Raw genomic sequence first — 144179 nt, forward strand, 5'->3', positions numbered from 1 at the left:
GTGGCCTACACCATCTTGACACCAGGGCCCTTTGACGTAGTCCCTCCTGGACGAACTCCGTTATCAACGTATTATGTTTTCATGTGCTGATGATTGTTATGTTCCTCTTCTTTTCCACATGCATATGTATTCATTAATGTTCTTTTAAAATGAAATTTAACACATCACAAAAGTAAAAGGTCTTGGAAGGGTCCTTCGTCACACCCGGACCTGGATCAAGTGGTATCAGAGTGGTCTTTGCGTTGATGTGAATTGCAGTGTGAACAATGGAACGTGCAGCGATAGAGAATGAAAGAGCGATGTACAAGACCATGGTCAAAATTTCCAAAAGAGTGGAAATCGTGTATGAAAATCTACAGAAAGAGACAGAGGAAAAGGAGCAGCTGCAGCTTCAATTGCAAGCCACAGAAGAGGCCATGGAAGAACTGAAGCAAAATAAACATAATCTTCAAACAAAGAACGATGAATTGAAGATGCATCTACATGAAGAGAAAGAAGAAAAACAAATATTTGCTACGACAGCTGCAAGCAAAGGACGAGGCCTTGGAAAAGCTGCAGTGTGACCCATGCGAGGTAAAAAGTAGTTCTCCATCTTCATGTATGTTTCCTAATAATGATTTCGTTGTTTTCGAAAATCATACCACCGGAATTGGCTCCAAACTGTTAAAGAGAATGGGGTATGAATGAAAAGGCTTGGGCATTAATGACCAAGGCATTGTCAATCCCATCAAAGTAGAGGAATTACCCCATTAGGCAGGACTTGGGTATGTCAGGAAATAAGTTGGGGAATGCGCCACGACCTTTAGCGAACCACCAACAACAGATGATTAGAAACCCTCATCAGATCTTTCCAAATAGAAAGAGGAGGTAAAAGATGTTGATTTCCTTTCAGTTTCATCTTCTCATAGTATGATGTCTGTTGGAGATTTGGAGATCCCAATTACAGGGACAAACATGAGGCTCCTTACAAGGATGAGGCATGAGGAGAAAGAAGAACTTGGTGTTAATAACCAAGGCATAACTCAACCTTTGGAGGTTGTGCATGAACATCGATTTGCAGGCTCGAGATACACTAAAGGAGAGTGCTCGAAGGTGTTAGATTCGTCTGAGACATCGTCGAGGAAAGAGTATGATGGGAAAACATCCCCATCATCCCATGGCAGTTTCCATTGCAGGGAGAGAGCTGAGGTAAGCTCTCATCGCCATACTAACATCAGAGACAGTAAGGGAAGGTATAACCATTTTTGATCTTCGAATGTTCATTTTGATTATGATCATGTTGTTAATAATGAACGAAGATCAAGGCATTGAAAAACATGTACCTTTTGTGGTTTACCTAACCATACCTTTTCTAAGTGTTGGAAAAGAATGGCAGCACTCATGAGGCGTGAAAGACCCTCTCAACAACATGAAAAGAAACAGGTTAAGTAGATATGGAGGAAGAAAACCTACTGCAGTCATTGCGACAGAAATGGCCATCAAAGAGCCACTTGTTGGAGGCTCCATCTAGAGCAGCTCCTTAAAGGCAAAACGTCAGTGCGTGAACCAAGAAGAGCAGTTGTTCGACAAGCAAAACCACCTCAAGGAGGTGACCCATTCACATTGATCAATGAAAAATGGTTTCTAGACATGTTGTCATTTCATGGTCATTCTTTTGTAAATCATTTGTTGCATTTTAAAGTGTAAAAGTGATGATGTGGTTTCCATCACTTGGTCAGCAATAATGATGTTTGGTCATGTTTTACACTTAGAAAGTGATGTTATGTTTCCATCACTTGTCGAAACAATAGTGTCTGGCCTTATGTATGTAAATTATGTTTTGCAGTGATAATGTGTTTTCCATCACTTTTTGAAGCAACCATGATAGGTTGGCCTTATTGTCATAGCTGGGGTATTACGTCCATATTGTTATAAACTTGACCACCAAGTACGTGTTACAAACTCGTGGCAAGTATAGGACGTTGGGGTCATTAGTTGGTCATGTCATTCAAGCATGTAATTTGCAAAACAATGTACTACAGGTTGCAAAAGTAGCAAGTGTCGGCTTGTCGCTTAAGGCTCTGAAGAACAAAGGTGAAGGAGATGGAAGCAAGACCTTTTCAAGACGCTTGTGATGCAGACAAGGTACAGAGAAAGTTGCAGATTATTTTCCATGCTTTTGGAGGACCAAAAGCTCCTCAGTGGGGAGGATTGATCTAGGTGGCTCTAGAGAGACACACAGGACAAAGAGGGCTTATGAACGCTCAAAAATCAAAGTGTTTGGATTATGCTCGAAACAAGTTCATGTTAAGTATCTCGTCGTCGTGATCGCGGTGGTGTGAACAATTTGTTAAATCGAGCTCGTATGCGAAAGATAGAGCTCTTCAAAGTTTGACATGACAGGGGAAAAGAGGGGCCCACAGTGTGCCACTTGGCATTCCAGTAAACAGGTGGGACCCACATGGCAGCCCATCAAGCATTGACACTTAGCATTCTTTCATTGGTATCCTAAACCTGCATAAGAGACAAAAATCATTTTCAAAAATATGGAAAATGGTAACAAAATTCATTTTAATATATAGTTATTAATATAACTATATAAAAACAATAAAATATATGGTTTCGGGATCAGTGGCCATAACCCCCACCGAACCCTTTAAACAATCCAATCGCAAACCATAAACAACATATATATATATATATATATATATTGGAGTCGACAGCCATAACCTCCATCGAACCCTCTGAAGGCCTGTCGTATGTATATATATATATATATATATTGTATATTGGGGCAGGCGGGCCACTGATGGTGGACCCGACCCACACCCCATCGCCCCAACCCTTCATACATATGCGACCATATATATTGGGGAAACCCCTATTAAAGCGTCGGATTTAATGCACGATAATATATCTCCGACATACATACATATATATATATATATATATATATATATATATATATATATATATATATATATATATATATCGGCGAAATCCCGCAAATCGCACCGATAAAATGTGCCAACGACCATATTAAGCGTCGATCATGAAGGTTGATTGTTGATATTTGATACGCCAATAATATTGTTTAGTGCAGGGTTTAAGGGGCGGCCGCCCAATGCAGACCCAATCCCCATTAATATATCATTATGATTTGTTAAAAGTTATATATGGAGGGGCGGGATTTGATCCCCTTACCTCTTCTCAACCAACGCCTTCATTTAACCATTGAGCCAAACTAACTCATTGGTAAATCCGTCCATGAAATTTTTATTTAAATTCAGAGTTTTACCTCTACACGCAGTTTGAGATAGAGGAGAGAGAATGCAGGCATAGATTTCGAGGCAAAAGGTAGGCACACTTTTCGAGGCAGTTAATTAATATTTTAATGTAGGAACCATGAATTTTGCAGGAGGGCAAAATTTTCACCTTGTTAGAATTTGACAAATTTTATATGGTTTTTACACCTCTCATCGCCACGAGCGCAACGGTGTTGTCCGTTTCTTCATCAGAGTTATGCATTTTTCGGTCATTTCCAGAATGCACATGGAACCGTGATTTCAATAAAGATAGGTAGCAAAACCATGAGCCTTGAAATTTTCCCAGGGAGGTAAAATTTTGCCATGTCAGATTATAGTCAAGTTTATACTTGTTTTTCATGGTTTTCCGCAAGGATTGCAATGGCGAGATCAGATTCACCATTTGAGTTGCAAATTTCCAGTCCATCCATGGAGCAGAATCTTTGAGGAATCTCGGGGGAATCTAAAAGATTCCTTAAGCCTAGAATTCTCAACTTCTCAGAATTCAGATTTTGGACAGTCGATTCAGCACTACTCGAGGGCACAAATCTGATGGTGTTTTCAGATTTCTTATTCTCTCATTTCTTCTTCTAGTCACTTTTCTAAGTGTCAATGCAGATGTCCACATTCATGTGTGAGCATCGATCTTCATACGATCAATGCCTTGAGATTGATGGTCCGAGCAACTTCAGCGGTGTGACATCCACTTCTTCAGATGGCCCTTGGTTGTGAGGTATATGATGTGTTCATGTACTTCTTATTTCTGCATTATGTTGCACAAATCGTTGATTGATGTTGATGCAAGATCTTGTTTCTTACATGTTGTCATGATTCCTTGCTTGATTTGATGTAGAATCTTCTATGTGATGTACTTGTTGTCATAACTCATCATGTTATGCTTTGATATCCCTTGTTGTATGTTGTTGGATACTCTTGTTGTTATCATGCATGTGTTTTGCATTGAGATCCCTTTTGTGCCATGTTGGCGGGATGCTCACAATGCATGTTTTTGTGTCATACTGATAGGAGTCTTTTGATTGAGAGTTTCAGTTGTGGAACATCTCTTAGAGCAATGCGTGAGGGCATTTTTCCTTGTATGATCAAGACATCATCTCTGTGTACATCATCTTTATTGACAACACTTAATGCAACGACCTACACCATCTTGACACCAGGGCCCAGAGACATAGTCCCTCCTAGACGAACTCCATTATCAACGTCTTATGTTTTCATGTGCTGATGATTGTTATGTTCCTCTTCTTTTCCGCATGTAGATGTATTCATTAATGTTCATTTAAAATGCAATTTAACACATCGCGAAAATAAAAGGTCTTGGAAGGGTCCTTCGTCACACCCGGACCTAGATCATGGGTAGAATTGCATGTGTTAACTTTGTTATGAGATGATTATATATGAATACAGGTGACAACTATTGCATCTAAATTTAATCCAAGTTAAATTTAATGAGGGAACATAAAATGTGGAATTTAATATTGGGTATAGGAGGTATCTGCTAGTAGCATGGGATTTTTAATATGGTGTCAAAGAGGTATGTTACACCAGGTTGGGCTTTATCGTCGCCTCCCCATCTACTCCTCATCCTCTTCCTCAGCGACATCGTCGAATCTCAAAGGGAAGAAATAATAGCACTACAGGGGCTTCCTCTACCTGCAAAAGAGCACATAGAACGACTCAACCCACCCTCAACAATACAAGGAAACCAACAAACTATCTCATCGTAGTAGCACTAGACATAAGACTTAACCTTTTATGAAGACCCACTAGAGAGGGCGGAGGACGAGACTTCCTCAACTAGGGACTCTTCACTCTTGACCATTGAACAACAAAGGCGCCACCCCAAGACCAAGAGAATTCGATAACCAAGAGAACTCAAACAATTACCTAATTCCCACCCCCAACACTTGCTTAGCCACATAAATATATCCACACAGGCCCACCCTCACATAGACTTCCAGTTACAACCAAAGAGAAGAAGCCTACACAAGCCCTGACACCGAACTACTCCAACAATCTTGATATTTTCTCAGACCACAAGAGACGAATATCACACAAAGACTGAGACTTTATACCCTTAAGAACCAAAATACTAGAGCGACTAAGTAAGAAACCCAAGTAAAATAGAAGCAAGACCAAGATGAGCACATGAAGCTCACATAATGAGATCTTTGAATTGATGACATCCACCAGCCAACGAGACCAAACTACGTAGACATTCCACATAGAAAGCATCCAAATGGAATGAACTCTTTGAATTTCTTGCCACCCAACACAGATCTCTGCTACCCATAGCACCAAAACCTCTCCACAAACCACATTCATGAACAATTTACTCTCGGAGGCCAAGGACCTCACCTAAGCTCTCACCCTCTCTCCAACAAATGAGTTCGCCAACCATCAAAACAAATACATCCTTTGCCGACTATGTAACTGCATGCTCATACATATGAGACTCCAACCGTGTCCTTCCATCATAAATATGTAATTACAAACTCGAGGGTGGTGGACTCTTTGCCCGAGCGTTGTTCCATCCATCAAAACAACCCATCACAAAAATGTTATATTCAAGTTATTGCGCCGAGAGGCGCTCTATAACCCAATATAGGTTAGATGCGTAGATGCAATGTAAGTATGTAAACAATTTTAAATGTTGGCCCAATTAAAAATTAAAAATTAAAAGTTAAAAGTGATATCAGGATGAGTGTAAACATTTAAATATTGACTCAAATAATAATAAAAAGTTAAAAGTAATAAACAATAAATTAAAAGTAATAAATATAAAGTTAAAAGTAATATAAACCTAGTATTGAGGTTGAGTGTAAACATTTAAATGTTGGTTCAATTAATAGTTAAAAAAAAAAGGTAAAAAAAAAAAGAGAGTTTGTTATACTTTGGTTTTGATATTAACTTTTGAATATGCTTTGTTACAATACCATGATTCAATACTATGGCTTATCAATACCACATGCCTAAAAACCATAACCTATTTCACAACCAAAATATTTTATAACAATACAAGATTCTTAACCATATATATCCATCCCCACTTTACCATGGATATTATTAACTCGTAAAAAATAGGCTTTGTTACAATACCATTGCTTATCAATACCACATGCTCAAAACAAATAAATTACTTCTCAATCAAAATATTTTACATTAGTATGAAAATATTCTTAACCATGGATATTCACTTCCACTTTACCATGGATATTATAAACTTGCAAATATGCTTTGTTACAATACCACGACTTATCAATACCACATGCCCAAAGAACATTACTTATTTCACAATCAAAATATTTTATAACGGTATGAAAGCATTATTAACCATAGATATTCACCCCCATTTTACCATGAATATTATTAACTTGTAAATAGACTTTGCTACAATACCATGCTTTATCAATATCACATTCCCAAAAGACAACTTAATTCACAATCAAAATATTTACGATGTAAGGCGTTTCCCTTTGAAATGAACTCCCCTAAATGCCTTTTTGTCTTAGTGTTAACCGTCAGATCTATTGTTAGACGATTCAACAATTATCTGCCATCCAATTTAATTAGAAAACATTAAAAAACAGTTAAAGTAATTAGTTAAACCCAGCCTAGCCCATATGTCTACCTAGTTGGTCTGTCGTGCACACACAGATAGCCAGTTTGCTGCAGAGGAGGGCCAGGGCAAATGCCTTTGTTGCACGATATTTTTTTGCAGGAGGAGGAGGGCTAGGAGGATGAGGAGGGCTGCGCAGGGCGGATTTGGAGGAGTGCCACGAGGACGTGGAGGGCCAGGAGGAGGATTGTTAGTAGTTTTGCCCTGCATCGATTCTTAAGGTCTCTCTGTAGAAGAAGCCAATTGGACGGTCGAGGAAGACGAAACCACTTACGGCAAGGTTATTTGTAGAACCTGAGACTTCATTTTCCTTTGTTACCAGGTTTCTTGCTTTTGCTTTTGTTCTGTTTTTAGGGTTGTCTTTTTTTTACTGGTTTTCTTGTTTATGCAGGGATGCAAACCAACAGAGCACATAGAGGTAGGAGCGCATAGAGGGAGGATGGGTGGTATTTGGATGATGGTGTTCCCTTGAGCAGGGTCTTCCTTGCCTACTTTCAATTTGGTGACCCCGGCCACATAGCTCAGCGCAGCTTGGCAATGGAGGGCGGCAGGCTGTGGACGCTGGGGCAGAGTGGAGTCTCATCTCCTTGCAATAACCGGGCAGGTGAGGAGGAGAGGTTATTATCGCCATTTCAAGAAGGTATGGATGTTTCAAACGAGTTTGCTTTCGGCAGCAGTAGGAATCACAAAAAATATAGAGATATTCTTGACAGTTTTCTGAGTAATTGTTCATAAAATCTCTACTTTAGATAAGGTATGCAGCCGGAATGAAGGATATGCTAGACATATACTTCAAGGGAGAAGATTCCCCTTCACAGAATTGCTAACTCTTGGGACTTTCTGCAATGCAGGTTACAGTGGAGATGTTTGGTTTGCTCAACCTGCTCCAAAAGATCATCCATGGCGGTCCATGCCAAACCATGCTATACAAAAACGTGAGAAGTCTTATATGCTTTGCCTCCAGCTAATCAGAATAATCATTTTGCATATGGTTAGAGATTATATCTGGTCACATACTTAGCAGAAAGTTCCAAATGCAAATTTGACCATGTGTCCAGAATCAATTTTGAACGTTTTGCCTCATTGAAGCAGATCGATAGTTATTATAAATCGTGAACCCCCTCTGTGTGTTCGATGTTTAACAAAGGGAGTGAAAAAAACTATTGGTGATGTGGCAGCAACAGGTTCATAGTAGCACCCCCTTGACAGTTTTCAATACCATGGAACCCATCCCTCCTCTCCCCCTCCACCGAGAAATTGCTTTTGGAAACCACTCATCAAAATTTCATGGGCATTTTCCAACAATGAACTTTAGGTGCAATTTCCAGGAAATTGAAGGAGAATTTCAAAATTCCAAACAATGGGGTTTTTGAAAAATGGCCTCAATTAGATGAGACACAAGATTTTTTTTTAAATTGTCATCAGTTTGGGAGATTTTGTTGGTTTTCTAAAGGGTATATAATCAGTTTTTGGCATGGCCGAGTTTTGCAAAACAATTGATCCTTTATTTGAAGGTTGGTTGTTGGGTGCATGTTTCCTTCGTGGCATGGAATTAGAAGCTTTGATATCATGAAAATGCTTTTTCATATCTGGGTGCATCTTCTACCAGAGTTTTAGAAGTCACTGGTTTTGATATTCAAGAGAAGATTATTCATAACTCTTTTGTATTCATTCAGTTCTATTCATCGCATGCATAGCTTAATAATTTTGGCTCTGAGCACATTCTAATAGCAAATATCTTGAGTTTGCTAACCAATTGCATTTGTTATAAAGGGAATTTCCAAGATCTTGGTCCAGTTTCCAACTAATATTTGAGAATGTTGAAGTTCTGTCTATATCAAATCTTGGGGTATCGTGTAGATCTAGTATAAGATGATTTTCAAACTTAAAGCGATGACATACTTTCGATTGAAGATCCACAAGCACCAGAGAACAACATTGGCAATAATTCATATAATATTTTGAAGCAAGTGAAAAAACACTTCAGTGTAGTATAAATATGCAACAAAGTTTTGAGGCTCTCCATCAACAGGTAGTTATTGTAGTATTGGTAACAATCGTGAGTCCAAAAGATACAATTTCAGGGGGGAAGTTGGGCCAAAGATATTTATTTCCTACATAATGCAGAAGGTTTGGTCTAGCTTCATTTCACTCTTGGCTATGCTTATTAAGAATAAATACAATGACATTGTGCATCAAGAAACAACAGAAGAATGTAAGGAAATTTGCAGAATTTTTGTTATATCATTCTCTAAGAGAGAAAGTATATTATGTTGGCCTTCCTAGTCACCTAGGCCTTTAGTTGACATATTCACAGACAAAGAAAGGACAACTCTTGTGAAAGCTAGATGAGAGGATAAAATGAAGTATGTCGCTCAAAAGAATAAAGGAATATGCAATAGCCAAAAGTAGTGCAAGAAAGGAACGCCTTTAATTGATAAATGAACCAAGATACTGAATGAAAAACAACAACCCACTAAAAACTTTTACTGGAAGAAAACAACAAAGCCTGTTATGAAATTATGGACTGAGGCTATTGATGGTTTTTCCATAGAAGCTAAAGAGAACGCTTTGGTTTGGTATCATCTTGATGTTGATCTGGATTTTTGATCTTGCCAATCCAAGGAGCTGTTTAGATAATTTGGAGAGTGTGTTTGCAAACAAGCAAGTGAATGTCAAAATTGTACAACATATTATTGAGGTTTTTGTTTATAGGTCTACTATGGGGTCAAGGTCTATGGAGAAATATTCAATATTTAATATTGTATAATGTGTATGTTAGCTACAAGTTTATGTATGTAAGCTAATGATGGCTTCCATCAATCTCAATCTATGCAGTTTCTTAGGCACGAGAAGATGCTACCTCTGCAATTTGGTCATGGATTCAAAACAAAGCAGCAAAATGTTGATAATAGAGATGGCTTCAGTGGTGTCTATGACCAAGTTGTTCACATGAAGGAGCTTATTTTCCTTGAAGCACATGCAGAGCCATATATGAGGGAATTGACTGCCAGTGATGTTGTCATAGGTACATTCATAACTCTTGTTGGAAAAGAGAGGGTAGGAAAATAATGTACAAATATTGAGAAACACCAAACACAATGGATTTCCAATTATTGATGTACTCCTATGTCATTGTTTTATGGCATTAGGATATCAAAGAGATGAAAACCATGGTTTTTGATAACTAGACACTTTTTCTTTTTTCTTTTAGTTTTTCCAGATGTTTAGGAAAAGAGTAATTAATTTATCCTACGAATTTTACCACTAATTATATTTTTACATGAGGAATTAACCCATGGATAAAGTAGAGTATATTTTTCAAATAAGTTATATGAAACAAACTGTTTTGTAAACCATACTTCAACCGATGACAAAAATTTCTCTTTCAAAATTGGATAAAAGGACCATTGGATAACAGGTGGCATAGTTGACCCTGTTTAAAGGGAGGTCGATAGATTTTCAGGAATATTTACAACAAATTCAAATTTGCAGGCAGGATATCAATAGTCAAAGAATCAATTTCCAATTTGATGGCAGAGGATTTTCTATCATTTTCATATTCCTTGTAGCAACTTAAAATTTATTTAATTTTTAGTTTACTGTTAGGATTTTATTCCTAAAATCTTGTAACAACTTGAGGATTATGTTTTTCCTATATATTTTTCATTAGAATATATATTTGTAATGTAAGGGAGGTTGGATTTTGGTGTAAAAAACCCAGGTTTGTATACTGTAGAAGCTTGATAAAGTACTCCTTGTTATGCCTAGAAAATTGGCTATTGCTAACGGCATAAGCTAACGGCTACCTTGGCATTTTGACCCCGCAGTGGAGGATGCCCATTACATACCTAACAAGAAGGGTCCTTTGAGAGTAAGTATAGCTATTAGTTGAATTCTTATATCTGGGCTCCAGAATATTGTTGAAATCTTCTATTTTGACTGTTTTGTGATAATATTTGATGGAATTATTATTCATATACCCGTGAATATTGATCAATATGAATGATTTTCCTTTCACAGTTCTTGTGTTTTGATTCTTTATGAATAGGAATTGATTCATTCAACTAAAATTGGTATTGTTGATTTTGATGGTACTTCTGTTCTCTAGCTTGATGATTGGGTGTTGTGCCGAATTTACAAGAAAAATGGTCATTCTCAGAGAGCACAAGGGGTAGAACGAGATGAATCACCAAATGCAGATGAAGTGGTGGCTTCTTTGCCTGATATTGATCAGCAAAACAGACTGCAACTGCCCAAAATTGCCTCTTTCAATGGGTTGTTGGAGAGTGACGATCCTTTCATAGATGGTTTTTTAAACGATGAAGCCATGGATGGCAATGGAAACAACAACAAACTACCTCAAGTCCAGTCCTCCAACCTCTCTCACAACAATTTCAGTAAGAACAATGACAACAATAGCGATTGCTGATATGAAGTTGTCCCAAAACAAGAAAAATTAGCAGTGGAGAATGACAACAAATTCAATTCTCTCAAGAGGACCCTCTCCTTAGCATATGGGGATGATGAAACCAACCATGCAAAGGGATTCAACAACATGCAAAACAACTACAGCTACAACGTCAACAATAATGTTTCAGCCTTGCTTAATTCAATGCAGCCCAATCAAACTTTCCAACAGCAGAACTTCCTAAGCGCATTGAATGACAATCAACAGAATTTCAGACTTCCCTACATTCAGAACATGCATTGGGCCACCTAAGCAACTGCTCATCACAGAGATTTTGAATTCTTTTCAACAGGACTAAGATTGGTATACGTCAAAATTTTCTGGATGCTAACTCAAAATAGATTGTTCTTTCTACAACTGATCTCTATAATAGTTTCTATGGTATACATGAAAATTGTCATAATTTGTGCATGGAATGAACAGTAGCAACTTGCTATATTCTATGTATAGCAATAGGTATATACAATCAGTGTATCAGGTGCAAAGAAACTGTCTATGGCTTCAGGCCTTTATTCATCAGACCATTGTAGCATTTCACTATGGTATATTATTGTTTATAGAGGAGTAGACAAGTTGTTCATACAAAAGCCTTCCTAAAGATGAGAAGGCTTATACTTCTAATTTCTGCATAAGAGCAGAAACTTGTATGATAATATTCCTATATTCAATTAGAAGGTTTGCAGTTAAAATCTCCATAGTATTCATGGGATGCATAGCTATAACAATCATCAGATCAGAATGTTTGGAAGAGATCAGGAGACCCATATCTACAATTAAGTTTCTGTATCAAACCATACTAAAGCAACAATATCAAATAAGGAGGAGACATTACATAAGAGAGACTCCAAGACTTGCTAATATTGCTTGTCATAGTATGAAAAATCTAGTTTACCTCTGTATCAGATCTGTAAAAATCTTAGAATGAGATCCAGACATATTAATGTGAAAATTTCTGTGCATATTAGATATAAAAGATTTGAGTTTTGAGTTATCAAAGCTATAGATTGAGAACTACATGGATTGCTTGATAGGATGGCTGGTTCGATTTGTATATCAGGATTGCTAACTTCTTTGTGGTGGTAGTGTGAGATCAATTGGGAATTGCTACTCGTTTCATACTTCAAGAGAGAAATGGATTTCCCAATGATGGTGGTGATGAAGGAACCCAGCAAAAGCACAGAGAATAGCATAGCTGATTGAATAAAAAAATCAATTGTGTAAATACAAATAACACACCCTACAAAGTGATGTCTTCTTGAATATTGATCAATATGAATGATTTTCCTTTCATAGTTCTCGTGTTTTGATTCTTTATGAATAGGAATTGATTCATTCAACTAAAATTGGTATTGTTGATTTTGATGGTACTTCTGTTCTCCAGCTTGATGATTGGGTGTTGTGCCGAATTTACAAGAAAAATGGTCATTCTCAGAGAGTACAAGGGGTAGAACGAGATGAATCACCAAGTGCAGATGAAGTGATGGCTTCTTTGCCTGATATTGATAAGCAAAACAAACTGCAACTGCCCAAAATTTCCTCTTTCAATGGGTTGTTGGAGAGTGACGATCCTTTCATATATGGTTTTTTAAATGATGAAGCCATGGATGGCAATGGAAACAGCGACAGACTACCTCAAGTCCAGTCCTCCAACCTCTCTCACAATAATTTCAACAATAACAATGACAACAATAGCGATTGCCGATATGAAGTTGTCCCAAAACAAGAAGAATTAGCAGTGGAGAATGACAACAAATTCAATTCTCTCAAGAGGACCCTCTCCTTAGCATATGGGGGCAATGAAACCAATCCTGCAAAGAGACTCAACAACATGTAGAACAACTACAGCTACAACGTCAACAATAATGTTTCAGCCTTGCTTAATTCAATGCAGCCCAATCAAACTTTCCAACAACAGAACTTCCTAAGCGCATTGAATGACAGTCAACAGAATTTCAGACTTCCCTACATTCAGAACATGCATTGGACCACCTAAGCAACTGCTCATCATAGAGATTTTGAATTCTTTTCAATAGGACTAAGATTGATATACGTAAAAAAATTTCTGGATACTAACTCAAAATAGATTTTTCTTTCTACAACTGATCTCTATAATAGTTTCTATGGTATACATGAAAATTGTCATAATTTGTGCATGGAATGAACAGTAGCAGCTTGCTATATTCTGTGTATAGCAATAGGTATATACAATCAATGTATCAGGTGCAAAGAAACTGTCTATGGCTTCAGGCCTTTATTCATCAAACCATTGTAGCATTTCACTATGGTATATTATTGTTTATAGAGGAGTAGATAAGTTGTTCATACAAAAGCCTTCCTAAAGATGAGAAGGCTTATACTTCCAATTTCTGCATAAGAGCAGAAACTTGTATGATAATATTCCTATATTCAATCAGAAGGTTTGCAGTTAAAATCTCCATAGTATTCATGGGATGCATAGCTATAACAATCATCAGATCAGAATGTTTGGAAGAGATCAGGAGACCCATATCTACAATTAAGTTTTTGTATCAAACCATACTAAAGCAACAATATCAAATAAGGAGGAGACATTACATAAGAGAGACTCCAAGACTTGCTAATATTGCTTGTCATAGTATGAAAAATCTGGTTTACCTCTGTATTAGATTTGTAAAGATCTTAGAATGAGATCCAGACATATTAACATGAAAATTTCTGTGCATATTAGATATAAAAGATTTGAGTTTTGGGTTATCAAAGCTATAGATTGAGAACTACATGGATTGCTTGATAGGATCGCTGGTTCGATTTGTATACCAGGATTGCTAACTTCTTTGTGGTAGTAGTGTGAGATCAATTGGGAATTGCTACTCGTTTCATACTTCAAGAGGGAAATGAATTTCCCAATGATGGTGGTGATGAAGGAACCCAACAAAAGCACAGAGAATAGCATAGTTGATTGAATAAAAAAATCAATTGTGTAAATACAAATAACACACCCTATAAAGTGATGTCTTCTTTTTCTGTAAGGTTATCATTTTATCAGTGTTTTATAGAACATAAATAGTTAGCAAAGCTAGAAATGTGAAATGTTAATTGGTCTCTGTTAGTCAATTCTAGTTTGTGCCCATATGGAACACTGTCCAGCGTGTTTCTTTGCAAAATAAACACATTGCTAAATAGTTATTTTTCAATAGTGAGTTACTGCTGCAACGCCGCGTTGTAAATGCTAGAGCCTATGGAAGGAGACCTCCTTATCAGTATATGTTGTGTTACAGAATTCTTGGATTATATAGTTTATTAGATATTCATTAGGGCATACGACACGTTGGCCGGGGTTAGATACACCGAATTAGATTCCACCCACAAAGGTAGCATAGTATTTGGTTCTCATTGGTTGGCCACATGAATCCACAATATGGTACAACAAGTTCTATTGGACGTATACTAATATAAACAATGTACCTTTTTATGTTTTTGGCGACGATAATCCTTGACTGTTCATGGTTCCAGTTGGATTTATGGTTTAGCCAAGGTTACACCATTTTGGGTTTCGTAATATACTCGCTAATTCTGGATTGTTCATGGTTCCACTTGGATTATGGTTTAGCCAAGGTTTCACCACAATCCAAGAGATTTTGGCTTTTGTAATATAGTCAACATCAAAGAAAATACAAACGACCCAGAACATCAGAGAAAATAGAAACGATCCAGATCCATCAAAACCTTGAAAGTTTGTTCATGAACTCTTCGAATTTGGTATAAAATGTGTACTGTATTTGAAACTTCAATTTGCCATTAAATTAATGGGACATGAATTCCCACAAAGGAGTTCAGAAAGGTGCAATTAAGTTGAGCTTTCAACTTGTCATTTAATTGATGGACACTGAATATTAAATATAAGATAAATATATAGGAGTAGCATGTGAGTGTCAGTTTTATAAAGAAGATTTTTTATTATTATTAATAAAAATATAGATAGTTAGTTTCATTTTAAAGGGTTATAAATATGAGTTATAAATACAAGACTTAAAGGGTTGTAAATATTTAAAGGGTTGTAAATATGAGTTATTAATTGTTTTTACGCAAAACTTGATAAATAGCAATTTAGCCATTTCTTTTTAATTGAGTGACTCAAATTCATATTTCTTTAGGTTGAAGGTAAAGCCACTAAAGTGGAAAAAATTGTGATGCCAATAATCAGAGGGATTGTGATAAGAAATTTAATATTTCAAGAAGAGGAGGTAGTAGTAGATTCTAAATAAATTAGCAATGCAACAACATAAATATTTGCAACAAATTTAGAGAGATCCACCTTGTTGAATAATGCACACACTACATGGATAATGGATTTCCGCACTTCATGCCTTACGACGTTTCCTTTGCAACATCTGGTGCAAATGCTAGTCCATAATATGACAATATTTTTAATCCCCCACTTTTATCATTGATACTTGTGAATAGACTTTGCTACAATACCATGAGCCAATACCATGGGTTATCAATACCGCATGCCCAAAACTCATAACTTATTTCACAATCAAAATATTTTATAACATTATGACAAGATTCTTAACCATTGATATTATTAATTTGTAAATGGATTTTGTTACAATACCATGGGCCAATACCATAACTTATCAATACCACATGGGATATGATTGATCCAAAATATAGGTTCATTATTTTACAACCAAATAACTTTTTTTAATTTAGATATTTTCCTAAACACAATACAATGAGATCAAATTTAAGAGAGATGGGAGGTGGGGGGTGAGAGAGAGAGAGAAAAAAAATACATAGAGAGATAGAGGTGGGCGCTGAGAGAGAGGGAGGAAAGAACAAATACATAGAGAGATAGAGGTGGAGAGAGAGGGGGAGTGACAAGGGAGAGATGGAGAGAGAGTGAGGGAGAAAGGAGAGGGGGGAAGACAAAGAAGAGGAGAGGAGAGATAGGGAGAGAAGAGGAAGAGAGAGAGGGAGGCATAAAGATGGAGGGGAGAGAGAGGGCAATAGTGACAAAGTTGGAGGGAGAGAGAGAGAGGAGAGAGAGGGAGAGATGGGGGGATAAAGAGAGAGAAAAAGGAAGAGAGAGAGGACTCAAGAGAGAGAAGGTGAGAGAGTTGGAGTTGGAGGGGGTGAGAGAGTGGGGGAAGAATAAATACATAATGGGAGAAAGGTGGAGAGAGAGAGAGTGACAAGGGAGCAAGGGAGAGAGAGTGAGAAAAGAGAGCAAGCGTGAAGAGAGAGAGAGAGAGGGGGAGAGATAGATAGATATAGCGAGAGAATGTGTATGTTTGGGGGGTCAGATAGAAAGAGGGAATAAGAAAGAGACACATAAATATTATATAGTATTATATAACCAGTCTAGATCTATCTTAACCCCAAATCTATCAAGCATCGAGAGGGATCAAATCTATTGAGGTACAATATGTTTGCACTTCGAGAGATTGGATCCCTCTCAACCCTTGATATATCCGAGATTAAAATAAATCTAGACTAGTATATTAAATTAATATATATATATTTTTTGTGTTCATATAATCATAATTGGATTTTAGACGTTAGTTTCTTACACACGTTTTCTTAACTAATTTTAAAATTCTTTCAAAAAGTTTTAACTAAATTTAATTAGTAAATGTTTATCTTTCCACGCTTTTATTTTTTCTTTTCCTTTTCGGCTTTTACGGCACTAGTAGACTTTTCAATCTTTGCCTTTAAATCCTATACCTTCGTTGCACAAACCCAAACGTAACCATATGCAAAACAATGTCTCCCCTCGCAGTCGATTTTTGCTGACAATTGACAGAAATCCTAGGATGCTTTAAAGTTGCACCACATCAATAATTGAGCCAAATAGCGGTGAGTGAACCACCGCCTATAGATCTGGATTTCTCAACTACACTTGAAATTCGCCAAGAGCAAACCTGTTCAAGAACAGACGAGAAATCCCGTAAATTCGGTTAAACTTTGCAAATCACCTATTTAAGAAGAAGACCGAATGAAAGAAAATAAATAATTAAGCGGTTTACCACCATCACACGGTTGTCCTTTGCAGGTTCCAGACCAACCGAGGGTTTGGAGGCGCCGATTATTTTCAGGGTGTGAACGTCGGGGCCGAGCTTTGTTGCCTACTATAGCTCTCCAATCCCTGCAGCGGGCGTCAGGATCCAAAGCTGCTCAAGATTTAAAGAATTGAACGGCTTTACGGCTCAAATCTGAAACAATTCTTTGAATTTTTATTTTATTGAAGAATTCTTTTTGGCTTTCAATTCTTAACGAAGAATGATTCTTTACATAAGCAAATGAGCTAAAGATCAGGGATTTGTTTGGCGTAATGGTGAAAATTTGTGTGGAGGCTTAAAGATCTAAGCTGTTGCAGGTTTTGAACTGGAGAAATAGGTTTATTCGGCTGTAAATAGCCATGGGAAGAGGCGGAGAAGATTACGGCACGCAGAGCCCTGTGATCAAGCCCTCCGATCAGAAAATCTTCCCCGCTTGGGCCAGAGATGTAGAGGATTGCGCGAAAGAATTCGAAGTAGATGTCGAACAGGGGCTGAGCAGCGAAGATGTCGAGAGACGACGGAAAATATGGGGTTGGAATGAGCTGGAAAAGCATTCGGGGCCGTCGGTTTGGAAGCTCATCCTTGATCAATTTAATGACACTCTGGTAAGAATTTTACTCGTGGCCGCTGTTGTTTCGTTTGTTCTTGCATGGATTGATGGCGATGAAGGCGGTGAAATGGATATCACTGCCTTCGTCGAGCCGCTGGTTATTTTCTTGATTTTGATTGCCAATGCTACCGTCGGCGTCTGGCAAGAGAGCAATGCGGAGAAAGCCCTAGAGGCGTTGAAGGAAATGCAGTCGGAACACGCCAAGGTGAGAAGGGACAGGCATTTCATTACGAATTTGCCTGCAAGAGAATTAGTTCCTGGTGATATCGTCGAGCTTAAAGTAGGTGATAAGGCTCCTGCCGACCTGAGGGTTTTGCATTTGATAACCTCAACCGTTAGGGTAGAGCAAAGCTCGCTAACGGGCGAAAGTATGGCTGTGAATAAGGGTCATCACAAAGTAGATTGTGAGGACGTGGAGTTGCAAGGTAAAAAATGCATGGTTTTTGCTGGAACAACGGTTGTCAATGGTACATGCATCTGTCTTGTAACGGCCACGGGGATGAATACGGAGATAGGCAAGGTTCATTCTCAGATCCACGAAGCTTCGCAGCATGATGAAGATACACCGTTGAAGAAAAAATTGAATGAGTTTGGCGAGGTTCTGACTTCTATTATCGGAGTCATCTGCGCGTTGGTCTGGCTTATCAATGTAAAATATTTCCTTACATGGGAGTATGTAAATGGATGGCCACGAAATTTCAAATTTTCATTTGAAAAATGCACTTATTACTTCGAGATTGCTGTAGCGTTAGCTGTGGCTGCAATTCCTGAAGGTTTACCTGCAGTTATTACAACATGCTTGGCTCTTGGAACTAGAAAGATGGCTCAGAAAAACGCTATTGTGAGAAAATTACCAAGTGTAGAGACTTTAGGCTGTACCACTGTGATTTGTTCTGATAAGACTGGAACATTGACAACTAACCAGATGTCCGCAGCAAAAGTCATAGCAATAGGATCATACCCATGTTCACTCCGTGATTATACCGTTGAGGGTAGTACTTATGATCCTTGTGACGGGGTAATTCAGGATTGGCCCGAAGGGCAAATGGATGCCAATCTTCAGTCAATTGCAAAAATTGCTGCTTTGTGCAATGATGCAGGCATTGCATATACTGGTCATCAATACTGCTCTATTGGCGTTCCCACTGAAGCAGCTTTGAAGGTACAAGAGCTTTTTAAGTTTGCATCCCTTCTTTCTTGTCATATCTTGCTCAAATTTTGTCAATCAGCACTCACTGTCTTTTGGATCCATAAGCAATATGAAAGGCATATATAAAGAACGAAACACTACGTATGCAAATTGAGAATTGTTTTTTAGAAATCCACCTCTTGCAGCCTTTTCTGAATCCTGATTATCACGATAGCAATATCAGATTATACAGAGTACCGAAGGACATGTCCTGCAGCCATCTATAGTGTCTATTCAATGCGATTTAGGCAAAAATGCCCCATTAACTAATACACGAGATATTTGGCTGCCATGTTGGCTGTGTTTAGCCATCTCTAATATTGGAGTCTTCATTTTTAGGTGCTGGTTGAAAAGATGAAATTACCAGATTTGGGGGAGCATGTAAAGGCTCGAAAGGATGATGATCGTTCAATATCTGCAGAAATCAGTTTAGGTATGGTCATTAAAATGAAATTCTACAGTTAAGTAAATAATATTTGTTACACGAGGCAGATATATATATAACAGAGACGACATTATTTTGTAGCTATTTTACAGTTTGGTATTGTTGTGTATTTTTTATGCTTCTATTACCTTTTTGTATATTGTGAATTACAAATACCTGTTTTCTGTTACGTAGGTTGCTGTGAATGGTGGAGTGAAAGAGAACACAGAGTTGCTACTTTAGAGTTTGATCGAATGCGCAAGTCGATGGGGGTTATTGTTAAGTCAAATGCAGGAAAGAACACATTGCTGGTGAAGGTAATTAATGTCAGCTTTTACATCAGAGAGAATACATTTAATTATTGCAAATGATATAGAATCTACAATTGTTTATTCACATGATTGTTTAAATGATAGCTGTAAATTTGTAAGAATGCGCAATTGTATGTTCGGATGATAGGTAAAGTGGGGTTGTTGTTAATATTCTGTCTACCGATGTAGAAGCCCTCCAGTTGAGGCATCTTATCTGAAGGTAGCTTCTGTGAGTCATGAGATGTATCACCTGCATTACATTGAGTGGTGCTATAGGTAAAGTGGGGTTGTTGTTAATATTCTGCCTACCGAGGTAGATGCCCTCCAGTTGAGGTATCTTATCCGAAGGTAGCTTCTGTGAGTCATGAGATGTATGACCTTCATTACATTGAGAGGTGCATTCTACAGGACACTATGGGGGTAGTTTTAACCTATAAAAAATATTCCAAAAATTAATATGCTTTTAATATTATTATTGTGAAAGTAGGACATTTTAACTAGTTAATAAAATATATATATAAATCAGCTTAGATCCATCTCAACCTTGCATCTATCAAGCCTCTGGGAGGGATCAAATGTAAATATCTGGAGATGGATCTAGGCTGATCTACGCTGGGGTAGGTTTAACCTATAAAAAATATTCCAAAAATTAATATGCTTTTAATATTATTATTGTGAAAGTAGGACATTTTAACTAGTGAATAAAATATATATAAATCAGCTTAGATCCATCTCAACCTTGCATCTATCAAGCCTCTGGGAGGGATCAAATGTAAATATCTGGAGATGGATCTAAGCTGATCTACGCTGGGGGTAGTTTTAACCTATAAAAAATATTCCAAAAATTAATATGCTTTTAATATTATTATTGTGAAAGTAGGACATTTTAACTAGTTAATAAAATATATATAAATCAGCTTAGATCCATCTCAACCTTGCATCTATCAAGCCTCGGAGGGATCGAATGTAAATATCTGGAGATGGATCTGGGCTGATCTAGGCTGGTTATAATATCTAAAGTTGGATGGTGCTGCTTGCATGTGTTGACTATAAGTGCCAATAAATAAAAAGAAGATTGCTGCAAATTTTCTAGTTATAATCAAAACTCTGTCCTCTATAAAGTAACTTAATTTGTTATATAAATATTATTATTGGCAATACAATATGATTAATATTGTTTTTCAGAATATAGCTGCGAACTTGGATAAACATATTCTCAAAATGGGTCCATCAGAACTCCAATTGACTCGCAGTTCCTCCAGTTGAAACTTGTGGCACTTTAGCTGAAAGATATCTTCTGTGAGTTGTGAGATGCATATGCATCTGCTTTATCATGCTTAGAGGCACATTTTACCAATGTTACCAGACACGGAATCGGCAATAAATCGGCGAGGCAAAAGAGCGAAAGTTTTAATCGGATCGGGAAAAAATCGGCAAATTCATTAAATAAAAATATACACATATATTGAATTAAAAAAACCATTTTTCATTAATATTGGGTAAAGGTATGTCCAAACAATGCATAATATCAATAGATGTCCAAAATATCATGAATAAATAAGTATCTCATATATGTTATGAGTCCACACATGATCCAAAGCACTGAGTCTTGAGTCCTTAGAAGCATATGCTTCCAAAAGTTTACAAAAAAGTTAAAAACTGCATACTAATCAGAAAAAAATCAGCAACTAAGAGTCTAAGACTCTTAAGAGTGAGAAGAACTAGAAGCGATTCCTCCCACTCCTTCGCTTGCTTGACTCTCAAAGTTCTCCAAGTCATGAAGGCTGAAAAGAGGAGGCTCATCTAATTGAACCCATTCTGCCGCATTTGTAGCTTGCAAATCTAACTCTTCAAGGTCGATTGGTGAATGATCAATACCTGTCATTATCATGAGACATTGAAATGTGAATTAAAATTTCACTTTGAAGTTTGAACTTTAAACTTTTAAAGTACGAACTAGATTATGAAACCTTCAAATTCAAGCTCTCGAATCTCACCTTGTATTTGTTTGTTGCGAAGTCGTAGATTGTAATGGACAAATACAAGGTCATTCAAGCGCTTTTGTGTCAATCGGTTGCGCTTCTTAGAATGTATTTTCTCAAACATGCTCCAGTTGCGTTCACAACCTGAAGCACTGCATGCTTGGTTTAAGATTCGAATGGCAAATCTCTTCAAATCTGGCGTATCACTACCAAAGTTTTGCCACCAAAGACCTAGCAAGTGGTAAGGGTTTGTGAGTAGAAGACTAGAAGTACCAAATTAGTAAATAGTAAAAACTTAAAAAGAAAAGAAAATTTAATAAAACATTTAACATACAAAATAAAGTTTAAACAAATTTAATGAATTGATGAAGCCTTCAAGCTGGGTACCTGGCAACATCTTTGACCTTTGTCTTATAGCACTGGTATAGGCAAACAATTTAGATGGTGCCCTATAATCTTGTAGTTGGGAAAAGACACGACTTTGTTGTTCTGGATCAGGGAAACACCTTTCCAAGCATGTCATAAGTCCTCTGCCAACCTCCCCATCCTCATTAAATTTGCTCTTATCATAAAAATATTGTGGGTTTAAGAAGTACCCAGCAGCATGTAAGGGGGAATGCAATTGCCTATCCCAACGTGCATCTATAATGTCCCAAAGAGGCATATACTTTGTCTCATCATCCCCATATCTTCTTTTGATGGCCTCCTTTGCGAGATCCATCGCCTCATAAATGTAACCCATAGCGGGTTTGTCACCATCAACCATCCTGAAAGTTCAAGCATTTAACTTTAAAGAAATATGAAACATTGTAAATAAAAAGAAGCTTGAAATGAAATTTAAAAAATGAAAAAGTTAAAAGACTAAAAGTACTTGAGAACTCTAACAAGGGACTCCGTCACAGCAATAATCTCTTCAGCATCTTTCCAGAAGCCATCATTAAACACAAGTGCAGCAATTTCGATGCCTTCAGGGGTCTTGGAATGTTTAGATCCCATCCACTCAGGTCCCAAGAACATCCTCTTCAGATTTATCTTTTGCTCAACCACAGATTGCAAAGATATGAAATTTGTTGCAAATCTAGTCACTGCAGGTCGAACAATTTCTTTACCTTCAGTGTATATTCTCATAGTGTTTAGGACAATAGTGTGGTTGTATAGGTATTTGGTTATGGATTTTGCCTTCTCCACAACCTCATGTATCCAATGAAGCTTACCAATGTCCTCAAGCATTAAATCTATGCAATGGGCAGCACAAGAGGTCCAAAAAATAGTGGGGTGCCTCATCTCAAAAAGTCTACCAGCAGCCATATAATTCGCTGCATTATTGGTGACAATTTGTACAACATTTTCTTCTCCCACTTCTTGAACGACTTCCTCCATCATTTCACAGATAAGTTGGGCAGTCTTAACCTTATCTGAAGCATCCACTGACTTGAGAAACATTGTGCTTGCGGGACAAGATACAAGGAAATTTATTAAAGTTCTATTCCTCTGATCTGTCCATCCATCACTCATGATGGTGCACCTTGTTTCTACCCATGATGAACGAAACTCAGCTAGCACAAGCATGACATCTTCAACACTCTCTAACAACATATCTGTCCTAAGGCTCTCTGATGTAGGGGCTTTGAACCCTGGACCTGCAACAGCAATTGCATCAATCATAGCTTGCCAATAAGGACTTCTGGCACAGTGGAAAGGTATGTCAGAATATTTCCAAAAGTTAGCAATGGCCTTCCTTGCCTGACTATGGATATTTATTTTCCAACCAGTGCCATCCAAGGTAGGTTGGGAACCGGGTTTTGTGCGGGGAGCAAAAAAGGCGTTTATGTTTCCACCTCCAGTGTTCAAGGAAGGAGTTGAAGGACTGGCATGGCTTTGAGTTTGACTTGGCCTTGGAGGCATGTGTGGAAAACTTGGGAACGGCATTGAGGATTCAGCAGATTGAGGTGACATGGGGCTAGTGGCAGAAAAAGTATCAACTCCAACATTTCCTATTTCAGCAGTTTGCTTTGCTCTCTTGGCATTATGCTGCTCTAACATTTCAAGGGCCAAGGCTGCTTGGTGTTTGACATTGTCGTCAACCTTGTCGCAAATACCTATATCATGGCCAGTTATTTGTGCAAGGTGGAACTTGAATCTATAAATGCCTCCACTACATTTTGTTTTGCAAAATTTACAAAGGAGCCTGGGGTCTCCGGGAATCCTGTCACAATAAGCCCAAGCAAAGTCCTCTCTCGGCATTGTTGTTGCTTGAACTTGTGTTTAATTTGTGGCTTCTGTTAAGATTTGGAGTTCGGCTTCTATTTAATTTGTGGCTCCTGTGAAAGACAAGAAAAAATCAAATTTAAAAATCATCCAAAAATTTAAAATATGCTAGAAATTTAAAAAAGTAAATGAAGACAGATGGACAAAACACTCATATCTGTAACTCTGACTGGGTAGTATGGGTAGAGCATTGGTCATCTGTATATGGATCAAATTCTCATACATTTCACTCCTCTGGTGTGAACCAAGATAGTCATGAAAGAAGCCTTGTAGGCTTGTACAGTATTCAGGTTTTGCTGATAGAAATATGGTCTCTGTTGAAACTTGAATCAGCAGTGTATGGAATCATGGATCTGGTGTTAGGGAGTGTATTTCAATGACAGAGCATTCCTCTCAGTGAAAGCATCCTATTGCAGATTCCAGAGTGGACAGTCATCAAACTTTGGACTCTGGAGATACGAGATAGCTCATAGCTCGGAATTACCTGTGATCATTGTTGCAGACTTAATTAAATTACATTCACCTGTAGCTGCTTCAAGCTCAGACTTGGTGCTACTTGGAACAGTCACCTAGGAACATAATTGTGGCTCAGATTTGTTGGAGGGCTCAGTCCTTGAGGCACAGTTTTAAGCTTGGAGTCCATACCAAAGCCAACTGTCACAGTCATATAAAATTTTGTATAATATGTTCTAAATTAATCTTTTCCAAATTACAGGTTGCTGCAATTTCAACCTCTTCTTGGCATGCCAAAATGAGTGTATATATTTATTTTTTGTACTTGCAAAGTCTTTCCCAATATCTTCTTGATCCAATTCAAACTATTGGCTTTTTTGCCTCGCCATTTTTTTGTCAATTTCAAGCCTAGTAACTTCAAAAGCTCATTTCAATTAGTCATTGTCATATCAACCGTGACGGCTGTGGGACTCTTTACAGTTTTGCATGGATTGAGAAGGACATTAGAGTCTAGACCATGGCCTTTACAAGGTTGACATTTATGGAGACTCAAATTTAATTTTAATCTTTTTGGCAAGATATTAGCTCCTTGCCAACCAAGACTGATTGACATATTGGACAGAGATATTAGCTCCTTGCCAACCAAGACTGATTGGCTTATTGGACCGGGATATTAACTCCTTGCCAACCAAGACTGATTGACTTATTGAACAGGAGATGGCAGATTGCGAAACATGAATACATTTGAGGATGTCTACAGACAGCATGTTGACAAGATTTGGAATGATGTAACGAACAGGCACACAAAAGAAGCAAAGGAATTGCACAATGAAGTTTGAAGTGCAATGTTTAAAATTGGGAACAGTAAGGAGCTACCGGCAATCCCAGACTATCTTTCAGAGGAAGGCAAGAATTTTGTGAAACTTTGTCTGCAGAGAAATCCTGTAAACCGTAACTTAACAGTGCCTTTTATTAACTTCTCTCTCGTCTTCGACCCTCACAGGCGTTAAAGATATAACGTATATCAAATCAAAATGCGATGCAAGCTACGGTAGCTACCGGTACCCAAGCCTCGGACAGTCGAATAGATCAATGCTTCTTATTATTAATGCATACCTCACACTTAATCGCCAAACTGTGACCTGAGTTTCACTGACAGGGACTGTGCTTCGAATGCGGCTTCGTCGTTCGAATGCGCTTCGACAGGCTTCGTCGTTCGGCAGGGAATGTGCTTCGAAGGCTTCGTCGTTCGAATGCGGGAATGCTATAAACGCAAAAGCGGCAATGTTATCACCGTTAAACAGTTAAACAATTCACGGGAATGTTATAAACGCAAACGCGGCAAACCGGAACCGGCGAAAACCCTATTGAATTTGGCGGGACTTGTTAAAATCGGCAGAAATCGCATAAATCGCGAGTCAAACTCGCGTTGACCACGAGTTAAACTCGGTCAACGCGAGTTGACTCGCCCAGATTCGAAACGGAACTTTTTGCCGCCGATCCGACTTGCACTCGCGATTAATCGCCGGAATCGGCGATTCCTGTTTCATTGCATTTTACACTCCACTATGGGGAATGTTTTAACATATAATTATTCCAAATATTAATATACTTTACTAATAATATTATTGAAGTCTGCCATTTTAATGAGGTAATGAAATATATATAAATCTGCTTAGACGCATCTTAACCTAGAATCTATCAAACAATGTCATCAGAACCAAACTGGACTGGAAGACTGAACCAGCTGGTCCAACCTTTTTTGAGGCAAAATCATTGTGAACTGGTGTCATGGACTGGAAAAGAAGGCTGGTTCGATACCAAACCGGCTGTTTCTTGTACCAAACTGGCTAGTTTTGTACAATGCTAATGGGGACCCTTTGAACGCATTTTTTTAAAATCAATAATTTATGAGTGGGGGAGTCTAATATTTGACCATATTGCCCTACTAATGCTATGCAATTAATGGTAATGCATTACCATTAATTGACTTAGGGTGTTTGAGAGTGGTTCTGACCTCATTGGATTTCATATGGAGAAAATTGAATTTTATATCCCACTCAAAATCCAGCTGACTTAACCGTTTTCAGGATTCAGCTGACATAACAGTTTGCAGGATTCAAGATTGGGGGGAATTGCAACATTTCCATTCGATTTTGTCATATACTAGGATATAGATCTAGCATTTAATTGAGAGCACTAAGCCTTCTATGCACTTTGATGTTAGTGGCATTGATTATTGAACTCCTCAATCATGACCCTCTTAGAGATGCACCCATCACCCAAACAAATCTTGACTTGACATGCTAAGCTTTTTCTATTTTATTTTAATGCGTAGAGGGTGATGTTAATGACAAAGATCCTGTAATGTTCCGAGTAAATTAATTGCTTGAAAAGACAAAGTAGTCTATAGGCTATAGTCCATGATAAAGGGGAAAACAAAAAAATTCCCATTATGGGTCAAGTTTTGGAACAGTTTGGTGAAAAAAACCCAAAGTTGGGGCTTGGAGTAAAGTTTACCCAATTGATTAGGAAGGTGAGACACCTCTAGGAAATCTATAAATATGGAAGGATTGAATTCAATTAGGATCATCATGGGATTGGATCAATCATCTCTATTTTTATTGAGCCTAAGGCTCTGAGGGTTTTAAGACCCCCTTTTACCCTGTCAATTTCGGTGGTGAAAGATTCCACCATAGTTGAGATCCTTTATCTCTTCTCTCTGTTTTTTCTCTCGGTTTCTTGGCACAAGGGTTTTTGGTTGGGTTTGGTCTTGAAGAAGAACAATCTTGTGGCAGTGAGGATCCTCTGTAGCGGAAATTTTAAAAAGGTAGTGAAATTTCTCTGTTTAACCATCCCTGTGAAAACAGCGAAGATCTCCCCTTCTCTTTCGAATCGAGTGCAGGGACCAATTGTGAGGACACGAAAATCTTCCTCTCTGTTTGGGCACTTGGCTAGTTTGCTCAGGGAGCAGAATCCTCCTACTATTCTATGGGAACATATGAGTTCTTCTGGTCAGCCAATAAGGGTTTGGTTATCTTAATGCTGTCCTGAAGCAGGATTGCGAAGGGAAAAAGATAGGGAGCCAGAGAAATAAGGAAATCGAATTGGTTGGGGAATCTGAGATAGCGAGTTCATCTGGGCATAAATTTCTGAGACAGCGAGCGAGCTTTCTGACACAGCGAGTCTCCTGGGCATGATCTCTGAGTCAGTGATTCCTTCTGGCATCATTTCTGACACAGTGAACCTTGTATTCCACATGTGTTTGCCCTAGGAACCCTCGAATTAGAGCAGCGAAGTGTAGAATCTGTAATTGATTGGAGTGAATAAGGTGATTAGCGTGTAAGCCATAATGTTCTGAGTTCAAGTGTCATTCTGCACAGCCGGTTTTCTCTTCAGTGGGAAGAATATCTCATTTGGCAAGGACAAAGGCACCTCTGAGGCTAGAGACATTTTCTGAATCCCGGGTCTATTCTTGAAGCATCGCGTGGGTCCTGTGGACGTCAAATTAACCATTGTATGACCCCGTGAACGAGTTTCTCTTGTAGCAGAACCTCACATATAGCAAACGGAGAGATATAAATATCTGTAGCATATAGCATCTTCAGTTCACAGCACGTAATCTATTATATATCCAAGTGCTGACAGAATTTACGCAGGTGGTGAAATCTGGTTAGGACAACAGAAGATTTCGTTGTTATATCTGTTCTGGTTGAATTACGAACTATATGGGATTGTTTATATGGAACTGTAGTAGTGTGAGTCAATGAATTGAATTTACTATATATTATATATATTGCTTAGTTTAATCTGTCACACCATGAAAAAGGCTGATCATTTTGTTGCATCCTTAAGAGGTTGTCTTAAGATTTTGTTGATTATATTGAATTATTATGAATTGAATATATATATATATATATATATATATATATATATTATGAGTTGAATATATATATATATATATATATATATTAGAAAACCCTAGTACCCTTTTTGCAAAAAATTGCCCTAGGATACTACAGATACCAATATAGGCAATAATTTTGATGATATGTAGGTCTATGTTGTAGCATAAATTTTTTTGGATCTGTTTGTTGATTTATTTTCGGTCCAAAGATGAATTTCACTCTGGTGCTGTTTTGGTTATGTGCACCCTTAAATGATATATAAATTAGAATTTTTGCTTATTTGTGTATGGTTTGGATTCATATGTATGCACAAGAATATATACGTTTTTCTTTAAATTTGTACATTTTGTGTGTTTATGGTTGATATGTTTTTTATTATTAATTCTGGTCTGGTTTTGACTGGTCCCGGTTCGGGGGTCTACTGGTTCGGTCATCGGTTTGGTTGTGATAACATTGTTATCAAGCCTTGAGAGGACTCAAATATTTGAAGGTGCAAGATCCAGATGAAAGGTTTTTACCTCAGGGATTTGATCCCTCTTGCTGCTTGACAATCCTTGACAGGAATCAAATAATTGGAGATGCAAAATTTAGAGAAAATGTTTTCACCTCAGGGATTTGATTGCCCTTGCTACTTGACAAGCCTTGAGAGGAATCAAATATTTGGAGGTGCAAAATCTAGCCGAAACGTTTTCACCTCAGGGATTTGATCCCTTTTGCTGCTTGATGGATACGTGGATAAGATGGATTAAGCTGATTGTAATATCCAATCTTGGAAAGTGCCTCTTGCATGTGTTGACTGTAAGTGGCTGTCAAAAAGAAGAAAGCTGCAAGTTTCAAGTAGCAGATTGATGCCAAGAATGGTCATATTATTATAGGCAATAAAATATGATTGATATTGTTTTTAAAAGATAGCTGTGAACTTGGATTAAACATATTCTAAAAATGGGCCCACCTCAACTCTTAGACTCTACTTGTCTCTCTTTTAGTTCTAAATTACCTCAACTGGCATAATTTAAACAATTATCGTCTGATCCAAAATTTTTCATTAGAGAGTTGCAAATGGTCAATATAGCTATAATCCAATGATTTTCATATTCTTTTTATTTTTTAATTGGCTTTCACTTGATATTAGACTTAGACTCCGCTGGATAGATGTGAATGGAATGATATATTAAACAAAATATTTTGGCCATGCAAGGAAGCAATCATGAAAATATCTTGCTTAAATCTAATCTACTTCAAGATGGTCTTATACCTTTGATTATTGGTAGCCATTCTTTTTTATTAAGAAGTTAACCCCTGAAATGTTCACTGTTCTCAACCAAACTTCTTGAACATACTTCTAAACTCTGAAGATTTGTAAATTGACCTCAAGGATTTTGCAATCCATGAATCGAAATAGTGAAATGCTAAAACAATGCATTTTTTGTTTTTTGCATTATTGTAATCTGATTAGTGGCCTTTTTCTTCTTTGCTGTTATAATGCGATGTAATACTTGTTATTTAACAAAAATCACTCTTGAAGTTTTTTAGGTTGTTCCCAAACTAATATGAAATAGTTCTCCTATGTATGGTTCATCTTCTGTGTTTTCATCACTTCTACAAGGTTCTGAATTGAATGGAATGATCTGTTCTGAATTGGGTAGTATGTACTATGAACCTAGGCTATTTTTATATCGTCTACTTGAAGTGATTTGGCCAACTCCTTAGGGCGAGGTGTTTGGGACGGGTCTGTCACGCTGCCACCCCCTTCCAAACATTTGAGTCATGGGTGCATTTGCTGCTGATGCCCCAGAGCTTGTTGGTTATTTGGGTTGCTCTTAGAGGTGATAACATACTTGTTGTTATGAGAGTTCTTGTAAACTAATTGAACTGATCCTCCAATTGCGTCATTTTTGGCCTGATTAATTCAATGAGCTTGACCTCAAGGGGCTTGGTTGGTTGGGGTCTGGGGTGGTTCTATCTTGATCATAAGCATAGAATTGTGGTTTTTGTGATCTGAGCTTTGACATCTAAAATAATTGTTACGCAGTTTGCTGTAACTGATCAGTTGGTTAATTATCCTATTTCTCACCTGGGTGATTCCAAATTTGAAATTTCTTCAACTCTTTAGATTAGGTGAACCTTAAGGCAAACCCTCTTCTAAGGCCAAGGGTTGAAGAAATTTGCTCTAGGAAATGCCAAAATTACACAAGAGAAGAAATTCTACCCCCACTGGGCAACAGATTTGGGTGAGTTGCTCATCGAAGAAGTCCTCACAGTAGGTGGAGAGTATGAAAGGGTATTATGATAAATCCAATGGGCTGTGAGAAACAATGGCAACAATGTGGCCTTCACTAGAAAATGAAACATAAAGAAGCATTTAGTTAGTTTATGGGGTGTTGTCACAGCAAGTGTTGCAGGAACCACACACTGTGCAGTGTCTCTGGAACTGTGCACTGTGCTGTGTCCCCGCAACTGTGCTTCCAAAAACTGGAACTGTACTTCGGCTTCAATTTGTGCAGTTACTGGAACTGACATGTGCTGAACCATGCTCCCATCATGCTTCTTTTACTTAAATTTTTAACATTACCATTCATTGTTTCAGGGTGTTTGAGAGTTGTTCCAACTTCATTGGAGAAAATAGAATTTCATATCCCATTCAAAATTCACCCGACTTAACAGTTTTCAGGATCAATGGGATTGCAGCATTTCATTGGATTTTATCGCATATGAGGGTATGTGATTGGCATTTAATCAAGAGCACCAAACCTATATGTACCCCAATGTTGGTGGTGTTGATTGTTGAATTCCTCTGTCATGGCCTTAGCAAAAATGTTGCCTTCACCCAAACCAAAATCATTGAGCAGGTATGCTAAGCTTTTTCAACCATATTTTAAGGCTTGGATTAGGCAGTTTGATCAAAATTGGGTGATGTTGACTGATGTCTCTAGAGAATTGAGGTAGGGACAAAGTCTAGACAAGAGGAGAAGAATGAAGGATGATACTAGTGATGAGGATCTTTATATAAGTGTGGTGGAAGATGCATGGCTGTGCTACTCTACAGCGACAACATTTGGCAACATGGGTGCTTTCACAATTGGTAAATGCTTCTTCTATAGAGAGGTTTTTGGCAACTAGCCCATTTTATTGTTTTGGACCTTTTGGTCTTCATATTTTGGTGTGTAGATAGCCTATTTTGTAAACATAACTATTTGGTCATGTTATTGTTGACAGTTGATAGATGACCTATTTCGTTCATTAAGTTAATGGTCTACTTTCTGTTATATGACTTCAAAATTTGTATGTTTGTTTGTAATTGATAGAATCTAGATTCTAGATGGTTGATTCTCGAACATGTAATCATTAAGGTTCTATGATGGTTGATGGCCACTTCTATCTTTGATTTATGTACGAATATGCACTTTTTCATATATTCTGCCACTAATTTGGCATTCTGGATGCATATCAATGGATATGTGCTCAAAAGGATTGTCACTACCTTACGGTAGATTTTTAACAAACTTTTGGGGGTTGCTTTGGTGTGATGAAGGTGATCTGTCTTCTTTACGGCAGCAAAGTTGCTCTGTAAAGTTATCTTAAAGATGAGTTCAGATGAATTGATCTTACCTTGGGCTGAGGCTGAAGCTGAAGCTGAGCCATAAATGGTTGTCAAAGACCTTATGATGGGTGTGGGCCATTAGGGTCCACGCATGACAACTAAGATGGTGCGATAGGAATTAATGGTCACAAGGATAGTGCTAGACCAGAAATCCATGCCCCACAAACTCAAGCATAAAACATAGCAGAGATACTATTTGGATATGAGATTGTTCGTTACATTCAAAGTATAATTGGACAAATATAGGTTTCTGATCCTATAATGTCAGAAGAAAATTCCAGATTTCAAATCTTAATGGTCTTTTCTAAGTCTGTAGCAGAATACACGACTCAGTCTGGTTAGGCTGTCTTGAGAGAGTCGTGGTATCACCTTTCTGAAGGGAGTATCGGGAATATTAGTCATGTCATGCTCAGTGTAACTGCAGTTTATGGGATAAGTTTGTTTCTGAAGCTTAGCTTCAGAATACCTGACTATTGTCTGCCAGATATTGTGTTGGTAGCATTCTTCAGCCCCACCTAAACCTGCGAAATAGTAACCCAATTGCACACAAGATATAACAGTTGGTTAAAGTGGAAACAATTGAAGGTCAATATCTCAGTTGTTGCCCCCAACCGATGTAGACAGCAGGCCTTATCATTCAAGACCAACTGTGTATAGCAAAAGGTTAGACTAGGGCCTCGACTCTTATACATGCATAAATGTGAAAAGGGCAGACTAGTCAGCAAGTGATGTGGTGGTAGCAGCCATCTTGGACTTGAGTTGTAATGCCACATGTTATTATCAACAAGTTGTAGAAAAAATTGGATAAAGAGTATAATGGTGTAGAGGGGTCACTGCTGCTCCAACTGTACACATTTTGCAATGCTCGTGGTGGATTTGCCCTTTGCGGTGGAGGCTGAGCTTTTAGCAGATACCGGAGATTGGGCTGCTTTGTTTTGTTTTTTATGAAGCGGCTGGGTCTCCTTTGGACTGTGCTGCCTAAAACTTGGAGAAGACTGCATTAGAAGAGCTGGAGGAATTCTCTGTAAAAGTTGTGACTTTGTTGCTGTTATTTAGATCTGGGGAAGATCTGTAACAGCTAGAGTTCATAAGTAAATATGTCCTTACCTGTACCATAACCGTGTTCCTCTTCCTCACGCCCCTCTTCTTTTCTGCCTTCTCCACAAAAGCCTGAAGAGTTGTTGCTTTCCCCATTTGAAAATTCCCCTTAGTCTTCTGCCAATCCATTTCTAGTCCACGATGTTCTGAATCTTCTCTTCTTGTTTAAATATATGCTGAAAGTTTAGGTTTTTTAGTTCTCATTAATTCTGCAATATTTTCTCAGGATTGTAGCGGAAGATTGGTTCAGCTGTCAAAATCTCCAGCTTTGACAGTTCATTTGAATAAATTTGTATATGGGCATGATTCATGATAGTATGCTTGCCCAGGCTGATTGGCTGAAGATAGTGTGCTTTCCTAGACTTTGTGATCTGGATGAAACCATCCATGAATTTCCTGCAGAATTGTTGTAATAGAAGCTTGTCTAACACATATTTGTGGAGGAGGAAATGGGTAGATGATGAGTTGTCAAAGCACAAGACAATCTTACAATCTTTGTGGAAGAAAAAAGCAACTTTCCCTCTCAATAACTGCTTTGTTTTTTCTGTGGTTCTATGTGAGTACTCTTTCAACAAGCAATGCATTTTGTTGACTAACCTATTTATTTTGTCCTTGATATCAGTGGCTATCAAAGGTGGACTGTTATGATGTTTGGATCAATTGTACTTTCCCTTGGCATTTTGGGGTATAGGTAACAGTGTATAGACTATATAAGAAACTAAATGAAATCTGTTGAATGTTGTTCCTGTTTAGTAGGTTAATGAATCGGCACCATAGTCGACTAGTTTGCCCCCCATGTCAAACTGATATAGGTTTCCAGAATAAAACCTTTAGCTACCTTCCATTGCATCTGTCTACTGTAGCCTTTGGTTGTTCCTCTCAGATTATTTGTTGTTGATTTCCTTTCAAGGTATATACCCTAAAATTCTTCTGTTTTAAATAGAAACTAAAGCATTTGTCCTATTGTATCTCTATCTTCTTATTCTATTTTTTTCTCTGCATTGTCGAAATCTTGTATTTCTTTGCAACAATATTAATTTCTCCTCGATAACTGGACTGTTGATTTTTGGCACTACCAGAAGAGGCTGTAAAAGTCTACACTGTTGCAGGTAATACAGAAACATCTATATCTAAAAGAATCACGAGGAATGGAAAAAGGCACTTTTGCATTATATTCCTGTTGAAAGGTTACATTATTTATTACCTTCATCCAGAGGACCAGAATGACAATAAGGATTTGAAAGTATCAAAATTTTTATTTTGAAGCAAATTGGAGCACAAACACCCATATAAGTCAATTAGAAAGAAATTTCTTTGAATCTTTTTTTTTTGTCCGAAAGGCTTCTATTTCTTTTAAAATTTTTCCTGTGTAATGCATAGATATGTGTGCTTTATTGCTTTTATGTGTACTACCAGTTGTACTATTTTATTGGCATACTGAATTGTCGATGGTCAGATATTAATTACTCCTATTCCATACCTGGGATACTGACCCTTCCTCTTGGAACCAAGCCTTGATCCACATACGAGAGGGTTTGGTCTTTTCTTCATCCATAAATTTGACAAGGGAACCTGTCCTGTTTCTAACTTCCTGGGTGGTCATTTACTTTTCTCCTTGTTATAAGAGGAGCTGTGTTGCTTGATGAATGACTTTAACCTCTCAATCTATCATCTGCAATTGGTGCAGGGCTGGCTCTGACTTTGGTCTTGTTGGCTACTTACTACTAGTATGCCAACTTTGTTTTATTAGATTACATCACATTTGATAAGGGAACCTGTTTTGTTTCTAACTTCCTGGGTGGTTATTTTCTTTTCTCCTCATTAGAAGACAAGCTGTGCAATTTAAGAATGACATTAACTTCACATTCTATTATAAGCCACTGGCATAGGGCTGACTTTGGTCTTTGTGGCTTCTTACTACTAGTACATCAACTTTGTTTAATAGATTATATGTGTTGTAATTGAAGGCTTGTATTCTTTTGCAGGGTGCAGTTGAGAGTCTGCTAGAGAGAAGCTCCAAGATTCAGCTATCAGATGGAACAGTTGTTCAATTAGATGTGGACTTTCGACAGAGCATACTGCAAAAACTCAAAGCGATGACTTCAGGAGCTCTACGATGTTTAGGTTTTGCATATAAAGAAGAACTTAATGAATTCTCTACATATGATGGAGAGGAACATCCTGCCCACAAGCTTTTGCTTGATCCTGATAATTACTCATCAATTGAAAGTGATTTGATCTTTGCTGGTTTTGTAGGAATAAGGGTAAGAGTTTAGCTTGTTCATTTTTTTGTGAAATTAAGAGCCTTCTGATTAGATTCAGTATGTTAGATCTGGTAGTAAAAGTCATAATGAAGTTCACAAATAGTTGATTTGCTCTTTGGCCTGTTTTTGATTTTTCTTTGGGTATCTTTTCAGGACCCTCCACGTGCAGAGGTCCATAGAGCAATTAGTGATTGCAGAGAAGCTGGAATTCGTGTGTTGGTTATTACAGGCGATGACAAGAATACAGCAGAAGCCATATGTCATGAGATTGGGGTTTTTGAGCCAGAAGTTAATCTTCAGGACAGAAGCTTCATAGGAAGAGAGTTTATGGCTCTTCCTGATGCCAAACGTCGAGAAATTTTAAGAGGACGTAGTTGCGTGTTTTCCAGAGCTGAACCTAAGCATAAGCAAGAAATAGTTCGAATGTTGAAGGATGATGGGGAAGTAGTTGCAATGACAGGTGACGGTGTAAATGATGCTCCAGCTTTGAAGTTAGCTGACATAGGTATTGCTATGGGAATTACTGGAACAGAGGTAAACTCTATGCATCTCCTTCTACCTTTTACGGTTTTACCTGATAAACAAAGGCCTATATCTTGTAGCTGTAGAATGTATGTTGTGTTGGATCAATTAAATAGGTTTGTCATAATGCAACCTTCAGCAGCCAGATTGAAATGACATCGATAACTTTATTTTGGCCTTTTTATTGTTTTGAACCTTCCTTTCATAAATGAATGCAAATAAGGAAGGTATATTTTTGAGCTTTTCTCTCGTTTCTCAAGTAATCATTCCCCACTTTTGCATTGTAGTTGCCTTTCACCGAGTAACTGTGCATATACAATTAAGTCTAACTGTGTAATCGGCTGTATTATAGTTCATGAATGTCAAGACGTTGCTTCTGAAAGGTTAAGCAGTATTTTTAGGTGTTTCTCCTGCATGATGCTGTTCTTTTTATAACGTATGGAATTGGAATGATTGATATAATTTCTTTTATATAGAAGCAGTGTTTTGATTGCTGACACTTTTACCTGTGTTCTGTGCTTGTTTTGTCGCTATCTTGTTTCTCAGGATATAGGAGTTGGTGTTATTGGGTGTCTAACTTGCTCATTACAATTTCTTTCCTCCATGATGTTGTGCTTTCTATGGCATATGGAAATGGAATGCTTGACATAATTTCTTTTATATAGAGTCAATGTTTTGAGTCCTGACAGTTTAATGTGTTATGTGATTGTTTTGTAGCTATCTTGTTTCTCAGGATAGGACTTGTTGTTAGTGGGTGTCTAACTCACTAAATTGCTCATTACACCTTTTGTTGTTGGTGGGGGGGGGGGGGGGGGGGTATAGTGGGCATTTATTCCCAATTTATCAATTTTTTTTCTCTTTCTAAAGATGGTAAGGTATATTATCAGGTCGCAAAGGAGGCAGCTGATATGGTCTTAGCAGATGACAATTTCAGTTCAATAGTTGCAGCTGTTGCAGAGGGCCGTTCCATATACAACAACATGAAGGCTTTTATTCGGTTTGTTGCTTTTGTCCTATTGCCTTGTATCTTTGCTTCTAGTACAGGCTAATGTAATATATTACTGGACACAGAAGTATGCATGCTGAGGTGTTTTATTGTGTTCTAACCTCTAAACTTAGAAAAGTAGTATATCTCGTAATCGAGGGAAAAGCTGCATTTTAATGCATTGTGTAGTGCTGAGACAATTCAGCACTAATCAAAGGACAGCGTTGCATATTGGTATATTTAACCATGCTATTCTTGAAATGTTGTTGCCCTTTCTGAAATCTCTTTAAATCTTTTATGGCACTTCATTCTCTAAAATTCTTCATACTGGTTATCATTGATACCGGACACTCTTAGTGACACTACCTTTTTGTTCCTTGGAATAATTTTATAAAAATTGATGTGTACATACACCTAGATTGTGGTGTGTGCAGGCTTTATATATATTTCTGTTGGTATGGCTTCAAGGATCATTCTGTTGTCCCCACTTTTAGACGTTTCATGGGTGAAGTCTGAATATTACCTAATACAGCTTTTTTCACATGAGAGTTTTGTGAGTACTTTTTTGCAAGGTTGCCTGGGAGCAGGAGTGGGGAGTGACATTTTCAAAATCTCTGCGGTCGGGAGTGATTTATTATATAATATATATTTTTATATATTTTGATGCATATATGTAAACAAAAGCATGTAGAATGATGAATTAGATATAAAAAGCATAAAACATGGATTGAACCATACAACATCAATCATCTTGAAGTTATAATCTTCATCAACCACGTCCACAAGTTAGTAACATGTAACATATTCAATCTTGAAGTTTCAAGATTTCAAAATTCAATATATAACATTTATCATCATTAGTCACTAATGTTGTAACTGTACTTGTAACCATTACCTTTACCCATTATCAAGTAACCAAACTATAACAAATAATAATCTAACATGAAGTGAAATGTTTCAACTTTCAACTTTCACGAAGCATCATATTCATAATTCATTACCAATGAGTTATAATTGCCAACTTCAAACTTAAATTGTCATATATTTTTTATAAAAAATATCATAATAAATATGAAAGAGAAGAGTCAACAATTACATAAACTACTAGAAACTAGAAAAGACAAGTAAATCTATTATCTATTGCTTGGGCCTCTTGCCACGAGAAATGTCTAATTTCAGAGAAGGTCGTGGTGGTTTGCTATGAGTCTCCTCCCACATTGTTGGACGACCATGTCCAAAACCAGAACCAGAAGGCACATGACCTCCACGTGAGGATGTAGATGGAGGTGGCTGTAGCAAAGGCAAAGATTGTGGAACTCGAGCACTGCTACTCGATGATGGGGGTGGTATGGCTGCTGCTGTTGCTTCATCATCCTCATCTTTCAAAAGTTCTGTTTCCAATTTTTATAGATGTAGAGCGTTGTCCAAATTATCTTCTTCTGGGTTGTTGTCCCAATATACATTTGATGTATCATCATGAACCCACTCACAATAATGTGTCAACAACCTCAAGTTGTAATGTACATAAACCATGCTTTCTATCTGATTTTCATTGAGTTTGTTTCTTTTCACATTATGGATGAAGCTATTGGTGCTCGAACACCTCTATGCAGAAGTATTTACAACCCGTGAAAGCACTTTTTTTTTGCCAATTTTAGCAAAAGTCCCTGGCTGCCATATGTGTCTCACCATGTGACAACATCAAATCTGTCTCTATCTTCTATTATGCAAAGAACCAAACACTCCAGTGCTAGTGAAGTATCTGCCTAATTCAAGACGCAATATAGCACACTTCTCCTTGTCAGGGACCAACTTGTCTAATGCAATATAGCACACTTATCCCTGTTAGGGACCAACTTGTCTAATGCTGTCATATACCCATTTTGTACCTCTGGATTTGTATGGGGTTTGGTCCTAACCCCACCCACAGGTGCAGGTTTGCCCAAACAAGATGGAGAGTAGTATTTTGGTGTAAGGGCATATGCCAAGGCATGTAGTGGAACATTAAGTTTATCCCATCGTGCCCACATGATTGTGAATAATATCATACAGATTGGGATCTTTTGTATGTACATGTCAAATTTTGTATTTGAATTTTGAAGTTTATCATTTTCATGCATGGAAGAATATATAGATCACTTCCCCAATGGAGCTCTGTTCAGGACTAGCAGAAGTTTTTCTGGAGCAAATGATGTTATTGATATGTATCGTAACAGATTCCTTCTTGGTGGTTTTCATGTCTAGATTTCCTTTAGAATATTTTGTGGAAAGTTCATCTTTGTAGTCCTGTATTCTTTCAATTTTACTACTGCATGTGTAAAATAGTCATTTGTTTCCGCTTTTAGTTTGAAACCAAATTGAGTGAGCTATAAAATGAATGGCTAAGTATTTTCTATCTTTAGAGAGAGAAGTCCAAGAAAGGAACCCATCCATCTAGGTACATTTCCTCTTATTTCTTGCATGTATTCTTGTTTATATTGAATCTATAAAATTTTGTAATCTATTTTTCAAACTATTTATTGAAGACATTGTCTTGAGTCAATTCAAAAAATCTCTTATGCCCTTATGTTTATCCTCAAGGAAAATCGACATGAATGGAAATTGGGTAGCTTGAATGGTAATTTGTTGAGTTCTGTTTGAAGAATATCAGTTCATAGCAAGGAATCATTGAGTTTTGCTGAAAGATCTATAGATTTGCTGCCAATGAAATTCGAAATAATGACCCGTGTCCTTGTTATTTGATGCTCTAAAGTGCACTGCTAGTGAGCTCTACAATGTGGGATCAGTTAGAATTGCACGGCCAATATGGTTGTCCTTGCCACAGTTTGCTCTCTAAAGACAAGTATCCATGAATAATTAATGGTTACCTGTTACCATTAGCATAGGCTGATTTTTTAACTGCCTTATCCATCTTATCTATTTCTTTTGTTGTCAAATTTGGAGATACTTCTTTGGCGTGAAATGATTTGATCCTGGGAGAGAAAGTTAGCATACTGGTCAATTCATGGTGAATCTTTGCTGGTTTGTCTGTACTAATTTATTTTGATAATTGCATGCCATAAATGACCTTGATGTTTACATCCAATGCTTTTTCTCCATGTTAAAAAATGCTTGTTTGGACTCTAGTATGGAACTTTGTGCTTAGTTTCAGATATCATATCTATATGTCAGTTTGCTTCATCAATTTTGCTTTCATTAAAGTGCTTGTTATGGGATCTATTTTAAAATTGGTTTCTTCTAATAATTACTATGACAGAGGAATACATGTCTGAGAATAGCTCATTTTTGGATCTTGTTTAATATAAGTGCATACCACAGGGAAAAAGCAAGACAAACAAATTTGAACATATTCTTAATAGGAAATGTGTCATTTTCAATGTTTTAGACCTCTCCGCTAAATTTTCTCAGCTCTGTGATTCCTTTTCTTTTTCTTTGGCTCAAGAAATGGAAAAGTGATTAGTTTACAATAACCATTTCTTGGGTATCAATGATTACAAATATTTTCTGAAATATTGCCTGGAAGTCTGGTTATATCCTAATTTAATCAAGAAGGCTTTGATGGGTCTTGCTAGTCGGGTCAAGGTGTTGGAAATACTGAGAGGGGGGGTGAAACAGTATTTTTTTTTACCACTATTGTTTTACCAGTTAAAACATATATATTCAGGACACAAAATGAACAGCAAGAATAAATGCTTTTATTAATATAACTGTGCAGTAAAATAAATACAGTATATAGATGGTCACAATCAGTTGCCAAGCTAAACTTGGACTTTGGTGAGGCTCCAACCTCCAGAGCACCAACTCTATTTTGCCAAGACACCAATCTTGGACTTAGGAGCACCAACTCCCAAGGACTTCAATCCTTCCATACTTCTGAGGCACCAGCCCCAATCCTTATTGCTTCTGAGGCACCAACCCCAAGGACTCATATCCTTCTCACTTTTGAGGCACCACCCCAAGGACTCCTATCCTTCTGTTCTCAGAACTCTTATTTGCCGAGTTCTGTCTATCTACAGTTTCACTGTAATCTCCAAACTACAGTATCAATGACAACCACGTCTTCTTATGGATGAGTCTTCACAACTCTGCACACTGCCCACACATGGTCTCCAATAGCCTTCATGCTCTCTGATAATGTCTTCACACAACTCTAGTCAGTCTATTGTTAGCTGCACTAAGCTCTGCATAAAGAACAACTTCTTGCTCAAGTTTATGTTTTCTGCTAGCTGCTTCTCCCCTTTGACTGTCTGCTGTCTTATTAGCCCTGCGGCCCTCTTTTTGTTCTGCTGGATCCTCTCGCTGCCTCTGTCTCCTCCAGCTTATTTCCACAGCGTTCAACAGCCTTCAACAACATTCACTGCTGCTGCTTCTGCTATCTCACATTCTCATTTTGTTTGCAACAACAACAACAACCACAGTCTTCTGTTCTTGCTGTTTTTATGCATTCCCGTGCCTCTCTCCATTCGTTTCCTCTTACACAGCCTCTTAGACTTCCTCAACGCTCGCTGTCATTTCCTCTTCGCTTGCTTGCTTCTTCGGCTTCCCGAATTTGCGTTTCCTTTGTCTATTCATGGTCACGGGATACGTTGAATCAATGGCCAGGTCCAAAACGATCCACCGGAGAACATATCTTCTCGGCTAAAACTGTAACAGCGCTGCTTTGCCAATGATTGTGGGCATACACAGGGATGGCATTATTTAACGGACAACCACGTCCTTTCGACAATAATAGCAGGCATACATAGGGTTTTGTTTCATTTAACAGATAGCCACATCTTATCCCAATCATAATTGCCATGATTTGGTCTCCCGCACTATCGGGACTGTTCCTTACAGTATTTTTGCCTCCACACTTTAGAATCGGAGCCACCTTTTTTATCGGCGCTTTTAATACTATCGGAAGCCACCGCCCAACTGCGTCCACACATACATCCAACACAGGCATTACAATATATGCCTTAAGGCTTAAACCCGTAGCCACATATAATATATGGGAAACATTATAAAAACCCCCTTTGAACCTTCGGTCACATATACATTAATACACGGGAACCCATGTAATCCCGCTCAAATGAACATTCACGGATTTCAAATCTTATCCGCCTGCCTTTGTAATTATCGCCGGGTCCAAATTTCGGCGATCATAATAAATCCCTTAATATATTCAGGACACAAAATGAACAACAAGAATAAATGCTTTTATTAATATAATTGTGCAGTAAAATAAATACAGTATACGGATGGTCACAATCAGTTGCCAAGCTCCAACTTGGACTTTGGTGAGGCTCCAACCTCCAGAGCACCAACTCTAGTTTGCCAAGACACCAATCTTGGACTTAGGAGCACCAACTCCCAAGGACTTTAATCCTTCCATACTTCGGAGGCACCAGCCTCAATCCTTCTTGCTTCTCAGGCACCAACCCCAAGGACTCCTATCCTTCTCACTTTTGAGGAACCACCCCAAGGACTCTTATCCTTCTGTTCTCAGAACTCTTCTCTGCTGAGTTCTGTCTATTTACAGCTTCACTGTAATCTCCAAACTACAGTATCAATGACAACCATGTCTTCTTATGGATGAGTCTTCACAGCTTTGCACACTGCCCACGCATGGTCTCCAATAGCCTTCATGCTCTCTGATAATGTCTTCACACAACTCTAGTCAGTCTATTGTTAGCTGCACTAAGCTCTGCATAAAGAACAACTTCTTGCTCAAGTTTATGTTTTCTGCTAGCTGCTTCTCCCCTTTGACTGTCTGCTGTCTTATTAGCCCTGCGGCCCTCTTTTTGTTCTGCTGGATCCTCTCGCTACCTCTGTCTCCTCCAGCATATTTCCACAGCGTTCAACAGCCTTCAACAACATTCACCGCTTTTGCTTTTGCTATCTCACATTCTCATTTTGTTTGCAACAACAACAACAACCACAATCTTCTGTTCTTGCTGTTTTTATGCATTCCCGTGCCTCTGTCCATTTGTTTCCTCTTACACGGCCTCTTAGACTTCCTCAACGCTCGCTGTCATTTCCTCTTCGCTTGCTTGCTTCTTCGGCTTCCCGAATTTCCGTTTCCTTTGTCTATTCATGCTCACGGGACACGTTGAATCAATGGCCAGGTCCAAAACAATCCACCGGAGAACATATCTTCTCGGCTAAAACTGTAACAACGCTGCTTTGCCAATGATTGTGGGCATACACAGGGATGGCATTATTTAACGGACAACCACGTCCTTTCGACAATAATAGCAGGCATACACAGGGTTTTGTTTCATTTAACAGATAGCGACATCTTATCCCAATCATAATCGCCATGATTTGGTCTCTCGCACTATCGGGACTGTTCCTTACAGTATTTTTGCCTCCACACTTTAGAATCGGAGCCACCTTTTTTATCGGCGCTTTTAATACTATCGGAAGCCATTGCCCAACCGCGTCCACACATACAGCCAACACAGGCATTACAATATATGCCTTAAGGCTTAAACCCGTAGCCACATATAATATATGGGAAACATTATAAAAACCCCCTTTGAACCTTCGGTCACATATACATTAATACACGGGAACCCATGTAATCCTGCTCAAATGAACATTCACGGATTTCAAATCTTATCTGCCTGCCTTTGTAATTATCGGCGGGTCCGGATTTCGGCGATCACAATAAATCCCTTAACTCCAACCTCCGACGCCCTCGCGGACTCGACATTACTTTATGCTCCCCTTTATAATGATTACGGGTACGCCTATTGGCGGTTCTTCGTCGGCGGTTCTGTAATGTCATGGGTCTGCGGACCCGACGACCCATTAAGCTGTTCTCGATATTGTTTCGGCTTCGGTCAGTCGCTCTCCCACTTCGCAAGGTTGAAGGTTCATTTCGGACCCGAAACCGTTATATGCGGCAATTTATAATATTTCGGCTCCGATGTATCGGAGCTTAAACATTCCGCAGTTACAAAGACCCTCTTCGATGCGATATTGGTTTCGGACCCGATATGGGTCTGGACCAATCTTAATAATATTTTGCGTCCGCTGCACTGTTGCTCCGTTCTTCGACTGCCGATTGCCCGATCGCCGATTAGATCGGGATCGTCGATCCGGATTAGTGATCGGACGGCTCACAGCTCATTGCACTATTCCCATGGCAATTGCTCCTTGGTTAGTTCCGATAATATCCAAGGTTCTCGCCGGTACAACAAAGATTCTCCGCTCCTCTGCGACTTCATCTGGACCGTTGATCTGGAAGATCAAACGGCTCTTGTGTATGCTCTCGTTGTTCTGATGGAAAGTCTGGGCTTTAAACACAGTTCTGCCATATTGCATATATATTAGTAGTTCATTTGATCGCCATCACATATGGGTTTTACAAGCCCGATGACATATCTATATGAGTTTTGCTCCTGATGGCTCCCGATAGGCCCCCGATAGCTGTGTATGCTCCCGATATCTGTTATCTGTGGCATATATGGCTCTGTTTGCTGCATTTGCTCCTCCGGTGGCTCCTCTTGCTCCGATATGCTCCGATAGCTCCTCTTCTTTGGCATATATATATGCTCTGTTCCATTTGCTCTGTTTGCTCCTGTAGCTGCGCTAACTCTGTCTGCTCCATTGCTCCTGTAGCTCCGCTAACTCTCTCTGCTCCTTTGCTCCTCTTCTTTGGCATATATGTATGGTCTATAAGTATGGCTCCGATAGCTCTGCTTTGGCATATATTACAAGCAATGTTCCTCTTGCTCTGATATGGCTCTCCGATGACTTCGATGGCCCTATTTGCTTTGTTTTCGTATATTTATGATATATATATATATATATATATGGCTCCTTTGGTGGTGCTTCATGCTTTGTTAGCTCCTCTGATGGCTCTGTGCGCTCCTCTCATCTCCATCTGCTCCTCTTTGGCATATACCGATGGCTCTATATATATTGCTCCTCTTGGCTCCTCTTGCTCCATCTGCTCTTCTCGGTCCGTCTCCTCTTGGCTCCATGTCATCCTCTAGTATCTAGAATATTGCCATATTGACATCAATGACAACCTAGGTCAACATAAGGAAATCCTTCTATAATTAACAAGAAGATTTTCAAGGGATCCTACTAGTCAGATCAGTATTACCTTTCCTTTCCAGCTTTTGCATAAAGATTAAAGTTTAAACATTGATGTTGACAAGAGTGGACAGAAATCTCCAACCTATGGATGGTCATGGGATATATGGCTGGAGAGATTCTCATTCAACTCTGTTAGTTGCATTCCTCTAGTCATCCTGCTTCATGTATATAACTGCTTTTAATATTTTGGGAAGCCTGTGTATAACTGTATCTGGACATCCTCTATTTCAGCTTGACTAGTTTTTTGAATTTTGCTGGTGACTTTTTTCATTTGTTTGCCTTTTGGCTGCCCATAGTTTAGTTTCACAAACCTCATTTTTGTGCTTGTAGGGCTAAAATATGGGCATTTTTCTGCCTGGTCATTCACTTTGCATCTGAATTCAATCTCAGACTTCCTGCTGTGTTGCAGGATCTTTGGTCCACCTTTGGCGCCAAGCTCTTGTTGGAGCTGTCAAAATCTTTTTGCCCAAGCCAAGTCTTTTTTGCTTTAAGGCTTGAATGACTGGACTGGTTCCTTTGCCTGTTCCCTTGGAGTTGCCTGTTTTGCACCATTTTTAGTTCCCTCCTCTTTTGGGACCAGAGTTCCTAGTGAATCCTTGACTCCTCAAATACGTTGGAATTTCACACCTAGGAGATCTTTTACTCTACCTCCTTTGAAGAACATCATAGCATGTTTTTCTTGATAATGATCATTGGCTGGAATGTAAGCAAATATATTGTGTTGATTGCTTATTCCTAGTTTGGCTAAATTATGTGGAGTTGGATTAGGGATTTTGGTGTTCTCATTGGAACATGTGGGTGTACTTGCTTCTCAGGGCATTTCTTTGAAGCTTCCTTCGTTCAAGGTCTCAGTTAGAGGAATCATTTGTAGTGAGATAGCCTGTTGAACAAAATCCTTTTTCTTAAGATCATAACCTCAGCCCTTCTTTCTTTCGAAGAAGACAACTGAGTGCCTTTATTGCACCTCTGCAAGTAAATCACGTTTGCAACAAATGAAGTGATCAGAATCGCCCAGTTTGTGGTTTCAGCTTGGTGATTACTAATAAGGTTTTTTGTGATTTGGAAGGTAAAATAATGAGCCTTGTCCAAAGGAATGAATATTTTAGGTCACCTTTTCTAGCTTGGTATCCTGAAGTGAAATCTGCCTTATTCGTCGTGTATCTGTGAGGGATTAGGCACTTCAACTCTTGGTTGGAAATAGTTGGATGTAGCTCAAGGGGTAGTTCCACCCTGGCCTGGTTTCTACCTTCCAGTTTTCATTATATGTCTGCCCTTGTAGATGTTTCAAAATGAGATAGATACCTATATGCTGAAATCCTAGGTAGGGTTGAGATGGAGACACACATTAACATGATATTTTATTTAAGAAATACATGACTCCATTACAACGAGATTTGCCTCTCTTTGATAGAGTTCGATTGGTTTTATTTGTCTAAAGCCTTAAAACACTAATAATAATTGGAAAAACCTATCTTCTATCGTAAGTCACTAAGGTGACTTTATTATACATGTAAGCCTTATATTCTAACACCCTCTCTTAAGGCTTACAATAATGAAACAGAACACCCCACATTTGATGTAACTTTATATGACACAAACCCCCATTGGAAAGTAAAATAACCCGCATGGCACAAATGGCCCCCATTGGTAAAGGGAGAGAACATTAAGGTGACTTTATTATACATGCAAGCCTTATATTCTAACACCCTCTCTTGAGTCTTAAGGCTTACAATAATGAAACAGAACACCCCACATTTGATGTAACTTTATATGACACAAACCCCCATTGGAAAGTAAAATAACCCGCATGGCACAAATAGCCCCCATTGGTAAAGGGAGAGAACATGCATATTTTTCTCACCATCTTCTTATTGTCAAAGTAATCATCTATTTATTTTTAGAAGCTAACTTTTAGAGACTGTTTTCTAATATTTATATGCACTATTTACTTTCTTATGTGCTTGCATTTGTTTCAGGTACATGATATCCTCAAATATTGGTGAAGTTGCTTCAATATTTCTAACTGCAGCTCTAGGCATGCCTGAGGGATTGATCCCTGTACAGCTTTTATGGGTCAATTTAGTGACTGATGGGCCACCTGCAACAGCTCTAGGTTTCAATCCACCTGATGTAGATATCATGAAAAAGCCCCCTCGAAGAAGTAATGATTCTCTGATTGATGCCTGGGTGCTGTTCCGCTACTTGGTAAGTATTTGCCATAATGCTTAATTACTTTTCAATGTAATTTATTTCAAGCATGCCATTCAATTATAGAAACACAACTTATTTTGAACGAGAACTTTTGATATGCTGTCTTTATCTTGCAGGTTATTGGCCTGTATGTTGGCTTGGCTACAGTTGGTATATTTGCGATATGGTATACTCATGAATCATTTTTGAGCATAAGTTCAGCAGGAGATGGTCATACACTTGTGAGCTTTTACCAACTCAGGACATGGGACCAATGTTCCTCTTGGGAGGGGTTTAAGGTGTCTCCTTTCAAGGCAGGATCACATGTTTACTCCTTCGATGGTAATCCATGTGATTACTTCTCAACTGGCAAGGTTAAAGCTATGACCCTTTCCTTGTCTGTGCTGGTTGCAATTGAGATGTTCAATTCACTAAATGCATTATCAGAGGATGGAAGTCTTCTTGTAATGCCACCATGGGTTAACCCTTGGCTCTTATTAGCTATGTCTGTTTCATTCGGTCTCCACTTTTTAATTCTTTATGTGCCCTTCCTAGCACAAGTCTTTGGCATTGTACCCTTAAGCCTGAATGAGTGGCTTTTGGTACTGGCTGTGTCATTACCAGTGATTCTCATTGATGAGACAGTGAAGTTCTTTGGGAGATATATGTCCAACAGAGGGAGAAATCTGAGGAAACAAAAAGAAACATAAGATGCCACCTTCTTTAGTTTTTGACCTCAGCTATAATCTGATTTGAGGAATAGTAAACATTCATGATTTGGAGCTGCAGTCAGGCAACTTCCAGTACTTTTGAGAATGTTGCTATCTGAAAGAGTTGTACTTTTCTCCACTATCTCAAATTTTTTTCTCTTGTTTTAAAAATTCAAAATTACGGATGTATCCATTAGAAGAGTTACATATATATCGAAACATCTAGTGTTGCTCCATAAATGCTGTTAAAGGCAAAGGCTCTATTGAAAACTAGCGTTACTCCTCGAGGCAACAGTTCTATTGAAAATTGTGCCATATATAATTATTTAGGTGATGTGGAAGGATGGAACTGTCGTCAGAATCTCTTTGCTGCATCATGTTCACAAAGCATATGCATGACCCCAGCAATAGCTTTTATGATTTGTTAAGTCAACCTGATTGATTTGTAATATTTAATAACCATGCATGGAATTTTGTTTCTTTATTCTCTGTAAATTAACTTTGATATTTTGTGGTACTTGAGCATTAATTGCGTGCAACCTTTATGCACTAAAGGTTTTCCTAGTAGTATGCCTGGAAGGACGTGGCTGAGTCCTGAACTTCATTATTAAACTTTATAAGTGAATTTACCATATTGTTTACCAAGTTAGCAGAATTTTGTTTAATTTAAGGTGGATGAATTATATTGAAACTACTGTCCATCTGATGTTTCAGCTGGAAACTTAAAAATGTTGTCCATTATTATCGACGTTGTAAGGAGGCCATTTGATTTTTTGGCTGCAAAAAATGGCTACTGATGGTATTATGGACATATCAAGTTACATCACATATTGGAATGAATGCTAGCTTATGTGGTCACATCACATATTGGAATGAATGCTAGCTTATGTGGTCTTTGGACATGAAAATGATTTGTAATGACTGATTTAAGTGACAACGAAACACACAATGTTCTCATTATTTTGAGTTTTAGAGACTAGGATCACTGAGTGAAGTTGTAAGCAGGCTAATCACGAGGACTGAAATTTGTAAGCAGTCATAGTGAGAACAGGGGGGTGCTTAACAAGATTGGAATTGCATTTGAGTTCCAAGCTTCCCTAGCCCAAATCTGAAGGAAAATAAATCTTTATTTAGCATCAGCACAGACAAGAGTGTTTCCATAAGCAAGAAGAGCATGTGATCACATTGGCAGACAACTTATGAGCCATTGTTTTTTTACTGTGTTTTGAACTAGCCTCCTATCCTTTGATGCTAGTGTGCCCAGATTGGGCAACGTTCTATTTGGTTACCTTTGGATTAGTTCTCTGCCAAAGCAACTCAGGCTAGTGTGCCCAGATTGGGCAACGGTCTATTTGGTTACCTTTGGATTAGTTCTCTGCCAAAGCAACTCAGGGCTTGGAGCTAGCCCCAGCCACTGTTGGGTATGCAACGACAAACATGAATATGACTGTCATTTAGGACTTTTGAACCTTGGTGGGAATTCTGTTTACTAGCTACTTGTGACTTTGAACCCTGGTGTGGGGGGAGGTGGTGGGGGTTGTGTTAGTTCCTGCTTCCACTTATCTGGCAAGTTACGGTTGGCATATATTGTTATTTTTATGTGTCAACTAAACCAGAAAATTGCGAAATGATGCCCACTTAATTGCATCCTTGACCACATGGATGTCTTCATCTTCAAAGATAAAGTCATGCAAACTAATCTGTATTGACCGGAGAGGAAGTGGGATACATATACTCACTCAGAATATAACAGTCAGCTGCCAGATTTGTTAGAAAACAAGTGAATTGGTTTGGCTGAGAGGTGTGTTCTCCAGCCCACTAGGCAAGAAATGTTATAATGTTTTGTTCTTTAAACATTTTGACCCGGTCAAAATAAATAAAATAAAAATAATAAAATAAAAATAATGTTATGTTAAATATTTTTTTGATTATTATTTATTATGTTAAAATATTTTTTTTGTTATTATTTCTTATTTCTTTTGATCAATTTTTCGTAGATAGTTAAAGTAAACTTTGAAATACAAATAAAAATAACCTTATGTTAAAATACAAATTTTATGTTATTATTATTTTTAATTAATTTTTGTTGGGTAGTTATGGTAAATTTGATTTTGTCAAGTTACAGGTGGGTTTTGACTCTAGGTCCATGGTATTCATGTGGAATATAATTTATTTAAAGAGTGGAACTAAACCAGCTTAGATTCATCTAAAATCTGGATCCACCAAATGCAGAGAGGATCAAATATCTTGAGATGCAAATATCTTAATATGCAAAAGAGATTCGATTATATCTTGAGATACAAATATCTTAATATGCAAAGAGATTTGATTATTCTTGGCACTTGATAGATCTAAAACTCTATACTTGTTTTTGAAAATGTGGGACAAAAAAATGTTTGAAAGAATAGTCGAAAGTAGGACTTTGTTGACTTTTGCTCAAATTATAACACTTTTGTGTACTTGTTTTTGAAAATGTGTGACAAAAATATTTGAAAGAATAGTTGAAAGTACGACTTTGTTGACTTTGCCCAAATTATAACAATTTTACTTGCACAGTGAGATGTTACATACTTAGGGGACACAAAATGAAGAATTTCTGATGAGAAACATTTTAATTACATGTTGACCTAATAGAGGATGAGGCCATAAGGCCATATCTTAACATCTTATTGCACTATACAGTTAGAGAGTGCTAGAAAATGCATGTTGACCCAATAGAGGATGAGGCCATAAGGCGATATCTTAACATCTTATTGCACTATACAATTCGAAGTGCTAGAAAATGCATGTTGACCCAATAGAGGAGGAGGCCATATCTTAACATTTTATTGCATTATACAGTTAGAGAGCGCTAGAAAATGCAAAGTAGCAACTAATTAATTTTTATTTTCCTTGATCTTAATATTTCCTTGTTAACTTTATTAATCTTCTTAATGTTCTTAAGTTATATCTTTTCATCAAACAAATATCAAGAATGAAATAGCAACAACAGAGGACACAAAAATTAGGCTCTAAACTAGGAAAAACTCCAAAGGGGAAAACTTGAAAAATTCCTCCTTATAGACTCTGCTTCAATGGAAGACCCAATCCCTAGACCAAGTTCTCCAAGTACCAAGTCAATCCTCCATCAAGTCTTCGATTTTGCACCAACCAGCTTTGTTCTACAACTTCAAGCCGCCAACGTCAATATTGCACCAAGCAGCTTTGTTCTACAACTTCAAGCTGCCAGCTTCAACATTGCACTCGCAATTTTGGCCTTGTAACTTCTCCATAAACCTTAATATTGCTTCCCACTGAGACCTTCCTAGAGAAAGACAACTCCTAAGGTCAACGAGGTCAAGGTAGGGTATTCTCTCTTCTAGCGACAAGATTTTGCATTTCGTCCTATTGCAACTCGGAAACTTTGCACGTGTGGAAGAGATAAAGCCCCAAAATAGAGATTTTTCATCATCCTTTCTTCCCTTAGACCTTTGCTCTTGCTTTTCCTGCTTCCTAGTAACAGATTGATTTTTTTTCTTGAGAGATCGAACTACTTGAGTGAGTTAGTCCAAATGAAGTCAAACTGCTTCTTTTATATAATCCTTCTAGGGGGTTGAATTCCCTCTTTAGGGCCAACTTGTACTTTTAGAGTTTCTAGGATTTTCTAGACTTACAATGACATATTGTCCACAAGGATTAATAAATAACATGAAATCTATGTTTTAATAACTTTCCCTTTTCTTCTCTTGTTTGTTACATAGTATACATATTGTATACATATTGAAATGAGTACAACAACATTTATGAAGACCGAAATTAGTTACATTTTCAATAGACAGACAAAATACATTGATGATATTTTTGTTTTTTAATATCTGGTATATTTATAGTTGTTTGTTTATTTATTTTTAATTTTTAATCTCTGTTGAAGTTGTTATCCCTTTAATATTTAATGGATCAATTGAACATCTTGATGATATTTTTGTTTTTTGTTTTGTTTATTTATTTATTTTTAATTTTTAATTTTTAATTTCTGCTATAGTTGTTATCCCTTTAATATTTAATGGATCAATTGAACATCTTGATTGATATTTTTGTTTTGTTTTGTTTTTTAATATCTGGTATATTTATAGTTGTTCATTTATTTGTTTTTAGTTTTTAATTTTTGTTATAGTTGTTATCCCTTTAATATTTAATCATCCTCTCGGTCAGTGGACATAAAGTGATCCCTTCCGGTGGATTTATCTGGTACAAATATTTTGTGGATGTAGAGGTCACTAATCTCTGGGATAAGTGATCCCTTCTTGTAGATTTGCATGGTACAAATATTTTGTGGATGTAGTGGTCACTAATCTCTGGGATTTGTGAATCACATAGACAAAAAAATTGTCATCTTTAAAGATAATTACGAGCTAGTTATTGTATTGGCTAGAAAAATAAGCGGGGTGGATATGGCCATTTGGAGTAATACAACCCGTTAAGTGATCCCTTCCGGTGGATTTGCATGGTACAAATATTTTGTGGATGTAGTGTGATCCCTTCCGGTTGATTTGCATGGTACAAATATTTTGTGGATGTAGTGGTCACTAATCTCTGGGATCTGTGAATCACATAGACAAAAAAATTGTCATCTTTAAATATGATTACGAGCTAGTTATTGTATTGGCTAGAAAAGTAAGCAGGGTGGATATGGCCATTTGGAGTAATACAACCCGTTGCTATAATCATTATTAAACAAGTGAATTGATTGTGAACAATTGTCTTATCCCTAAAATGAGTGAAATTAAGAAGAGATTTTTAAGTGTATCAATGTAATAGGAGTGAAATTAAGAAGAGATTTTTAAGTGTATTATGTAATAGAAGTGGGGGGCATGTTTTAATTATTTTATGGTATTGTTAATAAGAGACTCAATATGCTTGCATAAAAATAAAATACATAATAAAATACATAATAAAATACATATTTAGCAGTAGGTTTATATCCATTTTTTAATCCATCTTGGTGGTGTTTAATAAATTCATGGTTAAAAAGAATTTATGTTAGTTTCAACATATTTAATGTGGGTGGAAGATACTCCCGATCAGGATGAGGAATAAGGTAGGTGAGGGTGGCAGGAGTGATCATTATAAGGGAAGGACAGCTGGATGTGAACACAGGAATGAGGCCGCCCTTCCAGCCAAAACAATGAGTAATCGGCCAGCACAAGTTTCAAGAAACCGGAGTGGGGAAGGTGGAATGCAGATGATTAACAATAGTGGCGGCGGTAATGGCAGAGCGAGAAGGGTGGTGAAGAGGCATTATATGAAGGTGGCAGAGGGTAAAGGAAAGGGTATTTCAGGCGGGACGAAGGAGGAGCTGAACGCGGCGCAGCCAGGAGGAACCATCAGGGAGGTCTGCGTTCTCGGGTATGTGCAACCTGCGACCTCTGTTTCCTTATTATCTATCACAATAGGTAGAATGGATATGTTTAATTATTGTGAAGTCCCTGATGATGAAAAGGGCCTGAGTGAGCTCGGCCGCCCCTCTGCCATACATTGTGAGGGTAAACTGGGACCGTCTCGGGTGGGAAATCCTGATGAAAAGGGTAACTGTAGCTGGGAGCACAGTCTGGAGAATAATTTGGAAAACCATGTCAAGAATTTCATTATAAGAGCAGAGGGGAGGCCTGATAGTGGGGACTCGAAGATTATGCCCTTAGTCCACCATCTGATCCGCATGACAGAGGGCCTTATACATCTATTGTACCCGGAGAATGGAGATCAGTGTCAGATTCAAAAAAACGAAGGTGATTGCAGTAGAAGCAGAGGAACAACCAAAGGGAAACTGGTAAGGCGACGATAAGAAACTCAAAAAACTGACACCTGTGATTGATGAATGTCTACAGGAGAGGGTAGAAGAAAGGATGGCGCGCCCGGGTCGTGGAAGAGGACGAGGAGGCAGAGGCCGTCCAAGGCAAGGGAACCCGGGAGGCAGGCCAACAGAAGCCCCAGGTAATCAACGCAGAGGAAGAAGGTCCACCCTGACAGCGGTTCAGGAAGCGGCAAGAGCTTACCAGGCAGGCACGGATGAGGATATCCGCCGTATCATCCAAAATATGGAATCCAATGTGTTGGAGGAACAGTCGGGATCAGAGACAGAAGAATGGGCAGAAATGGTTAGAGATCCAGGAAATACTAGGGGAAGGCTGACCCTGTACAGGTAGTCTCTGCATATTTACTGGGTCCTAAAATGCCTCCTGGCAAAGGCACTGGAACAGGTAGCGAAGGAAATGGTGGAAATCGCCAACGGTATGCCAAATTTGCAGAAGGAAATGAAAAACTTCCAAAAAACTTCCAAGTCATTATGATAAGATAGAATAACAAACTGGAAGAGATGTCTCAGTTGCTGTCTCGGATGGCTGGCACTCACCCTAGTCAGGAGGAACAAATGGATATCCCCATGGATATGGACCAGAATACAGGAACCAGAAAGGAATGATTTTCTTGAGGCTCTGATGTGGTTTTTGAACTTCTCCTTTTTACAGTTTTATGCAAATTAGTAGCTTAATAGGTAGTTTCAGTTGTATAGTGCATATAGCCAGTATGGAAAGACTTGTCAAATTTTGTTTTTGGAATGCTTATAGCAAACTAAGGTGGCCAACAGACCTGGTTTCCCTTCGGGGTAGGTTGAGGCCACCAAAACGTTGTATCTGGTCTCTTTGTTTAACATAAATAGAAAAGAATGGTACTACCTCCACTTACAAAAAAAATTGTGGGTGGAAGATAAGTAATGTCAACCATAAGGATTTAGGTTACTTTTAACATATTTAATGTGGGTGGAAGAGAAGTAATGTCAATCACAATAATTTATGTTATTTTCAACATGTTTATGGTGGGTGGAAGAAGATAAGTAATGTTTATGTTACTTTCAACATATTTAATGTGGGTGGGAAAGAAGTAATGTCAACCACAAGAATTTATGTTATTTTCAACATGAAGTAATGTCTTTGCGTGAGTTGAGTTGATATGTAGCAATTATTTAATTCATTTTTATCTTGGAATTGTAAAGTAACAAGAGTGTTTTGTTATACATCTCCCTGCTTTAAAGATGACTTTAAATTAGTTTCATATTTTCATGTTTTTGACCTTTTATAGTAGCAACTTTTCATGGTAGCAAAGAGCAATGTTGGTCTAGATGTGAATGGTTACATTATCCATGCTTTAAAGATGAATCTCAATTAATTTCATATTTTCATGTTTTTGACCTTTCATGGTAGCAAAAGGTAATGTGGATCTAGTTGTAAATTGTTACATCTTTTAAGTAGCAAGAATTTGATAGATCTATGTTAGTTTTAACATTTCCTTCAATTTTTTAATATCTCAATATACTAATAATAATAATACATTTTTAAAGTCACAACTTAAGTGAGAGATTAAATTCGCGCTTGAAAACCTTTTACTTGTTGGATAAGGGACTTTGACCGCTGAAATTAAAAGATATATATAGGAAGCACTTGTAGTAAGGAAATGATAAATGAAGTCTAAATGTGAACATGATATATTTGACACATTTGTAATAAAAGATAGATACATATTTAGAATCTATAGAAGTTTATGGATTGAACTAAATTAATCTCCCATTGAAGTTATTTTAGGAAATTGAATTATAGCAATTATTGCGAACTTTGATTTTGTGGTTTATGAACACTTTAAATTTGATATATTTGAAGTACTTATATTTCCCATTGAAGTTATTTTAGGAATTTGAATCCTATATCAATCACTGAGAACCTTGATTTTGTGGTTTGTGAACAATGAATTTAAGATATTTTGCAAGTAAAACTTAGTAATCTTATTTTAGAGAGTTATTATAATTATTATTTTATATATATATATATATTTTTTGAATAATTAACATCTTCATAGTAGTGTATTATTATAATTATTATTTTATATTCAAATTTATTTTTTTTATGAATTATTAGGGGTGCTATGTATGTTGAAATAATTTATATCATTGTATTTTGTATCATTATTAATATTTTAAATTCAAATTTTTATATTGTATTATTATTATTATTTTAAATTCAAACCTTTTTAACCTAACTTGAAATTTTAAAAGGAACATTTTTTTTAATTGCTAGATGAGAACACTTAATTATAATTATGTTGTTTTAAAAATATAGAATGATTTTAAATATTTTTTTTTCTCGGTAAATGCTATTCTATTAAAAAAGTAAAAAGATATGTACAAAGATCAGAGCCGCACAGGAGGCCGAGGCTAGTCCTCTAGCAAAAACTCAGGGATTTTACAGTAGGTGCTGTTCACAGGATGAACAATGCAGATCTTGAGATATTGATTGCTATCCCTGACATCCTGACAAAAAATATCCGGACTATGATACGCCCATCCTTCAGTAGTTTCAAAAATACATTGATATCTATCAAGACTGACTGTATAACAGAAAAAGAAGTCTGAATTTTCTAGTATTGCTATAACCATCTGAAGCCTAAGACAAAACAAACCCGAGACTTAAACTGTAAAACCATAGACAGAGAGTCAAAAAACATAACAAGCACCCGGAGTCGAATCAGTCGGCTTGACTTGGAGAGGCCTGCCTTTCTTCCTTCACCGGACTTGGAGAGGCTACCCATGTGACATAGCCTTCTTCGTCCAACAGCGGTGCTCCAGCCGAATCCGTTACCAGGTGTAAATTTCCAGAAGGGAAATGAGCTGGTTCTCTGACTTTGTCTTCTTCCATGGCCTGAGCGGGTTGCTGAGGAACATTCGAAGCAGGGGCTCCCTCGTTGATGAAGTCCGGGTGATAAACCAACCCCGTCATATCTCCGAGCAGAACGCCTTCATTCTGAGAACTGGGGGAAGCTGGAGGGGACGAGCTGGGATGGTGGGTTTCCTCCTCAGAGATAAACACAGAAAAATTCACAGTAACCGTCGGTCTATTAATCCGACTCTGGAAGACAAAACTGGAAGACTGGTATGAGCTGTTTGGGTTGGCTCTCTCCTGGTCAGACTGCGGAGAAGAGGGCTGAGCCAATGCAATTGGAGTTAGCTGCCGGGGCTCTGAAGGCGAGGGGCTTACTCTGATACCAGAGCGACCACCCCTTCGCGGAATACCTCGACTGCGAGGCATTGGGGAAGCACCAGGGAAACTGAGAAAACAGCTGAGACGGAGAAGAACCGGCGGAGCAGGGATGCTATGGAAGCCCGAATTGTTGTAGAGCCAAACGACTGAGGCCACAGGAGGGACGAGATGGAACATCTGAGACCACATGGTGATATAAAGGCCGAAGGCAAAACCCGCAGCGGGAAAATGAAGGCGCGTCATGTTGAAGAGCGCGAACCAGGACGAAAGGGCCATGCGCGCATTGAATTGCAGTGCCGTCCGAGATTGAGCGAACATTAATTCACTTACCATGAGCCTTAATATGGCGTGTTTCATGCGGGCCGGATGATCACCCTCCTGCCGGCTGGCAATCCAGATGGCTGGGCAGAAGGCCATGTCCTTAAATGCTAAGGTTAACACCCGCATCTGGGTAGAATGATTTTAAATATTATATAAAGAGATCAGAGATATTATCCACATAAATAATTAAATAATAAAGTTACATTGTGTAATATTAAACTTGTGAGTTAGATGATTAAATATTTTTCCACTTGTAGTTTTTGAAGATTTGATTTTTTAATGAATCATTTGAAGTGTTTTATATATATGATTTGGCTAGTGAGACATGTTTGGGAGAATTGAACTTTTGATCACTTAGATACACAAGGGCTTGCCAACATGTTTTTTGCCAATTGTGCTACCACTCGCGAACTATGTATGCTAGAATAATTAATATGATCACATTACTATTATTATTGTTGTTGTCGTCAGTTTCCATTAATTCATAATTTAGTCATATAAACAAAAGTTTTAATGTTGTGGCTTGCTGCAAGGGAATCTAGACCAACTACAGTAAATATATTTTCTTGTATCTAGCAAAATTATCCATGCTAAACCTATTTCAAAGCTATATCTAGGCCATGACATATGTCTGGAAATGTCATCATAGTGATTACAAAATGATATTGGGTATAAATAACAAGCCACAACTGTAAAACATAGGCAACTTCAAAAGTAAAATTAGAAAACATAAACAGAAAAACCTGGGCTAGTGTCCTTCCCAAAAGACGTTGTAGTGGCGAGATCTTGTTTGCTCGGACCTGGTGTGGGTTGCCTTTCACACATATATGTGGGCCAATCAAGCATCCATGATGACTAAACAAGAATGCAAATGCTTTTGGACCGGTTGGATGTCATTGAGGTGTACAATGAGTTCATTGCGTTCTTGCTTTTCTTGAATGACACGACCCAACATTGTTTTCATCTGCTAATACAAAGTTATGGAGTGCAAGTATTGTTTCTTATGACCCTTAGAATCCAACTTGAAACAATAGCTTGAATTTCTAAGTCGGAGTGGGCATCCTTATCACGAATTGCTCGAAAGACATTGCAGGGGTGCGATCTTGTTTGCTTGGACTGTCTTTAATATAATAAGTGCACCTCTGTATGGAAATCGAGCGTTTAGGATGACTAAACAAGGACTCAAGAGCTTTTGGACTTGTTGGTTGTCATTGAGGCGTACATTGATTTTGTTGTAGTCTTCCGACTTCTCTTGAATGACACAACCCAACATTGTTTTCATTTGCCAGTACAAAATTTTGGAGTGCAAGTATTGATTCCCACAACCCCTGGTATGTCTAGATTTTGGAATCCAACCTAAAGCAATAGCCTAAAATTTTGAGTCAAAGTGGGCATTTTGTCGCAAACAACCTGGGCCTTAACAATACATATTTCATCTTGAATTTTTGATTGGGTGGATGAGTGGTAGAGATACGCTGCAGTGTAAGCCTAAGATCGTGCTCTAGGCCTACTGGTGGGGCCAAGACCACTAGAGCTTTGCCTCAAAAGCATATGTTGCTATGGCATGGTGACAAGGAGAATATCTGTAGCAAGAGTGGGCATAGGACACAAGAGACCAACAAGAAACAGAAGGGTGGGGGAAGACTAAGACATGGTGAAAAAGTGAATGGACTTCATAAATAGGGGTGGAGAATAGAGCTAGAATAGATTGAAACACACAGGGGAAATGGAACCAAATTCATTAAATAAACATCCACCTTATTAGGGAGAGAAATTGGAAACCCTCCACCCAAGATACAACAGACCGTAGTGATTAGGACAAGGACCAAAACTAGCCACCTGCACTGGATAAAAGGATGCATGAGATTAAAACTAAAATATGATTTGGGAAGGAAAAAAGTCTAGAGTTTATTATCACACTTGAAAGAGATTAATTCCAAATGAACCCAAAAGCATGCCAACCTGACTTCGACGGAAAAAACCATCCACTTTCTCCAATAGGGACAATTGAGTGTTACAAAGTGTAAAATCATCAAGACAAAATGGAGGATGGAAGATTACGCCAAGAAGACCTAATCCTTCCTTAATCAATTCACAACAATTCTAGACACATGAGAGGAAAAATCCCACAAGCGGCATGAGGGAAAATTAGAAACTCCAAATAACTGTTTCGTTGCCACCAGTGAGGCAAAGAAGACAAAGTGGGAGTGAATGCTCCATGTTTAAAGTGCTAGGGTGTCATAACTCTTAGACTTGTGTGAATGTATGGTGTTGTTTGGCCATTACATCCCCCTATTTAATGCATGGAATGGTTGTAGGGTGCCAACTTCCCCCCTCCTCAACATCCCCATCAAAGATAACATATTATTATTGTTATTTTAAATTCTAACTTCTTCTTCTTCTTCTTTTTTTCTAATTTATAACTTGAATTTTTATAGAGACATTTCTAAGAAAATTTGGTTTGCTAAGAAAAAAATATGCATAATTATGTTTCTAAAATAGGTGATAATTGCAAAAATTATATAAAGAGGTCAGATGTATTGTCCACAAAAATAATTAGATCATAAAGTTTTTTTGTAAATGTAAATATGCTTTATATCGTTTCTAAAAGTGGATATTATATGAGCAACAAAGGCATAATCATAGCAATATAGAGTCATGATCAACTCAAAAACCAAACAACAAAAAGAAAACACTATCTTTTATAAAAGCATTCAAGCTTTGGATCAAAACCATGATTCCAAGTCAGTTATCAATGTCACAAGCTTGTGCACCAAAGAAATTGAACACCATCATAAGTTTGGAAAATACAAAACAACCCGCACCCATGCAAAGCCACTGGAATGAAATTATATGAAATTGAGTACCAAAGCTCCAAAGGCCAAGATACAACGCTATAAGGTGGCAACATGCAAATAACACACCAGAGAAAGTCACATCAGCTGGAAATGAGCCAAAACCATTGTCTCATAGTTCAACTGAAATTCCACAGAACATGAGCCAAAAAACCAAGTTATATCCCCACGCTTAACCATGCCTGAGAGAAAAGGCACCAAAACAAACACCCAAGAGGGCCACGTAGAAACAATAGAGCCATGTAACACTATCAAAAGGGAATGACAAATACCTAAAATCACCATACTAGTCATGGTCCGAAGAAGCCACGTAGAAACAATACAGCCAGGTAACACTATCAAAAGGGAATGACAAATGCCTAAAACTACCATACTAGTCATGGTCCAAAGAAATCAGAGCAAGAGTCTGTACATTATCCGCTGGAGGGTTAGTAAGATATCATAAGAAAAATCATTGACAAAGCTCTCCACCCACATCAGACAAGAGTCAACATTATCTAGAAAAAATCTCATGTTACGAAGCATATGTTTAATATCTCCTAATGAAGAAAACACTATAATTTTCAACTTGTTTATCTTTGAAAATGAGATGCAAAATAGTTGTCATTTATTGATTAAGGGCCAAAGAACTCATGAACTTCAACCTCCTTGTCTTGAATCTACCAGGAGCTGGAAGCCATTTAGCATCCTCCCCCACCAATTCTGAGTCAGAGAAGTAAGGATGATCCCTTGCTTCCTTGTTTTCCAGGACTAATATCTCCTTACTCACTTCCATAGGAACAACATCAAATGCAGTAGCCATAGAATCATAGGAAAAAAGGTGAACTGTTTTGTGCCCAATCTTGCTTCCGCATCCCCTCCGACTGCTCATCCTATTTCTTGGAGGCATGAGCACCGCTGCAAATGGACACAAAGGACAACGATTAGATAAACCTCGACTATTAAAATTGGACAAAGAACGATAAGGGGGCTCTTGAAATCCATACCTTAAAACAAAATGGTCATCACCCAAAGAACATACTAGAGGCTCAAAACCCAAGAGATTATCCATCTCTGACTATAATTCAGTCTCATAACCCAACATGAAGATCTTACTACCTTCTTATGACCCAAACTGGATTGAAGGTAGTTAGAACAATATTTAGATACCTGAAATGACCAAATAGCCCTAGAAAACCACACACTTTGAACTACTAGCAATAGAATCATATCCACGAGCAATTGACTTAAAAAATCAACAATAAAATCTCCAAACACTAACAGTGCCACGCTCAAAGACGAAGAACTAAGTGTCCAAGTTAACCGAATTATCCTGAACTAGTGAGCATATATATCCAGAAATTGACTTGAAACAATACACATATAATTTCCCCAAAGACCTAGAAATTAATAAGAAACTCATAACCAATGACCCAAATATACAGACTAAGAACAATAATTTCCAGCATGAGCTCATACTAAGCAAATGCCAACTCACTAGACAACAATGGCGCTCAATAAATACTAGAGGATACCAACGAATTGAACGCCAACAAACAAAGACACTACCAAATGCAGAACTCCCACGTGAATTGATTGAAAACCAGAATAGCTACAACATATAACAAAAGGAATATCAATGAGAGAATCCAAATGACACAAAAATCCCAAGACCAATGTTTAGGTGCCAGAATACACAGTGTACCAGAGAAATCGCCTTTAAACTTCAATTGATAACAATATTCAACCTCTAGTGGAGGCCGAGGAATTATCCTCGCCTCCTTGCTCAATCAACTTGAAACCACGTCCTTCCATCATCATAAACCTGCAATTTAATTTACCTTGCGACACACATGTTAAGGTACCGACATTGACTGCCTCCTACCACACCCACCTGAGAATGAACCAAGTGTTCATTTGACACCATCTCCAATGCATCCGATGAAGCCATGGTAACACCCCATCGGGGAATTAAATCATAAAGTTACATGGTACACTATTCAAATTAAAATTATGAATTAGATGAAAGATATTTTTAAAATGAGAAATATTTTCTTTTTCAAAAAAAGATTGCTTTTGCTTCATCTTTATAAGTGCTTTATTTGGTCAAAGGAGCAGACTTAATGAGCATTTATTTCATCTTTGTAAGTGTTTTATTGGGTCAAAGCGGAAGAATTAGTGAGCTACTTCATTCTTTAATGTCTTATAAAAGTGAAAGTTTTAAAATTATATTTGAGATTTCTTTTTATTTTTTTCTTAATTTGGTTAACAAATTAATAGTAGTTTTGAATTTTATATTAAAGCGATATTGATTTTTTTACTCTAGTATTGACCACTACCATTTTCTAATAAAATTGATTAATCTTTTTTTATATAAAAGAACTTCTAATATTGTATTTGAAAAGTTGGTTTATGGTAGGTGCTTTTCTCTTTTGGATGTAGTGTACTATGTGGTTTTTGAAAATCATGTGTGAGATGTAAACAATTACCATTTCCAAGAAACATAATTTTATGGGTAGTGTATATTAACAAAAAAGATGCATTTAACTTGAAATTGATTTAGCAGGTAAAGGGTTAATGAATTCAAATGTGAATCCTGTTATATATGACACATTTTCAATTTACAAAAAAAAAAAATTAAATAGGTTTTACTTTTCATTATATTTATGTTGTGTGATGTAAACAACTACCATTTCCGAGAAACATGATTTTATGGGTAGTGTATATTAACAAAGAAGATGCATTTAACTTGAAACTGATTTAGTAGGTAAAGGGTTAATGGATTCAAATGTGAATCCTGTTATATATGACACATTTTCAATTTGCAAAAAAAAAAGATTAAATAGGTTTTACTTTTCATTATTTATGTTGCGATGTATGAAAGTTATGGATTGAGCTTGGTTTCACCATATGTTAATTTAGGAGAAACTTGTTATATATTATAGTAGTTGAAATAAACCACATTACTAATTGAAAAATATTTTGGCAAAAGTTTTGAGCCACATTATTAATAAAATTAAAATTTCAATGTTATTTTTTAACTTTTTTGAAATAGGAAAATAACATTATTTAAGGTGTTATATATGTCAGTATATTGATAGTATTGTATATGTATATTATTAGAGGAAATTTCAGTTTAAAAATAACTTTTTGTAAGAATAAATAATAAAATAATAGTTAAAATAATAAAATAAAAGTTATGAATATTGGTGAGAAAAGAATAAATTAATTTTTAATTGTATTTTTGGCTTATCTCCATATAAGTTTATTCAAATTTCAAGTGTATAATGGAATTAAATTCTACATCCAACGAGTGCCCATAATTTATTTTGCATCTAACGGGTGTCTACACTTGAAATTTGAGTAAACCTATAAAGAGATAAGCCAAAAATACAATAAAAAAACAGTTTTTCTTTTTTTCCTTCCAAAATATTTACATGTAGCTATTTTTAAATTTTAAAGATTAATTTTAAGAATTTTTATTGGTTTACATATTATGATATGAAAATTACGTAAAAATTTCATAAATACTTTTATATTGAATTTTTTTCTAAAATTCATATTTAAATTTAATTCGAGAAAATATGTTTTTTAAACTCTTTATTTTGAAAATTTTAAATTTAAAATATTTTGATTGTTTTACATATTATAATATGAAAATTATATAGACACTTTTATATTAAAATTTCTTTCTAAAATTCATATTTAAATTTATTTGAGAAAATATGTTTTTTTTTTACGCTCTTTATTTTAAGATTCGAGAAAGCAGTTGTTTTTTAAACCCCTTATTTTAAAATTGGAAAAATAGATGTTTTTAAATAAATTTGGTTAGATAAGAAACATTTTATATATCAAAATATATTATTCGTACTTATATCAAATTTGAGATAAAGGAGGTTTAACGTTATTCTGCGTAGAAACAAATAATGTATACTCACACCTATTTTTGTTGTTAATTTACTTTATACAAAAGAACTTTCAACATTCTATTTGGAAGTTCTTTCACAATTTTGGTTGTAATAATGGCAAATTGTTGTAATAATGGTTTGCCATAAAGAGTTTTAATGTTATTAGGTAAATGCACATGGGTATGCTTTAAGATTTTTTAATGAGGAAAAAAGTAATAAATTAAATAAAAAGTTGGTTACTTTCAAGTATTATAAAAACATTTTATATTATTAGTGTTATCAATATTTTCATTTTATAGATTTTGTTAAATGATTGTTTAATTATGATGTTTGGCTTTTGTGATAATTTTAAGAGTAAATAAAATTTAATTTATAATCAATATTGACGCATAAAAATTTGAGTTCGGGAGAGAGGGGGTTAATAGTGGTATAAAAATTAATGAAGTAGTCAAAGGTCAATGGGTTAAACATTTAATATGTAAATAAAAATAATAATGGGCTAATAGTGGTATAAAAATTAATGATGGAGTCAAAAGTCGATAGGTTAAACATTTAATATGTAAATAAAAATAATAAAATTATTTTAAAATAACATAAACTGTTTAAAACAAGTTCACAAATTGAGTGGGTGTAAAACTATCGATAAGTGATTTTCACAATATTTTGAGAAATTTAACATTCAAAATATTATGTCCAATATATATTGTTTAATGTTTTAGCATATGTACACTTCAAATAAAATTTTGAGAAATTAATCACTGTTTTAAGTTAAGGGATTAAGTTACTGAAATTAGTTATCGAGTAGAAGGGAGGGAAGCCAATTGTGGAGTAAAGACTAATAGTTGAGATAGAACACAATAAGTCAACATTCAATATGCCAATAAAATATAATAAAAACTTGTAATAACTCACTTAAATTGTGTGGGTCTAAAATTATCTAGAAAGCAACTTTTATTACACCGAATTAATAGGTTTGTAATACAAAACATCATGTCCAATACATGTCATATAATGTTGTAATATATGGGCTTTTCAAAACTTTCAACATTTGACACTGCCCTATATTAGGGGAATTTTGAGGTTAAAAATGAGTTTCAAAATGAAAAATATACTATCAAAATCAACTTTAAAAGGACCAATAGGATTCAAAATGATGATGTCAACTAGAGAGTGAATACTTTTGGACAAAAGAAAGAACATTATTTTGTTTAATTGAAAATTTGACTTATCTCCTTATTGGTTTACTCATTAAATGGAGTAAATACTTTTGGACAAAAAAAAGAACATTATTTTGTTTAATTGAAATTTTGACGTATCTCCTTATTGGTTTACTCATTAAATGTAGACACTTGTTTGATGTAGATTTTTAAATCAAGAAATATGTTTTTTTTTTTTTTAATGTATTTCCAATTTATCTTACTATGTATGTATCAAAAGTATGTAGAGCGGGTATTTGTTGGATGGAAAGTGGTTATATTTCCTATCCAACATAATTCGATTTTAACTACATATTTCTTATCATTTTTTCAGGTTACAAAGCTCGGAGAAAATCTCCAATTACTCTCCCTCATTTCAAGGATGGTACCCATGGTAAACCTTAGAATCCTCACTGCACAAGGTTGGTCAACAATAAGGCTTGAAGCTATTACAACAATATACTCAATATGAGATCCAATTCACTTTTGGGAATTGAACCTGGGTTGGGAGGATAACAATATTCCTGCCAATCACTTGAGATAAACCTAATTAACACATATTTCTTGTCATATCTAATTGATTGATTGATATTTGGAGAATGTTGGTAGTGAATGGTATTTAAATATGCATAACATCAATTCCATATAAAGCCCATTCCTAATTTTCACTTGCACATTCAATCAAATATTTATGGTCAACTTAACCTTCTAGTGTGTTAAACAACCCAACATTAAATGTGTTTTTGGGAATTGGATCGGCGCTGGGAGGATAACCATATTCCTCCCAATCACCTGAGATAAACCCAATTAACACATTTTTCTTGTCGTATCTAATTGATTGGTTGATAGTTGGAGAATGTTATTTAAATATACGTAATATCAATTCCATATAAAGCCCATTCCTAATTTTCACTTGCACATTCAATGAAATATTTATGGTCAACTTAACCTTCTCGTGTGTTTAACAACCCAACATTAAATGTGTAATCTATAATGCAATCAAGGGCCATGTATTGTTCAATTCATCAAATCAATTCCATAAGACCATTATATTTTTTAGAAGGATAAGGATCAAAGAGGGGAGTTTCCAACAAATAGATCATACTCAATCAACCTTAGACACAAATTTCATTATTTGACAAATATACAATCTAGGACAATCAATACCAATAGTCTATTCAAACAACTAAAAGGTTTACAAAATGTGCAGTGCTTCATGCAATAACAATGAAATATTCTCTTAAATGATGGATCCCAATACCATAAGAATCTCATGAGAGGATAAAAATCTATTAGGATTTGATCTACCACCAAAGATATATTAGGATTTAATGCTAGAGTAATAAAACAATATATAATGCTCATCATTGCCATGAAATCTTGGTTTGACATCTCTTGGCTTGAATGAGAACAACATTTATTGTGGAGCTCTGATAGTGGTAAACAATCATAAAGTTGAAAGAATAGATATAGTGGAAGAGTTGTTATATTTAAATTCATGGCTTGTAGACAAGGCATACGAAAAAAAATTGGCTATGGATCAAGCTAGAAAAACATTTGTCTGTATCACATTGATAAGTTGAACATAATAATGATAGATCTGTAGGTGCTCATCAATATTTGATGAGATATGTATCAAGGAAAATAATGTTTACATAATAAAATGATCAATTTTAGGATTTATTGTAAAGTAGCATAAGAAGTGCGCTGCTAAACTTAAGGTTTAAATGTTCTAATGTTTCCTTGCAAGGATGTAAATGATCACGCTTCTTCAATTTCTATATGGTATGGTGAGTCTGAGGCATGAGTGTTCAAGCTCATTATTATGATTATGGTGGATCATAATGGTGATTATTTTTCAATGCCCCTAGGAATATAGAATTTCAAGTCTCCTTTTCAATGGTTGTGAATGTGAGTGACATCTAGGACCACAAGAGTGTTTCTGAGATGGCTAATGAAACATTCGTTGGTCTCTACCAACCAAGATCATTGTGATGAAAATGAGATACGTATGTTGGATAACACATTACCTTTTGTTGATGTGTAATTGATTGATGGGTGAAGATATCTAAAATTACATATGAATCATTTTATTCATTTTGACGGACCCTCCTATCCATCAAGTATATTTTTTTATGATGGTTTATTTCTAACACTTTCTTTCACATAATATATTATATTTTCATCCCTGGGGTCTTGGATAGACAATGATTGGGTACTATATTAAGGCACTCTTTGATGCGAATTCACTGGTTCAATTCCTCGCCTCAATCAGGTTGATATATTGAACATGTAATCCCACCAAGATTAACAAAAAAAAAGATTTTATCTTTTCATTTTATATTGTAGTATATGTGTTTTTGTTATTTTTTATTATGAATACAATTATCATGAATAATGGAGTGACATGATTTCTCTGCCACTTGAGCTGAAATAATAACACTTTGAGGTTTTTGACGAGATGCCATTATGGTGATTCCATCACATTGTAGTGAAGTTAATGTGAAACCTATCATCCTACCTGATAACATGATAGATCCAACGAAGTTTCGATATTTTCTCAAGTCTTACATTAGTTAGTCTATATGTTTCTAAGTTTTGAGTATACATATATTGATACAAGTCAATTTTCAACTAGCTTGTCAAAATGACAAGTTTAAGAATTAAGTAGATGTAAATAATGATGTACAAATTTCAAAATTGCTAGTACATGAGGGATAAATAAGGAAAATAAAATTTAATCACTAGCCATTGTTGGGGGTGGTTAAAGTATTTTTGGTGTGGCTACTCTGTGCATTTGGGAAAGAATATGGATGTGACATTCATTGAATGAACATGTGAAAACACCCTATTTAGTTGCAAGTAGAGGACAAGCTAATGTTCACGTGCAACCCCCACAAATTTCAATCCCTGGTAAGGGGGAGGTGTAAGAATAGGGATATTGTCTTTGGCATAGTCTATTTATTTTATGTTTTGAATTTTATACTATCACTTTTCTAAATTCTTAGGTGGTCTAACACCCATTGCTAATTTCACCTAGGTTCCTTAGTTTCCCCATCTCCATTTCTTCTCTATCCTCCATTTTGGCACCCATTGCCAATTTCACCTAGGTTCCTTAGTTTCCCCATCTCCATTTCTTCTCTATCCTCCATTTTGGCTACAACAATGGGTATGTCAAAGTGCATTACTACATGCCCCCACCCTTTAAATTTTCATCCCTATCAAATTCTGAACCTAGCATCCCAATAATTAGTTTCTAGCATATTCTTATAGATCTAGTGAATAAAAGCACAACTAGGTTCTTAACACATTTATTGATTGAGAGCAAAATTTTAAAACCAATCTCAATCATATGTGACACATAATTTTTTCCCATTTAACAAATATTCATTAAATTAATATTATGAACCTACTTGGGTTCCCATCCGAGGATAATGACCCAATTGAGGAAAATACATTTACAACATACTTTGGATCCGATCCAGCTGATCAGGTCCTAGACATTTTCTTGATCAACTTAGCTGATTTGGATCTCTAATGTTGTACCTCTGCACCTTCCTTAGAGTTGGCACACTTGAGTATCTCACTCCTCACTTGAGAAAATCTATTTCTTAATGGCTTGTGCCACTGCTTGGTGAGTCCTTCTTCTCTCTTTAGACTTGCTTTTATAACTTTTCGTTGAAGTAAATCCATAACCATAATCTCTAAATTGATGGATGGCTAAGGTTATATCTCACATCACTTGAGATCAACGGTTGAGAATAAAACATAACCACTAAAGTTTCTTTAGCTCAATAGCCAACATAGTTAATTATGTGCTTTTTCTAAGTTAGAATTAGGCTAATTTATGATAAAAACTTACTTAATACAGGAGACTTTCAGAAATTTTTGCATGCCTAGACACTTAGGCTTGTGAAAAAACACTTTCTTGAGCTACAAACATTAACACTCCTTTTTTAACACTTTCTCTTATCAAGGGGGTGCTTTTTCCACTTGGAACAAGCTCTGATCCTGGAACTACATCCGCCACCATGGATGTTCCCTTTGAATTGGAATCCTTCCTTACTACCTAGTTCAAAATCATCCTCGAATACCAACTCCCTTTGGACTTGTCCCTATAATTCTCTGTCACCTGAACATCCTGTAAGGTGATCTCATACCAAGAGACCTTGAAAGACTTGGAAGGATTTGTTGAATACTCGTCCCTGCCTGAACTTGGAGATTAAATCCCTTTGAACTACTCAAGCTTCAAAGCTTCCCACTTCTTGTTCTCTAGCATTGTTTTGCTTCTTTCCGTGGTTCAAATATGCTAGTCCTTTATCCTACTGCAATGATGTCCATCATCTAAGCTAGATCCGATGGATTTGATCGGTGTCTTTCCATCCTAAAATACTACAACAAAACCATTATTCTTTATCATAGAGAATGTGAGCGAACTTTTCTTGAGTACTGACACCCATAACACGTCCTTTACTTCCAACAAGCCTCTCGAATCAAGTTAAAATATCACTATTATAACTCTGTTTACTACATGTTTGGTATCAACACTAAACTCCACATGCAACTCTAAGTCCCACTATGTCAAGATACCAAACAACTCCCATGATCCTATCATATGTTGTGTGTCTCCACTATTCAGTAACCATGCACTAGCTGGTATGGTGCTTGAGTAAAGGTAGGAAACAAATGAGAATTTAGTTTCAAACTTCTTGGCAAACTCTTCCACTTGAGCTTCTACCATCGCAGTGTTGAGGCCTCAACCACCCCTCTTAATTTCTTTGAAATTATGGGGCTCTCCATGTAAATTTTGCTAAGATTTCTTTAGGAATGCTTTAATTTTGCTAAATTTAGGTGATTTTATCTTTTCTTTGATTTTCGTTTTGAAGGCTTCATTGTTTTTGTTTTGCTACAAGCTTTCCAACGGTTCAAATTTCACTTGATTCTATTGGATAGTTTGAAAGTTATGATTGGTCAAAGTTTGGTCATTTTATGACCTAGGTATTAAAATATGTAAATATGTATTTTATAATATTTTATAAATTGCATAAATTAAATTAATTTTAATATGTAAATAAAATTTTAACTAATTAATTTAGTTCATTAAGTTAATTTATTGTAAGCTAATTTAATTTAATTAAGTTAATTAATTTGTTTAATTTAGTTAATTAGGTTAATTTTTAATTTAGTTAATAATATAAATATAATTTTAGGTTAATTAATTTAATTATTTTTATTAAATTATTTGTATTTTTTTAAAAAAAGAAATTCTAAAAATATATTTTAGATTTTAGATTTAATTAAATTAAAATTAAACTATAACAAAATTGAATAAAATATATTATAAATATAATGATATAAATAATAATAAAATAATTTAATAAAGAATATATTAAGAATCACTGTAGATGGGCATATATGGCGTCACCCGGACGATAAAATCTTGGGGATTTCATATGGTACTCCATCGAAAACTCCCGAGGTTTTATCGCAGGGATGACGTGGAGCATCTCACATATATCATATAAGGGGGCACAAAACATGTCATATAAGAGGGCCTCAAGTCATATATTAAAGGGGACTGCATGTTTCGTTTTGATCAAGTCATGGTGGATAGGGGTCCCACTCTCCACCCAAGTGGGCCCCTTTCACCACTTCCCTCCATCCACTTCACGTGCCTCTATCCTCCATACCATAACATTGAACCCCTCCCCCCCACCCCTTATATATATATATCGAGGAAAAAGACGCGTAATTTCATTCATATATGGATGAAGAAAATTACATTTAATATATACACTGCATGAGTGTACTTTGAGAAAGTAACTAGTAGAAATAACAAAAAATATGAACATGGTTTGGGAAAATAAAACAAATCCCCCAAAACCATGCTAATAAGTTACATATTACAATAAAAGTATCATATCAAGGATCCCAAAAGATGCAAAAAGGAAAAAAAAAAAAAAAAAAAAAAACGGGCCTTGGGCCCATATAGAGACACAGTGCATAAATAGGCTACATGTCCAAAAAACGTAATCCTGTACACCATGTACAACCATGAACGACTAAAATATTGAGATCTCTTTTATATATATATATATATATATATATATATACACACTTTGTTAAAACAAAAAATTAAATTATATGTGCCCATTTTTTTTTTCAAACAAACTTCAAGCTGTTTTCGAACTCCAACTTCAGAGAGTGATATCTCAAGATCTATTACACCAAATGAGGCACATAAGGGCTCATAAAAAAACACATTTCAGAGGAAAAAAAATCTCATAGTGGTTATTTGACTAAATCTATCCATTTACTACCCCTAAGAATTAGCAGAAATCAAGGTTGCGAATTTGCAACCAATAAAGATTTTCTAAGTTTCTTTTGGGAGAAATTTCGTTTGCAAAGAAGATCTGTTGTCGGTAATTCATTCATAGATTGTTCATTTGCCAATGCTCTGCCAACATAAAGTTATGGAAAGCATGATTTTTTTTTTATAATCAATTTATTTGTTTGATGTCGACAATTTTGAATTATTGGGTTTTGTGTGCATATTTGATATGTTCGTTAATTATGATTCTGTGATTGTTTTGCAGAGGTTGTGGGAGAAAATCATGCCCTGTAGCTTATGAGGAATGACATTGGAACATCAGATAGGAAAAGAAGATTTCTTCAACCTTCAAACACACTAAAAATATTCACTCAGCTCTCATGTAAACATAATTCCATTTTTGGGATTTGATTTGTAAATTCTCTGTAAAAAGAGCCTTTTTGCACTACTGTAAGGCACTGATTTTGTAGAAAATTGGCTATCTATTGGGTCAGTGAATGCAATAATCTTTATTGTAATCAATTCTTATGCACTATTGCTAGTTTTTGGAGATTTAATAACGAGATTATTTTGTCATTGTTCATAATTTTTCTATTTTTATGGGTATGATTTCCTTTTCAAACACTATTGTTTGAATTTAGATATTTCATGTTTATTTAAAGCATTGTCAAGCTAACTTGTAGGGTTGCGCAAAGACGGATTTAGGGAAAATTGTAGCATTTGGGCAGGCTTTTATGCATTAAGCTGCTAGCTATCTATCGACTTAATGTCATATTCGTTTTGGTATTATTCTTGTCATTTTATTTACGCTATTCCTGTATTTTGACATGATCTATTGACTTGAATGCATTTCAATTTGAATTTAGATACATGTACAATAGAGATTTGATAACTATTTATCAGATAATTATTTTTGCATATTTGAATTAGTGACATGCCTTGGAACTATTCCCTTGGCCTGTTAACTTCATTTTATTTTGAATTCAAATTGCTCCATATTTTATTATCTTCCTTTTGATTGGGATGAAATCTATATATTTTCGTGATTGAGATAGATTTAGATTTACTCATGTTATTTTAATTTTAGATTAGATTTCATTGACATTCAAATTTAGGAAACATTTGTAGAAGTCTTCTTTCGTAGGAGCAATCTCATTGGTGGCTTGACTGAGCCCTTATGTCAGCTTAAGGACTACTTTCATGCAAGCATTCTATAGGAGGGTAAGTCTGATGTCTCTTCTTGTTTATAGTAATTAGAAATATTACAAATCAGTAGGGAGAGTAAGGGGCATCTAGAACCCATTCAACTAGTCGAAATCACCATGCCAAACAGGTAAGGGCCTAATTGGGGCCTTGATTGGGTGATCTCACCAATGTTAATTATGGTCAATTTTGACCATCAACATTTTTTGCGCTAGGAGGGCCACATATAGATAATCTGTGTAAAGTCTTGTTTTATTTTTCTTTAACTAATTGAGGTGGCAAGAGGGGGAATCTCTTGAATCTCTAAGAAAACCAAGTTCTAAAGTATTCCCGGGGTCTCAGAAAAAGTATGAATAATATAGTTGAAATGTATAGGCTCCAATTCCTTCTTTGGTTGGCCAAAGATAAGGTGGTCCCCTTGATTTTTATTTTAGGAGACTCTCCTATCCCTATCACTATTTGACATTTACAAAATGATACTCTTCCTAAGAATAACCATTTAAGTCTTCTTCTCTCGAGAATTCTTAGCATCTTGGATTCCTTCCATAGAAATGAATTCTTCCATATCTTGTGAAATCAAAACAAAGAAGTTGATGAACATGAAAATCACTCTTGTCAGTTGGAGGAAGGGTAGAATTTCACCAATGGAAAGACCAGATGGAAAATTATCCTATGATAAAGATTATGTAGATCCCTATTTAATGTTTCATCTTTGGATTTCATGAAATTAGGAGCAGATTAATTCATTTGGTGGGGGTCCTTAAGGTTCACACATATAAGATCATTAACTACTTTAGAAATTTAGATAATTGATTTATTGATATGTGATAGGGGTCCATTGACATAACTAAGGTGGCAGGATGCAGGAATGGATGTAATGCGCTTCCACATCCCTTTCATTTAGTAAATTCTGTTGCATGACATTTCTTCATTTATATCTATTCCCTCGTACCTGGCTCATAAAAGTATGTAATGGAGCGATTGTTATTGGAAATCAAGGTTGATAATATTTTTGTGGCGTGCGAGTTCTCTATTTTGATATTATATTCATGAAGGGTGTTAATGAGGTGAGCACCAAGGAAACATGCTTTTGGTGATTGGTTTCTCTTTGTGGATGCCAGGGTCTCCTTCATGTCCCTTTTCTCTCTAGAGGTCCTGTGAAATTCGATAGTAATGTGAGATTCTCCCATTGTGTCATGTCTGTTGCCCAACTCAACATTGCCACGTTTACCATTTTGGTGCCTCTACAACATAATTATGTTAGAATTGATTTATTTTTTTGGGTGTTGAGTGTGGTATTTCTCTCTTCAGGCTTGATGGGGGTTCCTTAGCCATTTTTGTGTTCAATTATATTCTGTTGAAATGTGGCAACAAGAATATTCCAATTTAATTTGTCCTTGAATTATATTGTGAATTAAAATCGTATTTAGTCTTAACAACTACTTGGAAATAATTAATTAAGTTATTTTGACTTAATTAGTTGGATAAATTCAAGTTAGAAGTCTTTCTGAAGTCATACAAGAGTTATCCCTTAAATTAAGGAGATAAGATTGAGTTATATTTGAGTTGCAATTAGTTAACTCAGCTTACTGAGTTAAGTCCAGTTAAATTAGTTCCAAACTATTTGAGGAACTAATGGTGAGATAACAGTCAGTTGATGCATGCATGCACTCAACCAGTGTACTCCAGTTAACTGAAGATTCCCTCATCATAAACTCATGCATGTCTATTCTGAGAAAGACCCAGTTAAGTTAAATGTCAAGGAGAGCGTACTATCAGTTGCATGTGTTTTCTTATAAAGAAAAATCATGCATGCAGAAGGAATAAATACTTGAGGATTGCGTAGTTTTGATAGTGTGTGAGATCAGGAGATCATCCACTTGGTAAATGGAGTTTTTCCACTTGGTTGAAGGAGATCATCCTAGAGGTACTGCGCAAGGAAATAAGAGCTTGGAGGGCAGAGGAGAAGGCTTGAGAGAAGCCAGGATTACCTGTGAGCATCTGTGAGGATTGTATTGAGAGATGGCTAGCTGTGAGAGCTAAGGATTTGTATAATTCCTATGTATTTCCACCTTGTATGATAATACAAATAGTGGGGTTTTTAGCTGAGGCTTTCCCTGAAGTATTTTCATGTGTATTGTGCATTGGTTCTTCTTCTTCTGGTTATATTGTTCAACTTGATCTTTAAGCTTCCGCAAAGCAAAATTTGATAGTAGAAGTAGCTTATAGTATTTTTCTTTGATCTATATTGCATTATCGGGTTAACCTACAACAAATTTTCTACATGGTATCAGAGGGAGATTTGTAGAGAATTTGTAGAATTTCTACATGGTATCGAAGCCAAGTTTATTAGATCTGTGAATAGTATACAGAGAAGAGAATTTGAAGTTTGAAGTTCGGGGTTGCAGGTGCAAATCGAATTCTTATCATACTTCAAGGTTGGCCACTGGCGTTCTATCGCTTGAGACTCGAGTATGCCTTGGAAGGTAGATCGAATTACATAGCATGGAAAGATAGAATGGAGGCTGTATTAAAAGACAATGGCTTGAAGGAATTCATTGATCAAGAAATCCCAAAGCCAGCTTCAACTAATGCACAAGAGTTGGCTGAATGGAAGAAGTGTGTGGCGAAGGCAAGATGGATCATCCTTGAGGGAGTTCGAGACCATATTGTCTCGACTCTCCATGGGAAGGATACTCCATTTTCGATGTGGAAGACATTGAAGGACCTCTACCAGAACAACAACGACTAGAGGAAATTGGCGCTCAAGAATAAGCTTCAAAGAATCAAGATGGAGAACTGCGATACTATTTCCACATATCTAAACAAGCTCACCACCTGCAGAGATGAGCTTAGCAGTGTGGGAATAACTACTGCTGATGATGATATGGTGAGCCTCGCTCTCCTTGGCCTTCCAAAGAGTTGGAATATCTACCAGGACTCTGTGAATGGAAGGGAGAAACTTCCGGATTGGGAACGATTGTGGTCAGATCTCATGTAGGAGGAGATCAAGAGGAGCACATGAGATGGTTCTTCATCCAAGGATGATGATGAAGAAAATATGGCCTTAGCAAGTAAGGCAAGGAAAGGGAAGGGGAAGGCTTCCCATTCCAAATCGAATTATTCTCATGGAGCGACGAAGGGTGACAAGTCTAAAGTGAGATGATTTAATTGTCACGAGATGGGACATTATGTGACTAATTTCCCATCGAAGAAGTCCAAGAAGGGATCCTTGGAAGGATCGGAAGGTGAGGCATTAGCCTCTCAATTCGAAATGGACTTTACCCTCATCGCATGCATGGTGTCATCAATGATGGGTTGCGTTTGGTATCTTGACAGTGGAGCCTCATTCCACATGACCGGTGATAAAAGTTTATTCAGTGCGTTGGAGGAGAAAGACCTCAAGATGTGCATAGAGATGGGTGACGATGGAAGGTATAGTGTTTCAGGAGTGGGCACGATTGATTTTCAAAGGGAGCATGGACCTCCTCTCACCTTGACAAATGTGATGTATGTGCCTGGACTGAAGAAGAACTTGGTATCGATCGCGATGTTGGAGGACAAAGGCTATGATGTTGTCTTCAGTAAAGGAAAGGTGTTCCTAAGAGACATAGCCACGGGTCAGACCAAGAGGATAGGGATTCGGGTGAAGAATCTCTATAAACTAGAGGTAGATTATTGTGCAACATTGAGTATGAAAGCGAAATTGGTGCAAAGCCAAGACATTGGTGAGTTTTGGCACAGGCAGTTGGGCCATTTGCATCATGAGGCTTTGAAGATAATGCAACAAATATCTATAGGGCTTCCCAAGCGTAAACTTGAGCAAGTTGACACATGCAACGGTTGTACCTTGGGAAAGTACACCAAGTCTTCCTTTCATGATCGAGACAGTCGAGCAAAGGCTATCTTAGAGCGAGTTCATACTGATGTGTGTGGACCATTCTCGACGGCATCCGCAGTGAAGCAAAGGTATTATGTGATTTTCATTGATGATTTTTCTCGAAAATGCTGGATTTATTTCATGTAGAAGAAGGATCAAAACGTCACAAAGTTTTGTGAGTTCAAAGATTTGGTAGAGAAAGAGTCAGGGAAGAAGATCAAGGCCTTGAGAAGCGACAACGATGGAGAATATGTCTCTCAAGAGTTTAAGGACTTCTGTGCAGTGGAAGGAATTAAACGAGAGTTGACAACACCTCATAACCCACAATAGAATGGGGTGGTCGAGAGGAAGAACATAACTATTGTAGGGGCAGCACGGGCGATGTTGCATGACCAAGGTCGACCACTTCACTTGTGTGCTGAGGCATGCAACACAACGGTCTATTTGCAGAATAGAAGCCCACATCACATACTTGGGATGAAGACACCAGAGGAAGCTTTCTCTGGTAAGAGACTAGATGTGGGTCACTTCAGGATCTTTGGCTCATCGGTATATTGCCGTGGGACAAAGGATGCACGGAAGAAGCTTGAGCCGACAACAGAGTTGGGGATACTTGTGGGGTACACTGATACACCTCACAACTATCAGGTGTACTTGCCCACCAGTCGGAGGACAGTGGTTCATAAAGATGTCAAGTTTGATGAGCAGAAGACCATGCGAGTTTCCCTTGAGAGGGAGCTCCAACTACAGGCTGTGGAGGAACTGTTGGTTCCTAAGGAGGAAGAGCCTTAGAATGATGCAGAGTAGCCACATGCAAAGGTCCCAGGAGTGGAGACATCCACTCAAGCAGAGTCTTCCAGAGATGGACGAAAGCGCACAAGAGAAGCTGACAAATTGTTGGAGGATGCGAGAGAGAATGTGGGAGCACCATATTCTCAGCACAGACAGAGGAGGTCACTTGAGAGGTACACTGGATGCAAGGCCCTTGTTAGGGAATGTGTTGAGACTGAGCCATCTTCCTTTGAGGAAGCAGTGCAACAACTGATTTGGGTTGATGCTATGGTGGAGTATGACTCCATAGTTCGTAACAATGTTTGGGATGTGGTTCTGAGACCGGAGAACAAGTCAGTTGTGAGTTCCCATTGGCTTTACAAGGTAAAGCAAGCTGCTGATGATGGAAGGATCATGTTGCTGCAATATATTTCGACAGAGGAGCAAGATGCTGACATTTTGACAGATAATCCGGTTCTTGTTGAGAGGGAGTGTTGAAATGTGGCAACAAGAATATTCCAATTTGATTTGTCCTTGAATTAAATTGTGAATTAAAATCGAATTTAGTCTTAACAGCTACTTGGAAATAATTAATTAAGTTATTTTGACTTAATTAGTTGGAGAAATTCAAGTTAGAAGTATTTTTGAAGTCATGCAAGAGTTATCCCTTAAATTAAGGAGATAAGATTGAGTTATATTTGAGTTGCAATTAGTTAACTCATTTTATTGAGTTAAGTCCAATTAAATTAGTTCCAAACTGTTTGAGGAACTAATGGTGAGAGAACAGTCAGTTGATGCATGCATGCACTCAACCAATGTACTCCGGTTAACTGAAGATTCCCTCATCAGAAAATCATGCATGTCTATTATGAGAAAGACCCTGTTAAGTTAAATGTCATGGACAATGTACTATCAGTTGCATGTGTTTTCTTATAAAGAAAACTCATGCATGCAGAAGGAACAATTACTTGAGGATTGCGTAGTTCTGATAGTGTGTGAGATCAGGAGATCATCCACTTGGTAAATGGACTTTTTCCACTTGGTTGAAGGAGATCATCCTAGAGGTACTGCGCAAGGAAATAGGAGCTTGGACGGTAGAGGAGAAGGCTTGTACTGAGAGATGGATAGATGTGAGAGCTAAGGCTTTGTATAATTCCTATGTATTTCCACCTTGTATGATAATACAAATAGTGGGGTTTTTTAGCTGAGGCTTTCCCCGAAGTATTTTCATGTGTATTGTGCATTGATTCTTCTTCTTCTGGTTATATTGTTCAACTCGATCTTTAAGCTTCCGCAAAGCAAAATTTGATAATAGAAGTAGGTTAGAGTATTATGCTTTGATATATATTGCATTATCGGGTTAACTTACAACAAATTTCTACATGGTATCAGAGGGAGATTTGTAGAGAATTTTCAGAATTTCTACATATTCTCCTTCTAGTCCTCACCATCATCTTATTTAATTCATTTGAAACCTCTCTAGCTCTCTGCGTGCTCCCAATCCTCCTTTCTTTGGATAGTGGCGACGAGGTCAGACGAAAGCTACTGTGTGCGAAGCTACACGATATTTTGGGCTTGTTGAGGTCACGTAAGCACCATATTATTAGTTTTCATGCTCATTATCATTTTGATATCTATCTTTTCCTATTTTTATCTCTTATATGAGAATGCTCCTCTCCCTGTTTAAGGATTTTATTGTATTTCATCAAGCCTATCCCTCTCTTATCTCAGTGTGTCCCTTCTTTTGGCCCTTTAGAGTCTATTTCCTAGCCCCATTGTTGTTTGGAAACCAACCGAAATCCTTTGATTACTATGGAGAGAAGTAGGCTTAATTCGAAGAAATAAAATGGTAATAACACTTGTAGCTTCTTCCTGCATCACCCTGTCAATTGCCATACTAAAAGTAGTGACCTACAAAGGCAGATTCTCCAACAATCCAATTTGGTTATGCTATAGATCGAGGAAATGCAACGATTTAAAACTCAAGTGAACCGTTAGGGAGATGAGATTGATTCCCTCCACATACAATTGGATGAGCTCCAAGTTCAGAGGAACCAAGGTGATTGTCACATCACCACAACTAGTTCCCTTGGTAGTTAGAGTGATAACATGTTGATAGATTCCCCCCTGGTTCATGGTGTCATTATGCAATTTTGTGTTTTTATCTGGATAGTTTTTTCTTGTTTACGATTGTTGTCTTGTTGGAAAAATGTATGACAGTGATAACATGTTGAATATTTAGGTTCTTTTCTTTTGTCTTCCCTTAAATAACCTACTTCTTGGAGCATAATGTAATTTTTTTTGGGTATTTTTTGTGACTGGGTGCTAATTTAATAGAAAATATACTCATTACTATGAAAAAATAACTAATCATGGTTCCTGTGTACATTCATACTTTGGGTCATTATTTAAGCTCATCTAGGCCTACTAGAAACATACCCAAAAGGCAGCATGAATCCTTGTCTAAATTGAAATTCGATGGTGAGAGTAAAATTTCTGCTTTAGATCATCTTTGTCAATTTTTGGATAAATGTGAATCTTTTGATATTACTAATCATAATGAAATTTGTAGGTTGTTTAATCTCACATTATAAGGAAAAACTCAAATGGTTCAAAACAATACCAACTAAGTCTATACATTCATGGAACCATTTTATGAAGGATTTTCTATTGTCCTATCAGAAGTACAATTATGAAGATTTGTGTTTAGAGATTGAAAATCTTTCTATGCATGTAGATGAATCTCTTGAGGAATTTTATGCTAGATTCATGTCACTTTGCTTTAGATTCCATCTCAAAGACTTACCTTCAACAGAATATCTAATTGAATATTTTGCTTCTCTTGTTCCTTTTGACTATGAACATAATAAATCAAACAATGATGAACAAGATGTCTTAAATTTGTTAATTAGTTTTGAAACAAATATGATTTTATTGAGCCCATGAATAAATTGAAAATGTATCTCAATGACAAACATTGGGAGTTTGCTTCACGCGCTTTCATATTTTATAAATTGGTTGTAAAAATACGAATATGTAATTAGAAAATGTACCTGAAACATTTCTTAATGCTAGTGACCAACAAGAAGGTTCAATAGAAATTGGCCAAACATAAGATTTAACTGATGAACATGTTGATATTTCTTCTTCAAAGGTAACTTCACAACTAGTTCCCATTTCTTCAGCATAAATTTTATCATCCAATCAGAGTCCTAGTCTTACCAATGACGATGTAAATCTCGATGATGAAAATATTAAAAAAACATCAAATTTATTGTACTCTGACAATCATTATTCCTTGTATCTAGATTTATTTTCTAATTTAGATGCATATAATGATTATACGAATCCTTGTATTGAAACCTTTCCTTCAACTAGTTCAAAATTGTTTGAGAATGAACTTTTTCAGGATGATGATCATTTCCGTATCATTGTTAATTCTTAATATCTTTCTTATCCTTTTAATGACGTTCTTGATTCAAATATTCCATGTGATTATCAATAAAGATAATTTATATTTGATGAGTATTTTTATCTTTATGGCATTGAATCTCATCCGTTGCAAAGTGAATTATGTCCAGAAGTAGATTCCGATCTAGCATATTCTCATGCTTTGACTTTATTGCCATTGGCTAAACAAAAGTATGTTTTTGAACATTTTGATGAGTTTAATTTTATAGTTTCCAATGAAACTCGTTATAATATACATTTGCAAATTTGTTTCGATAAAATCTTGTTGGAACTCCCTTCTAGTAGCGATTCTTCCTTTCAAAATAATCGTTGGTTCTAGAGTTGCCCAACCAATTTGTCTTGTAACAATAGTGTACATAATACTAATAATTTTCTACAAGCTACAAAATTTATCAGTACACCATTTGAATATGGGCTAATATCCTCTCCTTATTTGAATCTTCTCCAATTATTAATAGATGTTCATACTAATTTTTACGATCCTGTTGCAAATTGTTGGAGAATTCGTTTCAAGTGAGGTTTTTTGTAAATAAATTTCTTTACTTCAACTTATTAGAAACACATGTATATAATAGGTTGAAGCTTTATTTTATTAGTTTAGTAATAAACCATTTTATGCTACTAATTCTAGGTGTAAATATGATTGCAGGAATAAAGGAATTTCACTAACTCCACTGGAAATATGATTTCACTTAGTTTAATCTGCTTTAGTAAAGTAAGAGTAGGAATAATTTAGTTTAGTCTTCTTTTCTTTTTCTTTTCTTTTAATAATGCAAGTATGGAATAAGCGAGCAACGCACCTTTAATTTTCCCGAGAAGAATGGTTCTAAGCCATCTCAATAAAATATGCTTGCGAACATGTTTAGGGAAGTATGCATTCATTCATCAGAAATTTAATTTTGACAAGTTGTTCTCTATTCTAAAATGAAAAAAATGTTAGAATTTTCAAATGAGAGTTGTGTACCTCGTATGAGAGTTTCGAGAGAGAATGTTAGAATAGAATTGGCTAGATTTGTTATAATAATTTTGTGTTTTTTTCATGATGCAACTGGAATTTGAGCATCACTGGTGGAAGATTAACCAAAAAAACAAAGTTCTTGACTCCTTGTTATGTTATATGTCAATCCTTTGGTTTCTAATGTGTTAAGTGGCTAATTGAAAAATGGTTCTCGCAGGAAAACAAAATTCAAAAGAGAATTAAAGTAGTGGAAAGGGCCAAGAAGTATTGACAGAGATCCATGAGTTGGTAGAAATAATACTTGTTCATTGCCATATCCACCTCAAAATCTCAAGCGCATTCTAAAATGTTTCACTTGCAAAATTCTGAGATGGAACAAACTTTTAATATGACAGTTGTTGTGAATTTTTACAACAATTTTTCACGTCCCAGGACATTAATACCCCAACTATTTCACAACATGCCTTGTTTCATTTTTCTCGAGATTGTTGTAGCCTGGACAACGTAGACTGTTATGCGAGATTGTTATGTGGGACCTTCCTCCACGCGTCCTCCCTCTCCAATCACATTAATCCTGCACTCCTTCTATCTTCCACATCATCCTGGGACATACTTCCCTTGAGGTTTCCAAAGTTATTTAATTAAAAAAGATGGGATTTTATCGTTGGGGTGATGTAGTCATCCATTACAACATTTTTGGTGGGTCTGCTCCTTTTATGCATCACCTCTTTCAGTTATGTTTCTACTAATTTCTTTCTATATTCCACGTCACCCCAGAACAAATGTACCCCAAAGGTTTTCAAAGCTGTCTTACTTGTTTTTGTCATGGATATCTATAGCCGTGATAACATAAACACGAAGTGAGCCTATAATCTTGGCAATGACTAACGAGCCTGCTATCGGGCATTAAATGCCCGCTTAGCTGCAAGCTCGATAGCCATATAACTCTCACACGCGCAGTGACTTTTCGTACACTCCGTCCCCACCGAGAGTTATATGGCTATCGAGCTTGCAGCTAAGCGGGCATTTAATGCCCGATAGCAGGCTCGTTAGCCCTTGCCTATAATCCTTCTCCTCCAGTGCTGATGTTATGGCAATATTATAATTTATGCTGATTTGGTTCTTCCATAGTTTTGGTTATATATATTGCTCCATTCCAATATTGAAAAGTCCCCCCCACACTATTTATGCTTCACACAAAATATCGAGTAAACTTCATATATATTTTAAAAACCCGCTACATACATTGGGATTTCAACATTGTTTAGGTGGGTTTTAAAGAAAGTTTTGGGGGGTGATATTTAATCAAAGAGCTATCATACCAGGTACACAAATCAAATTAGGATTTTCAAAGAAGGGTATCAATAACTGAAATACAAAGCAACGTTCTCTTTGGCAAAATTTTATTGTTTTCATTTTTAACATCTTTATTTAAAGCTCAAATTTGAAAAATTTGATGACCTTATTAATGGCTGATATCTCAAACATTAAACCATTTCTTTTCTGGTAATTATTTTTCATAGGCTTGATGCTTGCTTTAACCTTTAGGTTCAATAAATCCGATGATCATAGGCATATGTGAAATTTGATAAAGATGCACATTCTTCATGCTTTTCATCCTCGATTAGGAGAAGAAGTTACTTCTTTAAATATTTAGCTTTAGAGACTGTCAAGGCTTTCAAGGTAAACTATAAGGAGATTCTTTAAGGTAAAATTCGTATGTTTATTTTTATCTAGTAATTTTCATTTGGATTTTATTTCTTGGCTTTATTTAGTATTTACTATTATGGTATTTGGTTTTGTAGGTATTCACTGGTTACGCTGAAGGTTTGATTTTGTTGGAAAAGTAGATTAGAAATCATTTAGTTTACTTTGCATGCTTTCTAGTTAAGCGAAGTAGTTGTGATGACGCTCAAGTTGAAAACAAGTTACATCATGGAGTCTCTACACCTTTATCCTATTTTCAGTTAGCATCTCGTATGTTTTGTTTTCAAAAATTATTGTAAACCTCATTTTTAATAAATAATCATTAGGAATTTCAATTAAGGCTTAACTTTGAAGCAAGACATTGGCAAGGAAAAGGACATCTGATGCGTCTTTACCTTTACTCATATAACAACTCCCTATATTTAGGATTTCCTTTTAAATATTAAAAAAAGAAAAAGAAGAAGAAGCCTAATTATTAAAACCGTATGAGACATAACTTATCACTCAACTTAAATGAGAATGAACATATTAACTCATTATTGTTTATCTTTATGTTGAGATCTGTTTTCTCGTCTTTCCTTGTTTAGGTTGTCATATTTTCACGACGTCTATTTTACTCCACTTTCCGATTTATTTTCTTCCTCTCCTAGGTAGTTTGCATTATTCCTCCTTTAGTTTTGATATTTCTAAGAGTTGTATAGTCTTACGTTTGTAGAGGTTTGATTTCACTGTTTTCATTTGGATTGGATTTTGTGATATTTTCAAAATCTATATGGGGGAAATATTTTCTTACCAACAACAAAATGGAGGCTATGGGTAATCTTTACTCTACCATTTAAATATGATTTTATTTAACTAAAGGTCATTTGTGCCAAGTTTTCACTTTTCTTTCACATCAACCATTATTATGGGGAATATTAAGGTATAAATCAAGTACTATAGTTCATCTACATAAAGGAAAGCATTTGCTCTAGTCTTTGCTTTGAATCCCTCCCACACCCCTCCATAATTAAATCATCTACTATGATAGATAAAGATAATACTAATGGGGTCAAACTTAACTAGTATCACATTTATTTGTTTAAGTAGAAAACCCCTTTACGACCCCACTCTCTTTACCAAATTAAAAACAATTCTCTAAATATGTTAATCAAAAGGGTGGAACATAAGAGAGTTAAAATCACATATATGTGGGAAGTACAATTAAACAGACCAGAGCTATAGACGCTCAATGGAAGTGAGGCCATGCTTGTATGATACTGAGACACCTTCATCGAGGTTATGGGCACCTGTGGGCAATGAAGCAATGTTGGGAAAGAGAGACAATTTTATGTTCATTAGATGGATGCTAATCCTAAAACCTCCTAGATATTTTTTCTATCCAATAATAGAGAGATGATTTAAAAATAATAATTATTCCATATATTTTGGTTCATTGTTTAAGAATTGAGCATTCAAGTACTTTCACTTTCAAGAGATTATCTTACTTTAATTCATCCTATGTGGGACCTTGGGAAATTGGGTAATATGCGAGAATAATTTGGAAGCTTTTATTTTGATTTTTGATAAATTTAGCCCTATTATTTTAAATCAAAGATTACTATTTCATCCCCATGTCTGGCCAATTGTTGAGGCCTCAACCACCACCCTTAATTTTTATGAAATTATGGGACCCTCCATGTAAATTTTGCTAATATTGCTTTTGAGATGCTTTAAGTTTGTTAAATTTGGGTGATTTTCTCTCTTCTTTGATTTTCGTTTTGAAAGTTTCATTGCTTTTGTTTTTCTGCCAGCTTCCCAACAGTTCAAATTTCGCTTGATTCTATCGTATGGTTTGAAAGTTATGATTGGTCAAAGTTTGGTCATTTTTACCGCCTTGGTATTAAAATATGTAAATATATTTTCTATAATATTTTATAAACTGCATAGATTATATTAATTTTAATATATAAATAAAATTTAACTAACTAATTTAGTTAATTAAATTAATTTATCGTAAGTTTATTTAATTTAATTTAATGAATTTGTTTTATTTAGTTAATTAGGTTATTTTTAAATCTAACTAATAATGTAAATATAATTTTAGATTAATTATTGATTAATTAATCAATCAATTAATTATTTCATTTGTTTTTTTAAAAATAAATTATAAAAATATATTTTAAATTTTAGATTTAATTAAATTCAAATTATAATATAACAAAATTAAATAAAATATATTATAAATATAATAATATATATTATTATATATATTTTTGATAATATTTACATTAAAAACTATCCCAGTCGAGCACATATGACGACACCCCGATGATAAAATCCTAGAGATTTAATATGGTGCTCCATAAAAAAATCGAAATTTTATCATTGGGGTGACGTGGAGCACCTCACATATATCATATAAAAAGGCACAAAACATGTCATATAAGAAAACCTCAAATCATATATTAAAGGGGGCTGCATTTCGTTTTGATCAAATCATGGTGGAGAGAGGGTCCCACTCTCCACCCACTCTAAACCCACGTGGGCCCCCTCCTCCACTTCCCTCCATCCACTACATATATCATATAAAAAGGCACAAAACATGTCATATAAGAGAACCTCAAATCATATATTAGAGGGGGCTGCATTTCGTTTTGATCAAATCATGGTGGAGAGAGGGTCCAACTCTCCACCCACGTGGCCCCCTCCTCCACTTCCCTCCATCCACTACATATATCATATAAAGAGGCACAAAACATGTCATATAAGAGAACCTCTTTTTTTTCAGAGAGAAATCCATATATATGGCCGAAGCTCTCAGATTACAATGTGGCCGAAGCCAGTCAGAATACGGCCGAAGCCAGATTACATTATGGCCGAAGCCAGTCAGAGATACGGCCGAAGCCAGCTGATTATACGGCAAAGCCGTCATATAAATCGCCGAAGCGAGGGGTCCTCCGCAGGGATCGAACTCGGCTGGGGGAGCGAAAGCCATCCACCCCAGCCGTCATATCATGCACGCCGGGTGCATCATATATAAGAGAACCTCAAATCATATATTAAAGGGGGCTGCATTTCGTTTTGATCAAATCATGGTGGAGGGGTCCCACTCTCCACCCACTCTACACCCACGTGGGCCCCCTCCTCCACTTCCCTCCATCCACTTCACGTGCCTCAATCCCCCATACCATAGCATTAACGTGCACCCCCTTTTATATACATAAATTATATATATATATATTATTTATTATTATTATTTTTTTAAAAATATATATATATATATATATATATATATATATATATATATTTTTTTTTAATTTATTAAAACAAAAAATTAAATCATACGTGAATTTCAAACATACTTCAAATTGTTTTGGAACTCCAACTTTACAGAGCACTATCTCGAGATCTACTTCACCAAATAAGGCATATGAGGGCTCATTAGAAAAATATTTTACAGAAGAAGAATCTAGTAGTGGTTGTTTGACTAAATATGACCATTTACTTCCCATAAAAATTAGCAGAAATCAAGGTTCCAAATTTGCAATCAATAAAGAATTTTTGAGTTTGTTTGGGGAGAAATTTCATTTGCTAGGAAGATTTGTTGTCAGTAATTCATTCTCAAACTGTTCATTTTCCAATGATATGCCAACAAAAATCTATTAAAAACATGAATTTTATTTTTATTAATTTATTAAATTGAATTTTAATCCATTTGTTTATTGTCCACAATTTTGAATTATTAGGTTTTGTGTGCAAATTTGACATGCTTTTTAATTATTTTTTTTGCGATTATTTTCTAAAGGTTGTTGGAGAAAATATTGACCTGGAGCTTCTGAGGAATGGGATTGGAAAAACATAGAGGAAAAGAATATTTCTTCAACCTTCAAAGAAACTAAATATCTTCACTTAGTTGTCATGTAAACATAATTCCTTTTTGAGATTTGATTTGTAAATTATAAATATAAGAATTGAAGAAGAGCTGACGGTTGTAATTATATGCAAAAAGAGACTTCTTGCACTATTGTAGGAGACTAATTTTGTAGAAAATTGACTATCTGTTGGGCCAATGAATGGATAATTCTTAGCCGATAATGGCTTAGATATCCGGCACCGGAAGGAGGATAACGGCGGGGAAGAGCACACCTGCGACAGAGTTAAAGGCATGATTGATCGCAAAGGGAGAGGGGTTAAATGGCGGCGGCAGACCAGCCAACCTAGCGATCACTACAGATCGTGCCACAAGTTTCAAAGCACCAAAAGAATTAATACCAGATCACCTGGAAGAAAACCGTATCAAAAGAAATCAGTAACTTTTATGTTCGCGATGATTCAGTCAGGAAGGCTCAAGGTACACAGCATGGGGAATCGGAAGGAGGGCAAACAGGGTCTGTCCGACTCCATCAGTTTCCATAACGATCGATCAGAGGTACATCACACTTGGCAAATTGATCAATGGTTCACACGCCACCACATTCATTTTAAATCGACCGGCATCAGCCTCGCGTGTGTGAACATCAATCGATCTGATGGTAACTGTACTCTTATCTTCAGCAAGATCCAGACCGATTTCAGAAGGATCAACACCCGCAAAGGCTATAAAGCTAAGGGTCTTCATTCTGTCCTCATTACTGAGTCTTTTCATAGAGCAGACTTACCTTCAGGGAGCGAGAGGAATTCTGGTTGGAGGAAACATAGCGAGGTCAGGATGGACGCCAGCGGTTGCCGGAGTGATGCAGCAAATCAGGACCTGTTGGAGGCGAGGCAAGGATATGAAACCCGGGCTGCCGCGAGGAACAAGCGCAAGGTTGAGGAGCTGGAAGCGAAGGTGAAGCAAGCGGAGGATGGGCGCACAGTTGAGGAGATTGCCGCGGAGGTCGATTGGTTAAGGGACCCTGGCACACCGTCGAAAAGGGCCACGCAATTCGTGAGGACGAAGGCCGAAAGTTGGCGAACCAAAATGCTAATTGCCAAAGCCCTGGAAACTGTGGAGAATGAGAAGCAGAACATAGTCACTGAAGTGATTGTTACGGAGGAGCAGATGGGGAAGATAATAAACTATAACAATACTCTGGAAGGGCGGATTAACACAGTTCATGAAGCAGTTCAAGTTGTCAACAGGAAGCTCACCCTCCTCATCCAGATTCTGAGAGACACGGTCAATGCAGCTCCCGGAACCTCGCAACCTGCCAAAACAGGGGCAGAGGAAAATGAAACTATTGAAGCAATGAAAGCCAGGATGGACACCCATATGCGGCAGATGGGATTGGATACCATCAGCCAGATGGGAAAATATATCTAGCTTCGTTCCCGGTGTGGCTCTCTTCGGCTTTATATATGTCTCTGTTACAGTTTGTCTATGTCTATGCTTCAGTTTGTCTATGTATTTGTCATGCTATGTACTGTCTTAGTTGTGTCGGCTGATAGGAACAAGTTAAGGTCAAGCTGCCCTGCGAGGTATGCTGTTTACAGTCCTGTTTTGATGAAAACTCTGAGCAGATGTCTAGTCATGGTTCACTGTATTTTCCTGCTCTCGATCCGCCATCGCGGTTTTTTTGTACTATATTCTGTTATATAATATAATCTCCTTACTTACAAAAAAAAAAGAATGGATAATTCTTTATTGTAACCAATTCTTGTGCAATATTGCCAAATTTTGGAGATTTAATAAAGATATTATTTAGTCCTTGTTCATTCTCTATTTTTATGGGGATGATTTCCTTTTCAACCTTTTCAAGCACTATTGTTTGAATTTATATATTTCATGCTTATTTAAAGCACTGTGAAGCTAAATTGCAGGGTTGAGCAGAAGTGGATTTGGGGCAGATTGTAGTATTTGGGAAGGCTTTTATGCATTAAGCTACTAGCTATATATCATATTAATGTCATATTCATTTTGGTATTATTCTTGTCACTCTATTTGGACTATTCCTATATTTTTGACATGATCCATTGGGCTCTTGAATACATTTATGTTTTAATTTAGATATATGTACAATAAATATCTGATAACTCTTTATCAAATAATTATTTGTGCATATTTGAATAAGTGGCAGGTCTTGGGAATGATTTCCTTGGTCTGTTAACTCTACTTTATTCTAAATTCAAGCTAGTCCATTTTTTATTGTCTTTCCCTTGATTGGGACGAGATATATATCTTTTCTTGATGAAGATAGATTTAGATATTTTTTTTTATTAGACTGCATTTACATTTTCAATTAGGAAACATTTGTAGAAGTCTTCTTTTGTAGGAGAAATCTCATTGGTGGCTTGGCTGAGCCCTTATGTAAGCTTAAGGATTTCTTTCTTACAAGCATGCCACAAGAGGATAAGTTTGATGCCTCTTCTTCTTGATAATAATTAGATATATCAAAAATCAACATGGAGAGTAAGGGGTAGTTGGAACCAATTCAACCAGTCGAAATCACCATCCCAAATGGAAAAGGGCCTAATTGGGGACCTAGTTGGGCAATATCCCCAATGTTGATTATGGTCAATTTGGCCATCAACACGTAGCTACAACTGACTGTGTACTTCCTCCTCCCTTATTCCTCTCTTGACACTATGAAGCATAGTGTCCTGTCATATGACATTTAAAACACTTGACCTTAGTCAAGTCCTTCTTTAGCTGCAAGGATGACACCTCACTGCTGCTCAAACCTTTTCCTTTTTTGACAAGAGCCATGTCCTTGTCACCTTCTTACTTGTTGACCTTGACCTTTGTGTGTACCCTCATCTCCTCCTGGATGTAATCATCACATGGCTTCTCAAATGAGGGTTGGATCACTAGAGCACATATTCCTTTGATGAATGGATCCCAAGTCTTTAGGAAACCATTCAGTGCCACATTTACTAACTTTGTGTCATCCACCTTTCCACAAATGTTGCAATCTAATCATATATGTGAATGATCTTCATTAGATAACTTGTCACTGTGTTAGATATAGTAATGTGCATAGACTAAAACATGTTCCTCAACACTATTTTCCTGTTAACAATCTTACTTAGGTATAACCCCACCAAAGTATCAAATATATCCTTGGTTGACTTCTTCTTAGATAAGTGAGGGATAAAATGGTCCTTCAATGCATGCAAGAGTACCATTTGTGCCTTTATCTTCCTTTTAGATAGGGCTACCTTATCCTTTCCATTTGTTGACTCCACGATCACCTTCTCAACAATCTCACAAAAATAAATTTCCTTGAGATGCAAACTGACCTTAGAATTCCAAGGCAAGAAATTTGAAACCCCATCTAGCTTGTCTTCATACTGAAACCCACTACAGTCATCTTCACCAGATCTCAACTAAGCAAATTGCTGTTGTTGTAACTCTCATATAGATTTTACAGTTTATGCCTGCATCCCAATCTTGAGTGAAAGATACTCCTCAAGTCTATTCTGCCGCACATGGCCCTCCAATATATGACCACCCTCTTGAGATCTAATTTGAGCTTAGTCACCTCTACCTCTTTCGCCTGATTTTTGTCACCTACTGGATGGGTCTGTGATTTTACCTTTAGTCTTGTCTCCTTGTTGGTGGTCTAATATTCATGTGCTAATTATGAGAATCCATAATCACTAGCTGCATCAGCTACAACGTCTCAATCAAAAACCCCCTGACATTGTGCAGGTTATGTCCTTCACTTAGTCCCAACAACTCCTTGGATGGTGCTCCCTACATTTGAAGCCTTACAATACCTCTACTGGCTATTGGCCCACCCATAATGTCTTTAATGGTTGAGCTACTGCACAACCACTTCCTCAACTATTTCCTACGGTACAACTATTGTTGTCGATCCTACTACCTAGTATGTCACCTTGACACCTTCATGGGTCCTTGTGATATGTGTTGAATATTTCTGTGTGTAGCCCTGTTTTGCAACGATTCTTTTGAATGACCACTACGCTTATTCTTCTGCTAGTTCCCTTTTTTATTCCAAATGGTGGCTATGCCCTTGTGTCATGACGACGATGACTTCCACAAAATCCTCCTAACCATGCTTGTAACCTTGCAAATTGCGCTTGTCAATCTTGCTGTCAGTAGGTCTGGCCCTGCAACCTATTTTTTGTGGTGCCTCTTCTTGAAGACGCTATTCATTTGTAATATGGTCAACCTGGGTGGTAGGTTTGATAACCCACAAATTTTAGTCACCCATGGATGGTCCCTTATCATCACACTTTTTTCAATTTAAAACTTTAGTCTCTCCCTTTATTTATTTTTAACCTCATTGCCATATAATTTTTATTTTTATTTTAATTTTTGTGAGGTCATCATATAGTGTATGACCTTCATACATCCAAAAAATAAATAAATTTGCACCTCATACAATTATGGTCAAACTTGGCCTTGATGATGGCTATATGAACTTGGCGCCTTGATGTCAAATTATTTGATTTTTTGCTCTGATATCATGTTGAATCCTCAATCTAACACTCAACAATTAGTTCCCAGTAGATTATTTATATATCTACCAAATAAAATCACAATTAGGTTGTTAACATGATTATTTAATGGAAGCACAATTTCACAACCAATCTCAATCATATGTGACACATACAAATTATGTCAAATCAATAATTCTCCATTAACTTAATAATCTGAACCTATTTGGGATCCAATCCTGGGATAATGTCCCGACTAAGGACAAAACATTTACCACATACCTTGGATTTTATGCAACTGATTAGACCCTAGGCCTGTCCTTGATTTGCTTTGCTGATATGGATCTCCAATGTTGTACCCATGCACCTTCCTTGAACCAGACATAATTAAGTATCTCAGTCCTCACTTGAGAAAATATTTCCACTCCTCACCTAAGAAAATCTCTTCTCAATAGATTGTGTACTATATGGTGTGTACTTCTCCTCCCCTTAGCCTTACTTTTATACATTTTCATTGAGCTAAATACCTAACCCTAATCTTCGAAGTGATGAATGACCAAGATTAGATCTCACCTCACTTGATATCAATGATTAATATTAAATCATAATCAATAAAGTAAATACTTTTAATTTTCCTAACTTTCTTTAGCTCAACAACCAACATAATTAATTATGTGCTTTTCCTAAGTTAGAATTAGGCTAATTTACAATAGCAACTTACTCAATACTTGAGTGAGTGTCCTAGGAAGACTTTGGTTGACTTCTGCACAGTTAAACACTTAGTCCTATGCATAAGTATTTTCCTAAGCTACAAATGTCAACAATATCTACTCTCACTCCTTGTGGAATTCAAACATTCTCCCAATTTCTACTCCCCTATTTATGGTTTCCCTTGTCTCTTGACACAACGCATGATTTGGCCTTTCCCTTGCAGGTCATTCATAAGTTACTTGTACATTACTCTTAACATTTTCTCAACTAAGAATTGAATGAATTGTTTCCAAACTAAAGTATTTGGTGCATTGAATTGATGAGTTAGTTTTAAGACATGATGAGGAGCACAGGATAAATTTCATATAGTTTCGTATAAACTAGTTCGATTACCTTCTAATTTGTGAGATTACTTTTCATATTATCATAAGGTTGTGCATATAGATATTGTAGGAGGATTTGTTTTTGCAAATTTATTTGTATATGTGTGCTAGGATTTGGATAACATGCTCCAGACAATTGTAGAGGTTTGATTCCAAAGAAATGATTCTCCTTTTGCAACATTTACACATAAAAAAAATGGACACATAAGAAGTTGGAGATGACATCTTATAAATGGCTTAAGCAAGAAGTTAATAAGGCAAAATATATATAAGTTATGAAATTATTATATAATATAATTGTTTGGTCAATTTAGAGTGTCCTAAATTGCTATATTAATTGTCAATCCAGGAGTCGTAAATTGTTGAAGTGTGGCGCACTATATGTGCAAGATAACCTATTTCTTACTTTTTGTCGTTTTTGATTTTTATTTTGTTTTTGGGGGTTTTTATCTTAGTTTATCTCCTACTCTGAAATGGAACTTCTAAATGGATATAAATATTCAAGGCAATTATGTCCTTTGAAATGATTTTCAAAACTTCAAACTTCAGAAGATCTTAGAACATGCAATGATGAAATTAATTCCTAAAAGAAAATGAAAATGTGCCACTATTCTAATTAAATAAACAGTGAACTATTGATCATGAAACCATTATCCATGCGGCTGTCTAAATACAAAAGAAATGAATTAAGCTACTGTACTCAAAGAAATCCAAAAATTGCAAGTAAAGTAAAGCTAAAATCAAATTATATCAGTTCATATTCTGACCCCTCGCCAGTTAGTCTCGCTATGGCTTTCAGAGGTAATCATCAACAACCTGAGCAATCTGATATCTAATTTGTAGAAAAATAAACTAATATCAAATTACACACTCATACTTCAATCCCTCACCATTAGTCTCGCTATGGCTTTCGAAGGTAACTGATAATGACATGAGCAATTTAATATCTAATTTGCAGAGAAATAAACTAATATCAAATTACACACTCATACTTCAATCCCTCACCATTAGTCTCGCTATGGCTTTCAGAGGTAACTGATAATGACATGAGCAATTTAATATCTAATTTGCAGAGAAATAAACTAATATCAAATTACACACTCATACTTCAATCCCTCACCATTAGTCTCTCTATGGCTTTCGGAGGTAACTGATAATGACATGAGCAATTTAATATCTAATCTAACTAATAAAGCCAATGAACAATCTTGAAATAAACAAAACATAACTGAAATTAAAAGCTAAGAAAAGTAAGTCAGCAGAAGGACAAGACTGATTCCATGTCATTAGTCATTGTGAAAACTATATGCAAATGCCCGGGCTGCCTACTGTAATCTGGAACAAATACACTGATCAGCGTTAACAGCAATGTAAAGCATGTAAAATTATGGACAAAAATAAAACGTTAATAACATAAGAAATGCAATATATACAAGTGAATAACTATGGCATAATGAACGTAAAGAAACACAGCATGAAACTGTACAGCAATATGAAACAAAACCTCGGCGTGTGCAGGGGCCCTCTGCACAACCTCGGGCAACAGCTATCAACCATGAATTATGCTCAGAAACAGAGTCTTCTCATATATTTAGAACGCAGTCATAACAACGAAACAATGTCACGGCACAGTGGGCTCGTTAACAGTCAACAATACATTCAAAAAGACTAACTATTATGCGTATGGAAACACATTATTTATAATAGAAGGCTACATAACTGATTTCCTAAAAACTGCGCTGACAGAGGACACGTGAACGACAATGTCCATGGATCTAGCATCATGGTTGCCATGATGATTAAATCTATTGAGGGTGGCTGTTGGATTCGCCTTATGGAGCAGTCCACAGGTGTTGATATGTCCCCAGAGATCTAGGAACGGCCACGCAAGTCTTCACGTGTTTGGAAATGGAGTCCTGTTGCTGTAGGACTCCTATATTTGACCACCGCTTGACCACCTTTGACCACGGCCTTCTTTGATGAATTCGACTGAGCCAATAGGACTCGGTCCATGTCCACGTCATTTTCAACTTGCCCATGTGGCTCGATTTGCCTGAAGACACCTGCAATATAGACTTTAACAAAAAGGCTGCGGAAAGTTGAACTGGCTGCGGAAAGTGACAAGATTCCGCAGCTTATGAGCAAAAATCTAGTTCAAATAGCAAACACAGAACATAGTTAGAAAACCACTTTATGTGCTCTTTTAAACTCAATATGCAATGATGTTGATGGCTTATTAGGTCCAGGTGGATGGAGAAAGTTTAGGAAAATGTGTAGGAAAAGTGTGGTCTCGGGGCTCAACAATAACTATTATTCTTATTCTTAATTCTTAGTTGAGAAAATGAATAGATGTTCCTTCCCTTGAATGCATACTTTGTGATTTATGTTTCTCCCATCCATTTATTTCTCATACACACAACAATGAGCACAACATTGGATTCAATAGTAAATTTTATTTGATGCCTTAGCTGGTGAAGCAGGTGATTTAATTAATTCCAAAGGGATTAAAATATGTACCCACACAACATCTCTGGAGGATACCAACACATTTAAAATTTCAGAAAATGCCAAGCCAATTATTCCCTTCTTGTGCCCCATAAGTTTCCATTTCATTTTTAATCCAACTCATTAAGAAACATTCTAGCAATAATAATAAAGAAAAACAAACTAGACAACTAAGAGGAAAATTGTAAATCCACAACACCCATCAGTTTGACAATTGCAAATTTGAATTGTGGCATTTTCCATATGTTGCCGCAGGTTTTATGTACCCTATTCAACAAGGTAGAAACAACCTAAACCGAATCTCTTTAATAGCCCTATTTGGCGTGGTCATCCTCATTGGGTTTTAAGGCTCCATTAGCCTTCAGATTCCTCCTCCCATGAAGAAAAATGCCAAGGAAAAACTAATCCTAACCTACACTAACTATATTCGTACCTAAACTAATGTTATTTCCCTAAAAATACAAGTTAATAAACTAGATAAAATATACAAGTTAATAACGAATAAATATGATGAAACTAAAATGCTAATTGTAAAAATAAAATATCAGTTAAAGAAAATAATATACATGAATTAAATGACAGTTAATAATATCAAAAAATATAAAAATAACTATAATACATTGAAATAAAAACTAAAACAGAAATGTAATTGGTACGAAATAATAAAAATATAATTATCTATAGAAAGAATAAAAATCAAATTCCTAATTTTAATTTATATATGAAATTATAAATTAAAATTAAAACTAAGAAAGATAATCCTTAATGTGAAATAAAAGACAAATAGCTGCTACAATGAAAACCTCTTATCTTTTGAATAGATGTAGATCAAACTGTACTTATTCTAATGATTAACATCAAGAATGAATGCAAAGTAAACTAACTAATGCAATCTACTTCTATTACTCGACTGAGATGTAGAGGATTATTGTAATAATTTCATAAAATAAACATTCATTCAATTACTTGTTTATGAATAAAATCAATAAGCAAATAATAGAAATGAATATATAAGCACATAAATTACTACAACAAATCAATTCAATTCGTATAATGAAGGTAACATAATTTGAGTTCTAAATTACTAGGATAAAACCACATAAACCTAGACTAGATGTATGCCTAGATTAATAATTAGTCTCAGGACACAAGTCACTGGAGACTATATTTATTGAATAAAAATAAATACGAATTGAATTAATATAAGACAAAAAAATAATGTGATGATTTGTTAACTTTTTACAGAATAAAACCATACAAACAATAATTATTGTCTGGTGTATCCTAAGGAATCAAATCACATAGAAGGAAAAAGACCATCAATAATAACAACTATGGAAAAATTTAAGATACAATAAGTAATCAACTTGATAAAACCAATCCTTAATACTCAAAGTGTAATTCAAAAATATCCATAGTCACACACAAATTTTAAAACATTTCTTCTCTAGAGTCTCCCATAAAATACTACATGTATCCCCATTTTTCATTACGAAATAGGCGGTTTATATAAGATTATTTTTACTGACTATGTCTAAAAATAAATTGCAAATCAAAAGTGTCTGTTTACAAGATAATAAACATTTTTTGTTTGGCCTGTTTGCCATATCCCATCGGATAAAATAAAATCAACATGAAAACTAATAAGAATCCTTTTTCCAGTATCTGCAATAGCTGGAGGTTACCCACAAACATCCATTCCGTGAAAGGTTAGAGAAATTTCAACTAGCATGGAGATCAATAACAAATTAAGAAAACAAAATTACTATTCAATATAAGCAGGAAAGAGGGTTGTTACAAAATCTTTGATTCGCAACACCCTTTTAATTTTAGCAAAAAAAAAAACAACATACCTTAACATCTCCAAAATATGGGACATAAACAACAAAAAAACTTTTTTTAGCATAATTTGGATCATCAGGATCTAGGGAAATTATGACTTTGACCCGTGATGACTTCACTACAATGTGCGTGTCAGAAATCTGTGATTTGTTTACTGAGATGGTAGAAATTTATTCTCGGTGAGTTTCCTTAGCTTGACAGGAAATTCTGAGTCTTTTTTTCTTTTCTGTCATAAGCTGATTAATTCAATGGTTCAGTCGCAGTACACTGAACAAGAACTACCGATGCTAGTATAGATCTAACAAGGCTCAAGAATCATCTTTCCCATATTCACTGTCGATTTCAGGTGTATCATTTTTATTATAAAAAAACTTAGGTTTTCTCAAGTCTCAGACTTGGTATTTTTAGGTGCAGGCTCTGAATTAGCTTCAAGATCAACATATATTTCTTTAGCTGGAAGACTCGTTTACCTATTTCTCCTTAGCCTAGATATTTTTTTTTTCTCTTTGCTTAACCTTGACATTAGACTTGAGATTCTGCTTACATTGATTGTTTGTTTCTTGAGATGCAGTTTCTGTATCAATGTTGGTATTTGGATTCTTTGAACTTTCAATCCGTTTCTTAACCTTTGGTTTTAATTTAGTTTGATGAAACAAAGTGTCCTTTACCTTGCTTCTAGTGACATGAACTAGTGGAGGTTCAGGGATTCCTTCTCTACAATCACTGAAGGAATCAAACTGTTGTTCAAGGGAAAAATATCAGAAATATACACCTCATCAGAAAAAGCATCAGGTGGAGCCGAAACTGGAGAGGGAGGGTTAGATGGAGTCTCTGGTGCAACCTCATGTTGGCCTGACTATAGGTTTTCCTGAAAACCATTTCGTAGGAGAAAAAATTTCCACTGTTGACTGACTTTAGACAAATGAAAATTTACCAAAATACATATAATACCATGGTGTAAGAGTGACCTATCAGGATTTTTTTATGGTTAGAATGATAGGTTTTAGCCATTTTGGCTAAAATATTATGTAGGAAATAGGGTAAATTAAGATCATGACTGAGAAAAACAATCAACAATTGGATGTGATACAAAGATACTAGGGCATATCGACTCTTGCAAGTTATATAGAGGTATATGAAGTATACAATATCTCTCCATTTTGGTTTGAAGTAGTTCACATGCATACCTTTTACATAACAACCCTTGTATTTGTTCTCCAGAAGCTTTTACCATGGGATGTTGTGAACAAGACAGTTCTTAGACCACTGTTCGCCTTTGGCAGGGAGGGAGGTAGCTTAAACTGTAGAACCAAAATCAACTTCCATTTCAATGTCGCCAAGCTTAACTCGATTTCCATTGAAAGTGGAAGTGAAGGCTTTGAAAATTCCATAGTTAAACCGTTGAAATTGCTGCATAAAATTCGACCAACCCACCTTGAAAATCAACTGGTATTCATCATAAAATTCGACAAGATCAGATCCTACCAGTTCTGATCTGATTATGAGCACATGTATTTATAGAAATGAAATCTGAACTAGGGTTTAACTCGACAGAATTGAGAACATGCGTATATAAGGTCACAGTCTTGGCAGTTTTCAGAGAGACCAAAAAATATGCAGAGAGAAATAGAAACCAGAGAAAATGTTGGAATAAAAACCCAATAGAGAAATTCGAAAGATCACAATGCGTGGTTTCGAGAATGTACCCGAGATCAATCATGACTAGGGAATGTTTTAATATTTTGTAGGTCGAGTTGTGGCTTCAAGTTATGACGCATACATGTGTCGAGAGGAGGGAGTGCCAAATAGGAAACACAACATCCAAAGAAAATAATACCACATCCATCTTGTACTGCTATATATCACTTGGGATCAGGGTAATCATTTTAATCATAGATGAAACATTACAAAATCACAAAAATATTGCAATAGCCTGAAAACAATATGAACAATATGACCAATGTATTAATACAATAAAACATGGTTCAAAACATATATTCTCCAAATGGTTTGAAAACAACACACAGGTCATATATAGGGTTTTGAAAATCATTCACCAAAACTATAATTTGATATGAAAATACAATATGCACTCATCATTATATATAACTAATCTTTAAACCAATTACACAAATAAATGTTGCTATACAATACCAAATATTTATATTGAAGATCAATGAGAACTTAAGGAATGAAATGACAACAAGAAAAAGTTATATAGTCATTAGAAAATCAAGATAAGAAGATCAAGTGCTAGTAAGGAGTACCAAATTTTGGTTAAGGTTGCATAATTAAATTGACCATAGTCCACATAATATCCAAAATAAAAAATATTCTTCTTTATCAACCAAAAAAAATAAAAATACAAGAAAAAAGAGAGGGGACCCATATAATTTGCAAAAAGAGAAGGGAGTTGGTTGTGCTTCCAACAATTGGTGACTAACTAAGTGAACCAATTATCTCTGTACTAAAATAAAATAGATAAAGGATAAAGATAAGATGATTAAAACAAGTAAATGTTGGGTGTGTGTTATATTATTTCCACAAATACCGTACGAGGGGGGGAGGGGGGTCACAAGGGGGTCGACAACCCCCCTAGTATGTTGTTCAACGCCTTGGAATTTTTTTTTGGACCCTATATTAGGTGGGTGGTCCTACCTATGGTTTTGTGCATGGATTTCGCACATGGTTTTAGGAATGATGGTTTTCTGTCCATGGTATTTTGTAGATCCAGTCAAGGGAACTACGGTTATGTTATAATCCGGGGTTAATGGATGCTTCGACATGTATACATATGTATTGTAACATTAAAATGAATATAATAAAATATCAATCTGGTAGTCCCGGTTTTGGGATCCAGGGGAAAATCTCTGTGTATATCTGTTTTATGTTTTATTCTCTCACCATTGTTTATTTTTTGTTTTTTTTTTTAAGACTAATTTCTATACGTGGTTAAAACCTACATTTGGTATCAACGTTGTTTTGGCTTCAAGGGGACACCTTTTCTATTGAGGGGTTTTGCTCGGGCTTGTGATAGACCTTGTTCAGTGGGAGATCTGCGGGGTCCATTCTTGTGGTGAAAGAAGATGGAGAGCAATGGAAATGTAGAGATTGAGAAATTTAATGGTCAGAGTTTTGAGTTGTGAAAAATCAATATGGAGGATCTGTTGGTGGATAAAGATCAGTGGATCACAGTAGATCCACGTACTAAACTAACAACAATGTCAGTTGAAGACTGGGCAAAGTTGGATCGGAAGGCAAAGAGCACAATACGCTTGTGTGTCACAAATTCAATATTGCTGAATGTATCAGGGGAAGCTTCAGGGAAGGCTTTGTGGGACAAGTTAGGGACTTTGTACCAATCTAAGTCTCTGGTGAATAAACTGTTCCTATGGAAAAATCCGTATAACTTGAGGTTGAAAGATGGAGACTTGGTGACAGAGCATATGAACACATTTAATACTGTGGTAAGCCAGTTATTATCAGTTGATATTAAAATTTCAGATGAAGATAAGTGCATTAGTTTTTTGTGTTCTCTACCCGATTCGTGGGATAGTCTAGTTGTTCAAATAGGTAGCAATGAAACTGCCTTGTAGTTTGATCAAATAGTCTCATCCTTTCTATCGGAGGAGATGAGATGGAAAAATATGGAGGGCCAAAATGGTGATGCCTTTTCTGTACGAGGATGGTCCCAGAATAGAAAAGAAAATAAGCCCCTGAGTGGGAGATCTAAATCTAGAGGGAGATCTAAATCTCCAGGAAAACCTGTAAAGGTGTGCTGGAAATGTGGAAAGGAAGGGAACTTCAAAAGCAACTGTAAATCTAAAACTCCTGAGAAAGGAAAGGGATTTGATGATGCTCCTTCTACAGAGGCAAAAACCACCTCAGATGAAGGTGGGGATGTGTACTTGGCTTCTTCTTCAAGTACACATGTAGATCATGAAGCATGGTTGATTGACTCAGGCACAACCTTTCACATCACTCCCCATGGAGAGTGGTTATGCAAGTATGAGAAATATGATGGTGGTGATGTCTTATTAGGGGATGACAAGAAGGCTAGAATTGTTGGTTGTGGAAAATTCGAGTTGAAGTTGCAAGGTGGAAGGATTAGAACACTTCCGTTCGTTCTGAATATTCCTACATTGGCCAAAAATCTGATTTCTGTAAGAAAGTTGGATGATGCAGGTGTTAAAAAAAAGTTCGAGAAAGATACCTGCAAGATGGTTCGGGGAACACTGGTATTGATGCGGGGAGTTTGGATTGGAAATCTGTACAATCTTTAGGGTAGCACTATTATTGATGGGTGCAATGGTTCTATGGTGCCTGAAAGTGGAGTGGAAAATCCAGTGGTCTCTAGAGAAAATACCATGCTATGTCATCAAAGGCTTGGACATATTGGAGAGAAGGGCCTTCGAATACTTCATGGTAAAGGTATGGTAGAAGGTATGTCTAATTTCTCTCTAGATTTTGATTTCTATGAAAATTGTGTATATGGGAAGCAGAATCGAGTGAGTTTCCCCTCTGGTGCTAAGAAGGCAAAATATATATTAGAGCTTGTGCATAATGATGTGTTTGGACCTGTGTCTGTTCCATCACTGGGTAAGTGTGTGTACTATGTATCATTTATATATGACTTCTCAAGGAATACATGGATATATTTCCTCAGGAATAAATCTAAAGTCTTTGATAGGTTTAAAGAATTTAAGGCTTTGGTGGAAAACTAGATAGAGAAGAAGATAAAGGTGCCGAGGACGGATAACAGTGGAGAGTTTTGCAAGAAGGAATTTGAAGAGTTCTGTAAGAAGTGTGGTATAGCACGACAAATGGATACTCCATAAACACCTCAACAAAATGGAGTTGCATAAAGAATGAACATGACATTGATGGAAAAAGAAAGAAGCATACTCAGTGGTGCCGGGTTAGGACAAGAATTCTAGGTAGAGGCGGTGGAGACTACATGTTACCTGGTCAACATATCACCTTCATCAACGTTGGAGGATAAGACTCCACAAAAGATATGGAATGGTAAGAAACTCTCTCTTTCACATCTGAGGGTATTTGGATGTGATGCATATGTACATGTTCCAAAGGAAAAAATAACCAAGTTGGATAGTCAATCTGAAAGGTGCATCTTTATTGGGTATAAGGATGGTTTAAAAGGTTATAAGCTTTGGAGCCCAACAACAAGGAAGGTTGTGTACAACCGAGATGTGGTGTTTAGAGAGGTGAAAGATGTTATTAAACATGAAGTCATACCAAATGAACCTGAGAAGATAGAGTTTGAGCTAAAGGAGGAAGAATCAGACTCTACAACATAAGAGGTATCAAAAGATGAAGAGCCACAAACTCCAGCTGTAAGAAGATTAGTTCGAGAAAGAAGGCAACCAGAAAGGTATAGTCCATTTGCTTCCTGTTCAAATTTTTCTTTATCTATTACTGATGATGATCCCAGAGCTGTGAGGGAAGCAGTAGATTCAAAGGATGAAAACTATGGAAAGAGGCCATGGTTGATGAAATTGCATCTTTGCACAAAAATGAGGCTTGGGATATGGTGGAGTTTCCTGTTGGAAGGAAACCCATTGGCAACAAATGGGTGTTTAAGAAGAAGATGAATGCAAAAGGCAAGGTGGAGAAATACAAATCTCAGTTGGTAGAAAAAGTTTATTCCCAGGTGTTGGGAATTGATTTTGGTGATATTTTTTCTTCTGTTGCCAAGGTAGGTTCTATTAGATTACTTTTATCTGTTGTTTCTACTTTTGATTTTGAGGTAGAATAAATGGATGTGAAGAAAGGTCTAGAAGAAGAGATCTGCATGAATCAACCTGAAGGCTTTGCGGTGAAGGGTAAGAAAGAACTGGTATGCAAGTTAAAAAAAATTCTGTATGGGTTAAAATAGTCACCAAGGATGTGGTATCAGAAATTTGATACATTTATGCGGGGAATTGGCTTCAAAAAAAGCAAAGCATATCACTTTGTGTATTTTAAATTAATTGATGATCGTGTTATTTATTTGGTCTTGTATGTGGATGATATGTTGTTGGTTGGAAATGACAAAGAAATTATCCAAGATTTGAAGACCCAATTATCCTCCAAAGTCAACATGAAAGATATTGGTGTTACAAACTATATTTTGGGCATGGAAATTAAATGAGATCGGGCAAAGAGGAAGATCTGCTTAAACCAGAGGAAGTATGTTGAGACAATACTGAAGAGGTTTAATATGCAAGATATTAAACCGGTGAAGTTTCCTATTCCTGTAGGTGTAAAGTTATCTGTTGAATAGTGTCCCAAGACACAAGAAGAGGAAGAGGACATGTCCCGCGTTCCATATGAAAGTGAAATCGATAGCATGATGTATGCAATGGTCTGTACTAGACTAGACATTGCACATGCAGTGGGAGTATTGAGTAGGTTTATGTCAAAACCAGGGAAGGAGAATTCGACAACAATGAAGCGAGTTTTCAGGTATTTGCATGAAACTAGTGATTATGGTTTGTGCTACCAAGGAAGACCAGGATTGGACAGAGTTTTGGACATCTGTGGCTTTGTTGATGCAGACTGGGTTGGAGATTTGGATCAGAGAATATCTACAAGTGGGTATGTGTTTAACCTATTTGGAGGTGCAGTCAGTTGGATGAGTAAGAGACAATATGTAGTGGAACTTTCAACTATGGAGGCAGAATACATGGCAGCCACTCATCCAAGCAAGGAAGAAGTTTGGTTGCAGAGATTGTGTTCAAGTATGGGGTTAGTACAACGAGCTATAAGGATAGACTGTGACAACCAAAGTGAAATTTTCTTGGCAAAGGACCCTGCTTATCAGTCAAAAACAAAGCACATTGATGTTTAGTATCACTTTGTGAGGGATATGGTTGAGGATAAAAAGGTGTTGCTAGTAAATGTGGACACTTTGAAGAATACTGCAGATGCATTGACAAAGTATGTGAGCATTGAGAATTTCTCTTGGTGTAGAGAAAAAATGGGCATTGCAGGGTTGGACCAATGAATAAGCTCTCCTATGGCACCCTATGGAAAGAAAACGAAAAGTGGGAGAATGTTGGGTGTGTGTTATATTCTTTCCACGACTACCCCACACGCGGGGGGGTGGTGGTAGTCCCCTTGTATGTTGCGCTGGGTACAAGATTATTACCCTTCAAGTTCCCATCTTTCACAAGTATCAATGCACATGGTGGCATTTAACAACCTAGAAATGTAGTCTCGGTGGACAGTGCGTTGGAGGAGTTATTGAGGTGGAAAGGAGGATATGGTGGTAGGATAAGGAGTGTTTTTGATAATTCTAATCCTAAAAATCAACAGTAATCTTACACACCACAAAAATATTATGATTATTATACCTGAAAAGACTAAAATAACTAGTCTTCCAACTAGTTTATCCTCTGAGTTATCTCACCAAATCACCAAGAAAATCGAATGAAAATTATATGGGGTAAATTTTGTTATTAAGTAGGATTTCCTAGGACTTGGATCCAAGTGGAATCACTCAAAAATACCCTCTTTAACATGTGCTAAAAATTAGCAGAAGATTACTAGTCTAAAAACTAGAAATTCAAGAATGAGTGAGGTAGTCAACCTACCAAATGCCTAACTTGATAAAGTGCAAATGCTATGGGGTAAATTTTATTTTTAATTTGAATGTTTTTAGGACTCAATACAAGTGGGAACAAATCAAAATATCTTCATTAACACGTGATAAAATGCAGCATACAATTACTACTATTTTGCTACAAGAGACTTCCAAAAATTCCAGAATTGTGAACTAGTAAACCAATCCAAGTAGCTCAATCATGGATGTGGCTTTGCAAAGATGTTATAAGGATGCATCATGCTTTTGACTCTATAAATAACCTGCAAAAAAATTCACTTATATCATTTAACTAATATAACCTACAACAAATGAAACATGAATATTGAATGCAAAAATAAGAGATACAAGTGAACAAAACATTCAAAGAAGATAAAGAAATTGTCTAATAGGGATCTTGGTCCCTTGGTATGGCCAAGACCAAGGATAATTAGAGTCTATGAAGGAAAACAAGCTTTGGAAGCTAAAAATGGCACCGAACTTCATTATTAGAGTCAATCCAAGTATATCCCTGCTAGAAATGAAAGTACAACTGCTAAATAACAAGTTTTTTCCTCAAGAAGACTAAAAAATACATGCCCCTTGAGGCTAATTCGAATTTATACTTACAAAAATTTATGGGGAAGCATCTTTCTTTAAAAGAGACAAATTTCCCCTCCAAAATCCTCAAAAAGTGGTTATGGTTCCCAATTGTAGGAATCTCCATTCAATGACAGGGAACACACTCCTAGATTTTCTCAATCACTGGATGTCCAGAATCTATTCAATAATTTCATAATATCCAGTTTATTTACTATCCAATATTGGTCTATCCTGTAGTAGGGAGAAAGTCCCTATATTATCTTATTCACAATTTACTCAATATTCTCTCAATATTATGCAAAAACAAATAATATTAGGCACATAATATGTAATTATCTCTAAACCTTCCTAAGAACATATTAAAGCTAAAAAACATTATTAAGTGTAGGAGAGATTTAATATAGCATTTATGTTCCTAAGAAAGGTTATACAAGCCTTAATTTGGAGGCCCATCATACCCCCTACTAAAACTGTTGCTCAGTCTGTCAGCAACCTATTCATCTTCCTTGCCTAGTTGTTATTCATGTATGCTAGCCTGTTTCATGCTTTGTTTGTTAGTCCATGTGCTTCTACTCTTGCTACTCTTCTATCTGCATTTCTTCCACTGTCTCATTTTCCCAAGGAATTCTTAATGTAGGTTCAGGCGGCTTCTTCCTCTCAGGTGATTCTTCAACTGTAATGGGTTCTATTTGTGAGGGAAACACCTTGCTTTTGGTTTGTCTTCTTGGTCTTAATCTAGAACTTATCCTTGTGAAAAGAAGGATTTATTAGCATCCATTACCTCATGTCTAGATTCCTTGTCTTAATGCACTCCCATAGGTAAAGTGGTGATTCTACTAATGTCATTCTCATTGAAGTCCAAGCTTCTTAATGTTGATACAAATTCGTTTCCACTTGGATATTTTCAATTGACTGCAAAATCAAGTGAAATCTCATAATCATATCCCCTTATCCTTTCAAATAATCCAATATAGTTTCAATTTTGGAAAATTGTAAGCACTTCAAGATATTGATGGATTCTCTGTGTGCTGGTGGGTTTTCTCCTGTTAAATCCTTCTCCCATATTTGTAGACTGTCAATTCTACGTGCAAAGCTATGGTTTTTCTTGTACCACTTAGTTTTTAATCCATAAGAGTCAAGGTGTCCTTGATACCTCCCATAATAAATACTGAGGGTTCCCCCCAATTCATTTTCCTTCCAACCTTTGTAAAACTTCTCTCAGAGAAAAAAACAAGCAATCTGGCGGCAAACAGGGGCTCTGAAAAACGAATAATTTTGACAATGGTGGCCTCAGTTTTCAATTTCAGGAGTGAGTTTTGGATTCTTGGCCATGGAACATCATACTATCAACCAAATTGTCAATATGAATTCTACTTTACTCATTAAATTCTGGAATTGAAAACACTTAACACAAAGCTCTTTCTTCTTATAGAGGGAGAAATGATGGTGAATAACCTAAAGCAAAAGAAAGGAATGATGTGATGACCAACCTGGTGACTTGGATACCTTTCACCCTTGGAGAATTTACCATTGTGCAACCTAGACTGTTTGTAGCAAATATTTTGCATCTATGTTGTGTTTCTTTGTACCTTGTAGCCATTGATTAATCATTGTCCAACACCCCAATAGTTTTTTTTTTTTTTTTTTTATATATATATATATATAAGAGCTCTCTTGTAGCACCCTGTTAACTTCCTATAGCAATATGTATGTCTCCTGTATAAGCCTATGCAATCTTGTAGAAGCCTACCTGTATCCTGTAGGTTCCTATAACAACCAGTTTGCATGCCGAGAGGTGGTGGGTTCACCTTATTATTATTATTATTTATTTATTATTTTTTTTATATTTTTTTTCCATATAAACAATATTGCATGCAAAATAAGCTTGGAGTTCTTTGAGTTAACTGAGTTGGTCCCCACCTATCCCTTCTCACTCCTTGTCTTCCATTCTAAATGATAACAACCCCGTTTCTCGAGTCCTTTTCACTTTTGTCTCGTCCCTCTCCCACACATGTGGGTGTGTTGGTGGAAAAGTGAAGTTAATTGCTAGATAAAGCTGAGGCTGCTCTGCTACTAAGTTTGGCTTAAAAAACCTTTTCCTTCATACACTTCCAATGTTTTTTCTTAAGCTCAAATAAGTTTGTAGGAGAGGTTTTGATGATTTCATACCTAGGATTTACCCTCGATGTGTTTTTGCAGGTTATATTGAGGCTGTCGATATGACTGTTGAACTTGCCATTGGTGGTTCTAAACCTGATATGTTGATCACTTAATGTTTGCATAACATTTTTGGACATGGGTGAGGCTTCTTTTGAGTGTCTTCTTAGAGGTCATTATTTTGTCTCCCTTGCTTCCTACAATTTCTTGAGAAATATATATAATTCTCCCTTGCTTCCTACAATTTCTTGTGATATATATATATATATATATATATATATATATATATATATATGATATATATATATATATATATATATATATATATATATATATATATACATATATATATATATACACACATACATATATATATATATATATATATATATATATATATATACATACACATATATATATATATATATATATATATACATATATATACATATATATATATATATATATATATATATATAGATATATATATATATATATCATATATCATATATATATATATATATATATATATATATATGATATATGATATATATATATATATATATATATATATATGTATATGTATATGTATATGTATATGTATATATATATATATATATATATGTTCTTTTGCTGAATGAATCTCGATGATGCATGTCCTTTCTTCATGTAGGTTCTCTTTGGATCAGATGTTGCTGCTTTCTGGGTGATCAAGAATCTGGTAGTAACTGAAAGAGGGCCCTTTATCTACTCAAAATCAAGGAAATGACTCTTCAATGCCTTCATTATGGCTGGTTCTTTCAATAAGGTTCTATAGTTGTGGTCATGTGGGGTTTGTGCAGATTGCTACAAGATTTCATTTCTTCTTGTAACAATCACACAAACCACTCTATGACCACACTATCCTTAAGATAATGCTTCCAAAAACACCGATAATTCATGATCAATCTATGGACAAGGATCAAAAGTCTTGGTTATGGTGAAAGTAATGAAAGAAGGGGTTAAAATGGGGATTTTTGATAGACCTTTAAAGGTAGATATTTGGGTGAAAAAGAGGCTAAATGATGTTGAGGATGGATGGTGAGGGTGTGGTGGAACCCTCCTCTTTTTCGTAAATGAAAAACACAATATTTGAACCCTATTTCTATACTGATTACAATCGTGTAGCAAATATGGGATAATCCTTTAGCAATACAAGACAATCCTATAACATGCTTGTTTAATCCATATCTCTAAAACGGTAGATTGGATTCACCTGCAATTTTTTGATCATGTTTCCGCCATTATTATGCATATCCACATAAAAAATCTTGGCCAATGGATGCACAAATCTTGAGAAAAATGAAAAAAATGGATGTCGGTGATGGTGACAAATGTCTTGAAAAATGTGCATTGGAATTTATTGAAAATTTTTAAGCATGTTACTGTCATCCTTATGCATCTCCCCATAAAACATCTCGGCCAATGGATGCATATTTTTCAAGATATGGTCAAAATAATTTCTGCCCTATGTTTTTTTGCAATCCTGTGGCAACATAGAACTTTCCTGTAGCAACTATAGGACAACAAGGAAAATGAATGGAAAATGCTTGGGAATGATTGGTGAAGGTTGTGGATGGTTAGGAAATGGATGAGAGTGATGTGGGGAAGCTTCTTGGTTTCTCTGAAGATGCATGCATTGAGCTTGGAGCCAAATATGCAAGCTGGCCTGTTTATTCTGTTTTGTTGATTTGCTTGCACATTCATCATGGTAAGAATGACATTTCCTATGTGTTTTTTTTTCTTCTCTTTTTCCTAGGGCTACTGGATACCTCAATGAGGTATTGAACCACCAGGTTTGTCTAGGCGCCTCAGATGAGGTTTTCACCTAAGATCTTATTTCTTATTTCTTTTTTTTTTTCAACCCATTGAACGCCTCATGGAGGTTTTCAATCAGTGAGCCAATCTCCGACACCTTAGTGGAGGTTTTTACCAGATATTTTATTTTTACTCTTCTTTTGTTTTGGCTTCTTTCCTTTTTTTTTCTTTTCTATTCTACTCTACTTGAAAAAGGAAAATTTCTTTCAAGTATAAGAATACTTCCAATGGATCCATGTGCACACCAAGATGACAGATAAACATGTGTGTAGGCTCAAATGATATTTTTGACATGTACCTGGATATGAGAGACCAACTTCTTTGATGATGTCAATAACTGTTGAAGAAGAGAGTGGTGCTCTAGTTTAATGATTGTTTGGAACCAAATTTAAATATAATTATGATGCCCTTGGTTCACTTGCTCATTTAGATCATCCTATATGTATTCTTCTTTCATGAAAATCAGATCTTCTTATTTTTGCTGATTATTCTCTTGAACACATAAATGATCTAATGGTAAGCATAATGGATCTTTCTCAATCTTTGATTTTAATTTGTGGTCTCCATCAAGTGCAGTCCATGATTCTTTGATCTCCTCATTTGAATCTTCTTTTCTGAATGTTGTCCTTCAATGACATCAAGAGAATCTCTTTTTTGCAATGCTCTTCCTGATCTAAGATTAATACCATTTAGATCAAGAGGAGTTATTTGGAAGTGTTGTACCTAAACATTGTAAGTGAGATGAGTTACTTCATTGTTTGGGTTCGTAAATGGTTTTACATGTAGTTGTGTGGGAATGGACCTTTGAGATGGATGTGGTTGAGGATGTGGTTGTGGTGGAGGTGGATGGTATGGATAACATGGAGTTGGGTTGGAGGATATTGAGGATATTGTGAATTTATCCCATAAGGTCCTTACCAACATTGTTGCCAAGATTGGTTTAGGTGTTGACATGGCCAAGGTTTCCAAGGAAAGGGCGTTCCAATTACTTTGAGATTCTTGTGCATAAAATTGTAATTGTGAATGAGGATCTTGCATCATATCAAGTTGACTAGGATTCCATGGTATTCTTGGAGCTACATACTAGTGTTTCTTTGGTGTTTGATTTTCTCTATTGTCCTCCTGGTAAATTTATTTCAACCTTGGTAATGATGGGCGATCTTTAGTAGCATGTGGCCCTGCACAAATAACAAAAATTTTAGCATTCACTTTTTTCTCATTTTTCATTCTTAACACATCTATTTGTTCACTTAAATTTCAAAGAATTTATGTTTTAAAGTTATCAAGCAAATTTCCAAGTTCATCTTGACTTACCAATCTCGATGCTGATTTACTTACTCTTTCCCTTCCTCTTTATATGCGCTTGCATATTTCACAAATTTCTTCAAACTATAATTGGTATACATCATCTCCACTCATTAGATCAAGGAGATCAATCCAATCATCCCTAATTGTTCTAAGTAAGAGGGGTTTTAGTGTGTCAAATTCTAAATGATGTAATTTTTCCCTCTTAACATTATACATAAATATCTCTATTAGATCCTCAAGGCTCTCATCTTCTGTTTGAGTCATTTTAAATATTTCTTCTTTAAGATCATGATATTTATATTTTTCTAGAATTATATTTTGCATATCGTTCCATGATATTATTGAATTAGTATCTAAACTCATAACCATTTAAGAGATGTGTCTTTTAATGTTGCTGGAAACAATATTAATTTTTGAGTGTTTAATAAGTAACCATAAGATCTACAAAGTATTGCAAATTCAAAGAGAAACATTTTCAGATCCTATGACCTCATACCATGGAAGTAGGGAAGGAAATATGGAGGGATGTTCTTCATATGAATTCTTATATCAATACCTTGAATGAGAAATCCAAGAGGATCTTCCACATTCATCATCTCCATCCATTTATTCTACCTTTTCTTCCACCTCCTCTTCTTCTACCTGCAAAAGTGGAAGGTGATGTGGTTCTTACTGCACCAAGTGGTCAAATGTTTGGGGGAGGGGGGTTGGTGTTGGAGAAGTCTTTTTTGTTTTTGTTTTTACAATTATTTTGAATAAGAATAATAATGCAATGAAATTTTCTATGTTTGAAATGAAATACTCCTACTGCATTATTTTGTTGTTGTTGCCTAAAGTAAAATAAATGAATCAACTAGGGAAGAAAAAAATGCATACTTTGACACTTCCCCGACAATGACGCCACAAAGTGTTGAACCCTGGTATTGCAACAAGAATTCTGCAACTGCCAAGACTACCAAATTAAATTATCAACTTGGGGTTCATATAAACTTAATAGGTGTCGACACTATATGTGCAACATGCAATGTGTCCTTTTGTTGCTATGATGTAATGAAGTGAATGTCATGAAAACAAAGCATAAACTAATTGCAGAAATGGAAATGTTACTCTATTTGCAAGATACGAAAATGTTTCTTGCTCAAATGTAAATGATAACCCTAATTTCAGAAATGTAAAGTCTATACTACTTGCAAAAATTTAAAGATTAAGCTACTTGCATAATGTAAATGTTGCATTGAAAGGAAACCTAATCTATGGAAAGGAAATAACAATGCTTGAAATAGAAACCCTAGTTTAACAATAAAGAAAGAACACTAATATAACTTGCATGAAGGAAATATCATGTAATCAATCACTGCATTCCAAAATTGGTAGAGTTCATTAAATACTTCATGTGGCAATCAAGAAAATCATTACTATGTTATCCAATTCATAAATCTATCCACTAATCCTAATTGTTGAGATGTGTTGTAGGGGTAAAAAGGAAAGTCCTAAGTGGTATTTAGTATTCTTAAATCATGGTTTCATAACCTAGGGGATATTATTCAAGTTTGGGAGGAAAAAATCAAGCTTCAAGGGAAAATCTGGTCAGGTTTACACAGATCTACAGGATGCTATAGGATTGCTATAGGATTAAATCTGTGAGCATTTCGAGGGTGAGAAAGGTGATATGAAGGTAGGAGAGGGTGATGGAGGGTAAATGAAGTTTTTTTGAGGCCCTTTCCAAGTTTATTACCATTCAAGGGCATATCTTGCACAAGTACCTATGCATACGGTGGCTTTCAACAACCCATAAATGTACTCTCGATGGACAATGTTTTGGAGGATTTGTTGAGGTAGAAATGAAAGAAATGGTGGTAGGATAATAAGTGTAAATGAAAATTATAACCTTGATAATCAACAGTAGTACCTTCACACCACAAAAAGGTTATGATTTTTATACTTGAAAAGATTAAAATACCTAGTCTACCAACTAGTTTATCCTTTGAGTTATCTCACCGAATGACTAAGAAAATAAATTGAAAATGAGGTGGAGTAAATTTTGTTATTGTTGGCTTAGGGGGTACCTGAACCAGGTTCAGAGTCAGTTGCACCAACCAATAAAACCCTACACTGCTGGCCCTTTCAGCGACAACTTGCATAACGCAGGCTGTAGTCTCACCCAAAGCAGTATTGGGGGATGCAAGAACCAAGTTTTTGCATCCAGAGACTGGTGTGATGTCTTCTGGCGCCTTGGATCTGCCATCGTGCAGATAGATAGACTTCTAGGGTTCGTTACTGTAACTCAATTAAGGTGGCCTTCAGACCTTCGTGAAGGTCCATGATCAGTCCTTGCGGACCTTAAACAATCGATTTACCTACTTGCAAGCATCAAAATGTAACCCTAGATTGGAATTCACATAGATCTACTTAATTCATCAGAAAACATAAGAGAAATGATCTGAAACTTCGCGGAAGTGGCTAAGCATTCATTTCATACATTATTAAGATAGTTTCAATAAATTTGCATAGAATTTAATCATTATTTCATAAAACATGTCATTCATCGTCATCGTATAACATAAATAGATACAAACGGAAATACTCAGCAATTCTTCAGAAAACTGTCTTTATTGATCTTCAATTCACTGATTACAGCCTCTTCTTACCTTGCGCACTCATCTGCAGGTGTCTACGGACTCAGCTGCAGAATCTACCCAGGCCTCCTGCACACTCAGCTGTAGGAGCCTTCCCTTCTCTATTTAAGCGCAGGAAGCAGAGCCTTCCTGCCTTAACTCTTTCCCAAGACAACAAAACTCTTTCAATGTACCCAATTCTCTATCCAAACTTACTTCTAAGACTCACTAAGACTCAACTATTTATAGACACTTCAATAAAATGCCATGGTCCACGAACCATGGGTGAATCTCAAAACTGACTCAAAACTTTACCCAAAACATGGGGCTAATCGCCTTTGATTCTTATTCATCTACGCGCTCCGCATTCACATATCGTGGAGACTTTTCATCTTTTACAAAATTCTTTACAAAAATGACTAAGTCTAATTCAGTTCTACCCCTGGGGACCCCATCACAACAGTTATTAATTAGGATGTACTATTACTTAAATACAAGTGGAATCACTCAAATACCCTTGTTAACATGTGCTAAAAATTATCATAAAATTACTATAAAAACCAAAAATTCAAGAATCAATGAGCTAGTCAACCTACCAAATGACTAGTAACCTGATCGAGTGGAAATGCTATGGGGTGAATTTTGTTATTAATTTGAATTTTTTTAGGACTCAATACAAGTGGAAACAACTCAAAATAGATTCATTAACACGTGCTAAAATTCAACAGAAAATTACTTGTATTTTGCTACAAGAGACTTCCAGAACTTCTAGAATTGTGAACTAGTAAACCAATCCAAGTAGTTCAATCATGGATGTTAATTTGAAAAGGTTTTATAAGGATCAATCATGCTTGTGAATCTATAATTAATTTTCAAAACAAATTACTTCAATCATTTAATGAATAGAACCTACAACAATGAAGCATGAATACTAAATGCATAAATAAGAGATGCACGTGAATGAAACATTCAAAGAAGATAAAGAAATTGTACAGTAGGGCATCGAGGCTCCTGAGATGGCCAAGCCCAAGGATACTCAGAGTCCTATGAAGGAAACCAAGCTTTAGAAGCTAAAAATGGCACCAAACTACATTATTAGAGTTAATTGAAGTACATCCTGCTAGAATTGAAAGTAGAGCTGCTAAATAACAAGTTTTAAAAGACTAAAAAATATATGCCCCTAGAGGCTAATTCGAATTTATACTGTTAGCTCTGCTATGTTCTTTGATAATTGATGGATCAAAATAGGTGTTGAGCAGTGCTGGTTTGGATGTATAAGGCTGGCAGCAGTTTTTCATGCTTTCTCCTTCATTTTCCCTTTTCTCCTTATAACTCCCACACCTTCGTTTCCTCCATCCCCTTATATCCTCTTTACTCTCCTTTAAACCCTTTTCCCTGACGCCCGCACGTTTTTTATTTAAACACTGCAAAACCCCGCCTAAACCCTTTTTTTACTGACTCTCGGTCATTTTTTGATTAAACACTAAAAACCCTCATAACCCGTTTAAATCCCGTATAAACTCATTATTTGTTTAGTCATTGGTACTAAATTGTTAATCCTTTATAACGCCGCACAAATAATAAAAAATTATAACCCGTTGGGCCCTCACCTGTCACATCATCCAACAAATATGTGCGTTAATCCTGAGCCGTCCGATCTTCCGCCTTGCGATCTGACGGTGTTCGCAGCCCCTACCCCTGTGAACCGCACGTTCGTTAGTCAGTGGGGAAAGTGGTATCCCCGCCGTCCCATCAGCCACGCATCGTCATATTACAGGATCGCGCCCCGTGGTACGAAAACCACCACAGCTCCTAGAGCGGTGTGGGGAAACTGCTTACCACCCTTCCCGTACGACCCCCCGCTCATTAACCATCGCGCTGCTTCCACTTCCGATAGCCGTCCGATCATCTCCGTCCATGATCCCACGGTCCTCGTTCTTCCCGCACACATGCCTCCTGATAACCCTCATACGCCGATCTCCGCCGTCCTATTTTCTAGATCTAACAACTAATATTCCATCGCATTTCTGTTTCCTCCCGACGCTGCCCTCCAAGAGATCTAGGTTGTCCATCTGAGCTATCCAACGGTCAACATTCATGCCCAGTTCATCGTCCATTTTCAATGTATTTTTCAGTGTTTTCGGCCTGTTTTGTGCGCGCGAAGAAGGAAGAAATGATCCAGTACTCAATGCATTGAATCCTCAGCAACTTCATTCAAAGAGCAGCACGGCCAAGGACGAGAAGGATGATCCTCGAACAATTCAATGACTGCAGCAGTTATTGAAATTTATTCAGATAATACTTCACCTGTTTAGGAAGGACAACAAAGTACCAGTAAATGTCAAATTGATCCATTAAAGCAATCAAATTGCATCAAAGCCCATATCTGATTGTAAATGCGGTTGGTGGTCAGTTATGACCCCTCCACGCATAGGTTAGCACAGATTTTTTGCATTCAAACTCTATATATACCCAGAAGAAAGATGTAAGGAGGTTGATGAATGTTATTTTGATGTAAACTTCAACTTCTGGAGACTGTAACTACTGTGACACCTGCAGCTTCTAGTCTTCATTTCCAGCTAATACAAGCTTCTTTTGCTGTTGATTGCTCACTTTCCACTTCTTCTTCTTTGTTCCAGGCTGTGCCTGTTATGTATTTATTCATGTGCTGTTGATGTTTAGCATTAGAGGGGCTATCATCCCACCTCTGTGTTAGAATCTAGCTGTATCATTGAATTTGTATGCAGGTTTTTGTTGTTTTAATGCCAGAGAGCTGTCATCCTATCTGTGCATTAGGAAATAGATTTACAGACCTTTTAACTGGTTGCAGCTGGCCATCACAGGGTCCTGTGCATCTGCTGGTGTGATCAGTATTCTCCATTATCACATTTTCTTAAAACTGTGAGTAATTGGTGGTCTAAAGCCTTGTAGTCTGGGGGTGTTCACCCATGTCTGGGGTTAAACATAGTAGAAGTGGTTATCTAGCTTGAATATGCAACATTTCTTTCATTCATCCACCAATTTTCCAACATTTTGTTGAGTTTGTAATGTTCCCGAGCATCTCTAATATACAACCTAGGAGAGTTTCTTGGGGTGATAACATTAATTGGCGCCGTTGCTGGGGAGAGGAGAATTGAAGCTCAGCTTCCCTGGGAGAATGACACAGCTTCAAGCTTTGATGATAGACAAGGTTTGAACACAGTTTCTGGTTGTAATCATCTATCTGGCGACTCCACTGGAGGAAGACCATCCTTTGGCGACTCCACATTGAAGTTCTGGCTTAGTTTGTGAGACACACTCGAAGAAATCCTCAGAAATCACCAGCTAAATCAGTGCCTGACCCTGAAAGGATTGTCAAATCGAAGAAAGAATCACAGAAAGGGGCATCAGGATCAGGTAAGCCTAAGAAATCTCATGCATCTTTGAAAGATAAAGTTATTGCTGAAGATATACAGTTTGAAGATTTAGAACCCAACACTGTTAATAAGGAAATTCCTTCAAAGATTAATTCAGCCCCTTGTGTAGTTAGTTCCCCTTTGAATCTCAGTCCAAAGAAAGGTTCCCATTCAGTCCAAAACATCCCTTTGTCTCTACCATTCATCACATTACTCCCTACTATTCAATCTGCTAGTATTCTTCCAAATACTCCAGTCATGGCAGGACAACAAGCACCCACGAAGATTGAGAGAATTGTTGCTGCTAGATATGGACCTTTAGTCTTGCCTGTTCCTTTAAATCCTATGCCTGTGGGAGAATATCAAAAATATATGCCTAAATTCACTGGAACAGAGGGAGTGATAGCAGAAGAACATCTTGAAGCTTTTTACAGTTATGCTGATAATTTAGATATAAGTGAAAATGATGTGTGGATGAGAGTTTTTGTCCAGAGCCTTGATGGAGAGGCTAGGAAGTGGTTTAGAGAATTGCCCCAGAGATCTATAACAGATATTGAAGCATTAGATGATGCATTTTTGAAGCAATGGGGAGATAAAAAGGACTTGCTGTATTATCATACTGAGTTTGGTACTCTGAAGAGGGAAAATGGGGAATCATTTAAGAGATTTAACCGTATGTATAGTAAGATACCAACTGAGGTAAAGCCTACCCCTACCTCTACCAAACTCACTTATGCCAATGCTTTTGATTCTGATTTCTCCCTGTTATTGAGAGAAAGGAGATGTGCCACTCTAGCTGATATGTAGGATGTAGCACAAGAGGTGGAATCCAATATTATGGCTGCAGAAAAGCTTAAAAATCAGGCTGACAGAAGGAGGCAGAGAAGTCATGCTTCTACTTCTTCTACATCATCTGCAGAGCCTAAATTAGATAAAATGACTAAGATGATAGAGTCATTGGCTGCTGAAATTTCTAAGCTAAAGGTTGAGCAAAATTCAGGAAAAACAAGGCAGCAAAACACATTTGCTCCAAGAAATCCAAATCCTTTCAGAAGAGAAAATGAACAAATACAAATTATGCAGAGGGGTGAAGAATCAAAAGAAGATCAGAAAGTTAAAGCTCCTTTCCAAAATGTAGTCATGGAGGAGAAACAATTTGAAGAAGATGAGGATGAAATTCACTGCATGGAGGATAAAGGCAGCACTGCATTTTTGACTCTGGCTGCTTATGAAGAATCTTTGCTGCAAGAACAAGACGATCAAGAATGGGATGGAGAAGCTGTCCTACAAGCTGAACAACAGCAGAGATATAATATGAGGTCCAATGCAAAGAATGTCAAAGAGAATCCCGCACAAAGAGCTGTTGTCCAAACAGAACCACAGAATATCAAGCAGAGAAGACCAGCAGTTGATCCAGTCATCCTCAAAGCCCCAGTTCAAGAGGTAAAAGGCTCTGATAAATTATCTTCTTCTTTCAGCTTTGAGTCAGAAGTTCAGAAATTGAAAATATCTGTGCCTCTGGTAGAATTGGTAAAGAGTAAAGTATTTAGAAAGCCTATCCTTGAAGCCCTTGAGCTAGAAAGCACCCAAACCTCCATTGACTCTGTCAATCTGCAAGATGACAAGCCCGCCATTGTGCTCAGCCCTATGATTGAACCTGCTGATAATAATTCTCCATATTTTTATGTCTCATTGACCATTCATGACAAAATCCTCCACAATTGCCTGCTAGACACAGGGGCCAGCCACAATCTAATGCCTAAAGCTGTCATGGAAGAGTTAGGCCTTGATATCACTAGACCATATCATGATTTATTCTCTTTTGATTCAAGGAAGGTGAAATGTCTTGGATTGATTAAAGATCTGGCCATTACCTTAACTCAGCGGCCCATGAAGAGTATGATGATGGATATTGTGGTAGTAGATGTCCCTCCTAAGTTTGGTATGCTGTTGTCTAGAGGGTGGATTAAGAGACTAGGTGCGACACTACAAAATGATCTATCTTATGCCACTGTCCTAGTTTTTGGAGGGGAAAGCAAGAGATTGTATAGAGAAGCACAACTGGCATACATCATCAGTGATGAGAAGAATCCTACCAATCATCCCATATATGCAGTGGACGCTGATTTTGGAGCATGTATTCTCCAAATAGAAGAATCTCAGAAGGCCTCATTGTAGATCAGGAAACCAACAGTTCAGGTCGAGGAAGAGCAAGGAAGTCAGGTTTGGGAGATGTTCTTTGATGGAGCATGTTCCAGGGAGATTGCAGGAGCAGGGGTGGTGCTAGTGTCTCCAGAGAAAGAAGGCATTCAGCTGTCTTTTAAGCTGTTTTTTCAAGTCACAAACAATATAGCAGAGTATGAGGCTCTACTGTTGGGGCTTAATGCAGCAAAAGACAGAGGGATCAGGAGAATAAAGGTGTTTGGAGATGCTGATTTGATAATTCAGCAAGTAAATAAAACATTTCAGGCAAAGCACGCAAGGCTAAAGGCATACAGAGATGAGGTATGGAGAATCAGAGATTCTTTTGATTATTTCTGTATTTCATACATTCCTAGAGCTCAAAATCAGCTTGCTGATTCCCTTACTGTGTCTGCTAGTCTATTTATCCCTCCAATGCCTCCCAGACTAGTTTATGAAGTGCAAATGAAATACAGACCTTCCTTACCTGATAATGTCCACCATTGGAAATTTTTTGAAGATGATGATGAGATAAATAGGTTTCTACAAGTTATTGATGAGTTTTCCAAAATGCAAATTGACCAAGAGAATGATGCCTTGCAAGAAAGCCCCCAATCCCAGCTTAGAAATAAAATTGGTAAAAACAACATTGTCCAGCTTCCTAGTAACCATATTCCTAAGGGTCTAATTCCTCTTGAAAGACTGTTTGACCAGAATGATGTGCCTTACAAAGCTACCCAAAAAGAAGACCAATCTGCAGTCTGTAAGCATGATATAGGAAGTCCAGGTCAACCTAGATATGTAAATTTGTCCACTCATTTGTCAGCTGATCAAAGTGTTGAATACTGCAATTTGATGAGGCAATTTGTTGATGTGTTTGCCTGGGAGTATAGTGATCTGAAAACGTATGATAAGAACATAATTCAGCATAAAATCCCTTTGGAGAAAGACACCATTCCTTTCAAACAGAAGCTGAGACCGATAAATCCCATGCTTCTTCCTCCAGTTGAGAAAGAAATTAAAAAATTGCTGGCTGCCAAGATCATTGTTCCTCTTAGATATTCCAAATGGGTAGCCAACTTAGTGGTAGTAAGGAAGAAGAGTGGAGAAATCAGACTGTGTGTTGATTTCAGAAATTTGAACAAATGCTTAAAGAAAGACAACTATCCTCTACCAAAGATGGAGCATTTACTACAAAAGGTCTCAGGAGCCAAAGTAATGTCTTTCTTGGATGGTTTTTCAAGCTTTAATCAGATTGCTGTGCATCCAGATGACCAAGAGAAGACTGCATTCACCACTCCTTGGGGCACTTTTATGTATGCTAAGATGCCTTTTGGATTGATGAATGCTAGAGCAACCTTTCAGAGAGCTATGGATATAGCATTTGTGGGAGAGAAGGACAAATTTGTGCTTATCTACCTTGATGATATAATAGTTTACTCCAGCAGCCATCAAGCTCATTTGCAGCATTTGAAAAAGGTGTTTCTGAAGTGCAGGAGGTTTGGAATTTCTGTCAATCCCAAAAAATCAAAATTTGCTTTAGAAGAAGGCAAGCTGTTAGGACATGTTTTGTCTGCTGCAGGTGTCCGGATTGACCTAGAAAGAGTAAAAGCCATACAGACTTTGTCTGTCCCAAGATCAAAGAAAGATATCCAATCCTTTTTGGGCAAAATTAATTTTGTAAGGAGGTTTATTCCAAATTTTGCAGAATTGGTTAAGCACGTGACCTCCATGTTGAAGAAAGGATCAGAGGTAAGATGGACCGATGCAGCAAGAAAATCTTTTGAGTCCATTAAAAAGGCTATTATGGAGGCTCCCACATTAATAAGTCCAGATTACAGCAAGGAGTTCCATATATTTTCTTTTGCCTCTGAAGATAATATTGCAGTAGTTTTATTGCAGGCAGATGAGGAAGGTTCAGAACATCCAGTAGCATTTTTCAGCAAGAATTTGAGGGATGTTGAACTGAGGTATGATATTATTGAAAAACATGCATATGCTCTTATTAAATCCTTGAAAGCTTTCAAAGTTTATATCTTGCATTCAAAGATAATTGCATATGTACCCTCTGCTGCAATAAAAGATGTCTTAACACAACCTGATGCTGATGGAAGAAGGGCAAAGTGGATTGCAAAGATGATAGAATTTAATATAGAGCTGAAGCCCACCAAACTGGTCAGAGGTCACGGTCTTGCCAAATTATTAGCTGAAGAAAATTGCAGGTCTTTAGATATTGATTTCCTGTGCACAATTGCAGAAAATGGTCAGACAGATAAAGAAGAGGAAGCAGCTGAACCGGACAGAAAGCAGTTAGTGGCCGAGAATCTAGCTTCTTGTAATTGGTATGCTGAAATAATTAATTTCTTGCTGAAGCTAGAAATCCCTTCAGAATTTACTCAAAGCCAAGCTAGAACTTTAAAGCTTAGAGAAGCTAAATATTGCATCAATGAAAATCTGCTCTATTGGAGGGATCCATCTGGAATATTTTTAAGGTGTCTGGACAAAGAACAGTCAATAAAAGTGATGTAGCAGTTACATGATAGCATGTGTGGAGGGCACCATTATTGGAAAACTACAACCCATAAAATTCTCAGAGCTGGGTACTATTGGCCCACTCTATTTTCTGATGTGTTTTCTTTTGTTAAATCTTATGACAAGTGCCAAAGATTTGAAGGAAAACAACAGTTGAAATCCTTGCCTTTAAAACCAATACATGCAAGAGGACCTTTTCAGCAGTGGGGCTTGGATTTTATTGGAGAAATAAATCCACATTCTAGTGGCCAGCACAGATGGATATTAGTAGCCACTGATTATTTCACAAAGTGGATTGAAGCAATCCCTACAAGGAAGGCTGATCATAATGTGGTCATGAAGTTTTTGACAGAGAATATCTTCAGCAGATTTGGTTGTCTACATAAATTAATCACAGATAATGCAACAGCCTTTAGGGCAAAAGAATTGGTGGAAATGTGTGATTCTATGGGTATTAAACTTGTTCATTCCACCTCATATTATCCACAAGGAAATGGTCTAGCAGAATCCTCTAATAAAAGTCTGATCAAGATAATTAAGAAGCTGTTAGAGGAAAATAAAAAGAATTGGGATTCAAAGCTCAAGTATGCACTGTGGGCTGACAGAATGACCATTAAAAGATCCACAGGGAATTCTCCTTTCAAGCTGGTATATGGCACTGATGCTGTGTTCCCAATTCAATTAATTCTCTGTGTGGCAAAATTCCTTCAAACAGAACAGAATGAGGAAGAAGAAATGGCAAAAAGTATCACTAATTTAGCAAAGGTACATCAGATTAGAGAACAACTAGTTGAAAAGGCTGCAGCACATCAGAAAAAGATTAAGGAAGCCTTTGACAAGAAGGCAAAAACAGATAATTTTTAGGTGGGTGACTTGGTTTTGAAATGGGATGCACTAAAGGAAAAGAAAGGCAATCATGGGAAATTTGATGCTTTCTGGACAGGGCCTTTCATCATTTCACAGATTCAAGGGAACAACACCTTCATACTAAAAAGTATGGGGGGAGAAGCAGTTTTTGATGGCCCAGTTAATGGGTGTTTTTTAAAAGTTTATGTTGTTTAAGGTCTTTGGCCTTAAAGGTTGTAACTCGAACAAAGGGATGGAGTCACTCACTATTTATATGGTGAGGGCCGCCATCATGCCCCCGGCAGGGTGAGGTAATGAACGCTCGACTAAAAGGCCGGCAAGCAACCAATCATATACCTTGATCTATCGGTACAAAAGACTGTTAACTCTACGAGACGGTAGTTATTGCAACTATTGGGACGTGAGATAATGAATTTACGAGACTAAACTAAAGAATTAGTATAGATGCAGTAGACTCCATGCCTAATGGAACACTAGGAATTTTGGCTAATTTGTTTTCAGCTGGAAAGGCATTGATCTGCAGGTTCTTGAGACCTCACAGGGAGGATCTCATCCCCAGAAGGAGCCAGTGTTAGCTCTGCTATGTTCTTTGATACTTGATGGATCAAAATAGGTGTTGAGCAGTGCTGGTTTGGTTGTATAAGGCTGGCAGCAGTTTTTCATGCTTTCTCCTTCATTTTCCCTTTTCTCCTTATAACTCCCACACCTCCGTTTCCTCCATCCCCTTATATCCTCTTTACTCTCCTTTAAACCCTTTTCCTTGACACCCATGCGTTTTTTATTTAAACACTGCAAAACCCTGCTTAAACCCTTTTTTTTACCGACTCCCGGTCATCTTTTGATTAAACACTAAAAACCCTCATAACCCGTTTAAACCCCGTATAAACTCATTATTTGTTTAGTCACCGGTACTAAAGTCTTAATCCTTTATAACGCCGTGCATATAATAAAAAATTATAACCCACCGGGCCCTCACCTGTCACATCATCCAACAAATATTGAGCCGTCCGATCTTCCGCCTTGCGATCTGACGGTGTTCGCAGCCCCCGCCCTTGTGAACCGCATGTCCGTTAGTCAGCAGGGAAAGCGGTATCCCCGCCGTCCCATCGGCCACGCGTCGTCATATTATAGGATCGCGCCTCGCGGTACGAAAACCACCACAACTCCCAGAGCGGTGCGGGGAAATCGCTTACCGCCCTTCACGTACGACCCCCTGCTCGTTAACCATCGCGCTACTTCCGCTTCCGATAGCCGTCCGATCATCCCCGTCCATGATCCGACGGTCCTTGTTCTTCCCATGCACATGCCTCCCGATAACCCTCATATGCCGATTTGTACCGTCCAATTTGCCAGATCTAACGGCTAATATTCCATGGCACTTATGTTTCCTCCTGACACTGCCCTCCAAGAGATCTAGGCTGTCCATCTGAGCTATCCAACGGTCAGCATTCATGCCCAGTTCATCGTCCATTTTCAATGTATTTTTCAATGTTTTCGGCCTGTTTTGTGCGTGCGAAGAAGGAAGAGATGATCCGGTACTCAGTGCATTGAATCCTCAGCAACTTCATTCAAAGAGCAGCACGACCAAGGACGAGAAGGACTATCCTCGAACAGTTCAATGACTGTAGCAGTTATTGAAATTTATTCAGATAATACTTCACCTGTTCAAGAAGGACAACAAAGTACCAGTAAATGTCAAATTGATCCATTAAAGCAATCAAATTGTATCAAAGCCCATATTTGATTGTAAATGCGGTTGGTGGTCAGTTATGACCCCTCCACGCATAGGTTAGCAGAATTTTTTTTCATTCAAACTCTATATATACCCAGAAGAAAGATGTAATGAGGTTGATGAATGTTATTTTGATGTAAACTTCAACTTCTGGAGAGTATAACTACTGTGACACCTGCAGCTTCTGGTCTTCATTTCCAGTTAATACAAGCTTCTTTTGCTGTTGATTGCTCACTTTCCACTTCTTCTTCTTTGTTCTAGGCTGTGCCTATTATGTATTTATTCATGTGCTGTTGATGTTTAGCATTAGAGGGGCTGTCATCCCACCTCTGTGTTAGAATCTAGCTGTGTCATTGAATTTGTATGCAAGTTTCTGTTGTTTAATTCCAGAGAGCTGTCATCCTGTTTGTGCATTAGGAAATAGATTTACAGACCTTTTAACTGGTTGCAGCTGGCCATCACAGGGTCCTATGCATCTGCTGGTGTGATCAGTATTCTCCATTATCACATTTTCTTAAAACTGTGAGTAATTGGTGGTCTAAAGCCTTGTAGTCTAGGGGTGTTCACCCATGTTTGGGGTTAAACATAGTAGAAGTGGTTATCTGGCTTGAATATGCAGCATTTCTTTCATTCATCCACCAATTTTCCAACATTTTGTTGAGTTTGTAATGTTCCCGAGCATCTCTGATATACAACCTAGGAGAGTTTCTTGGGGTGATAACATATACTTATACAAATTGATGTGGAAGCATACCCCTTGAAAGGAGATAACTTTCCCCTCCAAAATCCATAAAAAATTTGATCTGGTTCCCAACCATAGGAATCTTCATTCAATGACAGGGAACACATTCCTATATTTTCTCAATCACTGGATCTCCAAAATATGTTGAATAGTTTCATGATACTCAGTTCATATATTATCTAATCTTGGTCCATCCTGTAGCATGAAGTAAGTCCCTATATTATCTCATTCATAATTTACTGAATATTCTCTTAATATTTTGCAAAAATAAATAACACTAGGCACATAATATCAATTATCTCTAAACCTTCTTAAGAACATATTAAAGCTAAAAAACATTATTAAGTGTAGAAGGAGAGATATAATACAGCCTTTATGTGCCTAAGAAAGGTTATATGAGCTTTAATTTGTACCTAATCTGGAGGCCCATCAATAAACGTAACCACTGCTGTTAGTAGATGTCTATAGCCTCGACATAGATGTCCTTTCATGAGTTTTACTTGAGCACTTTTATGATTCCTAGAAAAACAACACAAGAAGGGAAAACATCATGAGAAATTAGTTGCTAGCTGACAGGGAAGCAGATCTAAATCTCCTTAAGAGATGGAATGGCATGAAAAGCCTAAAATGTCACCAACATACATATTAATTATACTGTTATAACAAAAGAAGTCTATTGATAACCAAGAGTCTCTTATATAAAACAACATTTTATGACATTTTTTTTTTGAATTTCTTTTTAAAAGTCAGAAACTTTGAACATAAATTTTTTGCTGAAGTTATAGAAACACAACAGAAAATTAAGACGTAAATAAGCAACATCAAATTTAATATTTCCTTGAAACAATTTTTTTTTCCAGACAGGACTACATGTATTTTATGGTTGTGGAAAAATTCAAGCAAAACCAAATAAAATCAGAAAAATAAGCAAACTAAAAAGCACAAAGAAAAACCATATTTACAAAGAAACAAAATCCCATAAGGGACTCAAGAAAAGTACTTCTTTAAAAGCTAGCCATTGACTGAAAGTGGTTCAACCCGACCTTCCAAAGTTTACATATGAAATGTACTGGGACCAATCTTTTCTATAACAATGAATGGTCCTATCCATAGCCTCTAAGATTTGGAATGTTCCATTTTGTCCTCATGGGATTTATCCTATTTTATAACCAAGTCTCCTACTTCTATATTTATGTTAGAAGAAGATTTTCTATCAAACCAATGTTTGACACGCTGTTGGTGTTGGCGCATTTTATGTTTTGACTATTCTCTTACTTCTTCTAATTTTAATAAAGCATCTATTCTATTTTTCATGGTAGAAGACTTGACTTGGAATTTTTGAGACAATTGTAGAGAAGGAAGAAAAATATTAGGGGGTAAAATGGATTTTTCTGCAATAAACAAAGAAGAAAGGGGAGTCACCAATGACAACTTTAGGGGTGACCCTATCAACCTAAAGTTCATTGAAGAGGGAAATATGCCAATTATTGTGGTGGTAAGAAAAAAATCTTTTTAGTATTTTAATTAAATTCTTATTTGATGACTCAACAAGACCATTTCCCCGGGGGGGCACACAGCTGCAGGGGTCCGACGCACTCAGCTGCAGACTCTACCCATGCCTCCTACACACTCAGATGTAGGAGCCTTCCCTTCTCTATCTAAGCGCAGTAAGGAGAGCCTTCCTGCCTTAGCTCTTTCACAAGAGAACACAACTCTTTCAATGTACCCAATTCTCTATCCAAACTTACTTCTAAGACTCGCTAAGACTCAACTACTTATAGACTTTTCAATAAAATGCCATGGTCTGCGGACCATGGGTGAATCTCAAAAACGACTCAAAAATTTACCCAAAATAGGGTGTTAAGCCCCTTTGACTCTTATTCATCTACACACTCTACATCCACATATCGTGGAGACTTTTCATCTTTTGCAATTTTTTTTAAAAAAATGACTAAGTCTAATTCAGTTCTACCCTTGGGGACCCCATCCCAACAGGCCCCTAACATAAAGATCATGAATTGCCCTCGAGTCACTGAGCTGTTTGTTCCACTTTCTAGCGGAGTTCGCTGAATGCCTTGGTCAACACCTGAAGCTCCATGGTACTCTGTTCTGCTGCTTGTTGTACTTCTTGGACTAGTTTCTCTGTGGTTGGCCCCTCTACTTCTAGTTGCATAGTCTTCTGTGTCTGCTGCATTGCCTTCAACTTCTCATGAATGTTCTGTGAAAACTGGCAGGCTTCCTTTGTCCAAGGCTCAAGCCGGGCTCTGAGCAAGGACTTCTTTTTCTGCAACTCCTAGATCTGCATCAATTTTGTCTTGCCTTCCTGCAAGCGCACGAAGCACTGGACTGGCGCCAACGTCCATATTGTCGTATTGATCTCCTCGTACTTCTGTTGCGCTTCCCTGATTTCTGTGTTTAACTGCTGCAGTGTAGGATCCTCCTATAGTGTATCCCAAAGGCCCATTACCTGAATGAAGAGCTGGTCACAACCTTGAACTGTGACATCTAGCTGAGGCATGGATTCTTTCATCACCACACCTCTTTGTTCCCAAACCTCTGGTGGTGTGGCCGCTGCAACTTCAACTGCAACTCATATATTTGCATCCGAATATCGAAAGTCATCTTATCGACCTTTTCTTTCGACGCACACACTCCAACAACCAAATTCCTCAATTTAGTGGGGCTTCTACATCTTTTGGTATATTGAGCTCAAGCACAGACTTGCAGGCCTGCTCAATTGCTGTGACCAGGTTCTAGCGCTATGTCTGCAACTCCTCCTGTTCCTTCAAAGCCTAAGTATTTTCTGTGAAGAGTTGCTCGTTGTTGAATTTAAACTCACTGACCATAGTGAGTGTGCATTTTTCTCTGATCTTTAGCTCATTAGAGACTCCCTGATGTAGCGCATGAAGGGACTTGAGTGGCAGCATGACAAGGGTTAGTTCCATATCTTTCATTGTGTGAAACACCGCGCGGTACTCATTCAACTCCACGTGAACAAAACACTACGTCAGGCTCGCTTGCGCACCGCTTGCCTTTTCGACATCCATCTGAATCCTGTTCACCTAGATCTGCAGCTCACGCAAATCCTTTTGGGTGCTTCCCAGCATCTGCATGTATTTCTGTTTGAACTTTTACAACACCTTTGTTGTTGTATCCTGCACTTTATCTTCGATCTCGTCGAGATCACCTTCGGTCAATATCATTGGACCGACATGTGTTTTCTTATTAGAATTTTGTTTCTTTCACGATCCTCCAGTCTGTTCCTTCCCTCGTTTCTTCAGAATGAACAAGGTTCTTTGCCCCTCGTCACCATGCTTGCCCTGGTTTGACAGCTCTTGTTCTTCTGTTTCGGGCGAAGCCTATTTGTTGCCTTCCATGACTCTTGCTGCTCCTTTTCTGCCCGTGATTTAGGAGCGCTCTCTTTTTCCATTCGAGCCTTCTCCGTAGCTACCTTAACAACTTCCTTCTTCTTTTGTTCTGTCAGTGCGCACACAACCTTTTGAGAGGCGTCCTTTTGCTTTTGCGCAACAAAGCTTTCTGTGCCTGTGCTTTCTCCTGCACCTGATTTCGTAGGCGCGCACCATTCTAGAGGCCAAAGCCCCACAAATTCCTATATATATGTGTCCGTCACCATATAAGGCAACTGGTCCCATTTCTCCTCAGGGTCTCTATGCACTTTGATTGAGACCCTATGAAAATTGGCTTTGAATTCCTCATACGCCGATAGCTATGTGAACAAGGAGACAACTGTGGCCACTGATTAACCCCCATGTGAAGGTCCATATCCATTAAAACCAAAAATATCTTTGGTTTCTTAATACGCTCTGGGTATTTTGTGGCCCACAACAAGGCAAACCGCATTTCCTCAGGCAATTCTTCTTTGGGGGGAGGAAACTGGTTATCCTCGGTAACTTCCAAGCAACCAAAATGATCAACAACAACAACTAGGCATAATGAAATGATTTGCTCTCCCCTTGGGCCTCTTGGTAGTTCGCAAGGAACTCCTGACAGAGATACTTGGCCTAGTTGTATTGTACACCTTTCGCACACTGAGCTGCGAGCGATATGACCGACGCCGAAAATTCATCCGTCCGACATTTTCTCACTAACTTTCCAGCTAGAATATGGGAAACCAATTGTACTACTAGGTATGAGATGGACATGATAGAGTTTCCTCATGACTTTTTGATCAGACCAAATTCTTTCTTCATTCTATCTGCCAAATCTTTTTCTTTGGTTTTTCCTCCAAACTGTTTGGCAGGGTTTTCCCCATTATACGACAACCTTGTTACCCTGTGGATCAAAATGTCTATGATGGGGATAGTCTCACCTAGCCATAGGCACCCATTGTGCACCAGGGCGAGGAGCTGGCACACACATATCGTGTTGATGCTGGAACGATGATAATGTGACACTAATAGCAGATTGAGCAACCCTGATTTCTCAATACCGCGGACCCAGTTCATGGGCTCCAACATTGTAACCCACATGTCAGCATAGTAAATTTTCTACATATAATTGTGAGTCGCCAAGTGCAAAAATCTTGCATGGTTTGCGAGGTCCTAATCCTCCATCTTAAGCAATGAAATGTGTGCTACCCAAGGACCTTCGAATGCGACTTGCTCAGACAGGAAAGGTGTTGAAATTACAAATTTCTTTGAATCAAGATCCTTCGTTACTTTAGTTTTTCCCTTCCACGGAGGGATATACTTAGGCAGACTCATCATAGGCTCTACTCCCTTGGCATCGACATCCTTTATACCTTGGATATTCCTCATCTAGGTCCACTACTTGCTCCAACTGTTTACCCTTTTGATCCTTTTGCTGCACCTTCAGATTCTTTCTCGGCGACATTCACACTGTCACAGGCTTTTTCTGTTTGTCCTTTGTGGAGTGCTTCACTTTTGCAGTGGGTTGTTTTTCTTTTGCAGTGGTGGGCTTCAGCCGAGGCAATATTGGCACCGTAAGCATAGAGGTCAGAGCTTCCATACTTGTAACTTCTCATCCTGGCGTGTCAGAAACAACAACACCTGAACTCATAGCTTCGACGGGGTTAGTGGAAAGCTTTCTTTCAATGAATAGCTCCCAGGTTGCTTCTGAACAATTCACAAATGAGGGGAGTGAGAAAAATTCTTCCAAGAATCCTCGACTCATATGCCTCAAACAAAAAAAGGCTCCAACAATGCTTAGAATGCAAAGTGTTCTCTGCTGGACCGACATGTTCAATTTATAGGGGGATTTGAATTCAAATCCGATTGTTCCCCCCAAATTCTCATAATAAATGCTTCTTTGGCGGTAGATTTTCAAATATTTTTGCCTTAATTGCCACCTCCCCGCTTCTCTTAACCAATTTCTGGCCATCCCATCATGAATAGTAACTCCAACCATCATTTTCCTACTGGGCTGCGCGGTACCTTTCCCTCTCGCACAACGTCCTGAGCAAAGCTTCATCTGGTGCATCCTCAGCAATCACCGTGCAGCCAGGTCACTGCCTTTTCCTCCAAACCGGGCAATGTAGTTTATAGTCCCGCTCTCCCTTGCAACTGCCTGAAGCACTAAGAGTATCCTACTACCATATAGTCATTGCACAAGATCCCTCATGTACAACTTCAACCTACTCCCATTCAATTTTCTTGGGAATGGATCACCATTAATCTTCGTGAGGTGAACTGCGCCACCATCTGTAATTTCCTTGACAATATATGGTCCTAGCCAATGCATATGGAATTTACCCTGAAATTTAGTGAACTTACTATCATATAGCAACACAAGATCATTTACCTTGAATGTGTGAAGCTTGATATGGCGATCATGCCATGATTTTTCGCGTTCCTTCTATACTTGTTGGTGGAATCCTTCCAAAAATTAGTCCTCCTCTAGCTCCATGAGTTGCACGAGCCATTCTTCCAAGACCTCGCGATCTGCCATATTTGTCAAAGTTGCTATGCATAGGCTCGACACAATGTATTCCATAGGAATTATTGCTTCGGCCCCATAGACTAATGTGAATGACATTTGTCCTGTTAGATTCTTATAGGTTATCTTATAGGCCCATAACACCGTAGGTACACGCAAATCCCAATCATTCCATTGCACGCTACAGATATTTGTCAGCGCATTTGCCAAAATTTTGTTAAAAGCTTCGACTGTCCCATTTTCTTGCGAGTGATATGGTGCACTCTTTTGATGGTAGACCTGGAATTCCTCTGTCAGCGTGCTAATTGTTTCATTCAGAAAGTGCGTACCCCTGTCACTCATCAAAATCTTCGGGCATCCAAACCTAGTTAAGACATGTTCAAACAATATTTTTGCTGCTGTAGTCCCTGTACAGTCCTTTCCTAGTTGTGCTTCTGCCCATCTGGTTTAATATTCGTTGCAGTGATAATGTAGCGCGCACCTGTTTTATTGCCAGATGGCCGAATTGGTCCGATAAAATAAATTGCCCACTTCTCAAATGCCTATAAAGATACCTGAGGATGTAGCAGTAGCTCATCCCTTTGTGACGGTTTTCTAGTGCTTTGACATGCATCGCATGCCTTACAGTATTCTTTGGAATCCTTGTGCAAAGTTGGCCACCATAAACCTACACGCAAAATCTTCTGCGCGGTTGCTTTTCCTGCATAATGGCCTCCCACAGCTCGGACCTCCATTAGCCTCAACGAGGATACTATCACGCTCAAAGTCCGATACATATCTCCACAATTTCTCATTTATACCCATCTAGTACAAATGTCCTGCAATGACTGAAAAATCGACTACACGTACTATTAATTCTTTCTTCTACTGACTTGTATATCCTTTAGGCGCCATCCCTGTAGTTAAGAAGTGAATAATATCATAAAAATGGTTATCAGCTACACGTACCGCAAAGAGTTGTGCATCGGGCAACCCTTCCTCCAAATTACTGGGTTCTTCGCCTATTTCAATTCGTGACAGATGGTTAGGTCCAACATTCAACCTCCCTGGCTTCACAATGACTTCAAAGTCATACTCCTGAAATAATAAAAGCCATATGCAAATCTTTCCCCCCAACACAGGCTTGTTGACCAGGTATTTTAAGGCAGAATGATCTGTATACATCTTGAAATGTCCTCCCAATAGATAATGCCTAAATTTTTGCAGCGCGTAGACCATGGCCAACCCTTCATGCTCTGTTGTTGAATAATTTTTCTCAGCCTTGGATAACTTCCTACTTGCGAAGGCTATGGGATGGTCTAGTTCTCCTTCGCCTGCTTGTGTGAATACTGCACCCAGCGCAATGCAAGAAGCATCCACATGTACATGAAACTCCTTTTTCCAATTGGGAAATACCATTATTGGTGCAGTTACCATATTTTCTTTCAACAGATCTAATATGCGCTGACATTCTTCATCCCAATATTGCATCCTTATTTAGCAGTTTCTCCATGGGCGCAGTAATTTGAGCATAAGCTTTGATTAATTTTCTATAGTATCCCATGTGTCCCAGCATCGCGCGCAGCTGCTTGACATTCCTAGGGGCCTCCAAGTTCACAATCACTGCAATATTTGCAGTGTCTACCATCAATGCTTGCTTGCACACAACATGACCTAACAAGATTCCAAAGGAACACAAAACATACATTTTTTCAAGTTCAGTGCTATCTGGTATCTTCGACATGTATCCAACATAAGAAACACTACATGGCACTTCACCAAGCCAAACACTGTCTAGTCATCAAAGTACACTTACAGGAACTTATGGATGAATTATTTGAACGCTGCTATGACTACGCCGGAAAATATTGCAGGCACGTTCTTCAATCCAAACGACATAACAGTGTATTGAAAGCAACCCCACTCTGTCGCAAAGGTACTTTTGCTTCTATCCTTTAGGGCAATCTTAATTTGATGATACCCGAAAAATCCTTCAATGAAGGAATAGGCCTCCTGACCTCCGACATTGTCTAACACTTCATCTGTAAATGATGTTGGAAATGGATCATGAACACATGCATCATTAAGCTTCCATAGATCTACGTAAATCCTTATTTCACCCTTTTGTTTCTTCTCTTGGACCACCATTGGGCTCACCCAATCAGATTCTTCAACATGTTTGATAATGCCTGCCTCCGGCATTATATCCAGCTCTTGGCAAACATTTTCCTTATACTTAAGGTTAAGGCGATACAACCTCTGTTTAACAGGCTTCACGCCTGGCTTCAATGTGATCTTCATAATGCCCAAATCACCAATTATTCCCTTTAAATCCGAAAACTTAGTGGGGAAGAGATCCCGGTATTCGCGAAGTAATTCAAAAACTTTGTCTATTGTAGTGCCATCCCAATAATCTCCAATCTTTGCAAAATTCGGTTCTTTTTCAATGCCAATGTTTACTTGCTTTGTTTTCAAAGGTGCGTAGATGTATGGGTTTTCTACTTGCGGGCCTTCGACTTCACAATGCGCTTCTATCTTCAGAATATTGATATTCCTCGGGTCCTCTTCCTCCTCTTCAACGATCACATTATAACATTCCAATGCGTGGCGCATCTTGGTGCTCCAATCTGGTTGGGTCCATTCCATAGGTTCCTTCGGTGGTCTGAAGATAACTGCTTTAATTTCTTGCAACGCTTCATCGATGCTTGCAAATACGTCCTTGAAGTTGAAAGTCAATAAGAATCCTTCCTTCAATACATCCCATTCTGCAGTGCTGTCACATCCAAGTATGACAAAAGATATGTACCCACTCTGGATGTGATTCTGTTTCCCACGCCTTAGTCCATTTTTCCAGGTGATCATGTGGATCATCCCTTCCATTGTACTTCTCAGCCATTTTGGTATTAGCATGCCCAAATCGTAGCTTCATCATTCTTCTGTAATCTCGCTATCTAGTAAAACTATCTTTATGCATACCCCACCATCGTGCGGGCATAGCGTGTAGTGAAAATTCCAAGCCTTGAAAGTGATGGTCCTTAGGGACTTCACACTCAAATTTATCTAAAAACATATCTACATCAGTCAAACCATCATAATAAGGTAACTTTCTTACCTCCCACGACACACAGTGTAGTGACTTCGTCAACATATTGCATCACAATGTAGAACCTTCATGTAAGCAGTTTTTCCAATGTTCTAATTCCTCATCTGAATCAGAAGTGAAGGAACTCTCTGGGCCCATGCAATCCATCCATCTACCATTGGATTGATCCAATCTTGATCTCACGCTATTATCTTGTAGATTTGATCCAACTCATCGTCACTTTCTACATAATCACAGACTGGTTCAGTATAGCGCGCCCCTTCTGCAAGATCCATTGGAACTATAACCCTAAGCAACTTTCTTTCAAATGACATTGTCCTCTTCTTCAGATTAATGACCCCATTCATATTAATAGCCCAATCGATTCCCAAGAGTGTGGGGTAGGGATTACTGTCATTGAAAATTTCTATAACTTCAAAGTCTGCTACTGCACTTGAACCATCGATATCAATAGTTACTCCATATAAGCATCCCATGGGGATGATTTTCTACTGATTCACCATCCTGAGATGAATCGGATACCACTGCATTGCAAGTCTCCCCATCCTTTCCCATTTCTATTTTGTTAGGACATTCACATTAGACCCCAAATCCAAAATGACCTGGTCCATTTCATAATCACCTATCTGTGTTGTTAGTTGCATCTCTCGCCCTGTGCGTGCCCTATGCTTACTGGTTTTTCTGACTGCGCACTGCTCTAAAGGAGTCTTTTCCTTATTGGCACACTTGTCTATTAGGTCCTGCAATCCTTCCACAACCTTCCTGTTGCATAGTAACTTTATGCAGGTTTCCAAAAAGGTAGTGAGTACGGACGGATCAACCTCTTGTGTCGCACTGGTTTCTTGCACCTTGTCCTAGCTTCCTGAGGTGGAGGCCTCAACGAAGCTCTTCTTGGCTTCCATGAATGTTTCCTTAGCACAATTAAGGTCAAACCCAACTTTCTTCTCTGGAGCTTTGCAAACCCATCCATATTCTTCAGGCTACTTACCCTTAACGACGCCAATCGTCATACCGCTTCTTAGCACAATATTAATGCTCTGATCCTCCTCGCCAGGATCAACCCTCATCATTTGTAAATTCTGCATAGATTTTTGAGGCTATGGTTTCTTCTCTTACATCTTAGCTATTAACACCGATAATTCTTCTTTGGAATGGTCGAACTGTCTGCAATATTGACACGAAGGGTGTGTAGGATTCAGGAAATCTTGCGCAAAGTGCCCTGATTGTCTGTAATTGTAGCAGATCATCTGACTGTGACCTCTACCAGGTCCTCCTCCTCGATCTCATTCTCGGCCCTGAAAACCTCCATGCGCTCCTTCGGTGCTTTGATTCGGAGGCTGAGTCTCTACTTGCATACGGTAAGTAGGGCTTCTTTCCATCATCAGCTCATAGCTTTGAAAGTGGTGCTCATCGTGCCCCACAGACTTGCAGAAATTACAGAACAACTGTGGAGGTGTCTGAACGAACGTATGGAGCAAGTAGCAGTTATCCATCGCATGTTGCCTAGTAACTTGGCAAATCGAACACCATAGCACAACCCCCGTGGTCGACCCTGTTGGGGATTCTGGCTTCAGGGGAATTGCCCCCCCCCCATAATATAATTCGTGTATATTGGACAATGATCTTTATCGTGCTCGTGGCCCTTGAAATTCAAACACCAAACCTCTATGCGCACTTCTAGCTTAGTCTCCAATCCCTGGATCAGAGAAGGTGGTATTGCGGTAAAGTTGAATCTTGTGTACCTCAGTGGGGCTAGGAATCCTCGACTGACGAATGGAGAGATATATAGTAAATCCTAGAGGTGTGTGTCCTCAATCAGGCCTAGGAATCCTTGACTGATGAATGGTAGGATATACGGTAATTTCTAGAGGGTGGAGCCTCGATTGGGGCTAGGAATCCTCGATTAGTGAATGGCGGGATATATGGTAAAGCCTAGAGACTAGGAGGAAGACAAATTCCTCATGGTGTAGGTGGAGAAATCCGATGGCATCCATGCTTGTTTAGGGCCTAGTGATCCGGTGGGGATTGCGGTAAATCCTAAGGAAACTTGGATTGGTTTTGTTGTGAGTCCCACATTCATGCTTGGAATATGGCACAAGGGTGATTGGTTGAAAGAAAGATTTGGTTCAGCCAATCTATGGTCAGGTGGTTTGTGGAAGTCCCAGACCTAGTTGGCTTATGCATTCATTAATAAGAGCTCTTTCTCCTTGGTATTTCATGTGTAAATATATTGGTTCATATGTGATTCTTATGGTTGTTATATCCTTGTTATTTTTGTTGGTTATATGTTGGTTATGAGTATGTTTTATGACAGACTTGATGTATGGATCTCATCATGTTTTGATTTGAAAATGAATGTACAATGAATATATGATCTAATAGATGATAACTCAATTATTCTGATATATAAACAATGCTTCTTTACAAATCTCAGATAAGTATGAGACCCCTATGCTTAATAAGTATGTTAAATATGTTGATCATGTGATTGACTGGTTTGTACTGGAGGTTGAGCTAGATGGATAATTCCAGCTGGAACCTGAGTGTATATAGCAGAAAAAGATGCTCATGCTTTAGAACCAAGCAATTGAGTAGGTTAAAGTGCAGTGGAAGCACTTTGGGCCCGATGAAGCTACATGGGAGATGTCAGATCAGTTGTGGGTTATGTATCCTTCTCTATTCGCTAGTTGAGAAAATATTTTTGGTATATGTTTTGGTGTGATGTTTTGGTAAATGTACATATGTATATGGATGTAAATACCTCCATGAGTTGTGCTATAAAGCTCCAATAAATGATATGGGTGTCATTTTGTTATGGTTGTTATGTTGTTATGCGTCATGTTGGTTTGCTTCTCAGCAGGTTGATCATTGTAAATACTACATCAAGCTAAATTATAAAGCTCCATGGGCAGTATGTTTTGCTTCTCAACATTCTTGTTTGTTGGACGGTGTTCCCCCAAGGGGGGGGGTTCTGTAATACCCCTAGTCAAAATTCCATGTAATAAAGTTAACAAAGGAAAAATAATAACCAAGGTCATGTGACACATATTCCAAGCTGAGTGTTAGGCAAAACATCCTAGTGTGGGTGTTCATTTGGTTTATTACGGTTAAGGAAATTGGAAAAGGCAAAGGAAAAGGCTGTGGGAAGGCATGAGGCATTAATTGGCATTTTATTTATGAAAATACTGAAAATTAGGAGAAAAGGAAGGTGAAAGGTCACAAGTTGCATGTGAGGACGAAAATGAAGGAAAAGAATGGAAAATTGAAGAAAATAGAGGCCTCAATAATAAAAAGGCTTTTGAGGATAAGTTGGTACCTTTTGTCAATTCAGTTTTGGATCTCTCTCTATTCTTTCTCTCTCTCACTCTTGGAAACTTATATCATTCTTAGAGCACTCTAGCATTGGATTAAGGAAAGCAAAGGAAGGACAAAGAAGGTAAAGGGAAGAAAAGATCAAGCAAGGAAGAGTAGGATCAAGTAGCTACAGTGGGATTACTTGTAGGTATCGATTTGCATGTGTGATTTCCTTGCTAGATTTGGCATGCATGGTACATGAATGTGAATATTGGTTATATTGTTGTCATTGTCATGGGTTTTTCCAGGTTTGATAATGATTTTCAGCCTTTCCTTTCCATTTCCAGATAGCCATGGTCTGATGGGTTCTTGTTTATTTGGTTAAGCTGGATTTTTGGATGGTTTCTAAAATGAGTGAGGTGGTCTCTAAAGAAGAATACCAGGCTTAGGAATCCCTGGACTAGAGAAGGTGGCGTTGAGGTAAAGTCGAATCTTGTGTACCTCTGTGGGCCTAGGAATCCTCGACTGATGAATGGAGAGATATATGGTAAATCCTAGAGGTGTGTGCCCTCAATCAGGCCTAGGAATCCTCGACTGATGAATGGTAGGATATAAGGTAAATCCTAGAGGGTGGAGTCTCGATTGGGGCTAGGAATCCTTGATTAGTGAATGGCGGAATATACGGTAAAGCCTAGAGACTAGGAGGAAGACAAATTCCTCATGGTGTAGGTGGAGAAATCTGATGGCATCCATACTTGTTTAGGGCCTAGTGATCCGATGGGGATTGTGGTAAATCCTCAGGAAACTTGGATTGGTTTTTTTGTGAGTCCCAAACTCATGCTTGGAATATGGCACAAGGGTGATTGGCTGAAAGAAAGATTTGGTTCATCCAATCTATGGTTGGGTGGTTCATGGAAGTCTCAGACTTGGTTGTCTTATGCATTCATTAATAAGAGCTCTTTCTTCTTGGTATTTCATGTGTAAATATATTGGTTCATATGTGATTCTTATGGTTGTTATTTCCTTGTTATTTGTGTTGGTTATAAGTTGGTTATGAGTATGTTTTATGACATACTTAATGTATGGATCTCATCATGTTTTGATTTGCAAATGAGCGTACAATGAAATATGACCTAATATATGATAACTCAATTATTGTGATATAGCAAAAATGCTTCTTTACAAATCTTAGATAAGTATGAGAACCCTATGCTGAGATTTGTTGTTATGACCTATTTATTACATATTGGTGGCATGTTTGATGAAGTGTCTGTCATGGCTAGTAGGGGTCATATCAAGTAATTGTACCAATGATTGCATTAGTAGCCTTATTACATTTTTATTTATCATTTCTGAAAGTTTCATGAAGTTATGGGTAGTGGCGTGAGTCTTAGCCATGAAAAAGCGGCACAAAATTTGGGATCGCTGGCTATGAACTAGCTGAAAAAGTCCATATTAATTGGCATCCCTTGTTGTGGGAGTGACTGGAAGGCCTCAATCACATGCATGCTTGTCATGGGAGTGGCTGAGGATCTATATCAGTGAAATGTCAATTTGTCTCACGGGTTGGTCACTTGGAAAGGTTGGTTAGCTGCTGAATATTCTGTAGCATGCCTCAGTTCCACTTCCTTAATTATACATGGGAAGTTGAATCACATCATAGTAGCCTCTCATCACATGTTTACCATAGGAGGGTGTTACAAAAATCACATGGGTTTGTGCTATGTACCATAAGTACATCCATTTAAATGAATTTCTTTTTTCCAATCTTAGTAAAATGACCATTTCCCAATATGGGAAGTCATATATGTACTATACCATGAAATATCCTCACTTGATGACTGCAATGCACTTTTTTGTGTAGTATTCATCTAACCGACTCAAAGATAATTTTAATTGTATTTTAGACAATGAAGGATGGTGCAACACAAGATTCCTACTTTCATTTGCATACACCATTTGAATAAGTAGAACATCATCCATAATACATGTCTATGTGTCACGAGTACCAAAAATGTAAATAATTGGATCATTGCAAGGATCTAGGCATGTCAACTCTACATTTCCTGTATGGGAATCATAAAAAACTTTGCAAATAATGATCTCATCTAAATATTTTTCTCCTTTCAGAAGAGCAATTGTATCAAACATTGGAGCCTTTCCCCTAAAAAACTGTATAGATGAGAGACATTAGAGTTCATAAGGTTTTCATGTATTATTAAGTTGGACCCAAACATCATTATCGTTGGACTCTACTTCATCATCACTCCAGGAATCATTTTTAGCAGTTTTAGATAATCTCTATGAATTTCGTCATTGTATGGATAATTGTTGCTTCTTTTGTCTTTGTTTTTATCATCTAACATCTTCTTCGGAAAGTATTCAAAATTCTTCTTCCACTCCTTCTGGAGGAATCAACTTTCGTTCTTTATGTGGTAATGGATTAGAGTTTGTACTGAACATGATTGATTCTATAAAATGATGTAATTTGCAGTTATGACAGTATGCCCAAATGGGATACATAGGTTACACATGAGATCTTTGAATTTGAAACCAACAATGGGTAAAGAAAAAAATGTATTTATGCATGATATAAATGCTATACTAACCCTTAATATAATATTCGATTTTGTTTCTCCTTGCATAAAATACGATTTCTACATAAACTAAATTGAGTCCTAAAAAGTTACTACAATAAAATATAGCCAACGTGGCTAGAAAAAAAAAGAACAAAGGAAATTAAAAAAGAAATGTAACATATATTTTTGAGTGGTTTTATTCAGCAAACATGGATAAAGGTTTCAAGAATCCTAAATAGAAGCATATCTAAAACAAACTTCGTCATTACGAAAATATATTTAAATGTCTCTTATTAGTGACTGTCATCATCTTGCAATCCATTTTGGTTTGATCTAGAATTACATCCGATATTAGATCAGTTGCTAGCCTGGTCTATTCATAAGAGGTCAGGCAAGGCAAGCAACCTAGTGAATATGATATGGTATGATAAATTGTTTTGAGTCCTAAAATATTTCTGCATAAAATATAGTTTTCCTAGTGAGAAAAAATGCGCAATGGAAATTAAAAAATAAATGTAAAATAGATCTTCCAACAGTTTTCTTCAACAAACCTAGATAAAGTCACGAGATTTCAAAACAGAAGAATATAAAACAAAAAAACATCTTTCTACAAATAAATTTAAATGTATCTTACCAATGATTGCCATCATCTTGCAATCCTTTTTGGTTTGATCCGGAATCACATTTGATATGGTTTGATCTAGAATGGTATCCTAAATTAAACCAAGGAAATGATGAGGGAGGTCACGAAAGCAGGATGAGAGTAAGGAAGAATGACAACCGAAGTTCACCCGAGTAAGTTGAAATGGGCTGAAAAATAACCCACCAAATGACAATTCAAATTCGTTAGTTAACCTCACATCGTTATTCTTTCCAACCACACCAGTCACCCTGACATTGTAAATCGTGTAGCGCGAGAAAGATTTTCGGTGAGATGATGAGTTTGACTAATTTAGAGATTAATGTCCCTAATTATGTATTAATTATTTATTTACCTTTTCTTATTTAAGATACATTTTAGGATTGCTATATTTTTATGCACATCACTCTCAATTCCCCATTACCCACTCTATCTACAAGAAAATAGTTGAAATCAACAAATTAGGATTCATGCATAGACAATAGAAAAAAAATCATAAAGAAACATATGTGGTTTTGTATAGAAAGACACAAATAGAAATCATTTATTAACCTATAACATTCATTTATTAATCATAGACACAAAACAATTATCTCAATGAATTTTATCATCAAAAATGTTTTTTCATAACATGGTATGTGATGTTTCTAATGATATAACTAGTAAATCATTTCTTTTTCTTTTTCTTCAATTTTGAATAGAATTAAGAAATGACTTCATCAATTGCTTCTTCTTCCCCTTTAGGTGTGATGGCCTCTGTAGCCTCATTGATGACATGGCTGTGTACTCATAACATCATTGAGGCTACTGCAAGAGGGGAAGATCATCAGTTGCAACAAGAAATAAATGTTAAATTGATATCTGTTGTTATTATTATTACAATTATTTCATTAATATAAAGAGCATCATATTTTTCTTTACATGCTTCAATAGTGCAGGCAAGCGAAGTTATTTTTAATTTATTTCTCTTTAGTTGTAAATGTATGCCGTATATTGTCTATTATGATGTTACATGTTGTGTTTGTTTATTAGATAATGATTCTTATATCATCGCTAAATAAAATATGCCATAGAAGAGAGTTTCTAAAATATGCCACTGGAATCTCAGATATTGGGTTGGTGATTTGATCCACAGTTGGAATCTTAGTTTTTATAAGAAGACTAAGAGGGCTATAGTCTTCATAAAACATCTAACAATGTGATGTAAGATATGCCTTAGTATATTCATTTTCCTCGCACTTATATTATGGGGTTAACTTAGGCCTTTGATCATCACGGGGAGGTTTATATACTCCATGGATCTTACCCTGTATCAACTAGGTGAGCTGTTGAAAACATTCCAAATAAGTGAATTCCTAATATTCGAATGTCCATATGCACAAAATGGGTGACTGATTTGTAATTGACCTAGTCACTAGATCAAAAAGAATATAAAGAGACTCTAATACTAACATGTAATAGGCATCCCTACACCTATATACAAAGGAAAATATGTTTGTGTTGTCGCAACTACAACCACCCACCAAAATTTTACTCATGCTTTGATTATGTAGCCTCCCTTCTATCCAAATGAGCTTATCATTTACTGATGTCAAGTATTCACGTTATGATTTGGACTTAACTTTTCATTATTTTCTTGTGATGTGTTTTTCTTATCATGGTTTGATGCCTTTAAGACACCTGCTATCTCTTGAATTGACTTTGCAGCATTGTTCATCTTCCCTCCAAAAACTATACAATCTTGGAAGGCAGGACAACCTTGAGGATCTGAATTGGGTAATCTAGACAGACATGCCAAACTTGAGCTTAGAAACTACACAATTTTTAGAGGCAACCCATCCTTGAGTTTAAAAATTGCGCAAAGCTTCCGTTCAGCTCAGAAACTACACAATTCACTGAGTCAAGGAGTTGCCCAGTCCCTTGTGGTTGGGAACTATGTAATCCTTCTTAACAGTGTGAATGGTTGGTTTCCCAAAAAAATAAAAAAAAAATAAAGAAATAAAAAAACAATCCCTAGAAAGTACCGAGCGTATAATTAGTTTCCTGAACGATGACACTAGTTGTTATTTTATTTTATTATATATATATATATATATATTTTTAATTTTAATTTCCGCTGAGTGTTGCTTTTTCCTTGATTTTAGGCATGCACGTCATAACCCTAACCAACCTAAATCTATATAATACAAACCCCTAGAGCTCATTTTCACATTCAATCCTAGATCTCTAGCCTTCCCAAGGAGATCAAGGAGCCTTCGGTAGAGTTTGCAGTTATTTTCCGGGTGAGTTTTACTTTTGTCGCCTTTTGTTGCTTTTTTTGTCATTTTTTGTTGTTTCTCTTTTGTGAATGTTGTTTTTCTTGTTTATTTTCATGGTTTCTGGTGTTTTAAATTATATTTTTTTGTACAAGTATTGGTTTAGTTCGTCATTCATATTTTAGAAGTGGTTTCTGGTGTTTTAAATTATATTTTTTTGTACAAGTATTGGTTTAGTTCGTCATTCATATTTTAGAAGTGTCGCATCAATTTTTTTTTTCCCATTAGTGGTCGCCCTTTCGAAAGCTTCCTATGCATGTTTGTTTTTCCCTTTTGAATGTTGAACTTATACACTTGATCTTTATTGATCTATCTTTCCTTAGTCAAATCTACACTCAAATATGCACTATCACTTAGATATGCCACTTTTCCATCCTCTTTCTGGGCATATCTTCCCTGCACTTGACCAACAATTGCCTTGCTCAAATAGGCATTGCGCAAGTCCAAGGCTTAAGCCTTGTGCTTGGCCTCTGAGACTACGCAATGCGCAATGCCTAGCTTTCACAACTGCACATTGCACAGTTCTAGGGCTCAAGCCTCACCCGTGGCTACTGAGTCTATGCAATGCGCAATCTCTCCCTCAATCTGCCTAGGCCGAGACTGCACATTATGCAGTCTCAAGCCTTAAGTTGCTCCCTTGGTTATTGAGATTTCACAATGCATAGTTCTTGGAGCAAGTCCCTTCCCCCAACTCAGGAATTACAAAATTTTCCCCATTAGTCTTGTGGTTGTTGCCTTGATATTTTTTTGTGAGTCATTATTATGAAGCTAATTCATGTTTTCCATGAGTGCATTTTCCTCCTATAGGTATTGCAGTTGTTGAGAACTTATCTTGATCAGTCACTGTTATCATGGCCCCCAAGAGATATGCTCAAAGGACACTGCAAAAAGTAGCACCTGGGAGGTAGTTGAGAGTACTCCATAGAACTTTCCAGTTTTCTCATATACTCAATTGTTAATAGAGAAAGAGTCAAACATCACATGGAACAAAGTGAAAGAGGTTTCTTAGCAAGAAGCTTCAAAGCAGATCTTGAAGACTAACAAGTGTATATCTATGTCCAAAGGTCAAGGTTACACAATATTTCATGCAGGTACCTGAATTTCCCATGTGCAAACATTATCAGCTGGATAATTTCTCATATGGATTCCAAGATTATGAATCTTTGTAGTGCTAGAAGATAAAGGCTTGCGTCTTTTCTGGCACCATATTACTGTCTCATGTATCATTTATCGGGGCCAAAATCGCTCATGGACTCTTTCTTCTATGCAACAACCAACTACTTAAGCATAAAGGAG

At 37.0% G+C, this 144179-nt stretch overlaps 2 protein-coding genes across 2 annotated transcripts; one reads left to right on the top strand and one right to left on the bottom strand.

The window, feature by feature from the left end:
- Positions 1-17209: 17209 nt before the first annotated feature.
- Positions 17210-48523, top strand: LOC149179607 (calcium-transporting ATPase 1, endoplasmic reticulum-type-like). Its single transcript, XM_089415730.1, has 8 exons — positions 17210-19205; positions 19572-19665; positions 19852-19973; positions 35263-35541; positions 35695-36075; positions 36951-37060; positions 47116-47344; positions 47467-48523. The coding sequence occupies exons 1-8, from the start codon at positions 17793-17795 to the stop codon at positions 48037-48039; spliced, it is 3201 nt and encodes a 1066-aa protein (XP_089271856.1). The 5' UTR covers positions 17210-17792; the 3' UTR covers positions 48040-48523.
- LOC149179608 (uncharacterized) lies at positions 19980-22713 on the bottom strand. The gene is made up of 3 exons (XM_089415731.1): positions 22337-22713; positions 21965-22180; positions 19980-21845 (listed from the first exon to the last, which is right to left on the bottom strand). The coding sequence occupies exons 1-3, from the start codon at positions 22689-22691 to the stop codon at positions 21673-21675; spliced, it is 744 nt and encodes a 247-aa protein (XP_089271857.1). The 5' UTR covers positions 22692-22713; the 3' UTR covers positions 19980-21672.
- Positions 48524-144179: the final 95656 nt, after the last annotated feature.

This window comes from Pinus tabuliformis, chromosome 3_2 (genome assembly GCF_031772625.1).
Source record: "Pinus tabuliformis cultivar Carrire ecotype Pingquan chromosome 3_2, CPIR1, whole genome shotgun sequence".
Lineage (NCBI taxonomy): Eukaryota > Viridiplantae > Streptophyta > Pinopsida > Pinales > Pinaceae > Pinus > Pinus tabuliformis.

Excerpts from the sequence above, each read along its gene's own strand:
- LOC149179608 (XM_089415731.1), bottom strand. The coding sequence starts at position 22,691 with ATGGGTTACATTTATGAGGCGATGGATCTCGCAAAGGAGGCCATCAAA. Across the intron at positions 22,181-22,336 it reads AAGGTCAAAGATGTTGCCAG|GTCTTTGGTGGCAAAACTTT; the intron begins GTACCCAGCTTG and ends ACCACTTGCTAG. Across the intron at positions 21,846-21,964 it reads TCGCAACAAACAAATACAAG|GTATTGATCATTCACCAATC; the intron begins GTGAGATTCGAG and ends TGATAATGACAG.
- LOC149179607 (XM_089415730.1), top strand. The coding sequence starts at position 17,793 with ATGGGAAGAGGCGGAGAAGATTACGGCACGCAGAGCCCTGTGATCAAG. Across the intron at positions 19,206-19,571 it reads CCACTGAAGCAGCTTTGAAG|GTGCTGGTTGAAAAGATGAA; the intron begins GTACAAGAGCTT and ends CTTCATTTTTAG. Across the intron at positions 19,666-19,851 it reads ATCTGCAGAAATCAGTTTAG|GTTGCTGTGAATGGTGGAGT; the intron begins GTATGGTCATTA and ends TCTGTTACGTAG.